The sequence below is a fragment of the Spermophilus citellus genome (genome assembly GCF_964194105.1).
Source record: "Spermophilus citellus genome assembly, chromosome: 16".
Lineage (NCBI taxonomy): Eukaryota > Metazoa > Chordata > Mammalia > Rodentia > Sciuridae > Spermophilus > Spermophilus citellus.
In genome coordinates this window covers 6,610,832-6,748,438 of record NC_138196.1, presented here as the reverse complement: position 1 = coordinate 6,748,438, position 137,607 = coordinate 6,610,832, and the positions used below count along the sequence as shown (strand labels likewise).

The 137,607-nt window shown below is 35.9% G+C and overlaps 1 protein-coding gene and 1 pseudogene across 2 annotated transcripts; one reads left to right on the top strand and one right to left on the bottom strand.

The window, feature by feature from the left end:
• Positions 1 to 23,062: 23,062 nt before the first annotated feature.
• LOC308635068 (AP-3 complex subunit mu-1-like) lies at positions 23,063 to 29,757 on the top strand (the record flags this gene model as incomplete). The annotated part of the gene is made up of 5 exons (XM_081269327.1): positions 23,063 to 23,074; positions 24,268 to 24,401; positions 26,741 to 26,948; positions 28,395 to 28,539; positions 29,005 to 29,757. The coding sequence occupies 5 exons, from the start codon at positions 23,063 to 23,065 to the stop codon at positions 29,103 to 29,105; spliced, it is 600 nt and encodes a 199-aa protein (XP_081125453.1). The 3' UTR covers positions 29,106 to 29,757.
• A 4,885-nt stretch (positions 29,758 to 34,642) lies between these two features.
• Positions 34,643 to 112,222, bottom strand: LOC308635067 (vinculin-like; annotated as a pseudogene). Its single transcript, XR_014024342.1, has 21 exons — positions 112,149 to 112,222; positions 81,015 to 81,165; positions 80,751 to 80,859; positions 78,022 to 78,144; positions 75,889 to 76,049; positions 68,111 to 68,201; positions 67,144 to 67,291; positions 62,970 to 63,123; positions 61,909 to 62,030; positions 58,317 to 58,507; positions 56,481 to 56,680; positions 54,609 to 54,737; positions 50,506 to 50,655; positions 48,146 to 48,254; positions 46,724 to 47,026; positions 45,463 to 45,587; positions 43,842 to 44,027; positions 40,803 to 41,006; positions 38,594 to 38,797; positions 38,114 to 38,218; positions 34,643 to 34,789 (listed from the first exon to the last, which is right to left on the bottom strand). The product of XR_014024342.1 is annotated as a vinculin-like (transcript).
• Between the last annotated feature and the right edge of the window lie 25,385 nt (positions 112,223 to 137,607).

The window sequence follows — 137,607 nt, the reverse complement described above, 5'->3', positions numbered from 1 at the left end:
ACAGAGATAATAAGTTTGCAGTGAATAATTCATATACTACCAGCTCTCATGGTGATGCTCACTGCTAATAGTTTATTTACGGTACAAGTTATACTCCATTTTTATATTTTAATTTATTGCCTAGTTAAACAGGAATAATTTAGTGTGGAAATCTAATTTATAATCAGTAAATGATAAAATCTTAAGCATATATTGGTTTGTATATTTATATAATTTTTACTCATTACTCATAATTAGTTATGATAACAAACTACTATACAAATGTCTTGTACTAAGATTACAGTAGCTTATAAATGATTATTTGAAATTAAATTTCAAAAATGATAATCTGAATTAATGTCAATAAATTAAACTGTTTTAGTAACTCACATTGCTGAAATAAATGCTAATATCATTACGTGCCTAATTTTAAAATGTACATATAGACTATTTTGGAAACATTTTGGAACAAAGTACAAATAAACCACTTACATTTCTTAATATGACCTATAAAAATCATAATTGTTTTTATTTTTTACCCAATTCTGTATTGGACTGAAGATTAGATTTGTCGTATTTATATTAACAAAAATAATTTTAATCTTTCAAAATGACCTTATTAGTTAAAATAACTCATTTCATAGTTTATATATTATAAAAACTTTTACATTACTATGTACCTGAACTGTAGTGATTTAAATTTATCTAAATCAGATAAAATTTTTCTATAATGATTTGTACTTCTAAAATGATTCCTTCTAAATAGTTGTTTTTAAGCTAAAACTGCTTGATGAAATGTATCAGTTGCATCAATAACAAATTAAGTAGAGATCAAGTAAAATCAAGTAAGAACTTCAAAAGTCTCAGTAGCTTTAAAATTATAAGGTCTTTTTATCCTTTCTACTAGCTGTTCATCATGGGTCATCGGAGGGTTCTACTCTATGTCTTTTCATTTCAGTACCCAATATAATGGGTAATCACCATCTCAAATTCTGCAAATCATCATGGCAGATTAAAAGAGTACTCTGGACAGACTTGCACTGGTAATTAAAAACTGTGGTTCAGAAAAACATATTTTACTTCTGCTCATAATTGAGGACAATTTTATAAAAAGGCTTCAAAAAGTTTAAATCTTTAAAATTCCAGAAGAAAAATTTTTCTCAGCAAGACATATACCTAAGTAGCCTATGAATATAGATGAGATAATGTTCATGAAGGTCTTATAAGATTAAGTGTCTTCCAAATTCCTTTTTGTATTAAATAACTATATCACAGCAACTAGTTCCTGGAAAAACTTCTACAACCAGAATAACATTAGGATTTCAAAATTGCAAATTTGAACACATTACCTGCTTAAAATCCTCTAATGTCAGCATGGCCCTCCATGTAATGATTCCTAGACACCTTTCTAAAGGCAGCTAAATATTCAATACAATCAACAAAATGCTCTAGAGTGACAAAAACTAATAAATTTGCTATACTCAGGCTTTCCTACCTTTTCACATTCTACCCATGGCAGAACTTTCTCTGCCACCTTCATCTGAGTGCCAGAGAGTTTTTGCACTGCCTCAACATTGATTTTCCACATCCCCATTGTAGCTGACTCTCTACTAGTTTATGAATTTCTCAAAAATAAACACTATTCAAAGGTAAGTACACTTAATTTATTTCAAAGGTAAGTACATTTAGTGGTCAATAAATATCTAAAAAAAGACTAATGCTCCATAGTGCCAAATGAATGTTCTTACAGAAAAGGAGTATGTTTGACAAATGAAGACCAACTGTCCTGACTGTCCTTGAAGATATATTTGCAAAAATTAGTTTGCTCAATGAGTTCCTTTCAATATCTAAATACTAGAGTCAATTTGTTGGTGTCAGTTCTTATAAAGTTACATGACACTTATTTTATTTTCTCATTCATCTTCCAGATTTTTATTTATAATTCAGATTTACTTAATGTCAAGAGTTATAAGAGGTTCTAGGCATGGCATTACATAAATATTAGTGGAGGTGTTCTCATATTAGATAAAAACAAGCTGTTTCATATTTTGTCCAACTAATTTTTTTTCCCCTTGAGATGAAGGTCTTACTATGTTGCCCAGGCTCACCTCCAACTCTAGGGCTCCAAAGATCTTTCTGCCTCTGCCTCCCAACAAGACAGCACTGCAGGCACACATTACTGTGCCCAGCTCACTCATCTCACTTTTTGATGTCTGATGTTCACTTTATATTATGAGAGTTAATACTCCATTTTACATTAAAATAATTTACTATAGTTATGAAAAAGTTTGAAATAATTATTATGCATTGGCTATAAACCTGTCAACTACATTTTCAATACAAAGATACAAAGGATTTTACAAAGCATGTTATTACAGAATAATGTTTTCAAGCTCAACAGTTTTTAAATGAAATACTCTAATTAAACAAAAGTAAACTGATGTTAAAATAGAAGATTTTATTTTCAGAAGAAATAAATGAGAAAATTAAAAGATATTGGACTCTACTGTTTCATCTGGAAGGATAACTATTAACAACATCGAGAAAACAAGCAAAAAAATAATGAAAATGACAAACCCCCTTTGTAATAATATTTTATAAATCAGAGATTAAAACATGCAAAAGTAAAAGACACTGGGTTAAACAGCATGTCTACATTCCTGAAATATTTTCAGACAATAAATAATACAAAGTTATCAATATATTTCTTAGTCATTCTTGACATCATACTTTAGTTGCCTAAACCATAGCAAAACAAAATGACTCACATACTACCGAGTTGGCCTTTTACCTTTAAGATGTGCACAGAGAGAATTAAATGTATTTTGACAATATATTTTTTACTAATTAAAATTTTTTTTACTAATCAAATAGCTCAGAAATACACAGGTATATCTTTTGACAATGATACATCACTGCATAAAATCTATACTATTAGCCAGATGCTGTGGTGCAGGCCTGTAATCCCACTGACTCAGGAGACTGAGACAGGAGGACTGAAAGTTTGAAGCCAGCCTCACCAATTTAGCTAGGCCCAAAGCAACTCATCAAGACATTATCTCAAAATAAAAAATAAAAAGGGATGGGGATGTAGCTCAGTGGCAAAGTGTCCCCGGGTTCAATCCCTAGTACAAAAAAAAAAAAAAAAAGGTGGGAAAACCATTTAATGTAAGAGTTTTATAATTGTACGAATTTTAACCTCCCATATAACTGGTTTAAATATATTTACACAATTACAAAGTAAATTGCTGATGAATATAAATTAAGCTAAAAAATGTACAATGATTGTAAATGATGGAGCAGCAAATATGACTGGAAAAAAGAGCAGAATTTTTCTTAAAAATTAGAAGGCTGCCTCCATGTGTAGTGGTATACACCTATAATCTCAGCTACTTGGAAGGCTGAGGCAAAAAGATCACAAGTTCAAAGCCAATCTTGGCAAACTGGAGGTCAGCTTCAGCAATATAGCAACACCGTGTCTCAAACTAAAAAATTAAAAAATGTTAGGGGAGAGATTAGCAGTAAAGTGTTCCTGGCTTCAGTCAGCTCTCCGGTAATGGGGGAAAAAAGAAATTAGCCTGCTACTTTTAAAAAAATGGTTGAAATTCTACTCTTTATGTACTAAAGCTTTAGCAAAAAAATTCTGCAAAGTCATGAACAAACTCTAACTAAATATTACTATAATGAAGGAAACTCACGAAAATAGTTAAATTTCTAAAACAGAATAGAATTAACCATATCTAACCATTTGTTCAAATCTCATTTGTAAGTATTGTATAGTTTACTCAACACAGGTTTTAAAAACTGTTGGTAAGTTTATACCTAACTATTTTTTCTTTTAATTTATTTTGTAAATAAGGTTTCCAAATATTGTTATATAAATGTTCCTGATTTTTTTTGTTAACTTTTACATCCTAATACTATGCTGAATTTTTGTAGTGAGCTATTTTTATTTTGATTCTCTAAAAGTTTTCATGTATGCTATCAAGTCATCTGAAGTTTCAAGTTCTTATGCCTGATTTTTCTGGTCAATCATGCTTTCAACTTCCAGCATAATGTTAAATAATATATAAATGTTAAATAATAATAATAGTAAAATAAGCAAATATTTTTTTACTTATTCCTGACATTAGTAAAGATGTATCGCTGAAAAATGTATCTATATATCAACAGTTTTTAGAATTGAGGTAAATATATTTTAACATGTTAAGGAAGTTTCCAATTATTACTATTTTCTCAAAAATTGTTTTTAGTAGAAAATGGGTGTTGAATTTTGTCAGAGGCATTTTCTGTAGCCGTGGAGAGAAGCATCTGTTTTCTCCTTGGACCTACAAATATGGTATGTAAAGATATTTTTGAATACTGAGCCATTCTTGAATTCCTGGCATAATCCCCTCTTGCTCATGGAATCAGTCTTTTGTTAATATTCTATTAAAGATTTAATTTAGTATTCATAAATGATGTTGCTCTGAAATGTTCATTTTGTGCTATTGTTATCAGAGTTAGGCATCAATAATATATTTAATACATTAAAGTCCCTTCCCCCATACAAGGTATAGAACTCAGGGTCATACATGTACTAGGCAAGCATTCACTGAAATATATCCCCAGCCTATTTCCTCTAATTTCACATAAGACCTGGTCTTGAAGCAGAATAGCTTTAGGATTTAGTAATTTAGGAGCTCAATAATAGCATTGAGCATTCAAGTTCTCACCATCTTTTCATTCTCACTCCATCATCTAGTATTTTGGTTCAATCCTGAACTATTATTCCCCATAAGATTACAAAATGATAGCTCATCTGTTTTGATGGAAACATCCAGAATGGTGGAAGGGGTGGGGAAGCCCATCATAAAACCTCTCGTGTCTTTTTGGACATATATGAATTATAGGGCAGATATGAGTCATATGCTCAAGTCTATACTAATGCACATACAAGGAAAAATAAATGAGATAATCATCATTGATCTAGACCAGCAGGATTTATTCAAATCACATGATAGTGTTCAATCCCCAGCACCCCCACCAAACAAAAGAGAATTAATAAGTTAATAAAATAAATCATTGTCAGAAACCAGTGATCTAAGCATCAGCTAAGTCAAAAACTGATTGTAGGGTGTTTGATTAAATTATTTAATGTCTGAGCCTCAGAATACCCTCCATAGTTATCATATTATAAATAAAACAGCCAGGCACAAAGGCATATGCCTGTAATCTCAGCTACTTGGAAGGCTGAGACAAGAGAAACATCAAGTTCAAGGCCAACAACCTGAGCAAGAGGGAAAGCTACCTAAATAATCTCCTTTGTACTATAATATTAGTAACAATACTTGTCAAAATTGTTCATTCATAATGAATATATATAGGTCATCTATTGTATGTACAATATGGTGCTAAGTGTAATAAGAAAAATAAAACATTAAATAAAAGCTTTATATTCTCACAGAAAGGATCTAATGTCTACTCCAAAACCATGATACAAAGTGGGAAAAAAAATGACAACACAAAGAAACAAGTTCAGAAAAAGCATATGGTAATTCCTCATCTTAAAGATACTTACAAGGATTGTGTTCATATACTTAAGATTAAAATATTTATTGGAAAACAAGTGAAGGAATATCAGAAAATTTACTGGCTTAAAGAGACATGTTTCATTCTGTTTTGAATAACAGAACACTGACTCAGGAGGCTAAGGCAGGAGGATCATAAGCTCAAGACTAGCCTAGCCAATATAGCAAGACTCTATCTCAAAATAAAAAATAAAAAAGACTGAGGCTACAGCTCAGTGGTAGGGTTTCGCTGGGTTCAATCTCTAATGCTGCAAAAATAAAAAAAATTAAAAGAAAATGAATACTGAATTCAAAGTTATACATGCACTTTTCCAGAGGAAAAATTAAAATGCAAGACTTAAAAAAAAATCCAATCTTGCGAGGGGAACAGGGGTTCCGGGGCAGGGGGTACCAGGGATTGAACACAGGGACACTTAACCACTGAGACATTTTTATTTTGAGACAGGATCTCTCTAGGTTGCTTAGGGCCTTAATAAGTTGCTGAGGCTGGCTTTGAACTGTGATCCTCCTGCTCCAGTCTGCCAAACTGTGAGGATTATAGGTGTGTGCCACCCCACCAGACAAAAGTTTAATCTCTAATTTCACACATGGCACTGAAATCACAATGACTTTGTGATTCTCTCTCTCATACACTTTGTCATTGTTTATGACTTCGGCAATTATTTATAATAGCACCTACCTGCCTTTAATGCTTCAATCTCACAGTCAAACATAAAAACAAAGTGATAATAATATCATAGGGAAGAATACTGTGCGAGGCCAACCTTACGGGTGACTGAGTTACACTCCCCAGCTGGGTGCTGAGGCGCTCAGTCACAGAAATGGGTGTGTCTTGCTACAGCCCCTTGGGTGAAGCTATGCTCACCTATTCCTTTGTAATATAACCCCTTGCCCTGTTTAGGATAGAATCTTCCAAGGAAGTGCCTTGTGTGTGTCCCCTCCTCTTACTGTGCCCTTGGGTGTGGCCTACCCAGGTGTCAGTCAACCTGCTGACAGTGGACATCATGAAGATAGACTCAGCCCCCTGAAACCTGACCCCTTGCCTCATTTGAATAGCTTCTCCTCAATAAAAGGGGTCAGCACCTGTGCTCTCTCTCTCTCTTTCTGCAGACCCTTAAGGTCAGAGGAGCCGTCACAGCGACCCCAAAGAAAAGGGTATTTGTGTCTCTTGTGTGGTTATTTCGTGCAGCCCAGTTAGCCCAGTTTAACTAGAGTGTCTGGCAATAATAATAAAAGTATCTTTGCAAGCCTAAACACTTATGTTTACTAATGAGAGTCACATAGGTATAATAGTCATGGGCAGACAAACTATATTCACAAATAAATCAAAAGGCAAATGTATAAATTTCTATCACTGTGGTTGATAATTGTGTGCACCCAGCTCTATAAATGCAGTTATCTGAAATACCACGACAGACAACTTAAGTCCTATATGAGCAGGATCTGTATATTCCGAACAGTTCTGCACACAATGGAAAGGTGCTTTCCGAGGGATTAGGTGAACAGCATGGGGGTAAAGTAATACCTTACATTCATAAAGTTAAATAAAAAGAAACTGTCAAGGAAGAAAAAAAACACATAAAAAAGTGGAGGAAAATAGAAACCATCAAGTGAAGGAAAGTGATCTAGAAAATGACAATAAAGATATGATTAAATCAGACATTGATAACTCCTCAAGGAACAGGAGATGATGATATAAAGAGAGGATGGATTCGTCAAATGATAAGTGGCTACCACCGAAGCCCTAAAGGATGGTAAACTATAGAAAATCATTAGTTGTTTCACAGATGCCACCAGCCATTTTGTAGGCCAAGAGAGCCAGTGTCTTCATCAAATTACAGAAACCAAATACTGCCATCTTGAGACTGTGACAGAGACACAGAAATAAATCCTGATGCAGTTCAGTCTTAAAAGCAACAAGGGAAGGCAAAGAAACTTCTGGGCCACTGGGAAGAAGCCAATTATTTTGGCCTTGCCTGTAATCTGGACTATGATGAAGATGCTAGAGAAATCTGAAAAAGTTCAACTGAGGGCCCAGAAAATTAGGGAAAAAAAATTAGAGAAAGTATGAGCAAAAAAGTGCAGAGTAAGAGATCAATGAACAGAACAGAAAGGGTTGAGAAGAACAATAGAGAACCTGAAGAAAGAAGCCAAAGGATCATTAGGAGCCCAGTATGGCTCTTTTCCAGATGACTTTCCTAGGGGAATACCTGACAATTTTCTCAAAGGAATGCATGGAATGGGAGGGGACATGTCTGGAAAGGCAGGAATACCTATACTTAACAAAATTCTTAGTAATCCAGAGGTTCTCCAAGGATGTGCAGGATCCAGAAGTTACAGTGGCCTTCCAAACTGTGATTCAGAACTTGACAAATAAGTCGAAATGTTAGAGTAGCCCAAAGATTAAGAATTTCATTAGTAAAGTGACAACCAAATTTGAACATAAAGTATAACACCTTCTAGACAAACCCCTTGCTGAAGGAAAAGCAACCTATATCACTTAACACATGGTGCAGTTAATAACAACCAGTATACCTCTTAGGGTCTGATCAAGAGAGCTGGGATGCTTTAAACTATCCTTCTGTTCCCAGTACAGTTGAAGCAGTGATTTGCCATTAGGTATTCATTCAGATAACGTTTTTCTACTAAGAATTACAAACCTTAAACACTTTTTAAACCTTATAAATATTTAAAACAAATTGAAAGAGTAAATCCCTACACTTTTTTTAATATTTATTTTTTAGTTGTAATTGGACACAATAGCTCTATTTCATTTATTTATGCTTATGTGATGCCGAGGATAGAACCCAGGGCCTTGCACATGCTAGGCGAGCACTCTACCACTAAGCCACAACTCCAGCCCCCCTACACTTTTCTTTACAAATCATTTTATATTTTTTTCTTTGAATTACTAGGCGAAGAAGAAGCTTAAATATTAAAGAGTTATTGCTCTAATTTGAATGAAATAAAGGTTTACAGGGAGAGGAAAATATAACTAAATTTGAAAAAGTCTGAATTGGATATATTTTTCCTGAGGCATTCTGATTTGTCTTTTTTTAATATATTTTTTAGTAGTAGATGGACACAATAACTTTATTTATTCACTTTTATGTACTGCTAAGCATCAAACCCACTACCTTAGATATGCCAGACAAGCGATCTACCACTGAGCCACAACACCAGATTTATCTTTTTAAATGTTTGATTTTTTTAAAAAAATCCAATGAAACTACTGAGATCACCAATATTTCAACAGAACTTGGGTAGGGCCTAGATATACCTGGCAGAGCAGCAAGTGGTCTTACTATGTTTTATATAATAGCAGGTTACTCTGCCAATGAGCTTCATCTAGAACCCTTGATTTTAAAATTTATCCTGTGATGAAGAGATGATTTTTTTTAAATAACGCTGCAATAGAATTGAATGACTTAGCTCTGTTCTTGTACAATGTATCAAACAAATGATTCATAATATTTCTACATAGGGAAAAAATAAAATGATAGGGGAAAAAAACAAAGAAAAAGGGCTATACAGAAAAATCAACATATAAAAAAGTGTATTACAGGAATAGATATGGGCATTTTATAGAAGTAGTCCCTAAGAGCTTGGCCAACTTTCACAATCATTAATCATATTTTAAAGTCACACGTGGAGACAAATAGGTTTTTTTTTTCTTTAGGGGCATGGCTCTCCTTACAGAAAATATTCACATTCGTTTTCTGCATCGCAATACTCATTTTAAAATTCTTTGGAATTCAATATACACCGCCTTTTAAATTTTTGCATCTTTCATGCCATGCTTCCATATTATTTCACTTATGTACACAAATATCCATTCTGCATGTACTCATACACAGAACCATGAATTTGGTGGAAACAATACTAGTGATCAAACAGCAACACTACTGTGTGTCTTCTTAGCTCCACTGTACATAATTATTTTTTAATCTATCAGTAACTTCATTGCCTTCAGGCAAATGTAGGGATATAGTTCAATGATCGATTCCCCTGGACTCAATCCCAGGTACCATAAATATTTTTTAAAATAAAAAAAATAAAATTTATGTGCTAAAGAGCCAGAATAAGAAAAAAATTAAGAATAAAGTGTAGATATATGCCCTGCTAAAATCAAGCCTTACTGTAAACAAATAGTAATAAAGATAGGACTACATTAATTCAGGGACAAAAAGACCAAAAGGTGGACTACTCAAAATTCAAAATACTGTAATATGGGCTGGGGATGTGGCTCAAGTGGTAGGGCGCTTGCCTGGTATGCATGCGGCCCGGGTTCGATCCTCAGCACCACATACAAACAAAGATGTTGTGTCCGCCAAAAAATAAAAAAAAAATAAATATTAAAAAAAATACTGTAATATAATAGTTGATTTTCCATTTTAACATTTAAAAATGTTAAAAAAAATTTTAACCAGATCTCTACACATCACAGACTATACAAATATCAACACCATTTCTAAAACTCTAAAGCATAATGTTAAAAGCTGTAAAAGAAAATAAGGCAAACTAGCTTAATAAAGAATTAACTATAATCCAGATGTGGTGGTGCACAACTGTAATACAAACAACACAGGGAGGCAGATGTAGAATTGCAAATTCAAAGCCAGCCTTGGCAAGTTAGTGAGAACCTGTCACCCTGGGTTCCATTCCAAGCAGCACAAACATACATACATAAAAAGAATTATCTTTAGGGGCTGGGTTGTAGCTCAGCGGTAAAGCACTTGCTTCATATGTGTGAAGCACTTCGTTCAATTCCCAGCACCACATATAAATAAGCAAACAAAATAAAGGTCCATCAACAACTAAAAAAAAATATTTAAAAAAAAGAATTAACTATAAAGCATCAGAGAACTTCATAGTTAATTTATTGGTTTTTACAGTGCTAGAAATCGAACACAGGGCCTCACACATCATAGGCAAGCATTCTATCATTGAGCTACATCCTCACCTGTTAGGTAGATTAGTCAGCCATGAGCAGGTGGGCAGGGTGAGGTCAATAAAAGGAGATAAATTACAAAGAGGATATCCAACATATGTATCAAAGCAAGTCCTAAGTTACAGTACTGGAAGCACAAGAAACTTTATCAAAGCAAACAGGAACTGGTATGCCAAATCTTCCCAGACAAAGCCAATTACAACCCCTTATGAATCTCTTGTGACCAGGTCATCACAACCCACACATATCACTCACTAAGGAGGAATATGAAAAAATAAGGCTAATCGTTGTACATTCCTGATGTCACTTCGGCTTTGTGGGTCTGCTCTACAATACAGCTACAGTTAGTTTTAAAGTAAAACAATTATAGCATTTAAGCTTATATATGGAGTCTCATTTAACATTCTAAGTACTTTTCTCACCTTTAAACCTAACATGCATCCATTAATAGCAATAATTCATCTTTACTGATTACTTGAATACTATGTTTCATATGTGTGTATACTTATTAAGATTCACCTAAGATTTGTATGCCTATATTAAGATTTAGATCTGAGAAAAATAACATAGTTCCTCAACTATTTGGTATTTTCACTCCTAATGATGTTTTTTCTTTCTCAATTATCATTTCATTAATTCTCTCATTCCTCTTACTTCTGTGATATTTACTACACTCCAAAAAAAAAGGCAATCCTGTCTTAACATTCCCTCACATTTCCATTTCTATTAATACTTGTCTTCCTTTATTCTCCATAATGAGACCAATACTCATCTGTAAGTATTTATATGTTCCACATTTCCGATCCCTCACACCCACTGTGTCTCTTCAATATGTTAGAAAAGATTCCTTTCAATAACCTACTTCCTGCCACAACTGTTTCTACTAATTTTCAGATCTTAGATTTTGCCAAATTGCCAATTGATTTAGTTCTGCATTTCTTTCAGTTAAGATGCTTAATTTTTCTTTTTCAGGGAAAAATTAGCTTTACAATCTTCAAATACACAATAACAGAATATCTTAGAAGAATTTAATTTCTGTATACTAAACATGTAAATGTCTCAATGAACCACACAATGCTTGCTCTATCCACAAACAGGTAAACCGTAGGCAAAACATCAACTTCCCAAAACAAGAAATGCAATGTTTTGAAAACAATCAAAAAGAGAAGTGCATCTTCAATCTCTCACCAAAAATTTATCTAATCCAATACACTAATTTTCAAAAAATTAACAATTTTTTGGAGCAAATTACACTAGTTTTTCTCACCTACATTATGTCACTGAAGGAGTTCCAGGAGAGGAGGACAAGTGGGGTCCTTGGAGTATGTGATGAGAAAGAATTTCAGCATGCACCAGAGACATAGAACACAAACTAGAAAAAGCAGATACATATATAGGAAAGCAGATATACACTCAAGGGAGAATGGAGGGTACCTGAAGCGAGATAATGTGCAGGTAGACATTCAAGGGAAGAAAATCAGTCTTCTTAACAGTGAGAAGCTTTGGGAATAAAGCAAATAGTATACATTCAAGGAAGAATGTGGGCCATCTCAGAAGAGTCAGATGGCACCTCTTGGTCTGGGGTGTTAATATTTAATGAGAGACAGTAGCTACAGGCTGAACTACAGTGGAGTCAGGGTGGAGTTACATAATCTCACACTAGTTTTCTCCACTCTTACATATTGCCCTTGTATCATGCATCATATTACTTCTAGCAGGCAAACATGCAGGCCAAAGACATGGCTAATGATAGGTGCTCCACTGCCCATGTTGGCTGCTTTGCATTTCAAAGGTGAATGAGTTTTTCTTGCATTCCAAGGGTTCATGGGCACTTCTTTTTTGATACCTATTCTTTCTTTCTTTTTCTGTATTCCCAAATATCTGTCTCAACTATACCTCTACTTGGATGAAAATACAATTTCACTAAATTTATAAACTTTTATGTCTACCATAATTTATGTCAAAAATCTAAACATATAATTGAATTTTTCAATTTCAAACTAATACTTCCATAATATTATAACAGGAAATAAAGAATACAGGTTTTACAATTGTTATTTGGTTTATATGTGCTGGGGAATGAACACAGAGCTTCACGCATGCTAAGCATGTGCTCTGCCTCTCAGCTACATTCCCTGACCAGTTTTTATAATTAAAATCTATAGTTCAAAGCCCTGTACTATTAATGATGTATTCTGTACTCATGTACAAATCTCTACTGCTCAAGTTATTCTGAGGATACATAACTTATAGAATTCTAATGAGATCTAAACTAATACCATATACATCTGAAACATGTTCAAACAAGCATGGTTTTCCCAAGTTGTAATCCCAGCAACTTGGGAAGCTGAGGCAGGAGGACCAAAGTTCAAGGCCAATCTCAGAAATTTACTAAGACTGTCTCAAAAAGTAAATAAAAAGTACTAGGGATGTATCTCAGTGGAAGAGCTCCCCAGTACTGCCAAAAACAAACATAAGAAAACCATATTCAATAAATGGTAGGTATTATCTGAAAATTATTACATTCTTATATTTTACTTTACTCTTAAAATGTTCTCAGATGGATTCTCCATGGGCTTTCTTTACTTTCAATCCTCTGTGGTTCACTAGTTTAATCTGCAAAGGTCATTTCTATGTGACAGCTACTGTTTTTAAAAACTGCTCTTTAAAATTTTAAGATTAACTTTAAACATTTAACAGATAAGATCATCACATAAATCATATAAATTGTTAAAGAATACTTAAAGGATGAGACCAGCAATCTTCAGAAGATTTAAACTAAAGAAAGGTAAGATAAAAATTTATTTATCCAGTAACTGCTCTAACAAACTTACTCATTTTGAATTCCAAAATCTAGTATGTAAATAATAATAATAATAATAATAATAATAATAATAATAATAATAATTGTACAATACTGTTTAAGTAGCAATGATTTACTAATGTAGTTAAAAAGAAAGGCAGTGAGTCAAGAGATATAGTTTCCATCTGAGTTTTGAAATGCTAACTAATCACAGGGAAAACAGTTAACTTCTCTGAGCCTATTTTCTCTGTTGTAAAAAGAGTACAAATGATAATTAAATTAATTCCAAGATCCAAATTACCTCAAGTTTTAAGTCTGTAGTTACATATTTCCTGCTACTATATATATATAATAACAGTAAATATATACATATAATAGTAAAATATACACATACACCCTTAGACTTCTACTTAAATATGGCAGAAAGCCCATCTACTCTACTTTCCATTTAACATTGTTAAAATGATAACAAAAGTACCAAAAATTTGGTGAACATCGGATCAAAAGATTATTAATGTAAGCATTAATCCATTAAATATTAAACATTCAATTTTATGAATATTTTAAAGACATTGACCCGGGTGCATTGAAATAGGTTGAAAATCAGTTTATATATCTTTTATATATATATGTATTTTTTTATTTATATACTTTTTTAAATGATCTAATCATTCACCTATTACTTTCCTCAAAAGAATAAAACTCTAAAAATCTAATATTTACTTCAAAATGACCATTAAGTAGTATAGTTGTTATTCAATTTGTTTTTTTTATAGGTGTCCCCATATACAGGATGATGAGACACAATAATAGCTGAGCACAACAGTATGTACCTGTAATCCCAGCTACTCTGGAGGTTGAGGAAAGAGGAGTTGAGCCAGGAGTTAGTAGATTGACTGGGCAATATAGCAAGACCATGTCTCAAAAACTAAAAGTCAACAGGTTTCCATAAATTAGGTAGAAAAAAGAGAACCATTTGGTGAACAGTAACATAGAAAAGCTGAAGAAACTAAAATCTCAAGTGCAACATGAAGAGGCTTTAAGATGATAAGCAAGGTTAGTCCATCTGTATTAATAAGCCCTAAGTTTCAGCTCATAAAGGTGCCAAGTACAACTGAGGACACAGATAAGGCCCAGAGTTAAAAGTCAGGGAACTGACTACCATTTCACCTACACAATGTAAAATTCCTACAGTACATTAGAGGTTTACTCTCAGAAGAAATTAAAGGGAAGCAGTACTGAAGTAAGAAACTAAAGGGGAAGTATCAGATGGAACACTACATTATGGTACCTCCAGCATTTTTCTCCAGCCAACTTTAAGAATAAAGCTACCATGCCAGGCAAGTTGGCACATACCTATAATCCAACTACTTAAAGAGGCTGAGGAAAGATGATGGAAAGTTTGAGGCCATCCTGGACAACTTAGCAAAACCTTTCCTCAAAATAAAAATTTTAAAAAGAGCTGGAGATGTACGTACAAGGCTCTGGGTTCAATTCCCAGTACCACTTTTTAAAAAAGAATAAAGCAACCAGATTTAGACCTCCAGTAAGAAGACCAGAATGCTTTTCTATGAAGAAATTGAACAGACTCAGAGAGATGAAGGCTTTGGACGTGAAGCAAGGAATATACATTCAAGGAAGAAAGCAAGCCATCTTAGGTGAGACATTAACCCCTTGGTCTAGGGTGATATCCTCCAGCCTTATTTTTTTTTCCTCAAAAAGCTTCAATACAAGTTCACATTTTTAATTAGCATCAGTTTTAAATCGATAAATATGCTCATTTGAAAAGGCAAATGCTAGTTGGGCATGGTGGTGCAGGCCTATAATCTCAGTGGCTAGAGAAGCTGAGGCAGGAGGATTACAAATTCATAGCCAACCTCAACAAATTAGCAAGACCTTGTCTCAAAATTTAAAAAAAAAAGAGGCTGGGGATGTGGCTCAGTATTTAAGCACCCCTGGATTCAATTCCAGATATCAAAAAATGAAAAATTTTAAAAAGGCCAAATACTCTTCTTAAAAATTCAGAATCAGGCCAGGTGCAGTGAGGCAACTGGGGAAGCTAAGGCAGGAAAACACCAAGTATTAGGCCCGCCTCAGAAACTTACCAAGGCCTTGTCTCAAAAAAAAGTGAAGGGAGGGGAGGGGCCTGAGGATTTAGTTCAGTGTAAAGCCTACTTGTGGAGGACAGGTTCAAAATTAGGGGGGAAAAAACTATATCAAAAGATTTCTGATATTTAATTCACATTCATAGTGTAAAGTACTAATAAAAATACACTCAGTTCATATGGTATATGTACTAATATATTTATGCTCATATAACAAAATACCATAGACTGGGTAATTGATAAACAACAGAAATTTACTTCTCACATTTCTGGATAATGGGAAGTCTAAGATTAAGGCAATGTCAGGATTTGTATCTAACAGAGGCTGCTCTCTGCTTCTGAGAGGTACTCTGTTGCTACATCCTCAGGAGGAAAGGAATGCTGTGTCCTCACATAACTTAAAGAATGGAAGTGCAGGGCTGGGGTAGTAGTTCTTTGACAGACCGCCTGCCTATCATGTGTGAAGCACTAGGTTCAATTCTCAGCACAGCATATAAATAAATAAATAGATAGAGATACATCGACAACTAAAAAAATTTTTTTTTAAAAAAAAAGGAATAATACTCTGGTTTCTCTTCAGATCGTATAAATCTTTCACCTTTTACTAAAGATTTCGTGGAGAGGAACAATTCTGAGTCTTAACCCAATTTTTTGAGGCCTTGAACTTGCAGGGCTAATAATTGTCTGTAAAGATAGATGTCTTTGTTGTTGGCTGAATAACGTCTCCTTGTATCCTTGTATAACGTTGTGTTCACCATGATTAAAAACTATTAAAAAAAAAAAAAAGGAATGGAGGGGTTGGGGTTGTCAGCGGTAGAGCATTCACCTAGCATGTACAAGATGCTGGGTTTGTTCCTCAGCACCACATAAAAATAAATAAATAAAATAAAGGTACTGTGTCCAGCTACAACTAAAAAAAAAAAAAATTAAAAATGAGTGGAAGTACAGGCTCTCTATTCAACTTTTTTTTTCTTTTTTTTTTTGGTATCGGGAATTAACTCAGGGCCACTTAATCAATGAACTACATCTCCAGTCCTTATGTTTTAAATTTTCAGGCAGGGTCTTGTTAATATGCTAAGGCTGGTATCAAACTTGTGATTCTCCTGTCTCTGCCTCTGGAGTCACAGGGCTTACAGGTTATGTGCCACTACACCTGGAATCAACCCTAAGCCTTGTTGGAATAAATACAAGTGAGTGTCTAGAAGACTTGATGTTTCTGAAGGTTATCAAAAGACTCCTAAGAATGTGTTAAGGGGACAAGGAGGGGGGAAACTGGCCATTTCCCTTATCTCCAGTCCCTAGGTGGAGATCAAAGCAGAAGGACCTGAATTATAAAGTCAAGTCATGTACTCATAAAACATCTGAATAGACTCACATGAGCAGCTGGCATAAAAATCTATCCTGTATATATACTCCTCTACTTACGGGTGTGGTGCGACAGCCTGGCACTGTCAAGGAGCCTGTTAGTAATAAAATGTCTGAACCCTCTCATTGAGTCCTCCAAATTCTTCCTTTAGGGTCAAAACAGTACACTGAGGCCTTTGCAGCCCTGGAGTTAAACAAGTCCTTTCATAAAGGGCTCCACCCTTCTCAAAGGCCACACCTCTTAATAGCATTGCACTGGAGATTAAAATTCAGTAAGAATTGTGCAGTGAACACCATCATTCAAACCACGGCAATATAGTACACAGTAAACTATCCCTGGATAATGTATTTGCATAGTTAAAAGGTAAAATATTTACCTAAACATGGTCTGAAATGTTAAGTTAAATACAGTCTATTGAAATCATAAGGCATGCTGGGGATACAGCTCAGTTGGTAGAGTGCTTGCCCCACATGCACAAGGCCCTTGGTTTAATCCCCAGCACCACAAACAAACAAACAAAAAACCTTTCATCCAGCTAAAATCATAAGGCATGTTTTCACATATATTTTGTAAGAAATGGGTCTGGTGGGGATGTAATAAGTAGATCTTCACCTTTAATGGCTAGGATCCAAAAACTTGCTTTTTATCTCTGAGTACTGATTTCAAATTCAATGTTGCAGAAAATTCCCAAAGTAGGGCCAGAGATATAGAGTGCTTGCCTGGTATATATGAGGCCCAGGGTTCAATTCCCAACACCACCCAAAAAAAAAAAAAAGTTCCTGAAATAAAATAAAATTTCAACTGGCCATTTAGAATCAGCTGCTAATAAAACAAAGTTACGTGAGCTTCAAGTAATGAATATATAACCAAGATACTTAATATAACAATCAATATAATGAATATAACCCTAAAACCTTCCTCCTTTCTCTTTGAGCTCCTAATAACGTAAACATGTATCTCTAGGTATATATGACTAAGAGATATCTGGAGGCGTTCACAAGAATAGTAATAAAAGTTTTAACTTTCTTTGAATTCTACCCTCAAACCCCTCCGTGTTACTGGGGATTAAATCCAAGAGCACTCTACCAGACCTACATCCCCAGCGCTTTTAATTTTTTGAAAAAGGGTCTTGCCCAAGCTGACCTCAAACTTGAAATCCTTCTGCTGCAGTCACTGCCAAGTCACTTGGATTATAGTAATGTGCCACCACACTCAGCCTTTCTTGGTATTTTTATTCATCATTTGTGTGTGTGTGTGTGTGTGTGTGTGTGTGTGTGTGTGTGTGAGATTCTGAAATTCAACCCAAGCCCTTGTACGTGCTAGGCAAGTACTTCTGACCTACACTCCAGCCCTGAATTTTTTTAAATATTGAACATGAATTAGTTAGCTTTTTAGACAAAACATCTCATACTATGCAAACAAAGGAGATCTAATTTCAACTCCATGAATTCATGTTTAACAGATTTTGTTTTATATATTACAGCTTTACTGATGTGTAAATGGCATAAAAGAAGCTGTATATATTTAAGTATACAATTTGGTGCAGATATATACACATGAGATCAACAAAAGATCAAGAAAATGAATTTAACCCTAAAACTCCCTTTTGCCCTTTTTAAAAAGTCCTCTTTCCACCCTCCATTGCACCCTGGACCCACCACATTTAACCATTGATCTGTTTTCTGTAATTAAAGATTCAATTGAGCTGGGCATTGTGGCTCACACTTGTATGGGCCAACGTTGAAAGGCCTTAAGCAATTAGTGAGACCCTATCTCAAAAAATTTTTTAAAAGGGCTAAGATGTGGCTCAGTGGTTAATTGCCCCTGGGTTCAATTCCTTGTATCAGGAAAAAAAAAGGAGGGGGGGGGAGGGTGATGGGTTGTGGCTCAGAGGCAGAGCACTTGCCTAGCATGTTGAGGCACTGGGTTTGATCCTCAGAACCACATTAAAATTTTTTTTTTTTAAAAAGATACTGTGTCTACCTATCACTAAAAAAAAATATAAAAAAGATTAAATTGAATTATCTATAATGTTATATAAATGGAATTATACAATATATATTCTTTTTTTAATTCGCTTCTTTCAGTCAATATAATTATTTAGAATTGCATCCAAGCAATACTGTATCTCTTTTTTTATTACTCACTAGTATTTCAGTATATGGGTAAACACTCAGTTCAAGGATTCACCTGCCAGTAGACATTTAGGACCCTTCTAGTTTTAGTTATTAAAAACAAAGTTACCATGAACATGGGTAAGCAACTAGGAACATGTACTTTCATTTCTCTTGGGCAAAATACCTAAAGAATGGAATGGTGGGCTGGGGTTGTAGCTTGGTGGTAGAGTGTTTGCCTAGCACATGTGAAGCCCTGGATTCAATCCTCAGCACCACATAAAGATAAGTAAAATAAAGGTATTGTATCCATCTACAACTACAAAAAAAAAATTAAAAAAAGAAAAAGAAGAAGAAGAAGAAGAAGAATGGAATGGTTAGGGCCAACAGAAAATGTATGCTACTTCTTAAGATACTGTCAAATCAGTATCTTACATTCCTATGAACAGAATGTTCCAATTCCTATACATCCTGCCCCACATCTGGTATGCGCAGATTTTAAATTTTGGACATTCTAACAGATAATGTAGTGGTATTTCATTATGCCTTTTATTTACATTTACCCAATGACTAAGGATGTTGCGCACCTTTAGTTATTTACTAACTAAACATCTTCGGTAAACATTTGAAACTTTTTTTTTCCTTTTTTTTTTTTTTTTTTGATACCAGGGATTTAACCCAGGGGTGCTTAACCTCTAAGCACCAGCTCTTTTTGTGCTTTATTTTTGTGACAGGATCTCATTAAGTTGTTTAGGGACTAAGTTGGTAAGGCTATCTTTGAACTTGCGATCCTCCTTCCTCAGCCTTCAGAGGACTGGAATTACAGGTGTGTGCCACCATGCCCAGCAGATGTTTGAATCTTTTGCGCATTTTCAAAATCAGTTTGTTGCCAGAGAGTAGCACAAGTCTATAATCCCAGAGATAAAGGAGTCTGAGGCAGGAGCATCAAGCTCAAAGTTAGCCTCAGCAAATTAGTGAGGCCCTAAGCAACTTAGTGAGATCCTGTCTTAAAAAATAAAAAGGACTGGGGATATGGCTTGGAGGTTAAACACCCCTGGGTTCAATCCCCAGTATCAATAAACAATTAAAATCGGTTTCTCCTATGTTATTATCTAGAAATTTTATCATTTTAGATTTCACATTTAGTTCTACTAGCTAATTCTGTAGCAAAATATAAATCATTTGTTTTGTGCATGACTATCCAATTGTTGCAGCACCACTTATTTAAAAGAAGATCCTTTCTCCAACGAATATCCTGCCCTTCTGTCAACAATCAGTTGTCTTGGTCTGGGGTTATGGCTCAGTGGCAGAGCACTAGCCTCGTACATGTGACCCACTGGGTTTGAGCCTCAGCACCACATAAAAGTAAATAAACAAAATAAAGACATTGTGTCCATGTCAAAATAAAGATATTGTGTCCGTGTCTAAAAAAAAAAAAAAAATTAAAAATCAGTTGTCTATTTATGTGTAGGCCCATTTCTGGACTTTTTTATACTACATGAACAATCTATCTGTCAATCTTTACACTGATACTACTGTTTTGATTATGTGAGCTTTACAGTAATTCTTGAAATTAGACAATAGGTTTTTGTAGATTCCTTAGATAACCTACAGAAATGATCACCTCTTCTAGAAATACCAAGTTTATTTCTTCCTTTACAATCTGGATTGTCTTATTTCTCCTTGCCTAATTACACTGCCTAGAACCTCAAATACTACTGTAAACATCTTGAACATAAGTAATGAAAGGTAATATCTTTGAATTGTTCCTGAATTGATCTTGGAGGAGAATACTCAGTCTTTTATCATAAAGAATGATTTTTAAGCCAGGCATGGTAGCACACACATTCAATCCCAGAGACTCGGGAGGTTGAGGCAGAAGGGTCACAAATCTAAGGCAAGCATCAGCAATTCAGCGAGACCCTGTCTCGAAAAGTACAAAGGACCGAGGATGTAGCTTGATGGTAGAGCACTACTGTGTTCAATCTCCAGAATCAAAATGAAAAAGCAAAAAGATTTTACTAGGTTTTTCCCTAATGTAACCTTCATGAGGTTAAGGAAGTTCCCTTCTAATTGCTTCTAATTAGAATTCCCTTCTAATTGCTATATGCTATTTTTTGTCACAAATAGATACTGAATTTTGTCAAATGGTTTTTCTGTATCTATTGAGATAATTATACATACATACATACACACACAGTTAATTTTTAATCTGTCAATATAGTCAATTACTCTATTTACATTGTAAATGTTAAATCTGTCCTACATTCCTGTTATACTATTTGATTCTATAATAAATTATATATAAAGTTACAGTAGTAAAAATGTAGATAAGTCATTTCCAACTTTCACTATCAGTTTGCATTCAAAGTTGTGAAGACTTTATTGATTCTACAGTTTTCAAAAGATTTTCTTCAAATATATTTCTCACTGTATATCCATATATTTAAATATTTTAATACTTACTTATCAAGGAAATCTTTGTCCACTACAGCAGAGATGTCAAGAAGAGGATTTCCCATTCCAAAGAGAATATTTTCTCTAAAAACCATAAACAAAACACAAGAACAAGTTATAAATATGTAAAATACACCAAATATAGACATCTTCACTTCACCTGAAAATAAATCTAACACAGTAGTTTATTAAACCTTTGCTTACCTATTACATGTAGAACATTTTAGAGGTAGTGCAAAGTAATTTTGAAAAAAGGATTTTTTTTTTTTTTTAAATTTTGAGACACGATTCTTGCTAACTAGCCCAGGCTGGCCTTAAAAGTCATAATCCTCCTGTTCTCAGCCTCTCAAATTAAGTTAGTGGGACTACAAGCACATACCACCATACCTAACACACACAAAAAAATATTTTTTAAACTGGATGAAATAAAATATAACAAAAGAAGAAAGCAAATCATGTGATTTTTAAAAATAATATTCAACACAATGACTAAAGCTAATTCATTTCACTGTTCTTTTTTTTTAAAGGTCTACCATAACAAAGTTCTATATTCAATAAACATGACTGACAATTAACACTCTCTCTCTCACTAATAAATAAGGTCCTTAGCTACTGATGGTTATTAGGGAGTAAGCAGCAAGTCCTCTGACAGTCCAAGCAAGAGTCCTACCCTTAACTGTGAATGATTATGATTGGGGCCTCCATGATGGACATCAGAGATGATATAGTTCTCAATTTCTTCTTTAAAGAAATCTATTTTTCATAAGTAACTGCAGTAGAACTCAATGCCAAGGAAAGAAAGGACTCCACTACAAGCGATGCCTTAAACAGAAACACATAAGCAGCCAGAAATGGACCAGTGTCCACATATGCATCCGTCTCATTGGGAGACTAATTTAGTTTACTCACTAAGATTTGCCTCATATACTTTTTCAGTGGTCTCCAGTTTGCTGAAAATCCCTTGCAGTTGCCTCCAAACCAGTTACCAACCTTACCATTTGGTGACTATCAATATCATCAATAGGTAATATCAATAGGAAGAGTGCCTCAGTGTTTTCTTATTAGAATGATGTTTATCCTACATTTAATAGTCTATAATGAGTTGAAAAGATTGAATTAGTATTTCATTGACATCATAGATTAGGCAACTATGACTTAACATACAAGAAGATGTTTGTCCCTTTTCTATTTAAAGAAGGTGGTGAAGGACTGGTGTTGTATCTCAGTGGTCAAATGCTTGCCTAGCACATATGAGGCACTGGGTTCAATCCTCAGCACCACATAAAAATAAACAAATAAAATAAAGGTACTGTGTTCATCTACAACTTAAAAAAAATAAAAACAAAAGAAAGTAGGGAGGGGGGACTAAAAGAGAACATATTTATTTATTTACACATCAAGTCACATCTGTGATCAAAGTAAGTCTAATGTCAGATAAGAAGATAAGCACTTAGAAGATAAAGTAACACTATAAACTTTACCACTACTTTCTCAGCGACTACTCTGATTTGAGCACTGTTTTAAAAACAATAAAAACTCATAGAACCTGTTATTTTTAAAAAATTATAATAATGATAATGGGGAAAGTGTTTCTGGGGGCTGTCTTTTCCTTCTCATTTGCCCTTTCTAATTTTTTTTTATTTTATTTATTCTAATTTGTTATATATGACAGAGGAATGCAATTCAATTCATTTGCTCTTTTTAAGTGTTTGGTTAAATGTACAGTCAGGTAACCAGCAGAATCAAACTATGGTGCATTCCCATCATGATAAAATAGTATCCTGCTGCCCATACATCAATCCCATCACTTCTGACTGGTAGCCTTGGTTTTAAGGAATATAACTATGATATTTCTTTTTAGGAAGTCCATCCTTTAAACATTTCCTGCATCCCAAAATAACTTACTATATTATATTTGAAATACCATTTAATACCTTCAATTGGAGGGAAATTCAGGAAATTTAAATCTGTTATTAGCAAGTACACTATCATTTATTGAGTATTGAGTAACGTTCTGTGGAAAAAAACATGTATTTTTTTCATTCCTATTGCTGTTCTTCACTTAAAATTTACTGTTTATTTGGAAGAAGTATATACAATAAAAAATTCCTAAATTTTACATTATTGTCAATGAACACCTCTGAAATGGAACCATAGTATAAATGGGAGAATAAAGATGTTAAGAGTAGTTAAGAAAAGCATACAGAATACAATTCAAAGGCCATGAATCTCCACTATTTCTCTCTTAAAAGTAACTTTCAATGTTGCTAATTTATCTGAGAATGAGTTTGTTTATTTGCCAAATTGTTTGAGATCATTTGGTACAAGAAAAAATGTAGAAGAGAATTAATGATGAGGAAGCAAGATCCCTCTTTCTTTGAACACCACAAATTCTAAGGAACAATTATTTCTTTTTAATTGAAGTAAAATTTATGTACATAAAATCAATCATTTTAATAATTTTAAAGAACACAATACAATTCAGTAACTGCCAGAATATTCAAAATGTTTCAAAATCTTGTACAATTATCGTCACCATCATTTGTGGGCATATGTATGGTGCTAGGGATTAAACCTAGGACTGGCACATTCTAGGCAAGTAGTCTACCAATGAGCTACATTCCCAGCCCCCAAATATTTATAGCACTGTGCCTGGATGACCTTAAATTCTTTGAAACTCCATTTTTTCAGCTATGGGAAGAAAATAATAATTGCTTTTTCTCCCTCATAGTTATTAGATTTCAAGTAATATATATAAAATTGTAAACTGTAAAGCTATAAAGTTGTGTTGATGTGGTTATAATAAACTGTTATAATACTGACTGCTTTTTTTTAAGGAGCATACTAATTTCTCATAATATCTGAGTAGCACGGCCATACTCATTATATTCTGTGTGTATGGTTCTTCTATTTTCTTGGCAGAACCCAAGGCTTCTAGATGATGTCAGTTTCCACCCCTGCATCAGATTCAAGCGTTGGGAATCTGAACGAGTTTTGTCATTTATCCCTCCAGATGGAAATTTCCGACTCATATCATATCGTGTCAGCTCACAAAAGTATGTTGATACATCAACCAAAATCTGCCATCACATAATCAGTGTACTGAATAGAACTCTACTTTCCCTGTTTCATTCTGACAGTCTGATGTTTGAGTTTATTCTTGCTCGCTTTGACTATGGCTCACCAGGAGACCCGATGAGAACTGGTGAAAATATGTGCCTAAAAAAAAAAATAACCAGAGTACTTTGAATATAAGAGTGTAAAAAATAAATGAGGCTATAGTAAAATCTGTAGCCAAGAGCAGGCATTTTGGATCAAGTGTAACCTGGGAAAAATCATGAACTAGTGCCATAATTTTACCGTGACTTAGTGACTAAGAGGAGACAGACCCTTCTCAAGCTACTCCCCAACTTACCAACTTCAAGTCATCCTTCTGTGCACTGAATTTTATTTATTTATTTTTCATTTGTTCTTTATTTTTTATCTCTGTCAGATATTCCTGACGAGTATAGTTTGACATACATACATGGAATATAACTTATTTTAATTAGGATCCCAGTCTTGTGGTTGTACATGATGTAGACTTTCACTGGTGCTGTATTCATATATGAACATAGGAAATTTATGTCTGATTTATTGTACTCTCTTTCCTATTTCCGTCCCCTCTTTCTTCCCTTCATTCTCCTTTGTCTACTCACTGAACGTCTATTCTTTCGTCCCCCCACTTTTATTGTGTGTTAGCAACTGCATATCAGAGAGTTGCTAACACACAATGAAAGTGTGTGTTATCAGAGAGAACATTCAGCCTTTGGTTTGGGGGGATTGGGTTATTTCATTTAGCATGATAGTCTCCAGATCCATCCATTTTGAGGCAAAAGTCATGAAATTATTCTTTTTTATGGCTGAGTAATATTCTGTTGTGTATATATACCACATTTTCTTTATCCATTCATCTATTGAAGGGCCCTAGGTTAGTTACATAGCTTAGCTATTGTGAATTGCCTGTTGTAAACATTGATGTGGCTTCATTACTGCAGTATGCTGATTTTAAGTACTTTGGGTATAGACTGAGGAGTGGAATAACTGGGTCAAATGGTGGTTCCATTCCAAGTTTTCTGAGTAATCTCCCTACTGCTTTCCAGAGTGGTTGCACCAACTTGCAGTCCCACTAGCAATGTGAGTCTACCTTTTGCCAAAATCCTCGCCAACATTTACTGTTACTTGTTTTCTTGATAATTGTCATTCTGACTGGAATGAGAATCTTAGTGTAGTTTTAATGTGCATTTCTCTAATTGCTAGAGATGTTGAACATTTTTTCATATATTTGTTGACCATTCGTATTTCTTGTGTAAAGTGTCTGTTCAGTTCCTTTGACTGTTTGTTGATTGGGTTATTTGTTTCTTTGGTGTTGAGTTTTTTAAGTTCTTTTTGTATCCTAGAGATTAAGGCTCTGAGGTGCAGGTGGCAAAAATTTTCTCTCATTCTATAGGCTCTCTCTTCACATTGTTGATTCCTTTGCTGTCTGAACTGAATTTTAAATTAACATTAATTTTAATTTAACATTATAGGTTGTAGTTAGTTTGTCCTTTGAAAATATGAGAAGGAGGGGCTGAAGCCAAGCCTAGTAAAATCTCTGTAAAATCCCAGTAACTTGGGAGGCTGAGGCAGGAAGATTCCAAGTTCAAGGCAAGCTTGGGTAACTTAGTGAGACCCTATCTCAAAATTTAAAAATGAAAAGGGCTGGGGATACAGCTCAGTGGTAGAGCACCCTTGAGTTTGGTCCCCATTGAAGCAAAAAAAGAAAAAGCATAGCAGGGGCTAGGGATTAGTGTTCAGTAGTGGAGAACTTGCCTATGCTGTGTGAGGCACTGGGTTCAATCCCCAGGTCTGGGGGATACACACACACACACACACACACACACACACACACACATACATATATGTAATATGTATATATACATGTATATGTATATATAGTTAGAAGCATTTGGGTAATGTAAGACTCAAAGGCAGAGGAATTGTTTCTTGACTCTTGTCACTTAGGAACTTTTTGGGTATGTATAACTTCAAATTATTTTTCAGTGGACTCTTATTTTTTTTAAACTAGAACCATTTGCCTAAATTATTTATACAATAATTAAACTTCAGGTTTCTGTCTTGGTTTGTATACTTACAGATGAGAACTCAGTTTCTAGCACACTGGTATGAAAACATGTTGTATCCAACTCTCCCTTGTGCAGATATAGCATCTGCAGTTCTAGAGGTATAAAGCCCTATTGTGGAGTTGGAGGCAGGGTAGAATACTCTGGACTGAAGTTTTTTTCAGTCCATTTCTGGAGCTGCCCCACACCATTAATTGTGTGTATTGTGCTTTCCTGTCTTTTTCTCTTTTTAGTCTAGTGGCAATACCAGTGTATGTGAAACACAGTATCAGCTTTAAGGAGAACATTTCTTGTGGCAGATTTGATATAACAATTGGACCAAAGCAAAATATGGGAAAAACTATTGAAGGAATTACAGTGACAGTTCACATGCCAAAAGTTGTGCTGAATATGAACCTGACACCAACACAAGGCAGCTATACATTTGATCCAGTCACCAAGGTACAGCCACTTCAAATCAAGAGTGAGCAACTGTTTCTGCAATCTATTTTGTGATTGGGGATTATGGGGGAAGTGTTTAATGTCTTATTTAAAAGAAAGTTCCTATAAAACCTGGAGATACTGCTGGGGTTGTTACTCAGTGGTAGAGTGCTTGCCTTTCTTATGGAAGGCACTAGGTTCAGTCCTCTGCACCACATAAAAATAAAATAAAGGTATTGTGTCTATCTATAACTAAAATATATATATATTAAAAAGAAAAAAAAACTGGAGATAATATTGTGCTGTGCTTCTGCTGCTAACTGTGGAAAGAATCCTGCATCTACCACTGAGTAAATGAACAGAAGAGTTCATCACTTCTGTGCACACTTTCACAGTGTACACTTACTCATCCATTGATAATGCAGAGTCTCTCCCCACTATCTAATGAAAAAGAAAAGCTTTTTAAAGAGAGAAAAACATTATGTGGATATAAGAAGATGGGGTTGTAGCTCAGTGATAGAACACTTGCCTAGCATGTGTTCCTTAGCACTACATAAAAATAAATAAATAAAGGTATTGTATCCATCTACAACAAAAAATACATATATAAAGGAGGAAGATAAGGGCTGGGGTTGTGGCTCAGCAGTAGAGTGCTCGCCTAGCCATGTGCAAGGCGCTGGGTTCAATCCTCAGCACCACAAATAAATAAACAAATTAATTAATAAATAAAAAGTATTGTGTCCAACTACAACTTTTAAAAAATTTAAAAAGAGTAAAATAATATAGTTAGTAATTGTTAGATTTTTCTGTAGAAATTGATCATTAAGACCTGTTTCTGCTTTTCTAACTTAAAAGCATCATATATTATTCCATGGGGGATATTGGCTAAGAAAGCTGCTTCCTAATCTACTTACACATTCCTCTAGTGGAATTCCAAAAGATGACTTTTTCTGTCATCTTCCTACTTTGGTAGAAAATGATTGTTTTTAACAGCAGAGTCAATCAGCTGCCTGATAAATTAAAAGGCTTATTTTTTAATAAAGTCAAAGAATGTTAAAGATCATCTAACCCTGTGTTCTAAGGATTCAGAGAACCTTCCCAGAAACCATTTAAGACTGAGCAGGGAAGCTCCACATCCCTGGCTCTCCACCCTACAGCTTCAACTCTAAGAGCTTCATTTTCTCGTCTGTTATTGAGCTTCCACAGAAACAGTTGCTTTTTAACAAAGGATACTATGGCTACAAGTTTTAACACCAAGATAAGTCTTTTCATTTTATAGTAAAAGAACCTGGCCTAGAGAAAAGCCATGAAAGCAGTATAATGGAAAGAATACTTGAAATCAGATAGGCTTATGTTCACCTGTGTGACCTGTCTTTTAACCTTATCCTTGAGCATTTGTCTTTAATAAATGGTTGAGGGTTTGTTTTTTTTTTGTCTTTTTGTTTTTTTTTTCAATGTCCTTTTAAGGTATTAACATGGGATGTGGGGAAAATCACTCCACAAAAGCTTCCAAGTCTTAAAGGACTGGTAAATTTACAGTCTGGAGCACCCAAGCCAGAAGAGAATCCTAGCCTCAACATACAGTTCAAGATCCAGCAGCTTGCTATTTCAGGTAAGTTTTACTTGTGTTTAAGTGTAATTAAGTTTTGCTGAGCTCAGTTATTAGGCACTTAGAAAAGTAACAAACATTTCCCACTATAGAAAGAACAGAAATGTCAGTTTGCCTTTTACACAGTACTAGAGGGCCAGCCTCCAGGAATCAAGGACTTTGAAGACCTCCTATTTCACACAGCATCCCTTCACCCCCCACCCTCACTTAAGCACCAACAGAGTCATTCATATTCACAGAAGCAGAATTAGCCTTAAAAAAACATTCCCTCCTACATGGTTATCTTAACTAAATCCATACCTTCAAAGTATAGTAATTCACGTATTGTAGAAGAGACATTGCTTCTAAATAGTGAAAGGGATATTTGTTAGTGTCAGATTTACAGCATAATACCTGTTGCTCAACAAATATTGTACTATATTATTGTTGGAATTATAACAATTTTTTGTTTCATTCTTTATGACACAGGCTTAAAAGTAAACCGCTTGGACATGTATGGGGAGAAGTATAAGCCATTTAAAGGAGTCAAATATGTCACGAAAGCTGGAAAGTTTCAAGTGAGGACATGAGAAGAGGCCAAAATTCCTCAACAAGATCAATTTGTTTTCAAGTGTCATTACAATTTACTATTAGGTACCAAATGGGCGGGAATACATATTCTAGTTAAAGCATTTGTGTTGAGCTATACACCACTAACAAAGTTATTTAGAAATTGATGTAGGGTTCTTAAGGAGCTTTAAGCTAAGGAATCTTTTCTAATGACTTAGCTTATTTTGTATCTTTTCACTTAGGAAGATTATGGAGGTGATTTCTTCCATAGGTGGGTACCAGCTGGATGCTGCACACTGTAACAGGAAAGGCAGAAGACTACATTGATAACCTCACTTGCTCTCCTAAAGCCAGTGAATTGGTCTTATTCAGCAGGAACTGTCTCAATCAGTGATGTGACATGTCAGGTGCAGCCAAATGTCACACCTCCTGATCTTAGCCATCCCAGTCCTATCTGTCCTAACAGAGGAAATTCCCCCCACCCAAGAAGTTTACAAAAACTGCCTCTTCAAGTGTTTGCCTTATTCAGCTTTTCACTTGTGCCATTAAGCAAGCACTGTAGCAAAAGCCACTTCCACATGGCCCTGGCAGGGAGCACTACTGCTCCATGCTCCATTCACACTGTACTTGGTATTGTATTTTTTATAATAAGATTTTTATGTAAATCTCAAGATTTTGATTTACAAGGACCTTGCTACAGTAAATACCATCTCGACTTTGTGCCACCGGTTCAGCTGTTAGCACAGTAAAAATCATTTGTATCAAAGGGGCAAATGCTTTATTATGGTAATAAAAGGGAACATACTTTTGCTTTCAGGAAGTTATTACAAGCATAAGTGTTTGTGCTTTTTAAGCAAATTAAGGTAGAAAAGAGAAACTTAGGTGAAACTTTAGCCATCTTCATGCTTTATACAGCTTTATCCAACATCACTTATCCCACAGTTAACCTAAATGCCTCATGCCCTAGTTCAGCAAGAGGAGGAAAATGTATCTACCTCATTATCGTTTTTTTTTTCTTTTTAAATCTTTTATCTTTTGTTGAATATGCGTGCATCCCTTTTCTTTAGAGGAAACTCCATTTCATACCATGTGCATTTCAAGGCTATTATGATGACTCCTTCCTAAAACTGTTGCACAATTGTCAGTGCAGTAATTTAATAACTCTGCCATACTGACAACAGTACGTGGAAGAACCTTATTGAGGCAGAAACAAAATTCTTAGTAACATTTATGATACCGTATTGATCATCATGATTAGAAAGTCAGTCTGTAGTTGTTACCATTTCATCAACTTCATTGGTTTAGTAGTCCTTGCCCAATTATTTTGCCTCGTTAGACATGAAAAAATGAAGGGAGGCTAGAAGTTAAAACTTAAGTACTGAAGTACTCTTCCTGTTTCTTTGTTGTTACTTGTGCTATTAAGTTTTCTTCTCCTTGTGGCTCCATTCTGTTTTCTTTTATTGTTTCAGCTTATAACTCTCTTTTCCTTGCCACTTTAGGGTTATCTTACAGTCATCTCATTTATTTTGTCAAGCGCTGGTGGTTGGTGCACCCATTGTACAGTAGCATTCTTACCTTTGCTTGCCTAGGGCATCCAGTCTGCCTTTCACATAGTAACAATGGCACTTTTTACAACTTATAAATTTGTAGAGTAACCAATCTCAGATTGGCAGCTAGAGTCAAAATGTTGCCAAATATTTATTCCCTTTATCTAATATTGCTTTATTCAATTGCTTGTCCTATTTTTTATTATCTTAGAGTTCTTTCCTCAAAAGAGCAATCAGAACATTTCCTTTTCTTTCTTCGGAATCCCTAATCTCAACCGTCCATACCTGCACTGTACAATTTTCTTCCTGTGCTGTCTTATATTCAAGTAGAATGTATGCCAAGAGTCCCTTGCCTCTATCAATTTCTGCTAAAATGTCCAAGTAGACTTTTTCCTTCTACAATTAAATTATTGTATTTATTAATTTGATAGAGTCCAATAAATTCTTTCAATAGCTCTGGCTATACTGTCAATAAAAAAATGAAAGCAACAGGTTGATTTTTTTTTATTTTTTTTTATTTTTTTGTTGTTGTTAAGCTTAACTGTTAATTGAATGTTCCCAGATGGGCACTGTTCAATGTCAACAGGCTGAACATGATCAGAATTTCCTCTGTATCACATATATGATGTAAAGTTTGCTGCAAAACACTTTCAAATGCTCTTTTCCTTAACTTAGTATGTTCACAGCCATTCAAAATTCCCTTCTTTATCACTACCATCTACTAATATATACATGAATATTCAGTAATATTAGAATACTTACTAAACACAGAGGTCCAGCTAATCCTATAATATTCCCTTTTTCCAAGTTGTGAAGGGAGTATATCCTAAGAGCAAATGAAAGTAGATGTTTAGTTTCTGCGTGATGAAGTCCCCATCATTGTATTCAGAGGGCATTCATCTGGTAGGTACATTCCTTAAATAGTGTTATAGAAGAACCCTTGGAATGTGCTGATCTCATTATCCTTAGAGGCAACTGATTTGTGAAAACAACTAACTACAATGCAGCAGTGAACATAAGGTAAATAGCAGAAATGGGGCAATGTTAGAGATTGCTGCCCTAATTAATAGCCTCGGACATTTCTCTTTAATTCAAGCAGGCTAGAATCCGCCTGTATGGTTGGAAGCTTTTGTAGGTAGGTGATAAAAGCAGTGATAAATGCAGTTAGCAACACTTTTAAGTATCACTTTTTTTTTTTTAGTAGTTGTAGATGGACAGCATGACTTTATATTTCTGTATGTGGTACCAAGGATCGAACCCAGTGCCTCACACGTGCTAGGCAAGCAGTCTATCAGTGAGCGACAGCCTCAGCCCACGTTTCAACCTTTAATGATATTTAACCTTTGCAGATCTAGAAAAATCAGGCAAAAACTGTTATGTTCCAGCTCTGTCCAAGAATCTCCTAGTGTGGGCTGAGATTGTGGCTCAGTGGTACAGCACTTATCTAGCATGTGTGAGGCACTGAGTTCAATTCTCAGTACCATATTAAAAAAATGAAGATGTTGTGTCCATCTACAATTAAAAATATTTTTAAAAAATCTCCTAGTACTGTTCTAGTCGGGGCTTAAGAAGAGGAATATGTCTCCAAAAGCTAGTTCTGCCCCAGAGCCCTGGTACGTCCTTGAGAACCTTCCTATGCTGAATTTTAGAATATAAAAAAATGGATTTGTGGTTCTGCACATTTAATAACTTTGGCTTTTTAAGGGATAGTGATGGTCATTCCTATTAAATAGAAAGACTTCTTCAACCAGTGGGTGATCTGTATCATCTGGCTGCTTTCTGCCTTCTGTTAACCTTTGTCACTGCTACTTCTAGTATATAATCCCCAAAGTTGTCCTTTATCACACAGATCCTTGTTAAGTTAAAATACTATTGTCGATTTCTACATCTTTAGTTTCTAGGTCTTAAGGATTAGTTTAATTGGCTATTCTTCAAAAATAAAGGAAAAACTTGACCTAAAAGCTCTTACTAAAATAACATCCAACTTTAGAGCATTATTTATACAAATGCATTTTATTGTTTTAAACAGAAAAAAGAGGAAGCAGAAAATATTTGCATATAACAAATCCTAGCTTACAAATGTATTTTTTTTTAAAGTGGTGACACCTCTAACATTCAGGGATTTGTTTTGTTTTGTTTGCTTCACTGTGTCTTGAGCACTGTTGTTAGAGAAAAGCACATCTGGCATAAAGTGTAAAACCAGTGTCTCAACACCAGAAGAACTTGAAGAACAGAGATTTTTCTTATTTCTTCTAAGTAATCTTCAGTAAAACAAAAGGTGATCTTTGGCATAGATTCATACTTTAAAGGCATTAATATTGCATTTATATCAGGTAAGCAATTATACAAATATGCTGAGGGCCTTAAAATAATTTTTTATCAGTTAAAAGGAAATAGAGGTAGCCTGAGTGTGCAGGACCACCTTAAGACAAGTGCTATACATTTGATGATGGGATCTAACACACATTGGGGGGGGGTGAAAGGAAAGCATATTTAGACAAGGGGTCTCACTCCTTTACTTTTTTCATTTTGGGTTTGGAAAGAAATATGGTTTACGTGCTGGAGAATGCTTAGGCAGCAGTGATAAATGTCCGGGGGAGGGGAGGAAAAATTGCCTTTTAACTTTGTGTAATAGGAAATTTACTATGGTGATGATTAAATATTATGCTCATTATTTTCAGTTATATTTAGGAGAGTATAAAGGGGCTTGGTTTAGTTGGTTGAAGGGAAGTAGGAATTCCAGGAGTATTTACCATTGATTTAGTCCCAGAAGCATTCAAATTCTAGTCTGCAAATACCACTCTCCCTTAGATAGAAGTGTCCTTTAACAGGATTGCCTTTTCATTAGACAATCTCAGAGGTCTAGTACTAATTCTTATGAACTGAATTTCCAAAGGATAAAAAGGATCTTTCGAAATTACATACAAACCAAAGTACAGTGACATATGCCTGTAGTCCCATCTATTCAGGAGGTCAAGACAGTAGTATCCCTTGAACCCAGGAGTTTGAGACCAGGCTTGGCAACATAGTGAGACTCCAATTTCCCAAAAAAGAAAAGAAAGAACACCTACATATATTTAAAAATCTTATTTAGGAAGGGTTTAGGGGAAGACTACAAAAGCCAGAACATGATTTGGTTAAAAATTAAATGCAGCATTTCAGCTTAAAAAAGAACAATAAAGAGCTAAGAATGAATGATAAGTCCTCAGCACAGACCTTTGCAGGCAGTGACAAAGCATGGAACACCTGGGCATGACCCCCTTGGGAAGATGGGCAGGGCCACACCCTGGCTACTCTGCCCCTCTAGTGACAGAGCACCAGGGCACACAGTGTATTCATGGGATGGTTACCTTGGCAGGCTGAGGACTGCCATGGGACAAGAAGTTTCCCTAGCACAGACATTGCTCATGAATCATGATTCTGTGATTTCCTCCTGACAGTGAAGATTGCTAGTGTGTGGAAACTTGAATTAAATTGGGGAGAGGAAGGAAATGAATCCAGGCCTATATGTTGGGGCTCCCAAAGGCTACCTTTTCCTGCAGCAGCAAAGCTAACTTCTGAAAAGGACCCAGGTAGTACAACCCAGGGCAGGCGGGGTCAGCAGCAACATGGAAAACCCAAACAATTTTTTTGGAAGCAGAGATTTTCTTAACTGACTGGCTGGTGAAAAGGAAACAAGAGGGAAATGTCCCCTAGGGTGTCTGGCTAGTGTTTTCACTCTTAAATTCTGAGCTTATGTGAAGTCCATGGGCTAAAAACCCAGTCCACCTATTGAGACAGAGTATACATGAGTTTAACTGTGTTTGAGAATACAGAATTTATATGGAGACATATTTCACAGTGTCCATGACAAAGAGTATAAATGTTTTGTAATGTGAAGAGACCCCATTCCTTTCTGATATGTCAGGCTGGGATGTGGCTTTCAACCCCCAGCAACTCCAGATGGCTTCTGGAACTCGGATTATTCTTTTCAGTAGGGGTTTCCGTACCAGCCAGGTTTGGCTGGGTACCTACTGGTACCAGGGAGTCTTTCTGACCCAGCGCAGTGTAAATCCAGCATCTGTTCAAATTTTGATTGAAGCAGCTTCTGCTTCTCTTACAGTCTCCTTCACAGACTGCATGAGGTTCTGGGCATTGTGAACTAGCATCTCTGTGGCCTGTCAAGAAAGAAGAACTCTCCATTACAGTAGTCCCTGATGCAATCCTGTCTCCAAAATAGGGTTAAGCCAAGAATGGACTGCAACCATTCCCTGTACTCACTTTCATCACTGATGGATTAGCTGTATTAACCAAAAAGGACCCCAAACTAGACTATCATGATCTTGTACTGTGCCTTCAGATGGCGTATAGTCTGTACCTCTTGATCTTCAAGTGCATTCCTCCCCCTCCAGACTCTTGATATTTATCCCCTCTACCTGGAATAATCTTCCCCTAGGTAAATGTTGGTTTTCCCTCCCATGTCCTTCAGATCTTTTAGCTCAACTGTCACCACAGTGAGGCCTTCCTTTCTCCCATTATTTTACATCACAAACCACCTCCCAACTTGCAATAGTCCTCACCTCCAATTCTTTCATTTTTTTCCATAGAATCCATCATCACTCGTTGAAACATTTTAAGTTTTATCTAGATTATTGTGCTCTGAGATAGGTTGTTTGTCCATACAAAATTTAAGTTCCATAATGGAGGACAGATTTTTGTCATGTTTTTTGTTTGTTTTGTTGAGTTTTTTTGTTTTGCTTTTGTAACAGGGATTGAACCCAGGGTTGCTTAACCACTGAGCCACATCCCCAGCCCTTTTTCATGTTTTATTTAGAGACACAGGGTCTCACTGAGTTGCTTAGGGCCTCACTAAGTTGCTGGGGCTGGCTTTGAACTTGCAGTCCTCCTGCCTCAGTCTCCCAAGTCGCTGGGATTACAGGTGTGCGCCATCACACCCAGCCCTGGTTTTGTGTGTGTGTGCGCGCGCGTGGCACCAAGGATTGAACCCAAGGCCTTGCACATGCTAAGCAAGCGCTGAGCTACATCCTCAGCCCCTTTTGTCAGTTTTTGTTCACAGTTGTTCTCCAGTTCTTGGCACATTCGGAGGCATTTCATAAATATTCAATTAATGAATAAACCAACCACCTGATCAATCTATGGAAATCCAAAGTTTATCTTCCAAACACAACGATATAGGAATGGAATGTTGGTACTCTGCTCACATAAAGTCAGAAACCTTAATGATTGTTTAGCTGAGTTAAGAATAACTATTTAAATGGAGGTTGTGGGTTCTCCCGAGAAAAATGTTCATGTGTATTAAATTTATGCATGAAACTTCAGAGGGATCACAGTTCTGGGAGAAATAACTATGGGCTTGAATTTCTGATTAGTAAATCTTTGCACTTATCAACAAAAGGACTTAGGAGCAGAGAGGTCTAGAGATTGCCATCCAAACTTTCATCCTGACAGAGTCAGGATGAAAACTCATGACTTCTCACTTATAGTCGTGTATTTATTCCATTCTACCACACTGTCATTTTCTACCTTTTTTCCCTGGATTTTTTTTTGGGGGGTGCGTGGGTTCAATTGGGAATTGAATTCAGGAGTGCTCTACCACTGAGCTACAACCCTGGCCCTTTTTATTTTTTTCTCTTGTAACAGGGTCTCACTAAGTTGTTGGGCTGGCCTGGAACTCATGATCCTCCTGCCTCAGCCTCTCAAGTAGCTGGGATTACAGGCATATGCCACCACACCTGGACTACTAGACAGTTTAATGGAACAGAGTAGATATTCCCAAGACAAATTTTTGTTGGTTAAATGAATAAGACCTGAATCTCTCAAAACTTATCCTTATTTCTCCAATTTTTCCCACCTTTAGGCAGAAGAGATCACATGACAGGAAAACAGCCCAATGCCCAAATGCTACCTAGAATATATGAGAGTTAGGGGTGAAGATCCAGTTCCCTTGTTTTGGGAGAAGAGAAGGTTAGGTGAGAGCTGTTGGATTAGAATATGGTAGTGGAAGCAGCAATAATGAAACCAAGAAAAGTAGCCTTCTTGTATCTTCTACAGTGCTCCTACCCTCTGTTTACTGGCCTAGAAACCTAAATTATTTGTGAGTTCTCCAAGAGGAAGGATTGTGTCTTTTTGTTCTGTTTTGCTTTTGGTACTGGGTATTAGACCCAGGGATACTCTACCCTAGCCCTTTTTACTTTTTATTTTGACACAGAGTCTCACTGAGTTGCTGTGGGCCTTGCTGAGTTGCTGAGGCTGGCCCTAAACTTATAATCCTCCTACCTCAGCCTCCCAAACTGGTGGGATTACAGGCATGCGCCACCATGCCTGGCAACATGGTGTCTCTTATTTTCTTAACTCCCAAACCACCTGATATATATTGCCTCATACTCCATGTATGAGCGCTGTCTGGGCAGTCCAACAAAGATGTATTCCTCATCAAAAGAAGAAAAGGGGAATGTGGCTCACAGCAGGATCTTCCAGAGGGGAAATAAGAAGAGGAAGGGGTGCTCAAATGAGGATGGATTGTTTTGTTTTAGGTACTGGGGATTAAATCCAGAGGCACTCTATCAGAGCCATACCCCCCAGCCCTTTTTATTTTGAGACAGGGTCTTAATAAATTGCTGAGGTTGGTCTTAAATCTTGCTATCCTCCTGCCTCAGCCTCCTGAGCTTCTGGGATTACAGGCACCCACCACCAATCCCAGCAAATGAGAGTTTTCTGAAAGATCTGGGCCACAGTTCCACAACGGAGAGAAACAGGACAAACTGTTAAGAACAACCCTCCCCCCATCGTTCTTTCTCTGTGAGAAGACTAAAGAAAATGCAAAAGAAGCACCACCTTGAGCTGTCACTTAAGTCTCAGAACAGGCCTAACCACCTCATACTCCTGCACACTCTGCATGATTCATTCCCCCAAGGCTGTAAAATCACCCGAAGGCAGACAGTCTTCTCTCCAGCCAAAAAAGACAGAGTGCGTGGGAGTGGACAGGCAGCAGAAGCCTTAAAAGAGCCAAGCCTTTTGTAGGAGAGAAAAGAACTGAGTAGAAGCCTAACTGGCACAGATTCGTGGTGCTACCTCAACCGTTTAACCTCCCTATGCCTCATTTTCCCATCTGCAAAGTAACACAAGTTGCCCAAGTGCTTTACTTTCAATCCCAAATTTCTTTTTTTTAAATATATTTTTTAGTTGTAGATGGACACAATACCTTTATTTGATTTATTTACTTTGTATGTGGTGCTGAGGATCAAACTCGGTGCCTCACTCGTGCCAGGCAAGCACTGTACCACTGAGCCACAATCCCAACCCCCCAGTCCCAAATTTCTGATGCAGCTCTATAACAAAAGACTCTCCTCCTGAGAAAGTGAGTCATAAGACTCCATCCCCCATGCTGAATATTTCATTCAGAGCTAAAATGTCTTTAAAACAGAATTAAAGTGAATAGCACAGAAGCTGCTAGCAAGAAACCAAAAGCCGCAAATACATACCTGCTCAGATTCCTCGTCACTGATGTTGGTCCGGCCCAGCATGGTGGCCTTTACAGTAGACAGGATTTTGAGCTGGGTGCTTATAGTTGGGATTCGCTCACATACCTAAAGAGAAAGTTTAATTTGGTACGTGTCCATATTTGTCTTGCCCACACGTTCCTCAAGGGGAGGACTTCCACTTCTTTACTTCCAATGGCTAGCATGCAGAAGGCACTCAAATTACAACAAAACACTTTTTTTCTTCCTGGGGTTAGTCCAGTCCCTTTATACAGAAGCCAACACATTCACATTCTTTCCTTTGACTAAGAAATAAAACTTTCTTGAGTCTGTCTTTCCCAAACTCACATGAATATTTCCCCTTTTTTCCATTTCCCCTACTCACCCAGTTTTCTCTCTGCTGCTCTCTCCCTCATTATCCTCATATTCCTCCCAACTCTCCCCACCCAACCTGCCAAACACACACCCTCTTTTCCCAGGTACCTGTAAGAGGTTGGTTCTAATCCGCTTATCTGTGTACTGCTTGGCAACTTCCTTGGCCAACCGAGTCACTTCATCTGAAGCCTTGGCAATGTCCTTGGCACAATGAATGAGTGCCCGCTTGGTACCACTGCCCCCTCTTACCAGCCGAGACATCTCAGCCATCAGCAGAGCCATGCGCTTTGCTGCTGCAATGATATCATTGCCCTAGAGAGAAGCAAACATACAGTGTGAGCTCTGCCCACACTCTGCCAAGTTAAGGAAGGAGCAGAAAAACAGGAGAGGAGAGAGCCTGCTGCTCTAGCAGCCCTCTGGAAGGATGAGAAGAAGATTAAAAGGACAGTTCATGAATGACATGGATAGCACTGGAGAAACAGAGAAGGATGAGGCAGGACACTTGATCAGAGACAGACAGAGAATCTCCTGACTGAAAAAGGAAGACCTGGATATAAGTCGGAAAGGGCAACATGTGCACTGCAGGCATAGCACTGAACAAGCACTTAAGCATCTCCAGGTTAATAGGGTCAATAAAATGGGGCCATGGCCAAGGAGTTGGTGAAACAGGCATTTTCATTCTGTAATAGGAGAAAAAGCAGTAGAACTGGCCAGAGAGGAAAAATACAGAGGAGCCTTTCCAGATGCTGAAATCATCCTCTTCATCCTTACCCTGGCTGCAAATAGCAGCCAAAATTCTCACTACTTCACTAGAATGTAAAACCTAAAGTAACTATTCACAGCTGGTGAAAGGGGAGCATAATTTTCTGATCCAATCTGCTCTTGCCTTTCCTCAAGTGTCTCATTTGTCCTGTCAGCCTGAAATATAACATCATTTTAATCTTTCACATGTAAAAACATCAAGAATCAATTGTTCAGCCCCTTCAGTTAAAGTGAAGCCTCCAATTAATGGAATCTTCAGCTAAGAGGATGCTGGAGAAGGAATCAGAACCCCATTCTATTTAACAGCAGTTTATTTTAGATTTGGCATTTGGTTCACTAAAACCTTCATGGGTCATAATAAAGATATATACAAGTAATTTATTTTACGCCCATAAAACAACCTAAAATCACAGCAACTACATTATTTTCAAAAGGCCAGGCCCCACTCATTTCTCCCCTCTTGCTTTTCAATTTATAAACAATGCAGTGAGGCATATGCAAATCATGCCACTACAGGGTGCTCTGTGAGAGACTTCTACAGACACCATGAAATGGCTAATTGTTTATGCTGGTAGGTGTGTGATGTCTCAGGCAGTAAACTGAGGTTGAAGAGAACACGTACAGGAAGAAGCCAGGAGGTGAGGGTATATTAGATGAGGCCCTCTGAACCACCTTTTCCAGCACAGACCTAGAATCATTCCAAATTTCAAGACTTTGGTTAGGAAATAGTGTAGCGCCAGGGTTAGTTGTTATCCATCACTCTTCAAACCTTTCTTCTTGCAACATGCCACCTTCAAAGGAAATAACGTGACCAGTACCAACCCCTTTTTTCCCCAAACTAGCTTTGGTTCAGTCCCAAAACCTCAGCTAAGAGGATGCTGGAGAAGGAAACAGAAACCCCATTCTAATTAATAGCAGTTTATTTTAGATTTGGCATTTGGTTCACTAAATCCCCTCTGTTGCTATCTATCCCTCCTCCCACTGAGAAACCTGAACAAGCAGTCAGTGACGTCCCTTCCCTGTGGGCTCCCATCAAGGCCAACATCTGCCACACAGGAAAGTGCAAGGGAGCAAGTAGTCCTCCCCACAGACCCTGCAATATAAAGCTGCTTCTCACCCTGATAAATAAGCCTGAACCATCCATCAGTGAGCAGTCAGGGGCAGGAGGTAGGGGCCGAAGCTCAATGGTCAGGCCAGGGGACCTCTTAATGGTGGAGAATGATTCCTGACCTAGAAGTCATTGAGAGGTGCATCCACAGCTTCTCAAGAGATTTAAAGTTGAGCAAGGGCCACAAAGTTGGTAAGAAAAAGAATCCTTTCAAAAAGTGACCCCATTTCTCTTCATCTCCCAAACATAAGTGCAATCCAATTAATCCGGCATTAGCAGACCTACCAAACTTGTGAAGCCAGTCCTAACAACAAGGTGCAGACAAACAGATACCCACCCTGCTCAGACTCACAGGACCCGCACAGATCATGAGTGATGCAATGTGTCAAGGCTGCACATGGCCAGATGCATTTGGAGCAGTCCCCAACTGGGAGTGCTAATCAGTACCTTACTAGACCACTTGGTAGCTTCCCGATGCAAGGACTGAGCCGCGGCTAGAATGGGCTGGTTGACAGGCTGATTGGATGGCATTAACAGTAGCTCAGGTTCGTAATCGTCTTCCATGTCAGAGGGGACAAAGAACCCAACAGCATCAACCACATCTGCCTCAGCTACAACTCCTATACCCACCTCAGCAGCTGGGATACCCGGCTTTGTCGATGGCGGGAAGGATGAGAAACAGGGATAGTGTTAGTACGAGCAGTAGGACTTGGGAAACTGAGTTTTAGCTAGTTTAGTAACCAAAGCTTGCCTAGGATGGGAAAGAAAATGGCATACTCCAGGAGCTAGAGGAACCAGGGTCCACAGAAGGGGGAACTCCAGCAGCACTCAGCCCAAGTCACCCTGTGGTGAAGGAAGAAAAGGGTCTTGCTCTACTAGCAAAGGTTTTCCAGAGATATTTATATTAAGAAAGCAAGTTATATTTTTTATACACTTAACTACTAAAATTAAACTTGACACATGTAATTCTCATGTCAGAACAATTTTGAGGAGCAAAACCCAATTGTAGTTTATTACCTTTAAAAGGAATTAGAAGGGAAAAGTAAATACAGCCACACAAGTTGCTTTGAACAGAAGAAAATGAACACTTTTCTGGATTGTATGGTCACAACATTGTTCTGGGACACAAGAAGTGACAGGTCAGCTCTGCAGCTAAAAGATCCAAAATTTAAAACAATATGTCAAAGGTAAGAAACACCAAACCAGGAAAGAAGTAGGAAATCAATGATGGGTGAAGAGGATTCATTAAGTACCCCTCAATGGTCCGGCTATAGGAACCCCAAGAAAATACCCTGTCTGGATTGCAGGGAAAACCACGTTCACGCAGGCACACACACACTCACTCACTCTCTCGCTCTCGCTCTCCCACCCCCCAAAGTCTTTAGAGAGAAAGCTTCCACAATATCTTATTACATCTGTTTCTAATACCAACCTCAAAAGCTTCTCCTTGAATACAACCTAAATCTCTCTCCTATTGCAAAATAGATTCTTTCATCTCAAACTTGACTTATCTAATTCACAGATTGGACAACACATGGACTTGACCAATGAATGAGGCTCAGCTCAGAAGACCCTCACAGGAGCCCAAAATGGGTGCGTATGAAAAGAATAGGGACCATGAGAGGAAGAACATGAATTTAGTAACAGAGGTGGGTACTGTAAGAGATCAAGGGAAGAGACGGGGGGATCAGATGCTGAAAAACAGGTTGAGGGGAAAAGAAAACAAAATAAATTGCTTCAATGAAATCAAACCATTCACATGAAGGACAGTGACCACAGGTCCTATACATCAAGCATCTGTAACCAAAAGGAAGTAGGAGTTTGTATGGAATTATATTTGAGATTGCTATCAATCTTTATACATAAAGTACCAATCAACTTATATATAAAATCTGTCTCACCAAAAGGTGAAAATTAAGTTGGAGGATTCAGGGCCAAAAAGGGGTCCAGGTACCATCTAAATCCTTTCACCTAAACTCTGTCTCAACAAGACTCAACCCCATTCTGTAGTGAGCAGAAAGGCTAACTCACTGCAGCTAGGGATGAGTGACAAAGTATAAAAAGACAAACAGATTGACACACACACAAATACATATTCCTCCCCAACACATACACAGTTCAAGTTGTTCCTGACTTCACATAACTCAAAGTCGGCAAACCCCTAATGCTTAGACCTCAGGAGACACTCAGACCTCAAGTTTTCTGGTCACAAATGGCAGAGTGGGGAAAATATGTAGGCCAGTACTGTCGGCCCCTTTTATGTTTTATCTTCATAATTTATTAATATTTTGTTTCACTGTACAATGTATCTAAATTTAATGAAATTTCCATTTCCTTTGAGTAAAATCAACCCTCACTGTCACATTCCTCACTCTCTTTATACACAAGGGAATCTACCACACGGTCAACAGGGTATGCATGCCCCAGTTGGAAAGCTATCATTATAAATAATTGCACAGATCAAGTCCAACACTTACAAAGTCTTCATTCCTTCTTAGAACCTGAATGCACAGATAAGCATTTTGAAAAACACAGTTAAAAACCAAAGTTAAGGGCTAGGTGTAGCTCAATGCTAAAGTGCTTGCCTAGCATACACAAAGCCCTGAGTTCAATCCCCAGCACCACAAAAACAAAACAAAACAAAAACCAAGATTAATTTCCCAGCCTGAAAAAAAAATAATAATAATCCAAGGTCAGCTACAGGTGTAGGCAGTCCTGGGGACTACATTCAATGTAAAAGTTAAAAGACAGAAGGATATGATAAGAATAAAGGTAAATAGATAGTGAAAATAAAGATCTAGGATTAAACTAGAAACAGTTTAGAACTAAGAACTATATTTCATTGCTCTTATATAGAAAAGCTACCACTCATTATCATATAGGAGGAAACAGGTAAGTTATTCATGGGGCATAACTGCTGCAGCATCCAAGTTTTCATCCCCCACATTAACATTTACACTGAGCTGGAGTGAGCCTGGAGCTGTCTAGAGTTGAGAGGTAGAATGATTCTGAGAAAAGACAAAGCACACGGCTTCTAACACCAATCTATCCGCTTCTAATGTGAATGCAAACATTTCATCTAGTTGTAGCACAGCCCACAAAAGACAGTTTGGTATTTGGAGATCCAACAATTAACAATGGAACATCTAAAAACATTTTAAAAGAAAGATAAGCAAATTCTAAAAGACCCTAAATATCCAGGGTCAGTGCAGCTGACATTCTAATGGACAAAGAAGAAAGGAACCTTCTTCTCAAACCACAGGCATCCCAAATTTCATTTGAGCTGCAAGAAGGAGAAACTATCAAACACCAGAAATATCTCACTAAATCACAGGTAATGGCAGGAACATGCTATTGGCAACACAGGAACCAAAGCAGAGGGAGAGAGTGACTCCATCTGGACTCTTCTTCCTGGGCTTTGTGCATAGTTCTTCATCTTTTTCTCAAAAGACATCCTTTCTTGACAAGAAGAGCTTCATTACTTACCTTGCTGGACCATTTGCGAGCTTCATCATGGAGCTGCCTGGCAGCCATCATCATTGGCTGATTAATCACCTCCCCGGCTTTCTGCTCAGGAAACTCTTCATCCTTTTCCTCTGGTTGTGGGGGCCTGGGTGGAGGGACCTCACCCTCAGGCAGAGGTGGTTTGGGAGGAGCAAGCTCATCTGTTAGCTAAGAAAGAGAATAAACAGGTTTGTAAGTAAAATCCTAGGAACTACTCCCCCTTAAGATTTTTTTCCTTTCCTCTAAAAAGCATCTCTAGAAAAGCCACCCACATTGACTTCAAATAAGACCACCCACACTGAGCCACAAGGACCACCTGCTGCAATCTCAACAGAAGCATTTTTTTTCACTCTACAAATAGCTAACAGTTACTGTGTTGGTCATATCCCAGAGGGGCATACACAACACTACGGGATCAAGGATTCTCAAAGATGATCCCCACACAAGATTGAAGTTCTGGGTTCTAGGTCAAGTTCTATGAAGGGGCAGCTGAAAGGCAAATAACTTCTCACTTAGGCCTTAGGTTCTTCATCTCTCAAATTACCTTTAAGATCCTGATTCCTTTTTTATAACCTTTTTAGTGAACCTACTTGTTGTTTTGTTTTTTAAATTAGAAGAACTTTTATTAATTTATTTTGTGGTGCTGGAGATTGAACCCTGGGCCTTGTGCATGCTAGGAAAGCATTCTACTACTGAGCCACAGCCCCAGTCCAAGATCCTGATTCTGAAAGTCATTACTACCTAATGTCATGAATATCTCCCTCTGTCTGCCCCAACCACTCACCAAGAGCTCAAGTGGGGGGGGGGGTGGAAAAAAATCAAAGAACTGTTGGAGATTAGGGAAGCAATATTTACTTCTCAGTTATGAGCACAATGATCCAATTCTGTCTTTGACCAACTTAACATATTCTACTGATATTAAATATGGGAAAATAAGTCAAAGAAATAAATAAATTACTGTTTTGATAAATTATTCCCTATATCAAGGTATTCCCAATAATGTTAGTTGGAGTAAGTATCTAAATATAATCACTATTTCTATTTCTTGGATTTGTATTTGCAAGATATTGCACATTGAACTTGCTGCTAAACCATGGATTCAAGGTACTTTGATACTCCTCGCCAGTATCAAATGATTTTAAACTAAGGTTTGATAAAACTTTTTTAGAAAAGCATATATTACTTTTTTCTAACAAGAAAAAATAACAGTCAAGTAAAGGAAAGAACCTATACAAGATTCTAAACACCGTTAGCAATTGGGAACACATGAAATTTCCTCCTCACAAGCTGTACAAGGATTTTACCATAGCTCACTACCTCATCATTCATTACATCCACACTTACCAAAGCCAGCTTCTCTGTTCCAGGCACACCCCATCACAGGAGGCCAATAGCACAGATACCTACCAACCCATATATAAGCACTGGATTTTGACTCTACTAAATTTGGGAATAAAAATCAAGATAAGCCTCTGACTTAAGTTCAAGTAAAAGCTAAACCAAGCCACTTGATTCTTAAAATCTAAAATACAGTTTACTTCTCTCTCGTTACATTCTCAACATCCTGCTGCTCAACACTCCCCATCTCTCTGAATTTACTTACTCGGAGCTGTTCAAGGTCAGGTGGAGGAGGTGGGAAGTCAGGTTCCTGAGGTTGGAAGGCTTCTCTGACCTTGGCCACAGCTCCCAGGATCCAATATCCAGAGTCCAGGAAGCTCTTTTGCAGGCCTAAACAAAAGATACTCTCATTTTCAGCTGGGTAGGTCAGTGCCCCAAAGAACTGTCTGTCTAGCAAAAGAACTGGTTTCTATCAACAAAGCTGAATGTGAAGCTGCCAGTAAGCATCGTAGGCAGTGGCTAAAGGGGAAGGGAGATAGGGTAAGTCAGATGCCCTGAGGCCTGAAAAGAGTAGGAAGTCTCATAAACCAGCTGTTCCTATAGTGTTCAGCGTGCCTGCTCACTGGACAACAAACAAGTAATCAAGAGATTCTTGGGCATGAACACTCTGGCCTCAGGTGGTACCCATCACCTCTCTGATGATGACACAGTCAAGAGTTATCTGCTCAATGCAGAATGTGGGACATGTCAGTTTCAGATTGGGCATACATTCCCCAGAGTACTTCCCACCTTTCTCCCTACTCCTTTGCTCTATTTGGCATTCAGCATGTTAGCCATTTATGCTGAGCTGGAATTCAGGAATCTTCAAAATATGAGAAACTCCAATTAGTGAACCAACTATGTCCTTTATGATGGTGGGTTAAGAACATCAGAAAGATTCTGCCTGAGTCAGGGGTGGATAAACCAGCGCTTCCTTTCCACTCTCTCACTGGATTCTACTCACAAATGAGAATAGAAATATTGGGTGTTCAAAACAGGAAGGAATTCAGATGATTCCAACCAAAGGAGTGGCTCCAATTACACTCTCCTTCAGTGATACTGAAAATATGATCAAAATTCAGCTGATAAAAACCCAGATTCTTTAGGGCCTAAGAGATGAGAGGTTAACTTTAGCCCTCCATATTTGACAGAAAAATAAAATGCTTTATAGAGAAAAATACACAAGAAGTTACAACAGTATTATATAAGCTTATAAACATAAGCTTATATATTATATATATGGCAAACTGATTAGTCATCTTTTGAGAAATTTTCAAAATAATGATTGAACAGGGTTAAGAACTGTTTAGCCAGACAACATTAAGAAAGCATAGTGAAGCTGAACCAGTATATCTACACACCTGCCAATACTGCAGAGGTGTGGACAGAAAATGATTAGCCTAGTATTCTCAGACTAAGTGTGTGTAGACTTTGTATGTGGCGGTTGTGAGGTGCACCTTATCTCACCACCATGCTTTGTTGCTTACCAGGGTCAGAAATGTTTCCAGCCACAGCCTTTGCATCCATCACCATAGGGGAGATTGTTTTGCTCAATTCATCAGAGGCAGCTTTCACAGCCTCACGGAACTTGGGATCCTCAGAGTTCTCCACCTCCCTCTTCGCCACCAGCAGGATTCGGTTGGCCCGACGAGCAATGCTTGTTGCCCCAGCAACCAGCATCTGAGGTTGAATGTTGGCCATGGCTACCTTACACTTGTCCAGATCTTTTTTAATTGCTTCTTCAGAAGCATCCAACAGAGATTTGGTATCAATGGCTTCATCCACCAGCCCTGTCAAGAGACCAAAAATGGAATTTAATTTCTGTTTTAGAAGAATAAGAGACTCCAAAATATTCATTTCTATTTGTTTCTCATGATAAACTACAATACTCTATCTTTCAGCTAAAAGTTATCCCTACACAACCGTAAGCTTCCAGGTAAACACCACTGAAGAAAAAAGTGAAGACACAGTCAGGTAGGCTATATGGATTTGCAATATTTATACCAACCGTGGTCGCTGGTCTTGTATCCACCACAGACAACCAGAAATGCAAAGACATCAGGAGGAAACCAAGATCATGTCTGAAACCTTCACCACATCACCACATTATCTGTTAATAACATTTTCTCTCTTCCCGTCTCACTCCCAAGCCATCTGTTGGTTGTTGGCAGCATGCAGTGCCCAAGATGAGCCACGCAGAGGATTCCAATAACCCTAAAAGCCTGTTTCTTGTTTCTGTTACCTCTCTTCAGACACTGCGGGAGCTCCACTTTCATCTCTGGCTGCTATAGACCCCTGTCAGCGGGTACTGCAGGGACAACGAAGAGCCTACACTCTTCATTTCGTCCCTTCTCTCCTATCTCACCCTCCACAGAGAATGAAGAAGATTCAGAAGTGCTACTTGCTACTTCAGTCGTACAGACACGGGTTTGTTGGTGGTTGGTTTCTTCTGTTCTTTTCTTAAACTATGTAGTTGATAAGTTGAAGGAAACTCTGAGACAAGTTCTATTAAATAGTAGCTATTGTGGTTCCTTGAAATGTGAACCCACTGAAAATGACAGGGACACCCACTGTATCCACGAACACCGCCTCCTAGCCTCTGAAACTGAACTCTGCCTCAGACTGGGCAAAGACACTATTCAAAGTGAAGATAGGAGCTGTAACAATAAACATCACAATGGGAGGGTGGCACTGAAATAAAAGAGACTCAAACAATCTCTCTTCAGACAAAGTTGCAAGGCTTGAATGAGAAGCTGCCACTGCTCAGCAGCCTTAATCAGGGCCAAGAACACTGTTGAGCACATGACTGTCCCTTTATCCAATTATAGCTGAGTAATAGAACCAGTCCCGCTTGGGGCTCTCAGAACTCATTCCTCATGGATCAGACAAGAACTTTACAAAAACTCTACCTGTCATTTTTTCAACATTATCAATCCACTGGTTCTTCATGGTTTCAAAATGTTCATAAGCTGCTTGATTTCCAGGGTTCCTCAGTAAGATGCGAGCAGCTGAGATGACCTGACAATGACAAAACAACTTTTCAACACCAGCAGAGTACCCTCATACTCAAATTACAAATCTGCAATGAAGCCTTCTCCTCTTCACCAAGAGATGGCACCATAAAACCAAAAACTGACAGGTCTCTTTAGGGTGAACACACTAGGTTTGGCTCCCCAGAGTAGACTCTTTGCATAGAGGGGGAAAAATGTCAATGGCCGTGTGTGTGTGTGTGTGTGTGTGTGTGTGTGTGTGTAATGAAACCCAGGACCTTATGCATGCCAGGTAAGCACTCTACTACAGGCCACAGCCATAGCTCCTATAGTCTGATTTTAAGGAAATAAGAAAATTACAAAGTGCTTTCACATCCATTTCTTACTTAATCCTGACAACAACAACCTGTGCAATATCTCACTTTGCAGATGCAAAAACCAACACTCAGAAAATTTAAGTGGGTTGGGGCTGAGGCTGTGGCTCAGAGGTGGAGTGCTCACCTAGCATGTGTGAGGGCCTGGGTTCGATCCTCAGCACCACATAAAAATACATAAAATAAATATATTGTGTCTGGTTACTACTAAAAAATAAGTATTAAGAAAAAAAAATTGTTTAGAAAAGAAAAGAAAATTTAAGTGGGTTGCTCAAGAGGTCCTGACTAGTCAGTGACAGTTTTGGGGATAGAAGGAAATAACATAAGTATCTGGTAAAATATAGGCTATACATGCATATGTTTACTCCCAAGAGCAATCCATTAGATTTGTTAGTTTCATTTTTCTAAAGTGAGGAAACCAAGCTTCAAGGTCTTAGAGGATTCAAGTTTGGTTCTCATTTTTTCCAAAGTTAGTAACTTTTACACAATACCTTTATTTTATTTATTTATTTTTATGTGGTGCTGAGGATTGAACCCAGTGCCTCACACGTGCAAGGCAAATGCTGTACCACTGAGCCACAACCCCAGTCTCTAAAGTTAGTAACTTAAAGCCTAGTTTTCTTTTTCTCTTTTTTAGAAATCTGTTCTATACTCAAAGTTTGTTTTATGTTCCATTTTTATGGAGTTTTTCAAGAAAGTTAGACATATATGTATTTTATGATTTTTTAAATTGGATGAATGTAATCTTTCAGGAAGGTCTAATTTGTGGTGGGCATGTAGTTCAGTGGTAGAATACTTGCCTAGCACATGCAAAGCTCTGGGTTTGATCTCCAGCACCACAAATATGGAGAGAAGTAGACAGAATGTATGAATTTAATTTGCTAACATGTGACATAGGCAAAAGCTGAATAATTAATAAGATATGCTCTCTTCCCACAAGTTCCTATGAAATTCAGTATTATAGATTTATAAAGCCTAATATGGTTCCCTGTGTATTTCAAGCCCTTAATAAATATCTGCTGAATAAATGAATGAAAAAAATAAATTTTCTATAATCTGAATAGAAGTTGCACAAACATCAAGCTAAATCACATTGAACTGATTTTTAAAGAAAATCTATTACCTGTTATGACTTTAATTCCTGTGCAATTTTTTTTCTTTTTTTCTCAATTTTCTTTGCTCCCAAATGTACTAGCTATACTTTGATTATATAATTCATTGTACACCTTGGTTATACAATTAAGTAAAAAAAAGAAAACACACTATGGAAACAACTAGGCTTTTTTTTCTTTTCGTTTTTAATTCCCTCAAAGAGATGTCAGGGAAAAGATATGAACTCTAAAATATAAGCAAACTAACCTCTCAAGATCATCTAAGAATTTTCCTAACTATATATGTGTGTTCATTAGAAGAGCTGCTTTACTAGTTTTTTCTACTTCTATTTTGGGGGAGTGGGCAGGGAAGCACTGGGCTTTAAGCCAAGAGGATTTACCACTGAGCTTTTTACTTCCCCAGCCCTTTTTACTTTTTATTTTGAGACAAGGTCTCACTAAGTTGCCTAGGGTCTCACTAAGTTGCTAAGGCTGGCCTCAAATTTGCAATTCTCCTGCCTCAGCCTCCCCAGTTGCTGGAATTACAGGTATGTTTCACCACACCCAGCTTTATTTTTACTTTCAAAACTAATATATGGCCATTATTTAAAAATTCAAACAATACATAAATGTATAAAGTTAAAAGTCCCATAAAATACTAATTCTAGAAATCACTAAGTTTTACATTATGAATATTTTTTTAATGTGATCATACAGTTGGTATTCACAATTGTATAGAAAGTGTTCTGTAATTAACTTTCTTTACTGAACACTGTATAATGAGTATTGAAATAAAGAGCAAGCAAAACTCAACCTGGGGTGTGAGTTCTCGAGCAGTCTTCACTGATGCCTGAATGCCTTCCACTGTTGATTTATTAGTGGTACCAACAGCAGCTGCCTTCTCTGCTGTAGCTCCAAGCCTTCCTGAATGGTTTTCAAAGTTTGCTGCCCTCTCATCAAATACCTTGAGGAAAATACAAAGACATTAAGAATATTTATTTCATGAAAAGTTGTGCTCCAAGTTCTGCTGTCATGTATAACTAATTAAAATAAAAAGAAGATTTATTTCAATAAAATGGCTCAGGCCACCTAAGAAAAACTCCTTCTTTAAAGCAAATGTAGCACCTTCTCTAATGAAGATGTTAAGAGATGACATCACACTACTGCTGAAACTATAGTCAAATGCAAAATCTTGACCACAATATACCTCCTCAGAGATTTAGCCTTAGCCACAAGCATCCTGTATACACACTACACACACAAACACACATGCACGCACGCACACGTGCATCCCTAAAGATAAAGACTAAGGCCAGTTTCCAAAAGGTTTATCCTCTAATCTGAAGAAGACATACAAACCTACTCAGCTACTATAGGTAGTTGAAAGTATCACATGTTTAGGACTAAAAGTCCTAAACTGAGTTCTAGCTTCCAAAAAAAATATCCCTCATATATCCCATTACCATTAATGTTGTAAAAACTCTTCCCTTGACCTTCATAGAAAAAAATGAAACCTGGTGCTCATACTCTGGACCTGACATAGGGTAAGGATAGATGACTTTTATTAATCCCAAATGCAAAATTATCTACTTATTTGTTATTCAGCTCTCAAATTATAAAAAGTTAACTTTTCCTTCAATGTGAATACCATACAAGGTTATATACCACAAATAGGGCTATTTAACCTACTTGAAATGACAAGTTCTTCCATCATTTATTTGGATAACGTTTTTAGAAGTGACACTTGAAAAAGCAAGGCATACCAAATAGCACTGGGTCAGGCTTACATTATGCACAGAGATGTCAGGAACTCCCTACAGAATACATCCTCTTTATTTACCTCCTCCTGAGGGTCTGCCCACCCAGTTCAAATTCAAGGCAGATAATCTCTAAAGGTTTCTTGGCTCAAACAAGTTCCGATCTCATTGCCAATGTTCTGGGATTTATGTGGAGGTTTTTTTTGGGGGGGCGGGAGGGTTGTTCTTGGTTTTGTTAAATTTTTGAGACAGTCTTGCTAAATTGATCTTGAACTTGCAATCCTCCTGCCTTAGCTTCCTGTTTTGCTGGGACTACAGGCCTATACCACCATACCCAGCCTATGTCTATCCTCTTGAGTCTCTTTCCTATCCTGGTCTCTTGGTTAGAATTAGTTTTCTAAATTCCTGCCATTTCATGCTCAAAACTTCTGCCTGAAATCTCTGATCTCCTAGTCCCCTTTTCCTGGTCTCAGTCCTTGTTTCTTTTTCTTTCTTTCTTTTATTATTATTATTATTTTTTTAGTGTTTTATTTTTTGGTGGTGGTGGTACTGGGTATTGAACACAAAGCCTTGCACATCCTATGCTAGGCAAGTTCTCTATCACTGAACTGCAGCTGGGAATACAGGCATGAGCCACTACAACTGGCTCAACCCTTGTTTGTGTATACATGATGCTAGTGGCTAAGGCTAAACTTATGAGGAGGTATATTGTGGCCAAGATTTTGCATTTGACTATATTTTCAGCAGTAGTTTGATGTCATCTCTTAACATCTTCATTAGAGAAGTTGCTATATTTACTTTTTAAAGGAGAAGTTTTTCCTAGCCGGCCTGAGCCATTTTATTGAAATAAATAACTGGTCTTTTGGCATCTCCTCCCAAACCATATATCATGCTCCCTCTGATTTAACTGACTCCTTAGTATAATTTTCTTGGCACTCAACCAAAGTTTACTGACCATCTACTACATAACAAATTTTGGGATAGGTGCTGAAGATACCAAAGTAAATGAAACAATATCTGCATCTTAAGGAGATCACAGCCTAGTGGGGGAAAAGAGCCAATAGATACTTGCAACATGGTATTCTATGTGCAAAAATAGAGCTATACACTGATATTAATGGAGCAAAGGAAAAGGTAATTAACTCTCCAGGAAGTAAAGCATAATAAAGAGGGAAAAGGTAGAAAAAAAGAAGGGGTAGACAAAACAAAGACATAGAAAGGGCAGAATATTCAAGAAACTACAAGCAACTATGTATTTCTGGGGCATAAACTGAGAATCAAGGGTTTGTAGGAAATTGACATAGAAAGGATATTAAAAGCCAGATCAGAGAGCTCCGTTTTTATCCTATGTTGAAGATAAGTCTCACTGATGCATTTAACCAGGAGAACAGCAGGATCAGATTTGGTTTTGTTTTTAATTGGTGGGCTAGTGACAGATTCAAAGAAGACCAGTCAGAGTTATGCAGGCATGCAGGAAGTGAGGAATAAACATCAGAATCAGAGCTGTGAGAATACCAATGGAAAACAGAAAGGATTTAAGATATATTTGTGAGATCAACTTAAGATGCCTGAGTTATTTATTGATATGAGAAGATGGGGAGAAGGAAAGTCCATGGTGACATGCAAATTACCAAGGGATAACAGAAGGTCAACATATGCTGAGGAACTAATGAAGCATCTAGCTGGAAAGGATGAGCAAATAGTTGGATCTACTAGTCCAAAAATCAAAGAAGGCTGGAACAAAAGAGTAGCAAATCCTCCTAGCCTGAGGAGACCATGAATTGAACTGCCTAGTAATTGAGGCCAGAGAAAGAAAATAGGCGTCGGTAGCAAATAAGAATAACACAAACCTTCACCTTTGGATTAGTTTGCCTGACCCCAAAATCTCTTCTTTGCTGCCAATACTATAAAGGCGGAAAAACCAAATACTTGCTTTGCCAGATTCTTTTGCAGCTGAGGTAACCATGCAACAGAGTTCTAAACAAGGAGACATAAGTGAAGGTATCCTGGAGGATTTCTGGGAAAGCCTTTACTTTCTTTCATTCAGCATTAACTGTGTGTCAGGTATTACACTAGGAACTGGCAATAAAGCAATGACAAAATGAAGTCTCTGCCCACGTGGAGCTTTCGTGCTAATTTGAGTGACACAGACAATAAAAATAAACTATATCAAATGTTGATAAATGCTATAGAGAAAAGTAAGATAAGGAGATAAAGAAATCCCTGGGATTGGAGTTGCTATTTTAGGTAGTAATCCAAAAATGATATTTCAATAGAAAACTGAAGAAAGTGAGTGAAAAATAAAATCTGTGGGGAAAACAAGTGCAAAGGCCTCAAGTTTAGAACATATACAAAAGAAGCTCTGTTCTCATAGAGAGGAATATGCAGAGGGAGAATAATAATACCAACATGAATTCAGAAAAGTAGACAAGGAACCAGATTCAGTGGTGTGATGAAGCCATTTTTACCAAATATGTAAAATATGCCTATCTCTTCCCAACTTTGCTTTCAATGACTTCATGTTACAACAGCCATGCTGGGAGTATTTACATCATGAATTCTACAAACATTACAAGTCAGATTTTTTTTGTTTTTCGTTTTACTGGAGAGTTGGTTTACCAGCACATCACTGGCCTTACTGTTCACTGTAAGGACTCTGATCTCACTTTGGGACAGGGAGAAACTACTGGAAGGTTTAGAGTAGAATGATGACATCAAATGATTTAAAATGCCTGTCCTGATTTCTGTGTTGAGAACAAAATGTCCTAATAAACAGTTGAAACTGGAGTACCCCAATTCCTTATATCTTCCTGCCTTGAACATGACACCTGGGGCAGTAAAAGTCATCACATACCCTAAGGAAAAGACCAAAAAAACCATAAGAGATGCCAGTTTTCATGATTTTTAGCTTCTGAATCAAGCAAGGCCAGAGCTACCTACTTCTATGTTTCTTGTGATGTCACTAAACTTTCTGATGGTCAAGTCTTCTACTGTTTGCAATTAAAAACCTTCATAACTAATATACTTCGTGGATTAAAAGATCCCCCTCTACTCTTCCACCTACAACTTCCCAGCCACTGCTGCTTGTGTACCCTGTAACAACATTTTACCTTTACAAAGAGTTGCCCAACAGAAGAAATGGAAGCTCTTAGATACCTACCTCTTCCCTATTGGGTGCATCAGGAGGGGCAGTAGCCGCCACTGCCAATAGCTTGATGGGAGTTGTGGTATCACTGAAAACATCTGACACCTCCTGCGTCATAGCCTCCTGCATCCTGGCTTTCAGATCCTTAAAAAATAAAAATTTATTTTATTTTTTATTGTTTAAAAATGAAAATTTCCAGCAACATCCCCAAAGCATATATGTTAATGTCCTTATTTCACTAAAATATTCATTCTCTGAGTTTAATTCAATAAATATTTATTAATATCTGTGTACAAAACACTGAGCTAGCACAGGTCAAAATTATGAATCCTATCCTCTAAGAGATTAATGTTTAGTGAAACAGATAGGACCCCCAAGGAATTTTACTTTTTTTATTGGTGGGAGAGGAGGACTTACTGAGGATTAAAATTAAGGGGTGATTTAACTGAGCTCCATCCTTGTGGCGAGCCGCTTCTGCGGACTGTGGTCGCCATTACAAGATGGCGCTGGCCTTGTGGTGGTCTGTGATAAACAACTCCTTCTTTGGGAGAGTTGGCACATGGTTCTTTGACACCCTATGAGAAAGCTCCACGTGGCAGCTTCGCATTGGGTGTTTGGATACTTTATTAAGGCTGGGAGGGGCTTCTGGGAGATTAGAAGAACTCTCGAAAACTTAAATAAACAGCTGTAAGAAGATTCCCAAAGTTGCGTCTTCCTTGCGGGCAAGGGGGTCGCGACACATCCTCAGTTCTTTTTAATTTTTTTTTTTATGTATTTAGTTGTAGATGGACATAACACCCTTCCTTATTTATTTATTTATTTACTTACTTACTTACTTACTTATTTAATGTGGTGCTGAGGATGAAACCCAGTGCCTCACACACACCAGGCAAGCGCTCTAAAACTGAGCCACAACCCTAGCCCAGTTCTTTTTAATTTTGAGACAGGGTCTCACTAAATTGCTGAGGCTAGTCCCAAACTTGCCGTTCTCTGCCTCAGTCTCCTGTAGCTGGGGTTACAGGCATGTGCCATTGCACCTAGCACTTTTGCTTCTTTTCTTGGTGGTCTTCATGAAATGACACTGAAAATCATGGGGTTGAGCCCAAAAAGGTCTTGAGTTCTTGAAGACAGAATTCCTCACTGTTCCCACTGCTGGAGAGGCCTGATGATGACCATGGTAACTATCTGGTGGATGCAATGTTAAATTTCTAAGCAATTTATTATTTTAGGAAGTACTAAATCAAGAATGGGAAATTAAGAAATCTCAAAAACAAAGTATATATGTATAGATTTCTTAACATGAGTCTAAAAAAGAGCATTCTTAGAAGTCACATGCTCTTTTTCATAGTTATTTCACTTAGTCCAAGTTAAGTTTTCTCAATTTATACAAAGGAATCCCCATCACCCCATTTTTCAAGGTAGGTGACAAATACTGACTGGTGATACTGGAGATGATTTTAGGTGTTATGTAGACAAATTATTTTAATAATTATGTATTTCTTTTTAAAATAGTAGGGAAAAAATACAACCAGCTCATCAAGCATAAGATTTCAGAATTATTACAAGGTTTTTTTTTTAATTTAAGTTTTAAAAAGAAGTCCATTTTAAGAAAAATGTTAAATAAATAAAAGTACAAGTGAAACATGAACAGAGCAAAATTCATAAAAGAGTTCATTGAGTGAAATTTGGAAAACAACTTAAGTCATTACCACACACTGGTGAGCTTTTTCCTAATAATTAGCTCTAGATTTCCTTATATCTTTGGTCATACTCTTTGTTTTCCTAAACTCCAGAAATTATGTATTTTTAATTATTTTCTCTCCCATCCATCATTTTTTAGTAATGATAAGCATAAAACGACTAATGACATGTGCTCCTAAATTCTACCTTTAAGGAGTCTTGGAGCTGTGATGCAAGTGCTCTGGCCTGAGGACTTTCCCCTTCCCCTCTGGCAGCCAGGTCAGCCAGCTGAGCTGTCAACTGGTCCACACGGTCACACTTGGCAAGAAGATCTTGACGATAAGACCCCATCATGACATTAGCCAGACGATGTCCTTCAGCCACAAGCCCCCGGATGGCAGCCTGACCTGGATCAAGAAGAAAACACTAAAACTCACATAGACCTAGAAAAGGTAACCACAATGGCATTCCAGTTGTTTGTTTTTTAAATAATATTTTGTAGAGCGATCGTTTCCAGACAAAAGAAAACATTTTGGAAATACAAAAAAGCATAAGTAAGAACAGATAAATTATGCTTTCTTCCAAAGGGGGGGGGTTTGCAGAGGATTGAAGCCAGGCCTTCATACATGCTAAGTACAGGCTGTATGCCACTAAACCACATCACCAGCCCCTATATGTTAACTTTTATTCTTTTTTTTTCTTTCTTTCTTTTTGTGGTCTTCAAGATCCAACTTGGGGCCTTATACATGCTACGTAAGGGCTTTATCACTGAGCTACACCCCAAGCCCAACTTTTGTTCCCTGATTCTTTTCTTTAACCCAAGTGTTTTCCCACTTAACTAAATATCTTTTAAAAACATGATCTAGTAGTAGCAGATGTAGTTCACTGGTAGAGCCTTGCCTAGCATGTGCAAGGCCCTGGGTCTGAATCCCAGCACTGCAAACAGTAACAAACATAATCTAAAAATATATGTAGCATTTTATCATATTGACATACTTAGTATTAAACATTCAAACTATTAACAAATATTCTTGTTTTGACTCCTTAGAAAAAAATTACTTCTTAGGAAAAATTCCTACAACTTGAATTGCTGAGTCAATAAATATGAACTTTTTAAAAGTTTTTGACATAATACCAAACCTAGAAAGTCTATACTAATTTATTCCTATATCTGTAAGATATGTGCCTGCCCAATTCCTTAGCCCCTTATTGACACTAGACATCACCAATTTAAAAATTTATCTGTTGATCCAACAAATATGGCAAATGGAGTAAATAGATCTTTCAGCTTTAGCAGACTTGCTATCACAAAATAAATTTTTACAAAACCATTCTTAAAATATCCCCAAAGTCAAAATTTTAAGTTAAAAATTTTTCAGGTTGATTGTGTGATGAAAGAGACTTCAAACTAAAATAATGTTAAGTGCCTTTCACTATTTTCAAAAATTATATTTATCTGGATACTTGGCAAGGACTGTGAACACAGAAATACTATAAAATAGAAGTATACATAGAACTGATATTAATTCAAATTTTCACTTTTGATATGAATATCTCTCGTGTGTGTGTGTGCACATGTGTGTGCATGTGCACATGTGCACAAATCCATGTGTCCATTTTGGGGAAAAGAAGGGGGATTATATTGGGGATTGGGGGCCTCTTATATGTTACACTATGTAACACTCTACCACTGAGCACTTTTTTGTTTTGTTTTGTTTGGGTTTTGAGACAGGGTCTCACTAAGTTACTGAGGCTGGCCTTGAATTTGTAATCCTCCTACCTCAGCCTCCCAAGTTGCTGGGATTACAGGTGGGCACCACCATTCCTTGCTGCCATGAGTATTCTTCTATTTGCATATATCAAAATCATTCTTTCTTTAATGCTTCTTTGATAAATCATAGGGATTATATTGGCTATATTTGGAAATGGAATCACACTGAAAAATGCCTGACTCACCAATGACTGAAGAACCCTTTCAGCACCTTATTACAAATGTTACAAGACCCCTATCAACAACCTGCTTATTTGTGCTAAGGTCCTTACCGACTCCCCGGTCATCCACTGTAGGATTATGAATCCATCGCTGTGCTTGCTCGATTTTGCCCTCAAGGTGGACAGCTGCTTTGGCAGGTCTGCTGTTTGCCACAGCCCTGTTGGTTTTGGTCTGCAGGTTCTGAAGGGCCGTGGCCACCTGTTTGGCCAATGCTCGAGCCTCCGGGGAATCTCCTTTCCCCCTACAGAGAAAAGAACAGCCATTCTGTTAAAACAGACTGTTTACATTGAGATGACTTCGTTGCTAATGAAAATGGTAATGAGATGACAAATTGCTAATGATTATTATTAACTTTGATTGAAAATAGTGGCTTATTTGGATCTTAAATAAGAAATTATTAATTTAAATTCAAAATTTTTGTCCTGGTTAAGGCATTAATTGTGAGTTTGAGTCAATTTAACCCAACCAAGTTCAATCATTTGGTTACCTGAGCTCAATCAAAAACCAGTCTGCCAGTCCTGAAAACACTAGTTACTCGTGGAACTAGAAGTGCTTAGATAGCCATATTTGCTGATGTTGTAGTAGTAGCAGTAGTAATAGTAGTTGAAGTAGTTATAGTAGAACCAGCAATACTATCTTTTGAGTCCTAATCCTGCAAGGTTACTGTTGCAATCACATTTCTTTTATTATCTTATCCTCGCCAAAACTCTATAAGATAAATACCAATATTATTTTTTTTTAAAAAAAGAGACACAAAGTTAAAAAACTTGTCATACTTACTTTGATGGAGTCAGTCAGGGTTCAAACATGGCTCTCTGACTTTAGAATGCTCACTATTAAAAGTATTATCTGTATTACCTTATGTCATTACCAATAATACCCAATGATTGAACTGAGTGGTTATTTAATTCAAAGACAACTAACCATTGTCAGTAAACCATTGACTCAATTGGTTCTCAAAGTATAGTATAAATAAAAGTCATCTGGAGGGCTGGGGATATTAGCTCATTGGTAGAGTGCTTACCTTGTATGCACTAAGGCCCTGGGTTCAATCCCCAGCACCCCCCAAAAAAGAGTCATCTGGGATCTAACTTTAAATACAGATAATGGCCACCATCAAAAGAGATTCTGATTAAGTATGTCTGGTGATGGAGTCCACATTTTTAAACAACCTCAGATAATCCTTGGTCCATGCTGCAAAAACATCACATGGCCAACCTGTGGTAGGATCTGGAGCTAAAAATTTATTTTAAGTCTGGGCCATGGTAGGTCAAAGCCAGAAAAAGAACCTCCAAATAAATAAAGACAGCACCCAGAGTTCAGCAGACTTAGAAGACACGATAGAGCTTCCAGGATGCTAAGAGGTAGAGGGAGGTGCTTTTAGTTATCTAAAAAAATCTAATAAGGTATAGCCACAGTTCAAGCTGTTAGATTCTATTAGATACCTTTATATATTTTCAATAATCATCCACCTTTTTACTTGAGCTAGTTCCTTGCAACCAAGGAACCTCAACAGAGTATCAACACAAAAATTAAAAGACAACCACAAAATTATGTCACAATGAGCAATAACTACCTATTAAAACCTATTCCAAAGATTTCAGATTCTTACCAAGAAAATATAAAGAATTTGATTAATTTTATATATCAAGGGCTGGATATATAGCTCAATAATAGAGTGCTCACTATTAAAAGTACTATCTGCCTAGCATGTGTGAGGCCTTGAATTCAATTCCCAGCAACAAAAACCCAACATTTTTTACATATCAGACTACTCAGGCATAGAAAAGTAACCTTAAGACTAATCTCACCTGTAAAAATATTAACCCATCTGCTTAAAAGATACTTTTTAAGAGTTCCTTTATAATTTTAAGATTTTATAGCCTTCCCCATGACAAAACTAGACAAAGCAGTTATTTGCCATGTTCTGATCATGGCTACTCCTATGCTTGGAGGTTATGTATATGTATGTTATAATAAGTGTAATAATGGCACAAGTGACCACACATGAAGATCTACTGTTACCACTCTACCATTAATTATCTCTTCATCACTCAGAAACATTAATGAGTGCCTACTATGTATATAGACTTGTATTAGCTCCCTAAATACAGTTTCTCCATTTGAGTATTTTAAAATCTAATAAATTATAAACAGTGGGCACAGTGATATGCACCTATAATTCCAGTGACTCAGATTGGGAGGTGGGGCTGAGGCAGGAAGATAGCAAGATTGAGGCCAGCCTTAGTGAGACTTCTAATTTAGCAAGACTCAATATCAACTTAAAACTAAAAAGGACTGGGCTGGGGCTATAGCTCAGTGGCAGAGAACTTGCTTGGCATGCGTGAGGCACTGGGTTCAATCCTCAGTACCATATAAAAATAAACAAATAAAATAAAAGCATTGTGTCCATCTACAACTACAAAAAATTAAAATAATATAAAAAGGACTAAAGATAGAGAACACCCCGGGGTTCAATCTCCAGTACAAAAAAAAAAAAAGTAACACATTATTTTAATGAATTAACATTGAACAAAAGACCTTTGTGAACATTATATTTTAAAATTGGTAAATTACCATTTTTCCTGACACACAATCAAGATTTGGGGCATAAGACAATGGTGTTCAAATGACCGACCTTGATATATAATCAAATTTGAGCTGTTATTCAAGTTGGTCTCTGTCAACACAACCTCCTGCCTAAAGTATGTCTACAAACTTATTTTGTAGCACTAGGCAGGAGTTTGTTTTCTTAGCCAACACTATCCTTTCAGTCAACATAAAACTTCAAAGAACTCTAAAGTATCTCTCACTATGGAAAAAAATTAGGCATTGTCTCATGGAACGACATAAAATGAAACATGCATGTTAAATGAAAAGCAAAATATCCTCAGAGACTAGGGATGGAGGACTTAGGTAGAATAGAATTATTCTATGGCATTATACCCTTCATTAGCATGTGTTGCAAACAGGAACATATTTATCAGAACAAAGGAATGCCTCTTTTCCATATAATCAAAGTAAGTACACGAAAGCCTTTAAGAAAGGAATCTATGATAAGACTGGTGTTAAAGGAACAATCACCCAGAAAAAGATCTTTAATAATTGCTACCTAAGAAATAACACTGTGAAGAAAGGAAGAAAGTACTTTCTTATGATTCTCCCCTTCTCCACATACACACATAAACACATGGGGGTTTTATTCATAGCTAGCTACAAAAATTATTTTCCTCATATATCTGAGAAACAGACATGTCATAAACATGATGTAGCAGGAATATCCTAGCTTATAAATTAGAAAAACTTAACTTTAAAAAGGAGTTCTTGGGCTGGGGTTGTGGCTCAGTGGTAGAGCACTTGCCTAGCAAATTGAACTGAGTTCAATTCTCAGCACCACATTAATAAATATTTTTAAGGAGTTCTTAGCACACTAAAAGTATTACTTTAAAAACTATGATCGGTAATAATAAGCCTCATGTCACAGATACAATAAAGGTAATATCTGATCTGGCCAATACTACAGTGGAGGAGTATCATACATGCATTTAACCTATGGGGATTCAACTTACATGTTCAATAGGGGAAAAGGAATAGGAAAGAGAGAAAAATATTAAAGGACAATTAAAAGAATTGAATACATACTGCCTTCGTAAATCTGCTAATTTAGAAGTCAGAGCAGATATTTCTATTTTCCGAGCTTCAGCCAAAGCCCCTTGGATCTGTTCTTCTCCTTTAGGTCCACCATTTGGATCTGCAAGCCAATTCTACAGACAGAAAGAGAGAATACTGCAGTCTACTCATGAACCACATTTAATTAACCTTAACAAAGCCATCAGAAAAAAAAATATCTAAATCCCATAGCACACCAGTAATTGTTTTCTAGAGTGATAATTATTATTGTTTTATAGAGGTGTTTGGCTTCATTGTAAGACCGAATCAATCTCTCATCTTTTTTTTTTCCTTTGGGAGCTGGAACTCAAACCCAAGGCCTTGTGCATGCTAAGTATGTGCTTTACCTCTGAGCTATATCCCCAACCCCTCCTTCATCTTTTTAAAAACAACTTTGTTCCTATCTATTAGCATAAAATATCTTCATAAACCTTTATCTCATCCTTAATCAGAAACATTTAAGTTTATCAAACATTTGTTTATGACATACTTGAAAATGATTTTATGTAAGAGTAGATCTATGTGTAAAGTACTGGGTTCAATTCTCAGCACAACATATAAATAAATAAATAAACAAACAAACAAACAAACAAATAAAGGTGCATTGATAACTTAAAAATGAGTAGAATCAGAAAACTTTGACTCTTTACACTTCTATGATGAAATACAGTTGAGAATTCTGAGAAAAGGAACAGTTTCAATGTACTATAATCTATAACAGGAATTAGGATTCTCTTGGAAGTCAGAGTGCTCACTTTTAACTAGTCAAAATATTCAAAATGAAGACCTTCATTTCAAACTATAGATAAATATTAGTGTAAACTGTGATGGTAGGGGATGTGTTAACATTGGTAACTGCTGGGAACAAGTCAGTCAGTATTCACTTAGGAACACCCATTATCTACTCACACTAAATGATGAGAGGCGTAGAGAGAAAGAAAAGGAAGAAGGGGAAAGGAAGAGCTTGGGGATATTTGTGGAATGCTTCTCTTTCTCTTTTACTTCCCACCCCTCCTGAAAATCATTACATTTACCTGAGCAGCATCAATCTTCTTTGCTATGCTCTGCTTTGAGTTTGTCATGGCTTCCAACTTTCGAGCTGCATTCTCCACCTTTGCTGTGAGCACATCTAGACCTTGAGATACCTGCTGGGCTTTCTGCATGGCCACTGGTGAAGCTTCTTGACCTCTATTCAGACAAAGATACTGTCATTGCACCTTCTAAAATACTTAATAACAAAATATTCCCTAACACCACAGTACATGCCATTTTTGTTAGCATGCTTGTCTTTTTTCATTTTCCCCATTAATCTAGGATAACACAAGAAAACAGAGCTAAACAAAGCAAGATACCCAAACCATCTTTCTCTTTTGCTTTTAAAAATACACATGAGCATTATGGAACTGCATAACCACTTTGAAGTCAGGCCAGCAAATTTTGATAATCATTATTCGCCTCTAGGTAGTGATTATATAACCAAATCTAAACTTCAGTGGGAAAATGTACTGGGGATCTCATTGCTACGGAGGACTTTGTTACCATAGTAATGTGTGCTTTAGAAATAAGTAGCCATTGAATTGTCTTATTTATGGGCGAGAATACACTGAGAAGGCAATACATACAGAGTAATTGAAAACGCATCACAATGACAAATTTAATCTGTTTGAATCCTAATTTTTGGTGCCTCAGGGACTTTATGATGTTTAACCTCCTTTGGCTTCAGTTTTTTTTTTCTTATAAAGTAAAACTAATGTAAAATGAAAGAAAGCAATAATACGGTACTTGCCCTGCTTACTTAACAGAGTATCAAGCATCAAGATAATATACTTGAAAACACTTTGACAACAAAGCAATAAAATATCACAGTATACTATTATGACTGAATTATCATTTGTGTAACAAACCTAATGACCTAATGATGATCTTAATTACCTTAATCCATTTGTAGACAAAACTAGTTAGAACTGAGCAGGGAAGTACATGGTGACAAGAAGTATATCATTTTCCTATAAAGTTCCTAAAGAACCATTTTCACTATTTTCCTCTCTCAGAAATGGAATGGTATTACTACAAAAAATAATGTGTTTGCAGAAACTTGTTCTCCTTTGTACATGTCTTTCTTTCTTTCTTTTTCTTCTTTTTTTTTTTTTTTTTTTTTTTTTTTTTTTTTTTTTTTTTTTTGCGGGTTCAATCCCTAGTACCACAATCTAAGCACTCTACCACTGAGCTACATCCCCAGCCCTGAAACTTATTTTCCTTAACAGACTTTCCCGGTCATAAAAGAAGATTTGCCATCTTTTTACAAGTTCAGATTTTTTTTAATTAACCCAGTTTGGTTAGCTCAGTCATAGGAATGGCAACTTTATCATTCAGTAGAATGGCATGGTTCATCCTAATCTGAGCTTCTAACTTTAGAATGAACTCTAAAACATCTTTGCTTCCCTTAATAATAATATGCACCTATCATTGAATTATCTACCCTCTTTAAAAAAATACATCTGTTTTTCATCTATACCAATACTTGAAGTAATAAACTCCATAAATTAATTGCCAGGTATATAAAAGGTATACACACACTCTCTCTCTCTCCATTTTCATGTACTTGAAGACTTCCTTTACCTTCCAGAAGAATGAAGACTTAGGAAACATAATATTTATTATTTAATTTGCTATTTCCCCCTTCAAATTTAGTAATTCATGATGAGGAATCTTTGGCATGTGAATACAACTGCAAAAAAAGTAAAAATAAGTATAGGCTACATTAAAATTAAAAGTTTGCCAAGTGTGGTGGCTCACACTTTCACTGACTTGGGAGGCTGAGACAGAAGGATTCCAAATTCGAGGACAGCCTCAGCAATTTAGCAAGGTTCTAAGCAACGTAGCAAAACTCTGTCACAAAATAAAAATGAAAAAGTCTGGGGATGTGGCTCCGTGGTTAAAATGCCCCTGGATTCCAGTGCCAAAAAAAAAAAAAAAGTTAATTAAGGAAGACATTCGAGGCCAGCCTCAGCAACTTAGCTAGACCCTCAGCAACTTAGCAAGGTCCTATTTCAAATTAAAAAATTAAAAAGGGCTGAGAATATAGCTCATGGAAAAGCACTCTTGCTCTTGGTTTAAAAAAAAAAACTCATTAAGTCCCATGAGGATAAAATTATATTCTTAAAATCTAGAAACTCTTCATGACCAGAAGAATATCAATGGAAGAAAAAAAAAGGTCACTGTGTTTCAGTCATTAAAATGATAAATAGTTGAGTAGTTATGTTTAAGAAAGAACAACAGGAAGATAGCTTTCCAATCTTTCCTCATGAAAGGATATTGTAGGCTCCACTGTGAAACAGGCCCAAAGCCACTCATCACTGTTCTAGCCTTTTTGCTTTAAAGACTAATAGTTGATCCCATACAATTACCTCATTCTCTTGCTCATATTCATCTCTCTAAACACATACAATTGTGTATTTGAGAATTCCAAGTGAAAACTGTCTACCACACTCTGAAAAGGCTGTAAACAAAAGAGCCAGAAATGAGAAATTAAAAGAGCCAAGAATCTTGTCAAATTGCATTGGCATTTCTCTGAATGGGAACAAAACTTCTTTTTGTCCCTTCAGCAAAGTTAGTGCCATGCTCATGACAAGGGAGACTGCTTCTCAGCAGGAGAAGGGCTCCCTGAACTCAATGAGATCACATTTATTTAAGCTGTTTCTTCTCCTTGTCAAGATAGGGACACAATCTGAAGGCCCCAAGCTTCCAGGACAATGGTCAATCCACGAATCCCTGGAAACCATAGGAAACATTGAATGGGAATGTTCATTGGCATCTTTTTAGGTTGGGATAAATGCTTTCATCAGATTATAAAAAGTGATCTTGGTCCAAAAAAGATTAAGAACTACTCCTTTAAGGGACTGGGGTTGTGGCTCAGTGATAGAGCGCTCGCCTAGCACATGCGAGGCCCTGGGTTTAATCCTCAGCACTACATAAAAATAATAAAGATATTGTTGTGTCCAACTAAAAAATAAATAAATATTTTTAAAAAAGAATCACTCCTTTTTAGATGTGTATTCTTCAGAGTGACTACTTTGAAATCAAGTATAATGGAGCCCCTTTGTATGTGAATGATATTAAGAGGTTTCACAACATTCTCAAAGCAAAATTAATTTTCATGTACACTAGTGTCTTGGAACACTTCTACTTTCTAAAAGCCCATAGCATAAAATTCCATAAAAATGAGGAACTTTTTGAACTTTAGTAATTACGTGGAAGAATTCCAAATAAATCTATATCATACTGATTTGTCTTAACAATAAATTATACATTTATTTGAGTTATGAGGGGGAAAGTTCCAAAAGTCAAGACTTACTGAGGGTAAAAGGTAGTTAAAAGAATTAAAAACCAAAAACTAGTGCGGAAATACAAACTCATAAAGAACCCAGAAATAGCTGGGCATGGTGACACACGCACACCAGTAATCCTAGGGATTTGGGAGGCTCTGGCAGGAGGATTGCCTCAACTTAGCAAGGCCCTAAGCAGTTCAGCAAGATCCTGTCTCAAAATGAAAAATAAAATGGGGGACTAGGGTTGTGGATTAGTAGTAGAGTGCTTGCCTAGCATGTGTGAGGCACTGGGTTTGATCCTCAGCACTACATAAAAGTAAGTAAATAAAATAGTTATTGTGTCCATTTATAACTAAAAATTTTAAAATTTTTAAAAATAAATAAATAAACAAATAGGGCTGGGGATGTAGCTCAATGGTAAAGCACTCCTGGGTTCAATTCCTAGAACCCACTCTGCCAAAAAGAAAAAAAGAGCCCAGAAATTACCAGCTTAAAGGATGATCTATTTGATTTCTAAAATGATGTGAAATAATTTCAATGTTTTCACTCTTTATATTTCTTTCTACCCATCTTTCTTAATATATACCTAAACAAGCCAGACTTCAACAATGCCCCTTATTTTTCAAAAATCTATGGCTACAAACTAAAAATCCAATTTCTATTTCTATTTCAATTATAGAATAAGTTACAACTTTATTAGGTATACACTTACATATATTAAAAGTTTAGAAAAAGGAAAGTTCACCTCAATTTCAGAAGAACTAATAAAATGAAATACCTGTTTTATCTACTAGCCAAAGATAACTCAGTAAAACTGGCACAGACTTGCTTTCTGTGTGAATTACTTACTACAAGTCTGTTAAGAGCAGAAAAACTTTACCTAGCTCGGAGGTCAGCCACTTGATCAGTCATCTGCCCTAGCATTTTGCAGGTTCCCAGGATCTCCCTGCGTTCCTTGCCTGCACAAAGTTCACCAACTTTTCCAGCTTCATCTAAGATCTGCCTGATGGCCTGTTCACCAGCATCCCCTAAAATAAAAAGATAGTTAATACCTGCATTGTAGACCCATTAAACATTTAGAGAGGATACTTTACACATCATTTCATTCCTGAAGGAATAGATAATTTTAAATGACAAGTGAACAGAAGACAATCCATCTGATAGCTAATAGCCAAGCGATGCCCTTACAGCTGAGGTTTCAACCACAGATACTGCTAAAATAGATACTTGGAACCATATCCATTTGGAGATACTAAGCAGCTTGTGGTAATAATGTGGATGATGAAAATAGGCCGTTCTAATTTAATAGTACTTAGCACCTCCAAACTCCATTAAGCTTTTTGCTCATTCAAATGTTAATCTAAAACTGAATAAATATTAAATTAGAGAGTACACAAAGCCAAACTCAATAACATACTTGGATCTTATCTTTATATAGTCAACTTCACTTTCCAATTTTTATTGACATTACTATTTAATCTACTTAATTAAGTACTCTGTTGACATAAATGGAAGTTTACCCAATGGGAATTAGCAGAGAAGAGCTTTTATTCAAAATAATTACCTTTCCAATTTGGGGAATGGGTGAAAAAATAATTTTGCAAAGAATGCCCAGTTTTGCTTTGTTTATTCCTCCACAGTAAGAGGTGATATGGCTTATGCCCTTCATTCTTTTAAGGTCCAATAACGCTTCCACTAGTTAAAACTATCAGAAGATGAGCTATGTTCCAAATGTTATAGTAGTAATCTCAGGATTGCAAAATTCTGAAGGATTTATTCTATTCTTTTATTTGCTTCAATTTTATATTTTTATTCTATGTATCAGAAAATCAAAACTAAAGGGTTACCTGGGGAGGCACTGGGGTCACGGAGCCAACCTTTGGCCTGGTTCAGTTTGGAGTCTATGGAGGCCAATGCTCTCTTCATGGCTTCAGTGTCCTTTTGAAGAGAAATCCCACAATTATTTTCTTTGCAATCACTGAGGTACCATAAAACAAAGGAGTAGTTACAGCACTAACATACAAAAGCTAAGGTAGTCCTACAATGGTCTTAATAGTCTCATCACAACACAATTCTTATTGCTATCAAAATGCAGCATCTTGCATGCAAATCTTCAGTTAATTCTATTCTGTTTCCTTGTGTCTATTGCTAAAACTGTGAAAACTGGTAAAATTGCTCAAGCCAAAGGTGTTTAATGTCTTCAACAGAAAAAAGCTCTGTTGTCACATGCCTCATTATCAGCCTTTCTACTAGTCAACATTCATCTACTGCAGCCTTGCCAGAGCCCTCCCCGCTTCAGGGAAGCCTCATTAGTATGTGGTGCCACAAATCACAATTCTTTTACATCTTGTTTTGAAATATACGCCCAAACTGGATGATGTTTCACTTTAATTAATCTGAAAAACTTGGAATTACTGGTTGGAAAAAGATATTTAAAAAGTTAATGTAGCAGTTTTAATTCTCAAAAAAAACCATTTAAAGTTATACAAGAAAAAATTTTTTTTGCAGCTCTTCCTTACTACATCTCATCCTTAGTTTCTTTATAATCCCTAATCTGGAAAAAGAGGCAACATATAATAAATGGGTCTTGATTGTTTACAAACAGGATTCATGATGATAAGCATAAAATCTCCCAGGATACAGCTGGGAGACAACATATTAATTCCTCTAAAATTTTGAGTATTCATAAAATTTGTTTGAACAGAGAAAAATGCAGAGAACAGCACAACAAATACCCATGTACACATTCTCAGAATTGATAGGTTGGCCACCTCTTCAGGATCTATTTAACATCTCAAAAGAAAGTCTATCTCATTCTTGCTCCAAGGAATTGACTCCTATGGAGTCAATCCATCAAAGCACAGAGTTAACCTCTAAAATTCTAGCCAATGTCCTATTATCCTAACTTTCCTCTATTTCCAATCCTAAAGAACTGAGGTTCTTAGTGGTGTTATACCACCAATTTTCCACAAGGGGGCACGAGGAGCATTCCCACTTTCAATGTAAAGGAGACCAGCCCTAGCACAAATAAAAAGCACTGGCTGCATTCATAATCAGGCTTAAAGTTAGCAGCCTGACCCCAGGTTTTTCAAAGTCCCTATTCAAATGATGGGGCTCCCAACGTTAGGATTCCCTCCTTCCCCATCTAAACAGATAGACTGTTCTGTTCTAACCTTATTTCTCAGCCACAGCACCAAAAAAGAGGTTAACTAAATTACTAAAAAAAGGACGTAAAATATTTTTATTATCAAGTTACATGGGATTATGGTAGCTATCCATAAAATGTAGCATTGTGAGATTTGAAAATCCATTTGTAACTAGTACAAATAGACAAGTTGTATTTCTGAGTGCTTTGATTTTAAGTGGTTTAAATATCTGTTCTTCTCTTTCACCTTGTTTTATATTAATTTGTACAACAAACCTTGCCTCCAAAAGTAATGCAACACTTAATTCCAAATTAGCAAGACCCAAAACAATATCTTCTTAAAAGAAAATCTCAGGTAACTCCTAACCTCAGGGAGACAGATAGCTTTCAGGGTTTAACACAAGTTATTAGGTATAATACACAAATTATTTAGGTACAGATTAAAACACAAACACACACATACACAAGCTCTTACTTAGAAAGTATGTGAACACTCTGGAGAGGAGAAATTGTGTCAATGTAAAAATATTTAATTTAAAACCTGTTAATAGCATTTCCTTAACACATTTTCATTTTCAGTGAGAAAACCAATAGATACCAAGTATTACATTTCAAAACCTAAATTCAAAAGGGAGGGAAAGCCCTCCATGTTAGATGTTGGTTTTGCCACTTTCCCCCTCAATTATTTCAATGAATCTCAAATTTAAATATAATTTGATTTTACAAATTAAGAAACAGGGAATCACTCGGGTTTGTTGGGCTTTGTCTTGTTTTGCTATAGTCCCGGGAATCAAAGCCAGAGCCTTAAGCATGCTAGGCAACCTACAGCCCCAATCCTTGTTTTATTTTGCAACAAGGTGTCACTAAGTTGCCCGGGCCAGCCTTGAACCCACCATCCTCTTGTCTTATCCTCCCAAGCAGCAGGGATTACAGATGTATCCCACCATACCCAGCCATCTCTGGCTTGTTCACTCCAGATTTTATTCTTTTATTTCAGATAAAACTTGAGAATTTTTTTCTTTTACCAAAGAGAGTTGCCAATGATGTCATTAAGCTTCTACAACAGTCGCAAATCTCTTTTTTCAACTTTGGCTTTGGTTGATACTGACCAGAAAATAAAATGTAGACATCAAATTCATAATCCTCACTAACATAAATAGCTGCTTTTATCCTCCAATGCTCCAAAATGATTTGAAACACAATGGAAAAATAAGCTTTGCTCTATTCAGTATCCTCAAAAATCATTTCTTTTTTCTCCCCAATAAAGCTCAAAAGGCTTCTATATACTACCAAAAAAAAAGACTATGATTCTCAGGAATTGAGTAATTTACTCCTGAATAGTAGATCTGACACCACCAAGAAGTTAAAATTAAGAGATACTCTTTTTCCCTAAATAAAAACAGGGGAAATTTTGAAATTAAGCCACATTTTACAACTGGGAATTTCAACTAGTTAGCAGGTTTTTCTTTGCTCTTGTTTTTGTTTTCCTTCTGTGTTGGGGATTAAACATCCCAAGCCTTTTTTTATTTTTTACTTTTGAGACAGGGTCTCAGTTGATGAGAGTCTTGATAAATTGCCCTTGAATTTACAATCTTCTTGCCTCAATCTCCTCAGTAGCCTCTGCACCTGACAGTTACCAGTTTTTAATAATGAATTTTAGACCATTTTGGAGGTTTAAAACTTATCATTGAAAAGGCCACATTAAATTCTTTCTGGAAGGTTATAAACAATAATTTAAACACAATGCAGTGCAATGTCGCATCTATTAAAAACAAGAGTGTTTATGGGAACAAATATTTTGGTCTCCTAAGAATCTCATACTTCTTTTGCAAGACATATGAAACTGATAAAATTCTGTCATAAGAAATATAAGTATACTAACTTTAGGATATAATATAAACAAATTCACCAAACACTAAGCATTAGAACTCAATTTGCATATGTATTTATAAAAGATAAAAATAATTATAATCTTGTGGTCAACCATAATATGTGCCCCGAGCACTTTGTTAAACTCTGTCACATAAGTCTAAGTACCCAGAGTACAATCTGAGTATGAAATAGAAGGAAAAAAATAACAACAATCTTTTGAGAATTCTTCTCTATAAAAATTCAAATTTAGGAAAAAAGTCTCCACCAATCTTCTGTTTTTTATTTGTTTGTTGTTTTTTCAAAGAGTGAGAGTAAAAAAAGACCAGATCTAGTCATGCAGCTTTGGGACAGCTGGCAGGTAGTATTCTGCCCTCCTCTATAATCCCTTTTATTATAAAAATCTTATCAGATCAAGTTTTAAATGAAAAAATGCAGCCTTGGCACTGTTCCCCACAAACCAAAAGATGTAAGGTCATCCTAAGAGAATACTGATTTACATGATTTTCCAGGAACTGAAACACTCCTAAAATTCAATATATGTTTAGGTCTCAAAAATACCTGTGAATAATACTGAGATCCTCTATACAGGATCAAGAAGAGCTATCATTAGGAAAGTGATGTCCTGCAATCCCAGGAATTTAAAATTGGAAATTTTAAATATTGGGAATAAGGACCTCTCTATATCACTCCCCAAGCTGCTTTTCCCTTCTTCCACTAACACCTCCCTTCCCACCGCATTCCATTTCTGATAACATTTTCACTATCATAACTTATCTAGTCCTGAGACTTCAGACAAGTTATCTTCTCTGGACCTCGGTTTCTCATTTCTCATCTCTAAGAATACCTTCCCAGCTCTAAAAATCTAGGCCACCTATGAGCACACAACCAGATGAATCAGCTAGCTGAAGATAACAGATCAGAAAGGAAACATAAACTCCTTTGACATTTTGGGGGATTTTCTCCTTATTGGGGGAGGGGAAAGAATAACACATCATAAATACCTAAATTAACTATTTATCCTGAACAGAAAAATCTTTCATTCTATTAGCTGCTAAAACAAAACACTAAAACACTCTTTAAAAGTTCATATACAACCTCTTTTTAAAAATAATCAAATAGGGGCAGGGGCTGTAGCTCAGTGGTACAGCATTTGCCTAGCATGTGTGAGGCACTGGGTTCAATCCTCAGTACCACATAAAAATAAATAAAATAAAGGCATTTTAAAAAAGTTGTATCTGTTTAAAGAAAAGGAAAAATAAAATAAAATCCTTAAATCTCAACGGTTTGCAGTAAGGGATAGTATTACAGGATGGCATGTTCTAACCAATATTTCCTTCTTTGGTAAAGTATATGCAGGACCTCTGAGTCAGTCACTGCTTTTACTCATCACCAGTTTAGGACCACAGTGGGAGGAAACTCCCCACAACTCATTTTGAATAACCATATTTAATGACTCAAGTTATCTTAGCAGTGAAATGCTTTTCAAATTTTTGTCTCATTTTTTCTTAATTTCCAACATGCAACAAAATACAAGTACTATTAATACAAAAAAATAATATTGAGTATTAAATTTATAAAGAGTAGTATTAGAATTATGTTTAACTTAAATTCTTTTGGCTTATAATGTATTCCTAAGAAAAAATATTAACTTGACTTTCAATGATCACTATGATTGTTGATTTAAGAAAGGGACACTTTTTATTTTTAAAAGAAATAGTGTTTAAAGTCAAAGATCCTTTTAAATTTGTAAATCTGCAATTTGAATATAGGTATAAAATGTCAAATAGCCATTGCATTGCCTCTTCAAAACCTGAACTTAATTGGCAAGACACACTTTTTATCAAGAATTCATTCCACTTACTTTCTTCCCCCATTTTTCTAGAGGAACCATCACTTTCCAGAAGAATACTGCACCAATGGGGAAGCATGAAACAAGTATGGTAAGACAAAGTTAATTATATATTAGTAGGGCCAAGAGGAGGTGAAAGACACTGTATGCATTGAACAGAATGGGAACTCAGTGATAACAGACACAAGGTCTGATTAATTCACTGCTTACAGTTGAGTAATGAAAGATGCATAACCCTAATAAACAGAAAAACAGCCCAAATCCTAGTTACCAATGTCAGTTTTAAGGTAATTTTTTTTGCTAAATATTCTTGTAACTAATAAAAATTATTTTTTAGGGAGTGAGCAGAGGTAAGAGTGGATGGGGACAGGGTTGGGAGGAAGAGTTGTCTTGTATCTCTTTTTACAGTATTTTTATTTTTTTGAACCAGTTAAATGTATAACAAAAGTAAACAGGTTTAAAAATTTCTTGTTCATTCTGATGTCATGTATTTGAGCTTCTTTTTGCTTGAACTCACTGATTTTACTTTCTTTCACTCCTGATAAAGTTAGTTTTACAGCATCCTAGCCAACTTACTTTCTCCTAGATGAACATAAAACTGGGACAGCTTTAAGACCACACATGGTGAGGAATAGGTCTATTCCTTATATATCCTCCCAAGTCCTGAAAAACTCAATGAAAGTTGTTTTATTTTGTTAAAGATGTAGCACTGGATCACAGTACAAAATAAAGCTGATCACTTATTCATTTACTCACATTTACTAAATGATGAATGACTTTCCTCTCAAAACTAGAGAAACATTAAAATTAAATGCCTGTTCCTCCTTACTACTTTCTTGTCCACTAAAAGCAAAGGAAAGAGATTAGGGGAACATGAATTCAGAAAATTATGGCTGATTCACAGCTTAGACAGTTCACATAGTAAGCCATGGACTGAAGTTAGGAAAATCACTAGGTATACATAGTTTGCTTCTTTTGTCCTTTGGACTTTAACAAATCAAAGGATTATTACGCAGGACAGGTGCCTCAGCTAAGCTATCTATCCTACTCATTTTCATTTTGACTTAAAAGTTCCAATTACACAACTCCAAAAGCAAAATTTCAGAGCCGGTCAAGAAGACTGGTGGGAGATGGCATCAGCTGGAAGTATCCTTTCCTTAGAGCAGGGTCTACATACAGGTAACTCAAAGGTTACCCAGCTACCTGGGGAAAACCGCTTCACATGAAGTCAGTGGGAATGACCAGGCAAAATAAGTCCTAAGGATCCTACTGAAAACAGATTTAAAAAAGCACCTACCAAATACAGAAATCCTGATGGCCCATAGTAATGTGTTTCCTTTTGTTTCTCCCCAAAGAAATAGCTCAATATGAGCAGAGTCAAACAGTATGTGCAGCACAGCCAGAGTCCCATATTAAATCACATTCTAACGCATAGTCAAGCACAGTGTTACACACCGGCATACAGAATAAGGCACAGCACACAGCACAAGAAAACCCCACGGACATGCTTTTTCTGTTTTTAAGCAAAAAAGAAACTAAAGGGCAAGAGAAAGCTTACCTTCTAAACGTGAGAAAAAGAATAAAACAAACAAGAGAACAACAACAAAAAAGATGCATAAAGAAGTCACAACAGGGAAGTAAAAGTCAAGTATGCAAAAGCAAAATTAAATCAATATCAAAGATTTAAAATGATTTTACCATGTAAATTTAAAATATAATCTTAGAACCAGTTGAAGAACTGCACATCAATGAGAAAATGCCTGTTAAACAAATCCATAGTTGAAGTAAACTAATGTAATATCCATTGTTAAATTACCTTTCTGGGTAAAAGAGAAAGTGCTGGTGGTTTTTAGGTCCCTGCTTTGACCCTACCTTTTACGTGTCCTGGAGGAAAAACATATATATCTCTACTAAACAACCAACAAAAGTCAAACTATAAAATCCCCTCTTTAGTCAGCTACCAGCCTGCTAGGTGACCCTGGAAACATTTGGGTCTAGATTCTAGAGAAAGCAGTATATTCCCCAAACTGCCTGCATCTTTGCCTGCATCTTGGGCTCCTAAGTATAAACACAAATGTCTCTGCTCTTCCAGATGTGGAAGCTTTGTTCATAGTCACTACATAGGAAAAAGTGGACCAGAGTGGCAGTAACACAAAACCACTGCTGACAGACTCTAAAAGGAATCCACCAATCCTGTTAAGCCCAAGAAGAGATTCTAGACAGGGTGAAAGGGACTTCACAAACTAACTGACAAATGTAAAGACAAATATTTTAAATTAAATTTCCTTAGAGAAAAGGGAATAATGAAGAGACACATGTACAAATGCTAAGATGTTCCTCTGTATATTCCTCTGAATCAAAGGTTGGGTAAAGGAAATTTTTCCATAAAGTTTAAAATTATAGGCATATTCTGTGTCTTTCTTAGTCACCTGGCTACAATCACCCACATACAAGGAAGAGATCCCACCCAGGAGACTAACATTCCTCATCAGCCAACCTGAAAGAAAGGCTACCCACCTCAGCCTTCAACCAATATTCATTCCACATGACTGTTTATTTATTCTACCTTGGAACAAAGAAATTTGCAAAGGTAGCAAGTAACCCATGAAACAAAAGTAAAGAAGAAATTACATTCACAATACCTAAGTACTCTTATGCTATACACAATTACAAGATAAAATCTGCAACAGGTAACAATCAAAATCACCTAGGAAGGGAGAATTCAGGATTTTGCTTATTTCTCCTCCAATAAGACTTACTTTGCTGGCCCAGGCATCTTCATCCCAAGAAGTGAGTTGTAATACACGGATGATCTCATTAATTTCAGCACTCATCTTTTCTACAGTAAAATTGCGATTTTTCAAAGCTTCTTCTATTCCTTGGTTTTTTGAATTTTTAGTTGTTACAAAAATCTTCATAGCTATAAAAATAAACAAAAGATCAGCAATTAAATCTTGTTGTGTGACAATATTCATACAAGATGTTCTACACTTTGAACACATATTTTGAATTTCTAAAGTCTTAGAAATATACAAAAACAAACACTACAAATCTGCCAATAAAGTTCCAATATTACAACTTTCATTGCAAAGAAATCTAAAGGTACAAAACATCACCACTACATGATTAGGGAACTAATTAACATGCATATACTGATGAGTTATAATCATAAAATATCTAATATTCTTAATATCCTTCTAAATAAGCTATTATCCTGCACCCTAAAACTGGTTCCACCCACTGCAAACCTAATGGGACAAGATGAAAACCATCAATAATACTATGGAGTATCCTGCTGCCTCCAATCTCAATAGAAGACCCCAAAGAATCAATTTATCTTCCGGGACTTCTCTCACTATGGAGCAGGGTAAAATAGAAGTAAAATAGAAAAAATTAAGAATGATATTTTCCCAGAAGTAAAATAGAAAAAATTAAGAATGATAATAAGGAGCATTAGAGAAAGAATATCTTCCCATCAAATTATTAAAAATTTCATAAGCAAAGATTAATTAACACTTTATTGAGTTACCCAGATTAGAAAGAAACCATCTTCCAATGCACATAGAACACATGGCCTCAAAACATATTCCTAGAGCTAGGGAGATCACTCAGTGGTAGAGTACTTGGGTCACAGAGGCAAGGCCCTGGATTCAATCCTTCCCCAAGTCCCCTCCTTTTGTGTATGTGTGTGTATGTGTGGTACTGGGGTTTGAACCCAGGACCTTGCTCATACTAAGCACATACTCTACCACTGAGCTACATCCCCAACCCTCCTGGATTCAATCCCTAGCAAAATATGCATGCTCACACAACACAAACCACCACCACCACCACCCCACAAATACTTTCCACATAGGATCCTATCTACAAATTTTTGTTTTGTAGTGCATGTAAGAGCATTTTGAACTCTTACATTCATATCTATTCATATCTCCTTTTTTAGCTTCTATCTAAACCATCAGAGCAGGTAACTAGGGTCACAGTGATATGCCTCATAACATTTTAAAAATGAAGCTGACCTCTTAGAGGTAAACTAAGTAACTAACAATCAGATTAAGATAATTATGCAAACCAAGCATGGCTGGACACAGTGGTACACCCATGTAATCCCAGTCACTCTGGAGCCTGAAGCAGGAGAATCATGAGTTTAAAGCCAGCCTCAGCAACTTAGCAAGGCCCTAAGCAACTCAGTGAGACCCTGTCTCTAAATTTTTTTAAAAAAGGGGGTGGGGAGTGGGTGGGCTGGGGTTGTGCCTCAGTGGTTAAGTGCTCTGGGTTCAATCCCTGATACCAAAAAATAAATAAATAAAAGAAGGACTGGCACATACTAAACACTCAGTAAGTACAAATCCCTTTTGCTAGGTGAGAAAGCAGCCATCATGTTTGCATTTTGGGGCTATGCTCAAAGTGAAAGTGGTCCCAGCTGGTGGCCAAAGAGCTGATCTATTCACAGTACAGAAAACAGTTAAATATCTTTTTAGGAAAATTGTGCTAACACTGAAAAGGGCTCTGAGTTCATTTCTTTATTATACAGTGCTCTATATAGCCATTCTAGTTTCTAATTATTTTTCTATAACACAAGTAAAGGTGTGAAAAAATCAATGTCCATGATTACAGGAGATTCCACCTCTCAAGGAAAAGGTCCTGTTAGAGTTTTAGGAGAACAGACTAGGCCACAGAAAGGGCAAGTTCAAACAAAGTACAGGAGAAGGAGAGCATTTGAGATGAATCCTTTTTAGCATCATGCACCATCATGTAACACCCAATCAATCAAATCTCACTTTTACCCAAGCTAAAGGACATCAAAGGAAGCAGGAAAAAAAATGAACTTCAGAGTTCAGAACATACTAACATTTATTTTCCTTACAAACTAAAATGCAAGCAGGAAATACCTGAAATGAGAACTGGAAGCAACTCTTTCACAGTGTTCATTGAGTTCACCAACATTACTTGGTGCTCCTGGTGAGTCAACTCCTGCTGTCTCTCATCAATCATCTTGGCCATCTTAGTCATTCCTGGGACACAAGGAAGAAATTTTGCAGGAAGAGTAGTAAAACAAGCATGGATCTGGCTCTCTAAGCCTAAATCCATTATGAATTACTATCAAAGTCCAAACCACTAATCACTGAACCCTAGCATTTATGCAAGTTTATTCCTTTTAATGAAAGTAATTTATTATATGAAAACTCTAAATACAATATAATTTTCATGTTTGACAAAAATATACTCACAAATATTAGAAACAGAAACAAATTAATACCTATTTGTAAAAAAAATAAATGGATAAGTGGGATAAAAATATTTTACCAGATTACTACACATACAGGTATCACACCATATATCTGGCCACCATGATGTGCTATGTAAGAATCCCATGTGAGCCTAGTGCTAAATACAGTGACTAAAAAAGTTCTAAGAATTTCAGTGGTGTGTTTTGTCTTCATCTTCATATATATATTTTTTTACTTTCCAATTTGTCCAAAATAAGCATATACTACTTTTTTTTAATAAGTTTTTAGTTGTAGATGGATACTTTATTTTATTTGTTTGTTTTTATGTGGTGCTAAGGATTGAAACCAGTGCCTCACACATACTAGGCAAGCATTCTACCACTGAGCCACAACCCCAGCATATACCACTTTTATAAGTAGAAACAAATAGAAATATTATAAAAATAATCACAGTTATGATAGTGCCTGAAAGCATCTGGTGTTTTGCAATCAGTCTGCTAGAACTTTTGGTTATTATTCAAAGGTGCTATGTGATTTTCTAAAGCTTTGATTTTCAAATTGCTCCTAGGACTTCAGGGGTGCTTTACTTCTGAGCTGCATCTCTAGTCCTTTTTATTTTTATTTTGAGATAGGGTCTAGTAAGGTGCTGAGGCTGGCCTTGAACTTTCAGTCCTCCTGTCTCAGTCTCCCAAGTGACTGGGATTATGCCAGGCTACTCCGAGGATTTCTTAAATTGTCTCACAGACCATCCAAAAAGAAGCAGGAAGGTGGGGCTGTCTCTTTTTCATCCATAATAGTTTCCTTTTGTCTGTTATGCATAAAATTCCACTTGAGGAAACAGAAAAATTTTACAGTATAAGAAAGTTTAGAATACAGCTCTGAAGCAAAAAAAAAAAAAAAAAAAAAAAAAAAAAAAAAAAAACCCCAAAACAAAAAACATTTCCAGGTGATCTTCTTAAATTTCATTAAAGTGACTATACTGGCCAGCATGGTGGCTCACGCCTGTAATCCCAGTGGCTCGGGAGGCTGAGGCAGGAGGATTGTGATTTCAAAGCCAGCCTCAGCAAAAGCGAGGCACTGAACAACTCAGTGAGACCCTAAATAAAATAAAATACAAAATAGGGCTGGAGAATATTGCCCCTGAGTACGATCCCTGGAACCCCCACCCCACCCCCCAAAAAATGACTATACTGGAACCTAAAATACTGTAAGTATCAGGGCATGGTGGCACATGCCTATAATCAGGAGACTGAGGCAGGAGGATCATAAATTCAAAGCCAGCTTGAGCAACTTATCGAGACTCTTGTCTCAAAATAAAAAAATTAAAAGAGTCAGGCTCAGTGGCACATCCCTATAATCCAGGTGACTTTGGAGGTAAAGGCAGGAGAATCACAAATTCAAGACCAGCCTCCACAACATAACAAGATCAGTTTCAAACAACAACAACCAAAAAAAAAAAAAAAACTTAGTGTGGTGGCATAGGCCTGTAATCCCAATGACTCAGGAGTCAGGAAGATTGAAAGTTTAAAGCTGGCCCGAAGCAACTCATTGACAACCTTTCTCAAATAAAAAATAAAGATCTGGGGATGTTGCCCAGTGGTAGAACATCTGTGGATTCAATCCCCAGTACATCAATCAATAACATTTAATAATAGGACTACAGAAATAGCTCTGTGGTATAGCATATTCCAGTCCTGGGTTCAATCCCTAGTACAGAAGGAAAAAATACTGTTTGCAAAATCCAACATTTTACATAAAACAGAAGAATTTTATAAGGTGATAAATATCAAGTTTATCATTTCTTCTTCAATGATTCTCAAGGTCATGTTACCTGTCTGTAACATCAAAAGCTGGTATCTATTTGTGTATTTTGAATATTAAATACTCAGATGCTTAAACAATTATTTCAAAATGAGATTTAACCACACAGCTCTTCTCTCCTAGATCTGATTATATTAGGCAGCCTTGGGCTAGGGCAGTAATCCACAATAGTAGGCAGGCTAATTAGCAAGTTAAGAGATCAGAAAAAGCTAAAAGCCAGCTGGCAGACAGTGAAGGAATGCTGTGTAATGTGAAATGAAGAGGTCAGGATTCATGGTGACCCTCAGCATTACAGTAATAGAAAAGTATTTTCTACGTTCTCCAGCAACATTTGCAATGTTGGTTTAATTTATTCCACAGGGCCAGAATTTGTAGAAAGCAGATTCAGATTTGATAGACAAAGACATCTCCTCAGCAGAAGCTCCATCAACAGAACAGACACACCTGAAAGCCCAGTGCATGATCACCTATCTTCTGCAAAAAGACAAGTATCCTTTCCTCATGATCCAACATGGACAACCCACAAACACACACACACAAAATTATTATAAAAACTCAATATGACTAACCTGGCCCAAGATTCTTTGTATAAGTGACCAAATTTTCCATAGTCTCCACTACCTCTGCCACTGTAAGATATTCCAAAATTCCTTTGCAAACTCGGATAATTTTACGAACCTGAAAACATATTTCAGTATTCAGTCAAGTGAGAGAATTATACATAGAAAACATGGTAATGCGAATATGTAGCCACCAATTATCAGTGTTCCATTATTATCTGTAAAACTAATTTATTTTTCTGGGAGAATCAGCATGGGCCTCAGATTGCCTACCTCAGCCTCATCGAAGGTAAGGAGTAGATCTGATGTGCCAGAGAGGATGCCCCTTGACCCATCAATTAGATAATCTCGAGCAGGCACTGAGTAAGGGTCAGACTGAAGCATCTGGGCTGCTTGGACAAGCTTGGTGCAAGCATTCTCAACCCTGGGAGAAAGAACATGGGTTAACTAGCAGAACCAAGCAGAAGACTATCATGAAGAATTTAAATATATGTAAATTCACATTTTTTTTTCTACATGAAAAATATCCAAGACCAACTGATAATCTGATTAGGTTTCTAGATTATTTGCAGTTAATGGGAGAACACTCGTTCATTCATTCAGTGCACCAAATCTTTGTTCTTTGTTTTTTCTTGGCAACAAAAAAATGTTGAGAACACATGTAGGACCTTTTACATTATGTTGTTATCTCTCTGTAACTCCTTGTTTCTTTACTCCTTCCTCTCCATTCTATACATACTGCCATCAAAAGGCACTGAATAAAGAACTGAAATCCTTGATAGTATTTTCAGATTTAACAGGATACAAATTTTTCACTCATGACCTAAACAGACTTGTTTGACAAATCCATTGGCCCACTTACAAACAGCCTATAAAACTATGTTGTTAAAAAGATCAGTAAACCAGTTATTAATAGCAATATAGTTTAATACAGACCACAAGATCAGCCAAGGGTTTGAATGGTGGGTTAGGGTGGGGTAAATTAATTTAAAAGAAGAATCCAAAATGCAAAAAAAAAAAAGTATTTCTCCTGGATCCTCCTGCACTACTGAAATGTACTCATTCATTCAATTAACCGTCCATACAGAGAGCCTAACAGATCCTCTAATCTCATATTCAGTGTACTCACAGTTATCACTGAGTAACTTATAAAGATAAGGAATAAATTCCTTAAAGTTAAAATGCTTAGGGGCTGGGGATGTGGCTCAAGCGGTAGCGCGCTCGCCTGGCATGTGTGCGGCCCGGGTTCGATTCTCAGCACCACATACAAACAAAGATGTTGTGTCCGCCAATAACTAAAAAATAAATATTAAAATTCTCTGTCTCTCTTTCTCTCTCTCCCTCTCTCACTCTCTCTTTAAAAAAAAGTTAAAATGCTTAGCCAAAATTACACATTCTCATTTGAAAACACAATAAATGTCACATGCAAAAAAAAAATACTACCACACAAGGTTATTTTGAGGATCAAATGAAATAACACAAAACTTTACAAGTATAAAGTAGGGTTGCCTTATTAATAAAAAGAATTAAACCAGCATAAGAATTTCAACTACATAAAAAGCACTGGGCTACAGAAATGGCAGGTATGTATATAAAGATGTAAAAAGCATTATTCTAACTCTCAAAAAGCATACCTTCCTAAGCTAAAACACAAATATTGGTGCCATAAGATAGTAACTAACAAATATCAGTGAAGAACAAGATTTATTTGATATGGCTTTTGGTCAGTCTCAAGGGCCTGAGTAGTTTGTTATTATTATTTTTTCTTTTAGTTGTAGATGGGCAAAATACCTTTATTTTATTTATTTATGTAGTGCTGAGGATCAAACACAGTGTCTCACATATGCAAGACAAGTGCTCTACCACTGAGCTACACCCTCAGCTCATATTATTTTTAATTTTTAAATTAAAATTTTGGTTTAATTTTAAATTGTGTAATATGTATATTCAGATATATTACACAAACATATACACATTTAAAACTAATAGGGCATAGGGTGAAAAATCTTCCCTCCTTTATCTATCTTCTAAGCACTCAAAGTCAATTCCACTTGAAATCAATGTTGAGTTTCCTTCAATGCTGCATTTCCTCTGTATGTCTTCATAAGACATTTTTGGTATATGAAAGCATTTTCCCTTTTTACACAAATAGGATCACACTAAGCACACTCTGCTTTCTGTTGTTTTTTTTTTTAACTTGGAAATGTTCTATTAAAAATACATAAAGAGTTGCTTCATTCTTTTATACAGCTACATAATAGTTCATAATTTATTAGCCTGCCTCAATGAATCATCTTGGATACTCATCATTTTACCCTATATTATCTGTAGGATACATTCTAGAAATGGAATTGCTAAATCAAAGGTTCTGTCTCACCAATTAAGTATATAATCAAACTTTTAGATCTTCACTAGTGATACACAAAGATTGGATCCCAATATAGTTTGTGTGTTTGTTTCAATTAAAGGGAAAGTCACATAACATAAAACCATTCAAATAATCATCTTAATGGTACAACTCAATAGCATTTAGTACTCACAATGTTGTTCAATTACCACCTCTCTCTGGCACCAAAATGCTTTATCATCTCAGTAAATACCAAGCACTCATTAAGTAATCATTCCTCATTTCCCCCTTCCCCCATCCCTTGATAATCACTAATCTGCTTTCCATCTCTGTAGATTTGCTTATATATTTATAAAAAAATTCATATACCATGTAACCTTTATTGTCTATTTTCTCTTATATAGCCTAATGTTTTCAAGATTCATCCAAGTTGTAGCTTTTATCAGTATCTCATTTCTTTTTTTTTATTGGTTCTTTTTAGTTATACATACATTAGGATTGTTTTTTGAGAGAGAGAGAGAGAGAGAGAGAGAGAGTATTTTTTAACATTTATTTTTTAGTTTTCGGTGGACACAACATCTTTATTTTATTTTTATGTGGTGCTGAGGATTGAACCCAGTGCCCCGCACATGCCAGGCGAGCGTGTTACCGCTTGAGCCACATCCCCAGCCCAATACATTAGGATTTTGACATAATTATAAAGCATAGAATACAATTTACTCTAATTCACTCTCCAATATTTGCCTTTTCTCTTCCCTCCTTTCCCTCTATTTCCCTTCCCTGTACTCTCCTGATCTTTCTGCTATATACTCTTTTCTATTTTGCATATATATGTCACAATTAGCTTTATCCATTCATGCACTGATGGACATCTGGTTTATTTCTACCTATTGGCAATCATAAATAATGCTGTAAAACTTTCTGTATGGATATGTTTTCATTTTTCTTGGATATTACATCTATTAAGGGAATTCTAGGTAATATATTAATTCCATGTTCAACTTTTTTGAGAAATTGTAAAACTGTTTACCAACTCTGCACCATTTTACATTCTCACCAGTAACAAAGGAGTTCCTAATCCTGTACATCCTCACTGACACTTGTTATTTTTCATTTTGTTTTTATTAAAGCCAGCCAAGGGCTGGGGTTGTGGCTCAGTGGTAGAGTGCTTGCCTAACACATGTGAGGCACTGGGTTCAATCCTCACTACCACATAAAAATTAAAAAAAATGCCAGCCAAACGGTATCTCATGGTTTCTATTTGCATTTCTTTAATGACAAATGATGGTGGACATCTTTTGATATGCTTGCCCATTTTGACATCTTTTCGAAGAAATGTCTATTCAAGTCCTTTGGCTATTTTTTCAACTTGGTTGTCTTAATATATGTTAGATATTAAACCCTCATCAGATATACAATTTGCAAATACCTTTTCCTATTTTGTTGGTTGTCTTTTTATTCAACATAGTTTTAACTTTCATTCCTCTTATTATGAATCAAGCTGAAGAGATTTTCATATTTTTAAAATTATAAAAGCTTTGTGAATAGCACATGCCTGTGATACCAGATATCCAGAAGGCTGAGGTGCAACTCAGACACTGTTATCAGAGTCCTAGAACAGAGGCCCAACTCTGGGAGTGTCAATTATCAAGTACAACAACTCATCCCAAAAACCAAACAGAAAAAAGTAATGGTGAAAAGCAGGAAAGGAACTTTAATCAGTATAACTATACTAGAAAGACAACAGAGAACCGTGTTTCCAACTCTGACTTCAGCGGTACTGACATGAGCTCCCAGATTAGGGAGACAAGGGAGAGCCAGAAATATGCACAGTCAAGCAGTCTTGGTATCATTTTCTCAGGATTAGTCAGGCAGGACCTTACTGGAATCCATAAGAAAGTTGCTATTTGGGGCTGGGGATGTGGCTCAAGTGGTAGCGCGCTTGCCTGGAATTCGTGCGGCCCGGGTTCAATCCTCAGCACCACATACAAACAAAGATGTTGTGTCCGCTGAAAACTAGAAAAATAAATAAATATTTAAAAAAAAAAAGAAAAGAAAGTTGCTATGCCCAGTGGGTAGTTTTGACTTATCATAAGAAATTTATGGATTAGATCCGTTTTTTTTTCTGGAATACAAGGTAACTGACTCAGAAAGCAAAGGAGACAGATTTCAAAATGCAAACAGATACCAAGTTTTTACATTTTCAGGCCAAATGAAGAGTCAGTGGTTCTAGAAAAAGCAACCTTTAAGTCCTTGTTATAACATTAACAATCCAAAGTTAGTGTTGACTCCATAGTCTAAGGGCTCAGGTCCAAGACAACATTCACTTCAGACACTAATCACAAGTATTGGGTGCCTAAGGTACCTATACTTCTGTCTGACTTGACTACTTTTATGAACAAGCCCTGTTGTTAACATAATCCAAATATGTTTATGTCTTTTCACAATGAAGCTTCTGTCCTAGGACCCAGGTATACCAGGTATTCAAAAAGACGTGAAAATAACACCTGTAATGAAAAATAAAACAATCATTCAAAACCAACTCAGAAATTCAAAGATGACAGAATCACTAGACAAGAATATTTAAAAGTTATTACAGCTGTAGTCTATATTTAAGATTGAGGCCAGGCATGGTGGCAGACGCCTGTAATCCCAGCAGCTCAGGAGGCTGAGACAGGAGGATCTTGAGTTCAAAGCCACTCTCAGCAATGTTGAGGCACTAAGCAACTCAGTGAGACCTTGTCTCTAAATAAAATACAAAAGAAGGCTAGGGATGTTGCTCAGTGGTTAGTGCCCCTGAGTTCAATCCCTGGTACAAAAAAAAAAAAAAAGATTGAGTACCTTAGATAGATAAATTAAATGCATAAAAAGACCCAAACAGAACAAGTAGATGTAAAAATAAACTGAGATACAAAAATACAATGTGAATTAGTAGCAGATTAGATAACACACACACACACACACAAAAAGATTACTGAAGTTGAAGTCATAACAATAGAAACTATCCAAGATCAAATGGGGTCAAAACATAATTTTTTAAATTAAACCATCAGTAAGCTATGGAACAACTCCAAAGAACCTCATATCTGTACAAATGAAGCCTCAAAGGAAAGAAGGTGGCAGGGGTAAAGGGAATTACTTGAAGAAATAAAGGTTAAAATATTTCCAAATTTGAAGAAAACTATAAAGTCCTACGTCCAAAAGGCTCAATAAATCCCAAATATAACAATATCAAGAACTAACTACACTAAGGCAAATCATAATGAAGTTCATTAAAACCCATAATAAGAGAAACTCTTAAAGAAACAAAGAACAGCAGACTTCTCACTGGCAAGAGTGCAAGCCTGGAGACAATGAAGCAATATCTTTAAACTTCTAAAAAATCTGGAGAGGCAGGAAAGGGTGGAGGTATAACTCATAAAGTGCTTGCCTACCATTGTGCTAGGTTCCTGGGTTCAATTCTCAGCACTGACCGTCCCCCACCCCACCCAAAAAAAAAAAACACCCTAATATATATCAACCTAAAGATCTATATCCAGTGAAAATATACTTCAAAATTGAAAATATACTTCACTTTTTCAGATACATAAATGCTGAAAGAATTCTTCACCAGCAGAACTATATAAGATACTTTAAACGAAGTCCCTCAGGAAAAAAGAAATAATGACAGGTGAAAATCTAGAATTACACAAAAGGATGAAAGCTCTGTAAATATATAGGTAAAATATAAAAGACTATTTTTTTCTATTTAAATTTCTTTAAAATACAATTAATAGTCATACATGGTGGCACATGCCTGACTCAGGAGCTGGAGGTGGGAGGATCATAAGTTTGAGGCTAGCCTGGGCAACTTAGCAAAACTCTGTTTCAAAAAAAAAAAATTAAAAGGCTGGGGAAATAGTCCAGTGGTAAAGTGCCCCTGGGTTCAATCCCAAGTACTGCTGAATAAATAAAATATAACTGACAGATTAGGAAAAAAAAATTTTAAAAAGTAACCTGACTTGGCTGACACTGGACAATCAAAGACTGGCTTTCCCAATAATTATGGCAGACATATTCCAAATATTAAATAAGTTAAATTTATATGAAAATATATTTTAGATATGTATATAATATACAATATGGCAGAAAACACACATTTAGCAACTTGTTAAACTTAATCTAAAATGTTTCAATGAAAAAAATGTTCAAGAGGAATTTTTTATTAGTCCTGTAGGGATAGACATTCACTCAGTTGAAGACCACTAGCTGTGAAGACCATTGATACCATGGCTTCAGGCTTTCTACAGTCATTTCCTCCATCTAAAGAACCTGTCCTCCACCCCTCTTTTGTTTGATTTTTTTCCCTTCCTGTTCTTAGACTCCATTTTTAAATGCCTCTTCCTTTAGGAAGTTATAACTCGTCTCCCCAATCTATGGATACCTATGTGTTCCTAAAGAATTTATCACAGTTTCTCAGTTTAGCTGTCTCTCTCACAAGACTGAAAGTTCAACAAAGCCAATGATCCTGTCTTTTAAATTAATATATTCATAGAGTTCACAGCCTAACACATAATTAATGCTCAAGTCTATTTCAATATGAAATAATTTATTCCATAGAAATTTTTAACTATAGAGTCCCAAACTTGATTTTATTTCTAAGAAACTTAAACGTAGATGAAATTATAGCAAATAAACATAAGCATCACAGAATGCAACTCCTGTGCTACATCTATTCACAAGGATCCAGTTACTATATAAGCTTTTTAAATTAAAAAAAAAGTTTAAAACATTAGGAATAATCATTAGAGAAAAAGGAAACTGGAAAAAGAGGAGTGAAATGAAAAAGGTTTACAGGAATCAAGTTGATTCTACACTAATGGTTCCCTTGTGTGGTAAAATGATAAGGCCAGAACAGACACTGCACCATTTTTCGTACAATAAGACATCTGATCTGTACATTAAAATTTAATGGCATTCATAAAAGCCAAAAAAATCCCACTATGACTAACCAGCAATCAGAAACAGGAAGGAGTCTGTCTTGTCTGTGGAAAATGTGATTTTATTTAAACATTCAAGCTGCTGGCTTCTTAAAGTGATCTTTAAAATAGAAATCTAAATTTTTAGAGAATAACTAGGGATGTGGTCAAATTACTAAATAATTTGTATCTTGACTATATGCTAATAATATTGATTTAGAGACTTAAAATCAATCACCTGGGGCCAGAGATGTAGCTCAGTGGTAGAGAACTTGCCTAGAATGTTTCAAACCTTGGGTTTAATCCCCAGCAACCACACACACACACACAAAATCAAACAACTAGATTAAGGCTTCTCTCTGCCTTTCCATTTTCAACCTAAAAGTACCAGAAAATTCTTATGCTTTATACAAAATGACAGCCTCATAGAATCCCTAAGCATACTCACTCATGACTTGCTTCCCAGAATTAGTCCCTGACATTGTGTGAACCAATTTGAGAAGCTTCCAAATTTCATAGTTCCATGTGATTTATTATTTGTTTGTTTGTTTGTTTATTATTGGTTGTAGATGGGCACAATACCTTTATTTTATTTATTTATTTAAATATGGTACTGAGGATCGAACCCAGTGCCTCACACATGCCAGGCAAGCACTCTATACCACTGAGCCACAACCACAGCCCGATGTGATTTTAATTATCACCAATTAAGAAGTTCAAACTTGAGGGTTGGGGATGTGGCTCAAGCGGTAGCACGCTCGCCTGGCATGCATGCGGCCAGGGTTTAATCCTCAGTACCACATACAAACAAAGATGTTGTGTCTGCCGAAAACTGAAAAATAAAAATTAAAAAAAAAAGAAGCTCAAACTTGAGCTTAGTTTTTGTTTTTGTTTTATGCAGTGCTGGAAATTAAACCATGTATCTAGTCAAGTGCTCTACCACTGAACTATATACCACAGCCCTAAATTTTTTATTAAAAAATAAAAAACAGATTCAGAGATTATAAAAAGATTGCCACAAGTCTCTCCCCCAAGGAGAACAAATGATAACCTAAACTCCCCCTTACTCACTGTGTGTTTGAACATATTTATGTATATATACAGGTACATACATATATATGTATATTCTCTCTCTTTTTGAAAATTTTCCCTTAGGACAAGTTGGATGTTGGGAAGCTACTGATACTTTTATATTGTTTCTGAGTATGCAAATCAGCATATTCATTTCTTAGTGTCATATGGAATAATTTCATCCTATACATACAGTGTCTGGTTGTAAACCATTCATCCCCACAGTGACCATATCCAAAGGCAGAAACCTCAAACATAGAGCAAGCAAGATTAGACAGTGTCCTTACCCCCACTAGAATAAAATAACCCACTAGTCTTTTTTAAAGCCTTTTTCTTTCAGACTATGCTCAGAAAAAGTGAAATACTAATCTTAAATTCCTTTTATTGAATTCTTTCATATATATTCTATTGATTCATCTAATTTATTGAGGACCTACATACTATGATTCCTAGAAATAAGATTTAAAAAAAAAACCTACTTTAAGGGGCAACCACCTTGGTAGGATGAGATAGATATACAAATAAGTACCTATTAGTATTTATAAGTATGTCCAGCAAAAATTGAGAGGGCATAAAAGCAGGAGTGGTCATTTTTATTTGAGCTGTTACTAAAGTAATGGAGAAAGTAAAGACACTGCTCTTGTTTCACAAACTTGCCACTATTTATAAAAATGATAGTTATCACCATATCTCTTTGAGTTCTTTTTCTAGTAGGTATATCTCCTCTAACACCCTCCCCCCCACATACACACACACTGTCTTTTTTGTGAAAAAAATAACATACAATGAGCCTGGTTCAACTGACTACAGAGGACAGTCTACCGTCATAAAGAGCAGGTAGCACACTCACCGGGAAGCCACACAATCTCAATTTGATTCTGTAAAAATCAATCATCATATCTCAGCTCACTGGTTTAGCCATGGAAATGAGAGAGAAAGCATTAGAGAAAATAACATAAAGGAGATAGTATAATAGGTCTATTTAGACATATACTGGTCCATAATTTAAAACTAAAAGGCTCTCTAAAGCATTCAACAAGTTAAGCTTTCCACCTACTCCTCCAGAAAAACAAAACATGTCAGGGAAGGATAGATGCAACTCATCCTATATAAAATTCACTGTTTTAATAAAAACACAAACTGACCTTAGACAGTACAGATACTTAGGTTATAAATATTGTCACAAAAAAATGTATTGTTCACTAAAGACTGAAGTGCTATGGAGCAGATGCTGAAAATGTAATTTCATGGACATCAAAGTACTCAAAGACCACAAACGTTTGACATACAAAGCACTAACAGCCCCAAAGAGAGGAGAAGGAAACAAGTAGAAGGAAGTTGGAAATGCAATCAGCTGATAAGTAAGGTCTTCTCCACTGTGGCTACCACACCCAGCACCTCCCTTGCTGCCATTTCCAACCAGTCAGGCCCTTGCATAATTATTCAGCCAGCAAAACTGACTAACTATTATTCTTGCTCTCTTGTGAACCCTTTTGAAACTTTCCTTCTCTTTCCATCTAGTCAGAGATTACAAAAGGCCCTGATCATTTCCAAGTTTGAGTAACCCATCATATTTAAGAGTGAAGAAATGCTGAGAGAGTCATAAAAGTGGTGGAATATTTAATTCTTACATTTAACAATTTTTATTGCATGATAAATAATCTTATTATGCATGATAACCTTTTAAGATTCCTTTTTTTCCTCTGTGATTACATACATGGCCTCAATTGAAGATAATATTAAAGTCCTTCATAGTATAAGGATTGAGTGAGAACTGAGGCTTGGGAGAAGCAGGTCAGGCACTCACACTCCCTCTGCTTTCCTACCTATCAGATAAGAAAAAATAACTGTTAAGGCTGAAGGAATTCTCCCTTCACTAGGTATTTAAGATTTACATTGTTAATCTGAGGAGTGAGCTCCAGTGAAATTTAAGGCATCATAAATTGGTTTGGCCATTCTAGTATCCCTTAAATAGAAAGTTCTGCCTTTATAATCAATTCACTCACTCCTCAAACCTTTTTGTGTATATGCACATGATTTTAAAAAATAAAACTGAAGATTTCAAAAGACTCCGAGAAATGCATAAAAATAAAAGTTTTATGTTACATACTGGCCATTTGGCACAAATTTAACTATAAAACAGCAGATATAGACTTGTTCTGTGACATCACAGTAATAGCTAATATGCTTTGCTCATGGCATTGATATTTTGAGAAAGGTCAAGGATCCTCAGCCATTAGTCATCTAGAAACCTGAGTGAAGGCCACAGGCATAGTTTTTAGGAGGCAGTCGGGAACACAGAGTACAATGACATATTTTAATCTAGTTCAAGTAGCAAGTGCACAGAACCAACTCACCCACTGCATGATAATACCAAAACAAGCTGTTCCAACCTTGTGCTCCTAGACTTAAAGATCCCACAGACCTCATCCACAAAGTATTCCTTTCCCTGTCCCTACTCTCTTAAATTACAACACAGTGCAAAGTGGCCTTCTCATTCTTATCAAACAGTCGTATTACAGACACTGCATGTATATACTTAAAATGAAAATTAGAAACACAATAATATGCCTTAAATATATTCATTTGTCAACTGTACCTCAGTAAAGCTGAGAGGAAAATAAATTTTTTAAAAACCACAATGACCCACTGAAAATAATCAAAACTCTTAAAGGGCAACACCAAACCCTACTTTGCTAGAGCATATATATTGAGATAACAAAACTAAAACACAAATACACACACACACACACACAGGCTCACTAACTTATTTCAGATGAGATTAAGAGGGCTTGAAGTCAGTTTTGACTTCATCTTCAAACATAACAGGATTCTGCCCAAGTCAAGAGATAAGGATCATTAGGTTCAAAGCCAGCTTCAGCAACTTGGTAAGGCCCTAAGCAACTTAGGGAGACTCTGTTTCAAAATTAAGTTTTTTTAAATTTTGCTTAAGTCCTACTACAAGTTAGGCTATAGCTGCAGATACTTAAGTATTTTGTAATTTTGATTATGAATTGCTCTTTAACCAGGAGTGCATTTTAAGGTTTCAAAACTCTTTTCACTATCTTTTTGTTATATTTCAAATTCAATTGCACATGCCTACAAGATAGGGTTGGTAGGATATCAATTATTGGAAATTCTTTTTTTAAAAAAATGGACACAATATCTTTATTTATTTTATTTATTGTTTATGTGGTGCTGAGGATAGAACCCAGTACCTCACAAGTGTGAGGCAAGCACTCTACCACTGAACTATAACCCCAGCCCCCAATTATTGGAAATTCTTTTGTGACATGATTAATGGTCAGTTTTGGTAAGTGTACTATGAACTCTTCAAAAGAAAGTATATTCTCTTTTTGGGTATGGGGTCCTAAGTAAAGTAGACAGTAAATACTGTCAACCATATAAATTAAATCTGAATAAGTGTCTATTGTTAATGTCATTGTGAATATCCACAAACATCTGGAACACTATTTCCCCAGTACTTTTTTCATGACCATACAATTTCACAATGATCTCTCTCCTATGAACTCTGAGACATTTTAAGATATCATCTTATGTGATAGATCTTTAATTTACTTGTTTTTAGTGTACACCTTGACCTTCAAGTAAGAAATACATTATTTGAGGCATGACCTATGGATTATAATTATGTTTGTATCTTCAGGGGAATTGGAAATATAACAAAATGGAAAATGAATAAAAACTAGCTATTATAAAAACCTTACAATAAATAAGTATAAGTGAAATAAGTTTGCTTATTAATTTTTGTTTCTATCAATTTTATAATACTTTGATTTAGATTCTATAAAATAATATAATTTTCTTAAAATAATATAATTACATTATATTATTATATTATTTTAATATAATATAATTTTATATTTCATTATTCTTATCTCTTCCCATGGTATCTTCTATATTCCATACCCCACCATAAGTGCTTATGGAAAGGAAAGCATTGATAAAAAAATAATTCATTCATTTATAATTTGATTTAAATTCTAATATTTTGATTACATTTGCAGTACCCATATAATAACTCATAGTTGTAGTTGAGTGTTTCTCAAATGCATTTTCCTGATTATTTTGGCGTCTTTCTAATCACACTATTCTTCAAAGCTTTCTATATTTTTATTCATGTGTCCTTTCATCTAATTCATACTGTTCCACTGAGCCCAGAAGTCACTTACTCACCTCTATTAGTAAACCTTATGTTTATGGTAACTCTCAGACCCTTCTGGCTGTTATAACAAAAATGCCTTAGATTGAGTGATTTACGAACAATAAAAATATATTACTTACAGTTCTGGAAGATAAGAAATTTTATATCAAGATACCAGAAGATCCAGTGCCTGGCAAGGGCTCTGTGCTAAAGAGAAGGCACCTTTCATCTGTCCTCACTTAGCAGAAGGGATAAATAAAACTTCCTCAGGGCTCTTTTTTGAAAGCAGTAATCTCATTTATGAGGGCTCCATGCTCATGACGTAGCTACCTCCTAACAGACCCAGCTTTTAATATCCAAACCTTGGGTATTAGAATTTAACATATGATTTTTTCAGAGACACAGTCATTCATATCTCAGCAGAATAAATTAGAAAACTAGAATATACATCACGAACTTATGGTGGTAAATATCCAATATGAAATTTGATGTCCAAAATGTAGGTGGTATTAATTAATTACTAATGCTGAGCAATTTTTTTTATTCTCAACTTCACTAACTAGAATCAGAAGCCCTGAGCTCAAATTTTGATAAAAAAATAAAAATTGCATTTAAAAGAAAAAAATTAACACAAATCTGCAAAAACACTGGCCTTGATTTCAAATAATGATATTCTTTAAAACTAACAGTGATATTTGGTGATGAACCTCACACTGAGTATCTAGTATAGAAAAGAAGTTAGTCAGTATATGGAGACCTTGTGGAATTCTCAGATGTGAAAATAAAAACACTACAGGAGATATGATAAGAATTTTTACATTAAGAATAGATCAATATTCCAAGAAATTAAAAAACAAAACTTTTTATTCTCTTTGACATTATTTATTGTTTTAAGGGCTTACTCATATGATATGGTAAAAAAGGAAATCGGATTAATTATTTACATAATGCAAAACAAAGCAACCCTATGGGAACATTTCTTTTATTCAGAATCATTTGCAATCCATAATTTGTTGACAATGGTATCATCTGACACAGAGTAGATACTGAATTACTTTTCGCTCCTCTTACGGTTTAGAGATGAAGTGTCCCCCAAAATCTCATGTGTGAGATGATGCCAGAAATTTTAGAGGTGAATTAATTGGGTTATGATAATTTGTATATAATCAGTGCATTAATCTCCTTACAAGGCTTAGCTGGGTGGTAACTATAGACAGATGGAGTATGTCTGGAAGAGGTGGGGCACTGGGTGTACCATTGGGAAATATATTTTGTCCTTCATTAGAGGAGAAGTCATTCTCTTTGCTTCCTATTTCCCTGTCCTGAGCTGCTTTCCTCCTGCACACCTTTCCACCATGATGCTCTACCTAACCTCAAGTCCAAAGCAATGGAATTGGCTGTCTCTAGACAGATTTCTGAAACTAATAAATTTTTTTTCTAATCTAATTGTTCTTGTCCCATCTTTTGATCACATCAGTTTAAAAAAAGAGCTAATTAAAACATTTTTCTTTTTTTTCTTTCCTTTGCCCTTCCTTTCTTCTTTTCCCCTCCGTCTTTCAAAGTGTAATCTTTGTTTTTTTAACTTTGGTAAATTACTTATGTTTTGTAAGATTGAAACAAATGTCAAGTAGTATTAAGTCAGACATATTCTACTAGGGTACTCCTCAGTACATCATAGCAACTGCTTATTGATACATTTGAAATGGTTTCAAATCCTAAATAACATGAATATAAATTTTATGGGTGAGAAACCAAAGACACTATGAATTGGTAATTTTCCAAACTCTACTTACTCTGTTTCATAATATGGACTTAATATTTCCCACTTTGCTCATTTGTGGAATGCTCACACATATTGGATGTGAGAAATTCATCTTTAAGAGCAGTTACATTCACTGCTTTATTTTGTAAAAGTGAAGGGTAGTAGATGAGAAATGTTTCAGAGCCAAGCAATGAGGATCATGTACGTTCATGTGGTCATAGTGGATAAAATATGATCCAGGAGCATAAATAACCTATAATACAAGGACTGAGCATAGCAGGAAGGCAGTGGGCTATGAAACTATTTCAGCAGGATGGGACATATGCACATATATCTTCAGTGAAACCCAAGTTAGATTGGACAACACACTTCTTTTCCCAGAAAATGTCAATAACTGACAGTAGGATTGAAACATTGTCAGCTACATTATGGAGAAAACATTATGACTTGTTTAAAAAAAAACATGATCCTTCTCAATCCTGCTTATTCCAACTTTCTGAGTATGAGAAAATTATATACCTTTGTTACCTGACACAAAAGAAGACATTTTTATAATAGGGATTTGGGTTTAGAATTTTAGGTTAGATCTGATTGAGATATTTATTTGCTGTCAGGTCATGGGTAACTTATTTAATTTCCTTGAGTCCCATTCATCTCGTTTGTATAATGTTTATTAAAATATTATCTGAATAGGAAAGTATTGATGATTAAATAACATAATAGTTGTAAAGTAGGTTTTTTATTTTCTCATGTTATTTTGTCCTTTTTTAAACACAAAAATCATGGTCTATTGTGATTGTTGATTTATTCATATTTTTCATGTCAACTGATACTCTGAAGAAAGAATTCATCTATTTTTCCCCTTATTGCCTGTAGTAAAACCACCCGCACACCATGGGTCATTAATACCTCTCCATGAATCAGTGAAAGTGGTGTGCATGCCATTGGTTATCTGATAAAAATTTCCCAATATTCTGCTAAGGTAAATTGCTCTACTCTCCTATTTTCATCACATTTGTCCCTTATAACTTGCATGTATCCAACTTTGATAAAACCATTTGTTGGATACATGGGATGGGTAGAAAGGGTCTGTAAAGTGGTGTAGATTGATAGAGTGTGGTGGTCTTCATTCATCTCATCTCTCACAGCAGAGCTGCAATATCAGTCAGAACAATACCACACCATCATCTGAAGGTACTGGTCTCTTCTCTACCCTGTGGGTATGTACCAACTCTCATGTGCAATATTCATGTCCAACTGGTCCCCATCTTTCGTGTAGCTATATCATAGTTGTTCCTTGACCTCTTGCTTTCAGGATGTTTTAGCCAATGGAGACATCAGTAGTAGATCTTAGACTAGGGGAGACAGATATTGGAGCACATATGTTCCTGAACCCCTTTCCTTCTGGGCTTTGTTGTTCTGCCCTGACCTTCTATCCATAACCACACCTCCAATCAGGTATCTTTGTCCTCTCCAAATTCCTCAAATTCCTTCTTTCCCTTTTGCTTTTAAACAAATGGTTGACAGATATTTTCTGCTGGGACTAGAGGCATAGGTTAGTGGGGGAGCATTCCCTAGTAAGCATAAGGTCCTGAGTTGGATATCCAAAATTGAACAAAGAAAGGTATAAAACTCCCTGCTCTCTGCTTTAGATAACCAATAGAACAGATATGTTCTTTTGTTGTTTTCCTATGGATATCCGTAATTTATAGCTAGATAGATCATAACTCTCTTCCAGTTACCCAGGTTCAGTGTGCAGTGTGTATATGACCTTAGAAGATGAAACACCCTCTTGATACATAACATAAGGGTGAGATTTGTACAAGTGTGATAAAACTTGTGGATTAAAAAAGATTATTTATGTAAAATTCTTGTCATATTGAATTTTGGAATAAATGAGATATTGCATGTAGAACACTTAGATCACTTACTGATGTATAGTATCAGCTTGATAGATGTTAAAATAGGTTGCTGTTACAAACTAGGAATGAAACCACCTATGACCCAAAAATTCCACTCCCTAGTATTTATACAAAAGAACTAAAATCAGCATACTATGCTGATACAGGCACATCAATATTCATAGCAGCACAATTCACAATAGTCAAGTTTTAAAACCAGCCTAGATATCTATCAGCACATGAATGAGGTAAGAAAATGCTGTGTATATACACAATGGAATTGTTTTCAGCCATAAAGAAGCAAATGAAATTATGGCATTTGCTGGTAAGTGTGTGGAACTGAAGAACATAATGCTAAGTCAAAATAAGCGAGACTCAGAAATTCAAGGGTTGAATGTTTTCTCTTATATGTGGATGCTAGACCAAAATAAAGGAAAAAGTCAGGGCAGGGGAGATACTATGAATATAGAAGGCAGAACTATGGAGAAGAGGAAGGGAATTGAGAGGGACATGGGAGGGATGGGAAAAAATAGGAATGATGGAATGAAATTAATAAATTATGTTATGTACATATATAAATATGCCACAGTGATTTCATCTTTATGTATATCTATAAAGAACTAATTTTAAAAAAACTATAAATAAATAGAAGAAAGACCAGTAGAGTCCAGGAAGGGGAAATGGTAGTGGGAGAAGGGGAAATGATAGAGGGAGGAGAGGAAGTAAAAAGGAATTACTAGGGATTGAACAGTTTCAAAGATCAATTCATTTAATTTATCATTTGTATTTCTGCAGAAATAATGTTCATTTTTTGGAAATAATAACTATGGTTACAGTCAAGCATCTGGACACTTATTGAGAAATGAAATAATTAAGATGATTATGTTCCCCACAGGTATATACAACATCTGCTAAAATGAACTTGAGCTATTGCGCAGGTAAAACTTTACATATTGCATTTCTAGGCATGAGATATCTTTCAAGTTCAGGTATTGATAGATACTTTTTCTTAACAGCTAAAATTGCTGTTTGTGAAATTGTATTTGAAACTGATTCATTTATTTTAATATTGTTTGCCTGTCACAATTTAACAACCGAAGAATTCTTCAAAACATATCCTGATGTTGAGAATCAAACCAAGGAATTACAATGCATTTTTCAAAGTTTCTACTGGATAAATGCATAAGGGTTTTTTTCAAAATACTTAAAAATGTCAATAAAGATTGTTGATTTTTCAAAAATTACTACTTAATTCTCAGTTTATGTATTTTTTTGTAATTGCAGCTGTCCTATACTTAACCTATAAAGGTTATAGCTTCAGTAGGTAGCTTCATAAATTGTTACTAACACAATCAATTAATCAATTTTGCTGTAAGAATGATGGAAAAATATGAAAATAACATAGTTTCTATTTTATGGGAAGTACTGGATACTTGCTAATTTATTACCCTTATCTTTTTCTTCATTGATATAATAGTTTAACCTAAATTTTAAATAAGATAAGTCAAATTAATAACAAAAATAACAGGAACAGAAAAGAAATAAAGTAAAATAAATATATACTATCAGTGAAACAGAGACAAGATTATAGACATTAGGAATTCTGTGGATCATACTTTACTTACTTCTACCTATAGGTATTGCTATACTTGTATGCCTGTGGCCCTTTAAATGTATTTGTTGAAGTATAACCCCCAAGGTTATGGTATTAGAAGGTGGAGTCCTTGGGATGTAATCAGGTTATGAGTGCCGAGTGCTCATTAGTGAAATTTGGGCCATTATAAATGAGGCCCCTGAAAGTTTCACTCACTTTTTGCATAATGTGAGGGTATAGGTAAAACATACCATCTCTGAACCAGAACATGGCACTTACCTGATACATAATTGCCAGCTCTGTTTTTGATCTTGAACTCTTTAGCCTCCAGAACTATGAGAAATAAATGTCGGTTGTTTATAAGCTCTGCAGTTTATGGTAATTTTTATTATACCTGTTCAAATAGATCATGACAGAAAATTGGTACCAAGAAATAGGAGTGCTGCTGTAAAAAATATCAAAAAATGGTAAAGGTGGCTTTGGAACTGGGTAGTGGGTAGAGGCTTGGAGAGTTTTGAAATATATGCTAGCAAAAAACTCTACATTACCATGAAGTGTGATGCCTGTGAGGGCCAGGAAGGAGACAGGTGTGCTGTAAAGAAGTCTTTCATCTTCCTATACAGTGCCTACACGGTTTTTAACAGAATGTGGGTAGAAATATGGATCATAAAGGTCAGACAGCAATAAGAAGCATGTTATTGAAAATTGGAGAAAAGGCTATCCTTACAACACATTCCCAGAGAAATTGGTTGAATAGTGTTGTTCTCCTAGTGTTTTGTGGAAAGTAGAACCTGTGAGCCATGAAACAAGATTGAATTGACTAAAGGAATTTCTAGGCAAAATGTTGAAGATGCAAGTTGGCTTCTGTTTAATGCCTTTAGTAAAAGGTGAGAAGAGAGAAAATGACTTTCAGACATTATTTTTCATTGTAAGGGAAGCAAAATTTTAAAATTTGGAAAATTCTTTGTCTCTTTATTAACAACAATGAAAAATGATGCTCAGGATAGAATGCAAAGTTGTGGCTAAATGACTATATGATAAGGAAATGATTAAGCCATCTAAATAGAAGCAGAACATATTAGGCTAACATGATGGAAGAGTGATCAGAGATATTTCAGAGGGCTGGGGATATAGCTCTGTTGGTAGAGTGCTTGCCTCACATGCACAAGACCCTGGGTTCAATCCTCAGCAACACACACACACACACACACATACACACACACACACACACAATTCAGATTATCGCCACTGTTCTCAGGATATCAGGCCTAGACTGTAAGAGCCTGGGGTCAAATGGTTTCAAAAGAGGAATGGTGGGCAGCCCATGACCTCGGTCTTAATACCTAGTACTGCCTCAAATCTGTGATCTCCATACTCTGACTGCATTCTTGGCTCCCTGAGGTTGGGACTCAGTGGGTCCAGGTATGTGCACCATCCTTGGGGATATTTCCAATGATAAACTTTGGTGTCATCTGTCAGTGCCATTTCTACTAGCTTGCCAAGTTCAGGAGCTATGGAGATATGACTGCTTCTATGTACATTCAAAAGATAGAGACTACCAGAACCTTCTGGAATGTAATCCAAGCAGTGGGGCCACTGGAATTCCTCACTGGGACAATGCTCTGGACAGAGTTTCAAGACCTATGTTAAATAGAAGTGGTGACAGAGGGAATGGTTGTCTTGTTCCAGGTTGTAGAGGAAATATTTTCAATTTTTCTCCATTTAGAATGATGTTGGCCTGGGCTTAGCAAGAATAGGTTTTACAATGTTGAGGTATGTTCCTGTTCTCCCTAGTTTTTCTAGCATTTTGAACATGAAGAGATTCTCTATTTTATCAAATACTTTCCCAGCATCTATTGAAATGATCATATGATTTTCATCTTTGAGTCTATTCATGTGATGAATTACATTTATTGATTTCTGTATGTTGAAGCAACAACCTTGCATTCTTGGGATGAACCCTACTTGATCATGATGCACTATCTTTCTGATATATTTTTTGTATTTGATTTGCCAGAATTTTATGGAGAATTTTTACATCTATATTCATTAGAGATATTGGTCTGAAGTTTTCTTTCTTTGATGTGTTTTGTCTGATTTTGGAATCAGGGTGATATTGGCCTCAGGGAATGTGTTTGCAAGTGTTCCTCTTTTTCTATTTCATGAAATAGTTTGAGAAGTATTGGTGTTAGTTCTTCTTTAAAGGTCTTGTAGAACTCAGTTGTGTATCCGTCCGGTCCTAGGCTTTTCTTGGTTGGTAGGTTTCTGATGGTGTCCTCTATTTCCTTGCTTGTATTTGGTCTGTTTAAGTTGTGTATATCATCCTGATTTAGATTAGACATATCATAAGCCTCTAGAAATTTTTTGATGCCTTTGATATTTTCTAATTTATTGGAGTACAAATTTTCAAAATAATTTCTAATTATCTTCTGTATTTCTGTAGTGTCTGTCATAATATTTCGTTTTTCATCATGGACGTTAGTAATTTGAGTTTTCTCTCTCCTTCTCTTTGTTATCCTAATTAATGGTTTATCAATTTTATTTATTTTTTCAAAGAACCAACATTTTGTTTTGTTGATTGTTTCAATTGCTTCTTTTGTTTAAATTTTGTTGATTTCACCTCTGATTTTAATTATTTCCTGTCTCTGACTGCTTTGGGGGTTCATTTGTTCTTCTCTTTCTAGGGCTTTGAGTTGTAATGTTAGGTCATTTATTTGTTGACTTTTTCTTCTTTGAAGGAATGAACTCAATACAATGAACTTTCCTCTTAGCACTGCCTTCATAGGGTCCCAGAGATTTTGATACATTGTATCAATGTTCTTATTTACCGCTAAGATTTCTTTTAATAGCCTCATTGATACCTTTTGAAATCCACAGTTCATTCAATAGTGTAGTATTTAGTCTCTAGGTGTTGGAGTAGCTTTTATTATTTTTATTTTATCATTTACTTCTAATTTCATTCCATTGTGGTATAATAGAATGCAGGGTAGTAACTCTACTTTTTTGTATTTACTAAGATTTGCTTTGTGGCATAACATATGGTCTATTTTAGAGAAGAATCTATGTGCTGCTGAGAAGAAAGTGTATTCACTCTTTGATGGATAATATACTCTATTTCTGTCAGTTAAGTCTACATTATTGATTGTATTATTGAGCTCTATTTGTTTAGCTTTTGTTTGGTAGATCTATCTATTGGTGAAGTAAGCATGTTAAAGTCACCCAGAATTATTGTGTTGTGATCTATTTGACTCTTGAACTTGAGAAGATTTTAATTGATGAATATAGATGCTCCATTGTTTGGGACATATATATTTCAAACAGTTATGTCTTCATGATGTATATTTTCCTTAAGAAGTATGAAATGACCATCTTTATCCCTTTTAATTAACTTTGGCTTGAAGTCTACTTTATTTGATATGAGAATGGAAGCCCCTGCTTGTTTATGCAGATCGTGTAAATGATACATTTTATCCCAACCTTTCACCTTCGGTCTATGGGCATCTTTTTCTGAGATGAGTCTCTTAAAGGCAGCATATTGTTGGACTCTTTTTTAAAAAAAATCCAATCTACTAGTCTATGTCTTTTGATTGGTGAGTTTAAGCTATTAACATTTAAGGTTATTTTTGAGATATGATTTGAATTACCAGTCATTTTTATTTATTTTTGTTATTTAGCTTGATTTGGTTTCTTCTTTGTGTGGTGTAGAATTGTTGTAATTTTGTACATTTGGTATCCTATAGGCTTCTTTTATTTGATTGTCCAATTCATTCTTCATGCTTGGGAAATTTTCTGATATTATTTCATTGAAGAGACTGTATATTCCTTTGGTTTTAATCTCTGAACCTTCCTCTATCCCAATAAATTGTAAATTTGGTCTTTTGATGGTATCCCATAATTCTTGGATGTTCTGTTTATGGTTTCTTACCATCTTTACTCTGAGGTCAAGTTTATTTTCAAGGATGAATATTTTGTCTTCACTGTCTGAGGTTCTTTCTCCCAAGTGGTCTAGTCTATTGGTGATGGTGTCTATTGAGTTTTTTAATTGTTTTGTTGTTGTTGTTTCTTTAATTTCAAGGATTTCTGTTTGTTTGTTTGTTTCCAGTATCTCTATTTCTTTCTTGATGTAATCTCTTGCACATTGTATTTTCTCTCTTATATCTTTGTTGGTGTGATCGAAGATCACCTGAATCTGCTCACTTAGGTCATTCTTTAATTCCCAAATCATTTTAGTTGTGTATATTCTGAACTCCTTCTCTGACATTTCACCTACTGCACTACCTATGGATTCTGTTGTTGTAGTGTCTTGGTTTGTTTGGAGCATTTTCCTTCCTTGTTTTTTCATGATGACTATGTGTCTTCCTCTCTTGCAGTATAGATCTGAGGTATCACAGCTTCTGCCCTATTGTCTTATAGTGTGCCCACAGATTACCAATACCTCACTTTTAAGGGAGAGATCAATATTATAGGACTCAATATACCCAACATGCAGCCATATATCAGTTAGCTTCTATTTTTCCACTTACGGTTTTGTCACTATAAACAGAAATGATGAGATCCATTATCTTGAACCATATAGTCAATAGGTATGCATAATGATTTAGTTTCTGATGGAAGAAGGGTGTTAAGAGGTTGGCTGAGATGTTTATGAGGTAGGATGTGAAGATATGGAGAGATTAGATTATATGACTACTGAAAGGGTAATCATTAGAGGTTGGTTTTTAGTAGGAGAAACAAGAGATAGGCAACCTCATGCAAGATTCCCTGTTACCTCAGCAACAGGATAATCATTAGTACCCCTAGTAGAGAAACCTCTGGTGCAGCCAGGCCACAGGGACCTTGATGATGTCTTACCAGGTCCTTATTGTTGTCTGTTGATATAAGAGGTGATATCCCAGTTTTGTGGTGGTGGCAGCTTCAAGCCTATATGTTTCCTGATGTTGGACTATAAAGCCACACTTTGATGAATAAGGAACCTCAGCATGGGGTGGCTCTCCCCCAGAACTCCTGGCTGTGGGGTTGCCTCCAGAACTCCAGGCCGTGGTGGGGTGGGTCAGTCATCCAGTCTTACCATCATCGATACCCTCCACAAGCCAGAGTCCTACATGTTTTACAAAGAACCTACATTGACATATAATCATTACCTGGAGACTATGGTTTACATTAGAAACCCTCTTCAAAACTCAACTCAATTTATTTATTATTTATGTTTCTGTTCTATTATCTCCCAACCCAAATGATAATGTATCTTCTATTGAAAGAAAAGTTGGCCAAGTTTAACAAAGTTTAATTTTCAAGCAAGAACACCAGATAGCATTCCATATCAAAGATTGTTCAGAATGCAGCCCCACAGAAAATGGCCAATATTTTAGAAAAAGGAAATGGCATGTTGAAACAATCTGATTTGCTACAGTGGCTTTTTGCCTTATATGGACTAGTTTTGTCAGGTTAACAGCCTGGGCTTGGCTAAAGCTCAACTACTATGATCAGTTGAGATTTAGTTGCTTGGCTACAACAGAATACTCTTAGGTTATCTTATAATTTGTTTACAGTTAAGCTATGATGCAGTTCACTATGTACAGAGACTTGTTCGGGCCAAGGACAAGGGGCTGGTTTGATAAAATTTAGTTTTTGTTCAGCACTCCAGAAGAGCAGTGTAAGGATTATTGTAATATATGCAGAGATTCAATTTTGAACATTTACTGAAAAATTATAAATGAGATTTGAGATAAATTGCCTTTACTTTTTGAATTGATCAAAGTAAAGTGAGACATTATTTTCTGTGGAGTAAGAAGATTAAGGACATTTCCTTCCTAGCATTTGAAACCTAACAGATAAAATACCCATTAAATTTTCTATTGAGTTTTAAAAATGAAATACATTTGCTTCACTTAAGCAATCATAGAGCTAGTTAACTAATGTATTCTTGATTATCGCATATGGTTATGAAGAGAATTCTCTCTTATTTCTGAATAACCCTCACTTTCTATTTTTTATACTTCTAAGTATATACAGTTGTTTTCTTTAAAGGCTTCATAGCACATTTGGCTAAACACTGAAGTGACTATGAAGAATTTGTGTGTGGGTTAATTGGAAAGCAGTTTTAGGGCACCAATGGAAAGTGGAAAAGATTTTAGGATCAATGATATAATCAAATATCTAAAGATAAATAAGTGCTATTAATCTCTACTTTATAGAGAGCTGTATACAACCTAGACTTTTAAACAAGTGTAGAAGTTAAGTGTTGGGAAAGAGAAGAAGAGATTGAGGACTATGGTTGAGTTTGACCTTAATCCAAAAAGCATCTGCTAGATCTCCCTCTAATTAGTTTCTAGTGTCTTTGTTCTTCAGTTTATTTCATGTATGTGGCAAGTGGTTTGCATGTTCCAAATGTTAGAAAAAGCAAAGCAATCAAAATGTTTCAATCTTAATAAGACATGTAAAGAAAACACACTCTAGGCTTTAATAGGTTTAATAGGCTGATTCAGCAATCCCAGTATTAAATGTGGAAGTTGGCCAGAACAGAGCTCTAAATATCTCTGTAAAAAAAGAGTGACATAGACTTAAAATAATGAATTAAAATTGGTTCTTTCCTAGCATGACTGTTTATGATGTTTGTAAAAGAAATTTATGAGACAGACTCTCTTCCCAGTAAAATTTACTGATTGGTTTATCCCTTGACAAAAGATGTGAACAGAACAATTTTGCAATTGCCTGAAAAATAATGCTGGATTTATGGCCTGGTCAGAATATAAGAGAAATTTAATCATCCAGAACAGGTTGAAGTGATGTAGTCAGCAAAATCTCTTTCCTGAGTAAAAATGGATCTGCAAAACCACTCTCCCTTCAGAGAAAACACTGTAGGAAGTACAGAAATGTGGAGGCAAAGAAGGATACATAAAGCAGAAGACACTAGAAGATGGGGAATCAATATTAGGAACAAAGTGGAGGTAGTGGATATGGCTTCTACATCAAGTTCTAGGCACACAGATGAGATGAAAGACTATGAAAACATCTTGCTATAAGTTAAACTGTAACCCTCTTCTGAAATTCACATGTGGAATTCATAACCCACTGCCCCAGGATGTGAACTTATATGAAAATAGGGTACTTACAGTTGTAATTGGATCAGTTAAGATGAGGTCATTAGGGGGATTAATCTAATATGAATGTTTTCATTTAAATCAGAAAATTGAACTTAAAGACACACACACAGGACAGATGCCATAAGATGAAGGCTCAGGGTAGAATGATGTTCTGGGCCAAAGGTTGGCAACAAATCCCCATAAGTTAGATAAAAGGCATGAATACATTTCTTTCTCACCTTCCATAAGGAACTAAATCTTTAGATCACTGAGTCTTGGGCATCTAGCCTCCATAACTGTGAAAAGTCTATTTTTATTATTTAAGCAATCCAGTTTGTGGTTCTATGTTAATGAAGCTCTAGAAAACTTATACATGGCCAGAATTTCCATTCTGAAAACTACACAAAGAAACCACTAATCAAAATCCCTAAAATATTCAAACCCCCGATTCCATTTTAAAGCCAACCAGAAAATTGTCTTCAAGAATTCTTCTTACAGAATTATTTTATTCTAGCACATTTTGTCAGCACCGATATGTATTCCACAGTGAACTCTACAGCAACTGATTATAACAACATTGTAGCTGCAGTGTATTTGTTTCTCTAAAAACTGATCTTCCTAAATACATGGTAAGCTTCTTGGTCACAGGAGGTTTTCCCTCTATCTTCTAGTAAAGGGCCAAATATGCAAATATGTTTAAATTAAAAATTCAAAGTTGTCTATTGTAGTATGTCTTAGAGTCAAAGAATTCTGAATCTAAAATTAAGCTCTGTCACATTAAACAGGTAACTCCTTAGCCTCAGGATAATCACAGAGATATTAAACATTACAGATAAAATATTTTTTATAGTGCCAACATATAGAAGATATTCAATAATGGTAGTTTTTGGCAAATCACAACATATGTGGAAATAATTATATGTAGTACGTATAGTTAGAAAGTTGTGGAAAATTCTGGAATCTGACTATGGAATGATGCTATCATGAACCTTGTTTCTTCATCTTGGTAAGCAGCATAATGGTGTAAATTTGGCTATTACATTAACCAGTTCTTTGGTGAGTTATCTGAAATCAACAACTTATATGAACACACCCTGTATTGATTCCCTCTGGTCTGATGCAGAGAATAATGAGAAAGTTACATATCTGTATAAGATTTGCATATTATTCCCTTCTGATAGATGATTTTTGTAAGTCTCCATGCTTTGTTAATTTCTGCACTTACTAGAAGTCTGTTCCTTAGTTGTGAAGATAAAAATGCTTTTAAGAATTATTTAAGCCCCAGATTCAGAATTAGGCAACCCATGCACAAATATGTTTTGAATTCACATACATTATCACCAACCCAGACTGTGGTCCAATTTAGATCCTGTTAAAGGTAGTAACAAGAGCCATCTTAACTCCTACTGACAAACCCATAATAGGAGTCCTCCCCTAGTCTTCCAGTGTCTCTCTCTTTTGTATATTAGGTAAGACTCATTATCTGAAAACTTCTTTTATGTTAAAGTATGGAGTAAAATGTGTTACAAGAGCCCACAATGTTCCATGGAACCCAAACATTTGGTCAAAATGTAAACTCGTGCCATGAGAAGTCCCTCCCCACTGTGCATTCTTGCTTCCTGCATGACTGTTTAATTCTTCACTGTTCAGACTGAAGTTTTTCTGCTTCTTTGTTTCATATTTCCCACAGTGCCCACACAATACCACATGCTCATGCATGATCCCTAGTCTACATGAGAGTGAGTCACTTGAAGAGAGACAAGAGTCATATTCAAATACAATTGCTAAGTAACTGATGAAATGATTCTTACTGGATCAGCTTGTGTTAGGTTCCTAATTCTAGTACAATCGACAAAAAATGCAAGATTGGAATTCCCTTTTCATAAAAGCCCCCCAGCATTCCATTGCCTAGCATTTATAAATGGAGGGTAGCAGGAGTAAAGATTTCATGAAATAAGGCAGTCTATCAAAAGGAGTCTGCATCCCCAGTTGTTTTCTATGTCAGGGACTGACTTGTTAATATTAAGAGAATAGGTGAGACAGTTTCCATAGCAACTTTTCCTCCTCATGAATTGAATGATTGATCAGTCAAACTTTCCGATCACTTTGTGATTTCCTTGTTTGTAGAGATTTCTCAGAGTTGTGGCTAATACCTGCTTGGCTTCCATATGTCCTAAGGACACCTGCATTGACCCTTGGCATGCATGATTTCCTCTTAAAATCAGCTTCTGAGTTCTGATGTTTGGAAACGCTTACTGTGACTTTCAGTATATCCAGACATGCTTTGGACCACTATCAGCACATTGTGTTGTATTTATTTTCTTTTCAATAATGCCTTTTTCTCACATCTAGTGATATTCTTCTAACCATGGCACATCTTACACTATGGTCTGCCTTTTGAAGATATCTGAGAATCATTGACATTTTGACAGCTCTCTCCTCTGAGTATCCTTTAGATATACTTTTGTCTTCCTTGACACAAGCTGTTGACATACAACAGGAGACAGGATTCTCCTCTCTCCTGGAACACTCATATGCTGGAATGGCCTTCCTGCTTCAGGGACCTTATGGCAGACAACATACTCTTTGCATGCTGCCTGGTCAGCATTGGTTATTAAACTGCCAACTCAGTTCTGATGACAGAAGGAAAGACAAACAGGACTTTACTGGGGTAATAAATATTCCATATAGCCTTGGACTAAATGTAGTTACATCCATGAAAGATTTATATTTATAGTAAACATAAATTAACTGCCCAAATAAAATGAAAAAAAATATAGATGTCTGCATAATTTACTAGCAGACCACCTTGCATAGTTTCAAAGTACACTGATGTGATTACCAGGAGAGCCCTGTTAATGACAGGAGTTTTGGATTCCCGTTGAGGACATTATTGCTTCATACAGAAATGAGTAAAAGTAAAAATAATGTGGTCACAGAAGTAAACTCTCGCCTTTTGGCATCAAATACCTGGTCATCAGAATCCAGGATAACTGAAGGTTTGAGAGGAAGTTAATCCTATGTAATGTTTTAAATTAAAAATTACTGAGATAAGATGCCCTGTACACTGATTCCTTGTTTTAAAAACTGTATTTTGTGAGTCAAATTAACATATGCTCCTTAGTGACCTCTAGGAAACAGAAAACATAGTGAAATTTCCCTACTCTAGGTACAAACATGCAAATAAATGTACAGATATACAAAATACATGAGAATTTAAATATATAACAAATGCTATCCTAACAATATAATGGTTTAGGGGGAGGTAAAGTACTGAGGATTGAACCCAAAGGCACTCTGACCCAGTTACATCCCCAGCCAACCTCCCAATCCCACTTTTCTTCAATTTTTGAGAAAGGTTCTCCCTATGTTGCTGTGGCTGGCCTTGAACTTGGAATCCTTCTTCCTCAGCTTCCCAAGTCTCTGATATTATAGGTGTGTGTCACCATGCCCAGCAGGATATGATGTTAATGCTCAACTCAACCTAATATATTGTTCTAGTTCACACTCCTACTCCAGTAAGCAAAGCAGATGGATGGCGAAGTGAAATCTGCATTTTAAAATCATGGAGGTTAAGACATGGCCTAATCAAAACCCAAACCTGAGTGTCATGTGGCTTCTGAGAATATCCACTAATTTTCCTATGTTCTTCAAGAAGAAATATCAATAACAAGGCCTAAAACACTTCCAAACATGTAAGTGGTAGTCAGTAAATATTTGTGGAATCAATGTGTGAATAACTGAGTCCTTACTATCTTCACTGGAAATGTCAAATCTTAAAGAGGTGGAAGATAAGATTCCCATACTTGGCCAGTTTATAATTCAGTAGGGAAATGGAAACAAATATATTCTGAGCTCTGATTTCCAGATGATTATTCTAGACACAAGACACATAAATCCACCCTTAGTGTTCAGAAAAGCCTTCCTATTTCCTGTTTTACAGATAAATGGGCATTTTTTTTTTGGATTCAAGTAACAATATCCAAAAAGATCACTTGAAACATGCAATTTTTTTCTTAGATTCAACCCAGAATAGCGATAAGGGGTTTTGTTTTGTTTGGTGTTATTGACTTATTTTTTAAATTTGAAGTGGTGTATCTCAGCCTTTGAGAAGAGCTAGGATGCTCTTATAGGAGTCCTATGAGCTGAAGATGAACCTCTGTTCTCTCCCATTGAAATAAATGAGAACAAATGTTGGTGCCTAAAAAATATGAAAGGATTGGGAGAACATGGAAGATTTTTGAAAGAAGGTAGAAATTCTAAATAATGAGTTGTGATACTTCTGTTGAAGGCTAACAGTTTTCAAAAAATTGGCTGCTAAGGTCACATTTATGATTTTCCCATCAGTTTCATGTCAGGAAGGTGGTGGCTCACTTCCTAGCCATTGTCATTTTGACATAATATTTTTCTTGGAAAATGCTTTATTTCTGCCATTTTGAGGATGGCCTCTTTTTTCATGGCTAGACATTTCTAAATTATGTTACTATGCCAAGTTGTCACTCTCTGGAATCTGGATTTTCCACCCCATGCAGCTGAGTAGCATCACCACCTTTTTTATATTTTAATTCTTAGAACTATGAAGTTAGGTTGAAAATTGGCATAGATATTCCCCTTAATAGTAGAATTGAAGAATACTGTCTTTCCTAAAATACAACATTTTTTTCCTGTTCTTAGAAGAAAGAACAGGACAGACACCATTATGATTAAACTAGTTTTATAAATGTATGCATAGGAATATTTTTACTATATCATATCCTATTATAGCATTGGTCTAACTTTCTCTACAAAGTGTTCCAAGATTTGTGTGTGCATGTATTTCCAAAGATGAAACAAAAAAATTATTATTTGAATGTTTTTAGACTGTATGTGTAAAAAATTTATCTTTATTTTCAAAAAGAAATAAGCAGTGCTTATTAGATGCCATCAGTTTCAAATACTTTTACCTACAGTGTCAAAATGCATTATGATTATTTAGGTAATTAGACAATAATGGCAATACTACTACCACTTAAAATACTTAAATAGGAATCATAAGCAACAATACTAAATAACAAGCACAATAGAAATGATTAAATAATTCCAGAATTTGTCACCTTCTTTTCCATCAGAATATAACTAATTACTTTTATATAGGCCAGATATCTCCAAAATAAAGATTACCTTTTTTAGAATTATGTTTTACAGATGCTACTATACCAATAATTGTTAATAAGAGTGATTCAAGCAAAAATGTTGGGTGATTGATTTTTGTAATTTTAGTTTAAAAGACAATTAATACTCACCTCGAAACCTTCTTCTTCTTATTATTATTTTTTAATTCTATGTTGGACTGTGAACAGGATAGCTAAATTTGGATTAGCCATGGTGGACTATGGAAATGGGATCCAGACATGTTAAATAGACCAGGGAGATTCAGATTCCATGGGTAGTTTCCCCATTTCTTTGGACTACCTGCCTCTAGACTTAAACAAGAAAAGGATAGACTATTTATTGAGTTTAAGATATCTTACTGTTATGAATGTCTTAGTGATAAATTGAATCTTTAATTATAAAGGCAATTTGTATTTATTAATATAGTGTGTCTTCTATTATACTAGATATTGGAAGCATATAAATATTCACAAGTAAGAAGAAAATACACCTAAATAACAATTGATGTTGAGAATCCAAGACTTTAATATTTTTCTTTAGCCTTGCACAAGAATCTTTAAGGTAATTTGCTTGTAGCCAAATGAGTTAGTCAACTTTGAATCACTATAACCAAAGTACCTGACAAGAAAAATTTAGAGGCAAAAAAGTTTATTTTGGATTCCTGGTTTCTGAGGTCTTAGTCCATAGATAACCAAGCTCATTGCTGGGGCCCAAGGTAAGGGAGAACATCATGGCAGAAAGGGTGTTGCAGAAGAGAACTGTTCCATTCACGGTAGCCAAGAAGTAGAGAGGCAGAAGGGACAGGGTTTTCAGGGATGAAGAACTCTTTCAGAGCACACCCCAGTGACTCTCCTCCTCCAACCATGCAACCCCTGATTATAGTTACCACCCAGTCCATTCAAATGAGTGTACTGACTAGGTTATAGCTTTTACAACTCTGGATTTTTCTGCAATAACTCAGGAGATTTGGGACATCTCCTATTAAGTTAAACCATAATATTCTACCCTGTACACAAAATCTCATCTCCATCTCAAAATGCTAAATACATTTATTATATAGCCAATAGTCAAATAGTCTTAACAGTTTTTTGACATTGTTTGAAAGTTCAAGTCCAACTTATATTCAACACAATCTCTTAGCCTTAAGCTCCTATAAAAATCAAAAGCAAATTACCTATATCCAATATACAGTGGAAAAAAATAAACACCTCCTGTTCCAAAAGGGAGGAATAGGGGAATCGAAAGAAAGGATGGAACCAAAAAAAAAATCCAGTTAGATGCACAGGTTTTGTAATTCCATGTACTGCATCTAGGACATCTGGCTATGTCCTTTCCAAAGGGATTGGGGCAATCCTACTCATTTGGGGTAAGCTTACTCATTTGGTCTTGCTGGATCTTTTTTAGCCTGGGTCTCTCCACAGCCCACAGTTTTAACCAGAGGACAGTCCATGTTACTGACATTTCTTAATTCCTGGAATATCTATTCTAGCTTTAGTTTCACCTTCACATCTTTACGTATTATCCTTTGAAGAACAGCCTGCAGAGACTGGCCCTTATGTGTCTCGCCTGGCTTCCCAGGCCTTCGTTTGAAATTTCCTTGGATGCTTCCCATGACCCCTTAATTCCAGCATTCTGAATTTCTGCAGAACCACCACCACACGGATGATGCCAAGGTCTGCTGTGAATTTGTGCAATATTTCAGTCCACTGGATTCAAAGGTATATTAAATTCTGAGTGTCTGGATAGCTTAGTCTGATGAAATAACATTCTAAGCCCGAATGTGTAAACAAGGTACTCCAGGACCTCTTTTCAAAGGAGTTTTTCCTTCTACAACCTCCAGTGGGTATAATCTTGCAAAGTCCTGAGATGCCCCTGAGACATCTGTCCTATTATCTCTATGCAAAAGTTCTTAGCATCTCTTTAGTGTCTATAATCTTTTTAACAATCTCAGCCTCCTTGGTTCCAGTTTTATGTGCACCTTTCTGGCCAAACTACAAGTTTTAAAAAGCCTTCAGTTCTTTTTATCGTTTCCCAGTTCTCACAGAAATCCTGGTTAAATGCTGCCAGAAAAACCCATGCCACTGACTGAATTCTGTGTTCCCTTGAAATTTTTGCCACCAGATTAATTAATCCATTATTTTTAAGTTTAGCCTCCCACAAAGTCTCAGGACATGACCAAAATGTAGACAAGACAAATTTTTTTAAAAGAAAGCAAAATGATGTGAGTTTAAATAAGAAAAACTTGCCCTAACATTTATGCTTAAAATGAGATTTTTTTTGCATTTATAAAGTAATTGATGGTGATTATTAACTAGCTATGAGATTTCATTGGATATATTGTTTTACAATAATCTAAATGTCCTATTTTAAAATACATTAGGAATTACAACATTTGCAACTATCTCCACTTAAAATGAAATGTTATTTGTCAATTTAAACAAATGAAAATATGTGAGGTTTTAAAATTTTATTTGGAAACACATAAACAAAATGTTTTGAAGACCATTGTCCAAGAACACATAAGTAGTCCTCTAGAAAAGGTCACTGTGGGTGAGCACAGAACCCTCTTCTTGGCTTAACAAAGTCCTCCCAGAGCTCTCCTGAATCTTTCAGGATGAACTTCACAAAGGAACATTGAGAAGACTTCACTTACTTCTGCAGACTTGTCCTCTGAGTTCTGTTTTCCATAACTCCTGTAGACTGATCCACAAAAGCAGAGTACATGACACTTCTCTGAAAGCGCTCCACACACTTCCCAGAGGATCCCCTCTCTCTGACTTGAATCTACTTTCCATAACAAAAGATAGGTAAAGAATTCCTACTCCTAAAAACTCAGCTCTGCATAGTGCTTTCTTCAGGATTAGAACCATTACTGTTGTCACCAAGGTCTAAGTCCACAGACTCCTTCAGAGCAATGTATCATGTTTATTGTTCTTTTTATAATTTACTATTTTAAACACTATCCATTTTAAAGTATGGAAATGATTGTATAATGAATGAATCTAAGAATAAAATCTGAATTTTCTTTATCAATATGGGTAGCTCATTCATTTTAAATAACTGGGAAAGATATTTTATATATAGATATATAAAATATATATAAAATACCTCAAATTCTTAGCTTAATAATATCTGAAAGGCAAATTTGTTCTATTTTCAAAATGTTGTATTTAAGAAATACTCACTACATGAATAGCTAAGAGACTTTTGGTATTAAACAGATAATTCTGTAAATAACTCCCCTTTATTTTCTCAGTAAATAGGAAGTCCTAAAGTAAGAATTCCTGCATTTTGAGATGAATTCTGTAAACCTGCTAACTCTTGTGAATTTTTTGCAGAACAACATCTATTCTAATTATCAAAAATCACAATATGGAGCTATCTGAAATAGTCTATGTATTTGGAACATCTATAATGAAATGATTTTTTTTCTCATGAAAAATGCAAAAGAAAATTAAACTTACAAATCAGTAAAGCCTAGTGTTTGTGTCGTGTGTATGTGTTTGTTTGTGGTATGTGGTGTGTGTATGTGTGTGTGTGTGTTTGAGGAGAGACTGCATATATTTTTAAATATACTCTGTACTCAGATCCTTACCCGGCAATCTGCCCTCCAGTGGCTGTCAGAATGGATGATTGATTGACAAACAGTTTGGATGCCTGGCCACCAACATGATGGGAGAGACTCATTCACTTGCTCAATCCCTCCCTGGATCAGTGGTTAACTTGCTAGCTGACTGGTTGGCTAGCTGCACGGATGACTAGTTGACTAGCAAAGTGTTGGGGACAAGAAGTTGCACACTGCCTAATGCACTGCCAGATGTGGTTGGATGATCCTCTGATTGACAGTTGACCTAACTTAATAATATGCAAGATAGCATATACTTTAAGGCATTTCAGCTGTAGATTGTCACTCACTCAGATTCTGCTAGATTATGCAGGAATCCCAGGCACATTTGTGTTGCCTGAGACTGTGTAAAAGTCACAATGCAATTTCAGAAATCTTACTACACCTGAGAAACTCAAACTCTTAAATGTTTAAGCTTCCACAATCAGAGACCACTGGGGAAGAATCAGGGGCTCTACCTATGACAAGATAAAAGTAACAATCCCTCAGGAATTTGCTGCAATCTGGAAGAGTCCAGTCTTAGGTGGCAATCATAAAGATGAGCATCTGTCAGTTATTTTGTAGAGGTTAGGAACTTCCTTATTCTTGCCCATGTTAGAGGAATGGGCAATTGATTTTCCTGTGATGACCCAGATTCACATAATCAGACCCCAGTGATTCACTCAAGTAGTGATTCTTACACAAAATTGGTTTAAAAAAAGCAATTTTCCAGCATTCATCCTTCCATTAGGAAACTAATCATCTTCTTCCTGTATATGGATGAGAATACCTATCACAGTTCCTTGCCCATCTACCAACTAATAATTTTGGCCCAAGCTCTCTTTTCAAAGACTTGGAAGGCAGATATAATAAAGAAAATTATGCCCTGTTCTTAGTGAGCAATTCCCTAATTTGGTGTAAAATTTTTGGAGGCTCTCTAACTAGACATAGGAAGTCTGCTATTAAAGAATCAAATCCCTAGACTCCATGGCACACATCTGTAACCCCAGCAACTCAGGAAGCTGAAGCAGGAGGATCACAAATTTAAAACCAACCTCAGCAACTTAGCAACACCTTGTCTCAAAAGAGAAAAAAATTAAAAAGGGCTGATGTGGCTCAGTTGTTAAGCACATCTGGGTTCAATCTCTGGTACACACACGCACATACACACACACACAATCAAAAAATGAAAGAAGAGTGGAAGGCAAAGGTGAAATAGAAGCAAAGTGAAGTGAGAGCATGAACATAGAGAAATTCCAGTTGTGCAAGTTCAAATTTTCCATTTGAAAATGGCCAAATATGACATGAGGCTTCTCCAAATTGTGCTGAAATAAATTTCATTTCATCCCAAGAGAGTTTACTGTCTTCTCATTTGTTGTTTTTTAAAAAAAGGAGAGGGAGAAGGAGGTTTTGAATAATATGGAAGAATGCTTTTTAAATTACATTAATTGAGCAATTCATTGTCTTAATAAATATTTGTTAAACAAATACAAGATACAAGTAATGATAGAATATAAATTACATTAATGAGAAGTTGTATAAGAAATAGAAAAAATCAATCATTGAAATAGAAAAAAACATGAAGAGCTACAAAAAACATAAATTCCATCTCCACAAAATAAAAAACCACTACCAAACCATATAAAAAATAGAAAGGATACCCTTGAGGTATTTGGCAGGTGTGCGTGGATAATGAGAATGTTTGTATCAAAATATTTTCAATGAAAACATATAATTGTTTATTTTTTACTGTACCAGTCAAATCATTGTCTTTATTCCCTGAATAAGTGAAAATCTCTAGAGTTTAATAAACATAACAAAAATCACTGATTTTCTATGTGTGGCCTTACTAAACTCCTTCTTTTATCCTTTATCTGCTTGGTATATGTCTTTTATCTATTAAAATCAATCAGAATACCCCTAATTCCTACTGTTTTTTTTCTCAAAATTACTCTATTTGTTTTGCAATTTTCATTTGTTCCTTCCTTAGTGTTTCTGAATCTGCTTCAGAACTTATTGTAATTTACCATGAGAAGTGATGTATGCATGTTTCTGTATCCTAAGGATGCAATTCTTTAGGATCGAAGGAATTTATTTTCATTCCATATTTTTCAAAGACTGGTCCATGTTCAAGCTATATCAAGTGGTCAATAAATGCTACTTACAGAATTAAATAATTTAGAGTGATTCAAATGGCAGGCTAGCCTCACTTCTTCAATGAATCCTTTCTTTCACAACTATGAACAAAAGCAAATTGAGTGAATGATCAATATCCATGAAATTTTTAATGAGCGTTCTTGCTTTACTCATCTTTTTATTTTCTTGAATCTTTTTAAGAGTTAAAAGTTTTCCTGAGAATCAAATACAGAAAATCCTGACTTTTCTATCAATGTGGATAACTGATAATCCATAACATTGAATTAAGTATCCAGTGATCTTCCAGAGTCTTTAAATTACTTAAATGCATAAATGATGTACAAAATAAATAATAATAATTTATAATCATTTTGTGATTATTCTAGAAGAAATCATCAGCGAATGATGATTAAAACACTGTTTTTATATTTTGATTTTTTTTAAATATTGCTTTAGTTGTAGATGGTCATACAGTATCTTTATTTATTTTTATGTGGTGCTGAGGTTCAAACCCAGTACATAACACATGTGAGGCAAGTGCTTTGCCACTGAGCAACAGCCCCAGCCCAAACTCTTTGTTTTTAACCTGGGGATTTAATCCAGGATCTGGTGAGCATGTGCTTTGACCTTGAGCTACTCTCTCAGGATAAATAGAACATATTCATAACTAAGTTGTTATTTTTAAAACATGAGGACTGAATCAGGTCAAGTATTTTACTTGGTGTATTCCACTATCTGCATATAAAATGAGGATTTTCTAAATTCATAGTAAGTTCCTCAAATCAATGACTTTAATGATGCCAAAAGCCACTGTGGCACATATATTCTGCTAATCATCCCAAGACGTTTTCCCATGCTAAATACTAGTTTGCACATCATTTCTGGATTCTAACATGCAAATAAATTCTAGCTAAACTTCCAGCTGGTTTTGCAGTAAGCTTACCTTTCCTTTTTAGTCTCTCATCATTCCTTCTTAAGGCTAAATATTTCTCCTAAGCCTAAGTCAACTTCATAAAGCGGTGGACAGTAAGTGTTCTGGCCCTGATGACTAGATTTGAACCCCAGACTTATTAGTTGCTAGTTATAAGGGCTTAATCATGTTCCATAGCTTCCCTGAGACTCAGTTTTTTAATCTGTAAAGTGGATAAAAGATAGGATTCCATAGACTCTTTCAGAGAATAAAATAGGTCTGCATGTATGTGTGTATAGGTAGATAATAACTGACAGAATCATAGATGTTGTCTTAAAATGTCTCCATTTCTTGTCTCCTCTCCTTCTGTCTACACACACACACAGACACACACACACACACACACACACACAGACAAACACACACACACCTTAGAATAACTCCTGGCCCTGAGCAATTACTGTGTCTTGTTTTATGTCTATTTACAATTAGAATAATTCCTATTTTATCTTCAACAACGAGAAACTGGAGCTGGGAGAAAAGAGGCTAAATTCTGGGAAATTGAAATGAAGGAAAAAAATAATAAGGCAGAGAAGGAAGAGAGCCAAGTTATCATTGCACAGTCTCCTGAGACTCTGTTTAAGCACTGTATGTTAGAACAGTCTTTCTAGGTTAATGCAAGATAAAGAATACATGAACCCACATATCCCTCATGTGTCAAACCTGAAGTCCAAGTGACATTATCTCCCTTGTACTTCTGAGTTGTGTTTAGTTGGACAGCAAGGGAGTTCCCACTCAGCATTAAAGTGTGGTCCTGAGACCAGGAGAAAGGAGGTGTGCTGCCTGTGCAAAGAGGCGGAAGAATGTGTTACTAATGCAAAAGACACAACAAAAGCATGATTGGACTCTCAGACAGAGAGAGAGAGAGAGAGAGAGAGAGAGAGAGAGAGAGAGAAATATAACAAAGAATTATTTGGCATAATTGGGATCAAGAAGATTCCAACATTGATGAAATCACCAAACCACAGATCCAAGGAAGCTCAGAGATCTTAAAGCAGAATAAATACCCAAACAAACAAAACAAATGTTGCAACTGGGTGTATCATATTTAAATTGCAGAAAAACACAAAGACTAGAAATTCTGGAATGAAGTTAGAGCAGGGGTGGAGGGACACTCTATCCAGAGAGGAACAGGAATCACAATAAATTCTATTCAGAAACACACAAGCAAAAATATGGTAAGTGGTATTCTATATTCTTGACAGGAAACCAAGCACTAACTTAGAATTTATAGCCAGAGAAACTTTCCTTCAAAAGTTACAGAAAAATGAAACAATCTCAGATTAAGCAGGTAGAAAATCAAGGGCAGATTTCACCTGAGCAGTCCTACCGATCGATTTCTTCTAGTTGACATTTGCAGAACAATCTGTCCCACAAGAACAGAACAAAGGGTCTTCTCAAGTTCACATGGAACCCCCAGAACAGACCACAACCTGGGACATAAACTATACTTTATCAACTTTAAAAGAGTAAATTCTCAGGCAAAATTGCATTAAACTGTAAATCAGTAACAGAAATATATGTCAAAATTCCCTAAATATTTGCAGGTTAACGACACACTTAAAAATACTACATGGAAAAGTAGGGGATTTATGAGCAATTTTAAAATGTTTGAAGTTGCATAATAATACAAGTTATCAAAATTTGTGGCATATAGTAAAAACAATGCCTGCGGAAAATTTATAGCATTAAATTGATAAATAAAAAAAGAAAAAAATAAGTAATATCACAATCTAAGTTTCTACATCAGGAAACTAAAGAAAAAAAGAGAAATATTTAAGTCTAAATAAGCAAAAGAAAGGGAAGGATAAAAATGAGAGCAGTATTCAAGAAAATTAAAGTGAAAGCCAATGAAATCAGAAGCTAATTATTTAAAAGATCAATAAAGTTCATAAACTTAAAGCCAGACTAATCAAGAAAAAAAAATTTCAGTTATAAATATCAAAATTAAATTAGAAGTCATCATTACCAATCCTAGGGAAAGTAAAAAGTGGATAATGAAATACAATGAACATCTCTTTCCTTACAAATGTGATAATTTCAATAAAATCAATTGTGATTTTGAGAGACACAAACTATCAAAATTTATTCAAAGAAAAATAGAAAATTTACAAATACCTATATGTATTAAAGTAGTAAATAACTAATAACCATATAAAAAGGAAATCATCATTCCCAGGCAATTTTACTGGTAAATTCTACAACACATAACAGTAAAATAATGCTATTTCTCTATGATCTATGTCAGAAATTAAAAGCAAAATCTTTTATTTCAATCATTCCATAAGTCCAGGCATATAGTAATATCAAAACAAATTGCCACAAAGAAAAATTGCAAAGGTATCCCAGGACAGACAAACTTCTGATTAAAATCTCTCATGAACTAGACACAAAAATTCTCCAGAATACATTAATAAATTGAAACTAAAAATAAACAGAATTTTACACAATAGCCAAAGCCAGGTTTATCCTAGGGATCCCGATTTTCTTGATATTTAAAAATCAATCAATGTAATGTGTAAACTAAAAAAGAAAAAAAATCATATATGACCAGAAAAGGCATGTGACAAAATTCAACAAGCATGCCCGATATAAAAAGAGGTCTCATTTAAATTATACTAGAGGGAAAATTCAGAACATGATGAAGAACATCTACAAATAACATGGCATTTGTGTTGAAAAACTAGATGCTATCCTTGAAGGTTATAAACAAAAGAAAATAAATCTGCATATCACTGCTATTCAAAAACTTATTGGAGATTTTAACTTATGTAATAGGACAAGAAAAGGAAAGAGAATTTATGTGGATTGAAAAGAAATGAGTGAAATGTCTTTATTTATGGATTATATTACTGTCAAAGGGATATAGGATCCCACTGAGAGAAACTTCCAGTGAATGAAGATGAAAATATTTGAGCAGAAAAATTAAAAAAATACTGCATTATAGCACAAAACATAAAATGAACACCTTGAAGCCATATTTGTTAAAAAATGGCTGAACAAAAAACAAAGTGTAATAGAAAAAAATCTCTGGGCTAAATTCAAAATAATTTCAAATAATTGAATAATTTTGAAGACAAGAATCAGACCATAATTGCCACTCTTCAAGTAAGAAGTGTATACATAGTGACATTTTTTTTCAGACAAAACTGTGTAGAAAAGGAGAACAAAAAACAATAACTTTATAGTAAAATAACTTGATAAATCTTTTCCCAAGCCAGTAACTAAGGTCAACATAAACAGTGAAAAGTCGTGTTGATTGTGTACTTCTCTTATGTAAGGTGATGTAAATGCCATTTGCTCATCTCTTTGGTTTTTCCTCCAAAAAATTCTTTCCCCAGTCTAATCATTGGAAAATCATGAGAGAAACATGTCAATTGAAAGACATTCTACAAAAATACCTGTTTGAAAATCTCTGAAAAATGTCAAGATCTTTAGACACAAAATGAGAGAAACTTTCAAAACTAAAAAGGATCAAAGGAGATGTGACTGTTACATGTAATGTGGCAATCTGGCTTGACTTTGAAATGTGAAATGAATATTAGGAAATAATAAAAATCCAAATGAAATATGAACTTCACTATATAATAACGTATCAATATCTACTATGGTTTAGATATGAATTGTCCCCCAAAAGCTAATGGGCGAAGACAATGCAAGAAGGATCGGAGGTGAAGGACTGGTCATGAGGGCCTTCACCTGTTCAGTGTATTAATCTACTTAGAGATTAACTAAGCAGGTAGAGTGACACTGGAGGAGATGGGTGCCTGGGGAAGTGCCATTGAGGTTTGTATTTCGTCTGTGGTGAGGGGAGTTTGCTCTCTCTGCTTCCTGGTTTCATGTCCTGCTTTCTTATACCACACCCTTCTGCCATGATATTCTGCTACTTCTCAGATCCAGATTAGAGAAGTAGATCATCTATGGGCTGAGACCTCTGAAACCATGAGCCCCCAAATAAACTTTTTCTCCTTAATTGCTCTAGTGAGGTCTTCTGGTTGCAAAAGCAAAACAGTTGACAAAAACAGTATCAGTTTACTATTGTCACCAATGTGCAATGAACATAAAATTTTAAAAAGAGAAAATAAATATGAGGTACAGACTTTCAGTACTATGTTCACAATAATTTTGCAATTCTAAACATAGTTGTAAAGTACTTTTTGTCTGAGTTATCAATCTCTCTATCTATGTATCAAACAAGTGTGAGGGAGGGAACAAGATGAATGTGTAAGGTGGGATTTGGGTATAGGGATGGATATGTCAAGAAAATTGTTCAGAAGCATTTTGGTGCAAAAACATGACTGGTAAATATTTGGTAAACCCAGAGAGGAGAGCCTGAGAAATTATGTGTTAAAAGATGTGTCTAGAAATGCAAGGAAAGGCCATTTCATTAAGGAATTTATAACCCCCGTTTTGACTTTAGAATAATAGATGAAAATTTTTCATTGAGTCAAAAGTTTATAACCAACTTAATCATATTTTTATATTGAAAAGAGAATTCTGATGTAATAGACCTGAAGCAGGTAAGTCCAGGCTATAAGATCGTTCAACTTACATAAGATGGAGTCACCACTGTGAAATGGTGGTGGGGATACAACAGAGTGAATATGAAAGGAAAATGAGATGTGATATCTTTAAAATAATGGAAATGAAAAGTGAGAGGTTTGGACAAAATCAAAGATGGTTGCTTGGAATCTTAGCCACTAGATTCAAAGCAATGCTGTTAGAATCCAAAGCCATTTTCCCCATTGCTGATTCCTGTCATGTCATTAGTGATGAACGTATCTATCCATTTCTCTCCTTAACCCATTCTACCACACGGTTTATGTGTGGGGTGAGAAGATGGAAAGTAGGGGGTAGATGTTATTTATTCTTGGAATCCCAGGAGATATCATTTTTCTTTAGTACCAAGCAGATTTGAAACTTAACTGACAAATATATAGGATTTTCACCCAAACGAAATCAACCACTATTGTATCATGTATCCTAAGTGACAAGAAAGTTTTTAAAACACATTTACATTTAATCTTCCAAGTGACCTTATAAAACAAATATTAATTTTCCCATTTTCAGATAAGGAAACTAGTGTATGATTGAATTAGTAAGTGGCTAAGAACTAAAAGGGTGAGTGCCATGGAACTTTGATTTAAGACTAGATTTTCAAAACTCTGGATCCTGTTGTTTTTCAAAACATCATATTCCTTCCCAGTATTGTAAAGCACACAGAATTATGATTAGGACAGGAAATTCATGGAAAGCAACTGAATCATATTAATTTTTTTTTTCAATTAGATGTATTTATGAGGATGACTGAATAAAGAGGAAGAGTGAATAAAGTCTTTTCTCCATGTCTTAAATGATAGTTTCACAAGGCTTGTTCCTTCAAAGGGTGTGAGTCATTTCTACCTGACTGGTTCTTGGTGGAAGGAATGAAACTGAATGATGATACAGTTTGAGAGTTGCTACATAAATCAGGCAGCATGAATGATCCAATCATCTGGTCATGGAACCCTGCCTGTGAGGAGCTTTTCTAAAGGTAAATCCACAAATGCATCAACGTAGGGAGCACCTTCTAAAAGTCAATGCTTGGTTCCAATATAAGATGATGGGATGTGTGCAGTGACACAGGACAGATTGGACTCCTCTCTGGTGCAAATTTATCACTTCAGATGTGACTTCTTCATGCTCCAATATCAATGTGACACGAAAATGTTGCCTGGCAGGTAGGAATGAAAAGTCCAAGCAATATTAGGAAGAATATGCAGATTCTTAGCTGGCAAAAAACATAACAACTCAGTTCTCTGGGCCAGTAAAATAAAGCACAGCACCATGTGGTTGACATAAGTATTAGCATTCATGGGATAGATTCCTTCCATCTAGCATAGGTCATAGGTTTAATAATTTTAATAATGCAAGTTAAATTATATTTCAGAGAATGCATTTATTTTTATCATGAAAATGTGAATATCACAATCTGACTTATACTTTTTGAATAGGCTCAACTAGGACCAGCATGTGAATTACTGATATCAAAATCAAGTTGTTAGCTAAATTTTGATTAGTCACATGATGATCCAGGTATTATGGTAATGCTTTGAAGGAGTTATCTTTTTTTTTAAAGAAAGAGAGAGAGAGAGAATTTTTTTAATATTTATTTTTTAGTTTCGGTGGACACAACATCTTTATTTTATTTTTATGTGGTGCTGAGGATCGAACCCAGCTCCCCGCACATGCCAGGCGAGTGCCACATCCCCAGCCCTTTGAAGGAGTTATCTTAATTAAAAAAAAAAACAAGGGCTAGGGATGTGGCTTAGTGGTAGAGCACTCCCCTAGCATGTGCAAGGCCCTGGGTTTGATCCTCAGCACCACATAAAAACAAAATAAAGATATTGTGTCCAACTACAACTAAAACATATATTAAAAAATAACCAGCTTTCCCAAATAGGTATATTTGCAATATGCATTCAACTGATGAAGCATGAACAGTTAATATAGTATGTGCCCACTAAAGTCAGATCAGAGTTAAATTACTTTCATTTCAAAGTCCATAAGTAAAACTTGGCAACCACATTCATTGATGACTCTTGTATGCCAATGACTAAATATAATGTCTTTTATTTAGAATATTTTTAATTCTTCCTACATGTGAATCATAGTCTTCCATCGATTGACAGAATTATGCTCATGATGAATAATTACAACTCTGACATGGTACATTATTAATATGCTGATCCAAATTGAACCAATTCAAAAAGTATAAGTCAAATTGTGATCACACTTCCATGATAAAAATAATTGCATTCTCTGAAATGTTAAGAGGTACTATATGACACTTATTAATAAGTAGGTATAGCTGGGAATTCAGTATTATCTTAAAGTCAAGGCCTTTTCTATCAGGTTAACAGTAAATAAGAAAATGACTGTTACCTGCTGGATGTGTGATAAAATGTGTTTATGCTACTTTCTTCTGTCCTGTTGTATTTGTATTTTCAAGTGGGAAAAACTTAATTTTTGTTTTAGTTTCAATATATGCACAATGTTTTGCATCTTCAGATGATCAGCATTGATTGAATGAATAAATAAACAAGTAGAAGACATGGCAGAAGGCAATGATTGAGCAGGTTTAATTCTCTCTGGAGACCCATGAATCTATCTCCTAAAGAGTGGGCAGTGGGATTCAGGGTGCTCCTCCTCTGCCTCTGCTTCATAGAGCAATGTAACAGAAGTTGAGAGACCTAGAATACATGGTGTACACTGGTCAAATTCACATTAGTTGTTTGTTCAACTAGTATAAGTGAGGACTGTACTTTATTTATAGAATTTCTAGTTTCTTTCACTCTGTGTATACCTCTGGCACGACTGGAAATATTGCTGGGTTTTTATGAATCGTTTTAAGGATTTCAAAGTCATTCAGCTCTATCCTAAGTCTGATTTCGGTGACTTAGTTTCCCAGTAGTTTGTGAGTCTTCTGAAAAATAGCCTACTGTCAGAACTGTTTAATTTTTTTGTTAGAATTATTTTGAAATTAAATATGCCTTATTTTCTAAAGTCTTTAAATTTATATGTTTAGCATAAAATGTGGGTATGTAAGCTTTATTAAAACATAAGCTAAAATATAAGCACATAAATTTATTTTTAAGGAAATATTAGGGCTAATGAGGTCTAAGAGTATTTGCAGATGGTAATGTCTAAGAACAATGCTCTCTTTGTCTTCCTATTCTAAGGAGAAATAAATAGCTTGAGTACCCTTGGGGATTCTTAGGTTGGGGGAGTGTAGTCATGTATTTTCAATAATTGAACATTTTTTTGACCATGAACTTATTTTTTAATCTATTTAGACTGTCACTGATGCTGCTTCCATGCCCCCCCCACTTCCCTGAATAAATAAACTAAAAATCTGTTCAAGGCAAATCAAGTGGCATGAAATTCTTTACATATATACATGAAAAGCTATGTGAAACACTTGGTCAACTTAAAGAGGCAGTGGGACTCCACAGTAAACTGACTGAATCTTTCCACACCTCAGTTTCTCTATCTGTGAAATGGGCCTGATAATACACATCCTCTTACCTTACAAACAACTCTCTGCTAGGCACCAAGGAATCTCTTAGGTAAGAAAAAAGAGCCTTCTCAAAATTAAGGATTGTGTGCTTATTGATTCCATTAACTGTCACTGTATTAGGAGACTTCCATATGCTAAGTGCTTGGAGAGTTTCAGGACATGACTTTGAAAAAAAGCACTAATTTACCTGAGCAAAGGCAAGGCAGGGATGGCTTTCTTCTGATCCAGCCTGTGTGGACTTGTGCCTGATTCCTAGGGAGAAGGGTTGAAGCTCAAAGGAACCCCAGGGCTGGAGATGTAGCTCAGTGCTAGAGCACTTGCTTAGCATTCTCAAAGCCCCGGGTTTGATCCTCAGTACAAAAAAAAAAAAAAAAAAAAAAAGAAAAACTGTAATTGGCTGAAAAATACCAAATCTCTCTCTGGGAGCATGTGACTAGAGAGTTTAGGTAACAGGATCAGATCTTGCTATAGAACTCATGTGACTGTAAAACCCTCACCTCTGAGGGTGTCCACTCCCACAGCAGGGACAGCATGTGTCAGCTGGCCTTTGTGAACTTTGAAAGCCTATCTCTCACCCACAGCCAAGAGACCCAGAGAGAAAGGATGTGAGGCAAATTGGGTTGCTATCACAAAATACCACAGTCTGGGTGGATCACACAGCAGACTGTATACTGACCTGGAGGCTAGCTGTCCAAGATCAAGGCACCTACAAATTTGAGCTCTCCTCCTGGGTCACAGGAGATTGTCTTTTCACTGTGTCCTCACATGGGACCAGGGAACTGCTCTTCTCTCTCTTCCTCTTCTCATAAGGCCACTAATCTCTTTATGGGAGGACCTACTCTCATGTCCTCATCTAAACCTCATTACTTCTCAAAGGTTAAACCTGCAAATATCATCACACTGGAGATTAGGAATTTAATATATTAATTTGGGGAGCCACCAACATTCAGTCCATAAGAGGAAGGAAGTGGCAGATAATTCTCAGAATTAAAGGATCTTCTTGGGAACCTGAGAAATCACTGTCGAAGTGTTGATGGTCCCAAAGTAATAAAAGAACCAAGAGCACTAGAAGAACAGCATTCCCAATGTCACGGTGAATGACTACCCTACCCTGACTGTCATCATTGCTGCTCCTACCCCTACCACTACTGCCACCACTGATTCTGCTACTATCGCTGGAACTTCTGCTCCTCCTCCTACTATTACTATGTTAAAAAACTTGTCCCTTAACACACAAAGAAACACACATTGTTGTTTCCAACAACATCATCCTTACATGTATAATTTCTTATGCTAGTTTGATTTATGTTTGTCTTCTTTTTTTTTTTTTGTAGTTTACTCCTTTTTCCAAAAACATTTTTTTTTCTTTTCTTTATTTTTTATTGGTTGTTCACAACATTACAAAGCTCTTGACATATCATATTTCATACATTAGATTGAAGTGGGTTATGAACCCCCAATTTTACCCCAAATGCAGATTGCAGAATCACGTCGGTTACACATCCACATTTTTACATAATGCCCTATTAGTAATTGTTGTATTCTGTTACCTTTCCTATCCTCTACTATCCCCCCTCCCCTCCCCTCCCATCTTCTCTCTCTACCCCATCTACTGTAATTCATTTCTCTCCTTGTTTATTTTCCCATTCCCCTCACAACGTTTGTCTTATTTTTCATGGCTACAGTTCATGGTCAACACTGCAATTATAATCTTTTAAAAATAATGAATCATTACTCTTAAAATAGGTAAAACTAACAATAAAAAGAGGCAAAACTAGTTCTTGACTTTTCCAAATTATCCTCTTTATTTGTGGTTATCTTTTTATTGTATTTTACCACAACATATACTTTTATCCAAGCAAAGGACATGGTTTCACTCTTTTTTTTAAGAATGTGTAGATAGATATGGTTGGATTTTCATAAAATTTGGAGATTGTATTGGTATACTTTATATATATATATATATATATTTTTTTTTTTTTGATACAGGGTCTCATTAAGTTGCTTGAGGCCTTGGCAGGCTTTGAACTTGTAATCTTCCTGCCCTAGCCTCCAGAGTCACTGTAATTACAGGAATGCACCACCGCACCCAGCTGCATGGGTATATTCAAACTATAACATTCTCTTGATAATGTGATTGGGGGTAATTGGAGCTTTTTCCTCCGTAGACTGAGAAAAGCATATGTTGCTCAGAGATCACAAGGGAGAGAATGATGACTATTAATCCTAGAATTTAGACTGACACCCTCAAAACTACCTTTTTGATCCAACTTTAAATATTTGCATATCCCAGTGAGCATTTACCATGACAGTTAGTCAGAATAATACTGGACACTTAATTTTGGCATTAATTCACTATGTAGTACCTTCTTATTGAACAAATATTTATATTCTATGTTGAAATAAAGCAGCTGTTTATTTAATAGTAAACCAGGCACTTCAAAGAAAACCTTGGCATGAAAATAATTTTTAAAAAATGATTGTCATAGCTGTATAAATATAATTACATTAAAATATTGAAATTTAGTTACTTTAAAATCATTTTTATTTACATTTGAAAAAAGTGATCAATAATTACTCAACAAACCCTGGCAGGTAATTTAGTAAGTATTAAACAAATTTTGTAAAGGTGTAAATTAATGAAATTTTAACTACAAACATCTAAAACTGTTGTCACACTAGGCAACCTATTAGTTTGCTAGAAAAGATACTAATCACTTATGGAATTTTTATAAGATGTGGAGAAAAGTGTTTGGAGATGTTTCCAACTTTTCCCTTCCTTGGTTGTAGAGGCTATTCTTAGAGGAGGTATCTATGCAAATGACATGATTTTTAAAAAAATACTCACAGAGTAACAGACCTATTAAATTACTTGTGGAAGCTAATCCTGATATGTTGTTATCTGTGTGACATAGGAAAATACATTTATAAAACTGTTCAATAAAGTATTTACATTATCCTCATCTTTAAGTACTTTAAATAAAAGCAGCTTTGGGAAAGAAAAAAAATTGTATTTCTACATTTTTTTTATCATGAGGACAAAGGGCATATCTTAGCCAAGCAGGAAATTAGAATGGTATTAGAGACAAATTCCATGAGTTAATGTAGCAGAATTGGGACACTTTCCTCTGCACATTTTGTTATTTGAGGAAATTAAAGCCATATTCGGTGTAATCATTGTAGTTGGGTGCTCTGTTACATGCAGCCAGATGCACACCTAATTCATATGACCTGCAATGAGGAATAGTCTTCTTATTGTAGTACTGTAAGGCACTTTTCATTGCACATTGTAATCCAGTATTTTATTGTTTATCTCTCCCATTGTATAGGAAGCTCCTTGGGACAAAAATTCATTATACCCATAGCTCAAGCATCCTAAATTTTTTTTTTTTTTTAGAGAGAGAGAGAGAGAGAGAGAGAGAGAGAGAGAGAGAGAGAGAGAGAGAATTTTTTATTTTTTAGTTTTTTTTAGTTTTTGATGGACACAAATCTTTCATTTTATTTTAATGTGGTGCTGAGGATCAAACCCAGCACCCTGCACATGCCAGGTGAGCATGCTCCTGCTTTAGCCACATCCCCAGCCCATCATTCTAGCATCTATCTTCTGACAAATGACAGCAACACTGTAAATGTTTGGAGAGTGAAGGTGGTAGACAACTGCCTTTGTCACTTGCGTATTCCATAGTGTATTATTGCAGTTAAGATGCTCCAAGTAATAGGAGCTAAAATAGTTTGGGTGATGAGTCATTGGATGTGGGAAGAAAAAGAGAGAAAGAGGGAAAGAGGTCTAGGATGATTCTTAAGAGACTGGATCAAACACTTATAAATAAATTGAATGGCATTGAAAAACATCGGGATTTGGGCTGGGGATGTGACTCAAGCGGGAGCGCGCTCGACTGGCATCCGTGCGGCCCAGGTTCCATCCTCAGCACCACATACAAAGATGTTGTGTCCGCCAAATACTAAAAAATATATATTGGAATATTCTCTCTCTCTCCCTCTTTCTCACTCTCTCTCACTCTTTCTTTTTTTTTAAAAGAGAGAGAGAGAGAGAGAGAGAGAGAGAGAGAGAGAGAGAGAGAGAGAATTTTTAATATTTATTTTTTAGTTCTCGGCGGACACAACATCTTTGTTGGTATATGGTACTGAGGATCGAACCCGGGCCGCACGCATGCCAGGCGAGCGCGCTACCACTTGAGCCATATCCCCAGCCCCTCTCTCACTCTTTCTAAAAAAAAAAGATCAATTCTTCATGAGTTATTAAAAAAAAAGAAAAGAAAAACATAGGGATTATAAATAATTCAGCAGTATATTTGGGAAGACACTGGGGTTTATTTTTCTAATTGATACTTGGAGAAGAGTACAAAAAACCTTGCTAAAAATCAAACCACCAAGTAGCAGAGTGAGGTTTCAAACTCAGGCTGCTATACAACTACCTTGACATCTGCCATTAAAACATCTTAACCGTGCCTCTGCCTATTTGCCTGAGAGAAACCATGTATTTTGGTTACAGTACTGGAGAGACTAAGTGTCTGCTCCTACATTGCTGTGAGAATCTGTGAGCACATCACAAGTTTTGACCAGGTCTTTTTAACTGCAGACAGACTCTGTTCATATCCTAAATACCCAAGTAAAGAAAACTGTATTTTTGGACTGACCGCTCTGTATACGTAGATAATATTTACACACATTTCTGTGCCCGTTGCACATTTACTATTTTTTTCATCAAATTTTCTTAATTCTGTGGGGGAGAATTGCACATTTTATAGTGTGAGTTTATAAGTGCTTCAAAGGCTTCCCAAACTAAAGTCAACCCAGAGAACTGTAACAGAATCATCCATTCATTTATCCATCCATCCAGACATTACCACGCTTTATTTTTTCATCATTTTTTGTTTCATTGTTTCACATCCAATAAACTAGCAATATTGTTTAGTATTACCTAATTTGAATAAATAAATCAGTTAATACATTACAAGTGCCTAAAATCTTATTTGGCACACATTAGAGTTGTTGTGAATATTAGCTAATATTATTGATAACAATTTTCATTCCACCTTTTAAGAACTATTTGCTGAATAAATGCTCTATCACAAGTATACATGGAATCAAAATTTTGTTGTGTTTAAAGACAGACTTTATAGGAAAATAAAGGTTCAAAAAATAATCATTCTTTAAACTCATACAAGAAAAAAGTCTTAAAAATTATTAACATTAGAATCACAAGAAAATTGTTTTTCTGTAAGCCACATTTAAGGTAAAATTTCTCATGAAGTGTAAGTCAATCACATGCTAAATTTAATAAAATGTTCTTTCAATAACTTATACGTATAGATGTAACAATGTAAATTTCTTTAACAGACTGAGAATCACATATTTGCTTAAACAGTTGGAAACTTTACCAAATCTCATATTTAAGATATTACTTTTTAATATCCTTGCATTAAAATAAAATGATTACTTTTTAATATTACTAGAAACCACCCTATCCCCAATTGTAAAGATATTTTGTTGTTTGATTTTATTATGTGCTAAATAATAGTACCTGTGAGCTCAGATTTCTTTTGAATAAAATTGATTAGAAACAATATCTACCCTAAAGCATCTTTAATGTCATTATAGATGGGTAGGAGTAAATTAAGCAGTATTTAAGCACCAAAGTCTTTAATTTCATTGCATTTGAGTAGGAGTTAGACATTATGAGGTCCAATTTTAAAAGTTGTTAATGTTTTTACATCTGAGTAGGAGTAAATTAAACAAAATCACTCCTGAGCTGCTAATATCATTTTAATTGAATTTCATTTGGTTTCTAACTGCTGTTACAATACTAAAGATAATGAGGCTGTTTCTACCATGCATCTGAGACCAGGGCTATGGCTGCTGAAAATAAAGTGATAGGTTAGGAGACGATATGGTGGCAAGCACTGGAATGAGCCCAAGGAAGCCAGCCACCATGATTGGAGACGTAACATCCCCCTGGATGATATGACCTACATGCATTAAAACTATTGGATCACAGAGTCTGCATACCAGCTAGCTTCCAGCTGGATTGTTTTTTTCCAGGGGATTGGCATTGAAAAACTTCATTTTTCCTAATGATGAGATTGGTAGACTCTGAAAGCTAGAGTCATTAATCCCATTTAATTCACACCATGAATTATTCATAGAGTTTGATTCAGTGGAAAATTTGATGTTGAGACAATAGTTAAGAAAGACATTTAAAAAAATAGAGTGGCAACTATAATACATTCAAAGAAGTACAAACATTAAATGATATTTTTTCGGTACCTAATATTATTACTTGAGACCTTGAAAAGAATTTAATCGGTGGAGACAGAAAAATTTACAAAAGAATATACAAGGCTGGTATAAAATCCATTTGGCATAAGTACTATTAATCTTAGTTTTTATATTGATATTTATAAAGTTTTGACTGGGGAAGCAGATTTTTGAATGAAAACTTTAATTAATCCTTTAATAAAATGTATCCCTAGGTGCAATGGCACATACCTGTAATTCCAGCAGCTCAGAAGGCTGAAGCAGGAGGATCACAAATTTGAGGCCAGTTTCAGTAAATAAGCAAGTACGGAGATTTTGTCTGTAAATAAAAAATAAAGGAAGGAAAAGAAGGACTTGGAGACAGTGGTTAAAAAAAAAGTAATCTCACTAAGCAACTTAGTGAGAGCCTTAGTAAGATTTTCAAAATAAAACATAAAAAAAGAATCGGGAAGTAGCTCAGTAGTTAAGTGACCCTGGGTTCAATACCTGGTACCAAAAAACAGTATCAAAGAGTGTTTATGTTCATTGCTTTAAGAATCAAATGCTTATGCAGAAGACACCTGTTTATACCACTCTCTATCCAAGATCCTATCGCTTTCTAGCCAGGATGATAATTTTCAATTTCTTAGCTGTTTGCTTGCCATTTTCCTCCATGTTTCGTAGTATTAATTTATACTGTTATTTCTGAATCTTCAGCTATAGAAATTGTCTACTGACTTTGAATCGTGTAAAATGAGGAATTAGCACTTAGCACTCCCCCAAAATGTCTCCTAATATATATACAGGAATCTGGTATGTGTGTGTGTGTGTGTTATGCTGGGGATCAAACCTTGAACCTAGAGCCTTGCATTATGCAGGCAAGCACTCTATTGTTCAGCTATCTCTTTAGAGCTTTTTATTTTTTATTTTAAAACAAAGCCTGGCTAAATTGCCCAGGTTGGCCTTAAGCTTGTGATCCTCCAGCTTCAGCCTCTCAAGTCACTGGGATTATAGGCATGCACCATTTCACTCGTCTGGTGTGTAATTGACTGTGCAATTAATACATGAAGCATACTAAAATAATGTCTTATTTTTTTAGTTTTATGTGGACACAATATCTTTCTTTTATTTATGTGGCACTGAGAATCAAACCCAGTGCTTCAGGCATGCTAGGTGAGTGCTCTACCACTGAGCCACAACCCCAGCCTCACGTTTTCTTTTTAAAATATTTATTGCTGTAGATGGACACAATGCTTTTATTTTATTTACCTATTTTTATGTGGTTCTGAGAATCAAACCCAGTTCCTCACTGTGGCAGGAAGTGCTCTGCCACAGAGCCCCAGCCCCAGCCCTAACATTTTATTTTAAAGATATTTATTTTAGTATTCTTAGGAATACTGATTGCCATTACTGATTGCCATTTTTTTTTGATACTGGGGATTGAATCCATTTTTTTAAAATACTGTCTCCAAGCCCTTCTTTTCCTTCCTTTATTTTTTATTTAGAGACAAAATCTCACTACGTTGCTTAGAGCTTTGGTGAATTGATGAGGCAACTGGCTTTGAACTTTTGATCTTCCTGCCTCAGCCTCTAAATCCACTGGAATTACAGATATGTGTTACCATGCCTGGCAAATTTGAGATCCCTCTGCTTCAGCCTCCCAGGTCGCTGGGGTTATAGGCATGTGCTCACTGTCTTACAAAGATTAACTTTAAAAATACATTTTGTTGTCTAAGTACTTATCAACAATTCTCCCCCAAACTCTCCGTTAGAACCACATGCCTCTCATGGGATCAAACCTACCACCTAATCTTTTAGTTCTACTTTTTTTTCCACCAAAAACATCTCCCTTGAGTCAGGAATGGGTGGCTCATTTTTGTAATCCTGGGTACTTGGGAGACTGAGGCAGGAGGATATCAAGTTTGAGGCCAGCCTCAGAAATTCAGAAAGACCCTGTCTCAAAATAAAAAATGAAAAGGACTGGGGATGTATTTCAGCATAGAAGTATCCTGATCCCTCACAAAGTCTCCTCTAGACTCTGTCATTGCTTTAAAGTGGAATGGCTATCAAGGCCTCCTCCATAACTGTCATGCTAGGACTTGTCTTCAGGGCTATTGGGTCCCTTTTGTATGCAGGTTACCTGGGGCAATGAAGACAACCTTTAATTTTTCATTGATCCCCTCTTCCACAGTATTAGAAATAGAAGCATTTTAGCTGACTACATGGGTGCTGAAATTATAAATAAGCCTGTATTTTCACCCTCCCTTCTTCTGAGCATGAGCCTGTGGCTACAATCCAGGTAATGGGAAGTGAGTGCACATGTTATGAGACAATTCTGAGAATTTTACTTAAGATAAATTTGTGTTCTTTGTCCCTTCTTTGAAATGTCCTGCATTCTGGTACCTAGAACAAGGATGGCATCTTGGACCAGAAGAATGATCCACATACAGGGAGACCAGAGTGGTGGGTCCTGGACAGTGTGGAGTAGGTCTAGTAGCTCCTCAGAGCCCAGAGTTCTTCATTGTGAGAAAAGAAACATTTATCTAGTTCATTCTCTCTCTCTCTCTCTCTCTCTCTCTCTCTCTCTCTCTCTCTCAAAAAAAAAAGAATAATGAAATGTTGTCATTTGCCTGTAAATGGATGGAGCTAGAAAATATCATGCTAAGTGAAATAAGCAAATCCCCCAAAAATCAAATGCTGAATGTTTTCTGTGACATGCAGATGCTAATTCACAATAAAGGGTTAGAGTTAGCTAAGAATAGAGTCACTTTAGATTAGGTAAAGAGGAGTGAAGAGAGGGGAGTGGGTAAGGTGGTAGGAAAAAGAGTAGAATGAATCAGACATTATATTCATATATGATTACATGACCAGTGTGATTCTACATCATGTGCAACCAGAAGAATGAGAAGGTATATTTCATTTATTAAAAAAAATCATGCTGCTATTAATTTTGGTCTAAAGATTTTAAAGTTTCTAGTGAACATATATTTTAGTCCTCCAAGGTATATAGAGATAGAATTTCTTTGTCATATGGCAATTCTCTTTTTAACTTTTTGATTAACCACCAAATAGTAGCAGAACGACATTACATTCCCATTGTACTGTATAGGGTCCTAACATTTTAATTTCTAGCCAACATTTATTGTTGTGTGTGTGTTTGTGTGTGTGTGTGTGTGTAAGCACACAAATGCACACGCATGCACACACACACACATGTTTGAAATGATAGACATCCGTGTGGTATGAAGTAGTATCTCACTGTGGTTTTTATTTGCATTTCCCTAATAATTAATGATGTTGAACACCTTTTTAATGTGCCTCTTGGCCATGTGTATCTCTTCTTTGGAAGAATGCCTATTTAAGTTGGCTGTAGTTTGAATGACCCATCAAAATTCAAGTTGAAATTTAACACTATTGTGAGACTTTTAAAGGTGGCACCAAGATAGAACTTAAGATATAATTGGGTTATGGGAGTTCTGCCCTCTTGAATGAACTAGTGGATTCATGGATTCATGTGTTAATGGATTATCTTGAAAGGAGATTTGGTCTGAAAGCCAGTTTTGGCTCTGTCTCATGAATGCAATGCCCTGCCTACCTTGGGACTCAGCAGAGAGTCTTCAGTAGCAATGTCCTTTACCAGATGGAGCCATTCTCAGGAACAAGAGCTGAATAAACCTATATTCTCTATAAATTACTGAGATGTGATATTCAATTTTATGAACAGACAATGGCCTAAGACAAATTCTTTGACAAATTTTAATTCAGTTTTTTGCCTTTTTAAAATTGAGATCTTAGAATTGTGTGTGTGTGTGTGTTTGTGTGTATGTGTGTGTGTTTTATAATTTATCAGCACTCTTGTAGATTCTCTTTTAACTTTCTGTATTATGTCCTTGACACACAAAGTTTCAAATTTTGATCAAGTTTAGTATTTTTTTGTACGTGTGTCACATTTAAGAAACTTTCCTAATTCAAAGATTTACACCTGTTATTTCTTATATGAGTTTTATAGTTTTGGCTCTTATATTTAGGTCTACAATCCACTTTAAGTTAATTTTGTAAATGGTGTAAGTCAAGAGCCCAAATTCATCTTTTGGTTGTGTTCATTTGTCCTAACCATTCAACTATTTGTTGAAAAGAGTATCCTTTCTCCATTGAATGGTCTTTATACCCTGGTTGAGCATCCATTTGGTATAGATGTGTAAGTACTTTTCTGGACTGTAAACTATATTCCATTGATTTGAATGTCTATCATTGTGCCAATACCACACTGCTCTAATAACTGTACATCTGTTGTAAGCTTTAAAATTGGCAAGTGTGGGCCCTAAAACGTTATCAATTTTTTTTCTCAGATTTTTTGGCTATTCGGGGTCTCTTGCATTTCCACATAAATTTTAAGAGAAACTTGTCTTGTGAAAAGGCAGTTGAAATTTTTCAAAGGAATGCCTTGATTCTGTAGCTAAGTTAAAGGAGATTTTGTATCTATGTTAGTTAGTTTTCCATTGCTGTGAAAAAAAATACAAGATTCATAAACTTATTGGGAGGGAAGGTTTATTTTGGTTCATGGTTTCCAAGATTTCAGTCATGCTTGCTCAGCTCTGTTGCTTTGGGGCTATGGTGGAGCAATATATTATGGAAGAAACACATGGCAGAAGAAAGCTTCTCAGCTCAAGGTGACTGGGAAGAAAACAAAGAGCTGCTTTTATACAAAGCCTCTGCTCCCAAACTCATTAAGCTATGAATCCATACATAGATTAATTCACTCATTAAGTCAGAGCCCTCATATTCTATTTAACTCTCACAGGCCTGATCTGCACACTGATGCTTTGGGGACCAAGCCTTAAACACACGAGCTTTTGGAGGATACTTGATTCAAATTATAACAACATCTCAATAACATTAAGTCATACAGATCCATGAACATTGGATGTCCTTCTATTTTTTAGGACTTTTAAATTTCTCTTAATACAATTTATAGTTTTCAATATACAAATATTGCTCTTTTTTCTAATGTGTGAATCATATTTATTCCTGTTTCATTACTTTTTAATTCTATTATAAGTAAAATTGTTCTATTAATCTCAGATCATTCAATGCTAGTATATAAAAATACAATAAAATTTTGTATCTTATACCTTCAACTTTTCTGAGATTTTATATTGGCTTTAATAGTGTTTTTTGGGTTCTTTGAGATTCTTCTACAAACAAAATTACATCATCTGCAAACAGAGATACTTTTAGTTCTTACCTTCCCATATGGATGTCATTTTTGTTGCCTAATTTCCCTGGCTAAAACTTCCAATACAATGTTGAAAATAAACAGTAAAAGTGAATATCTGTCTTAATTCTGATCTGAGGGGGAAGCTTTCAGTTTTTTTGCCATTAAGTACAAAGTTAGCTGTGAGAATTTCAAAGAAGCCTTTTATCAGTTGAAGAAGTTCTAACTTGAAAGAGTGGAGTGGAGTGTATTTTAACATGAGATAGTGCTAGATATTTTTTTTTTTTCTTTCAGTACTGGGGATTTAATCCAGTGGTGCTCTACCGCTGAGCTACATTCCCAGCTCTTTTTACTTTTTATTTTGAGACAGAGTCTCACAAAGTTGCTGAGGTTGGCTTTAAATTTTTGGTCCTCTTGGCTCAGCCTTCTGAGTAGTAGCGATTGCAGGTATGCACCACCACACTGGGATAAAAGCATGCTAGATTTTGCTGAAGGTTTCTGCTGTGTCTATTGAGAGCATCAAGTTTTGTTTTTCCTTTACGTTTTTGGTGAGATATATTACATTGATTGATTATCACGTGTGACACCATCCT